Raw genomic sequence first — 124,951 nt, forward strand, 5'->3', positions numbered from 1 at the left:
GCGGCACCGGGTTGCGGGAGCGGCACCGGGGGGGGGGGGGGGGGGTGCGGGCCCGGGAGCTGGGGGGTGCGGGGGTGCCGAGGATGGCGGGCGGGCGGGGGCCGGCGCCGTGCGGGCGGGATGGCTGCGGCGGGGCCGGTACCGGTAGCGGGGCCGGTACCGGTAGCGCTGCCGGGGGGGCGGCGGGTCGCGCTTGGCTCCCGCGGGCGCGGTGGCTGGCGAGGAGGCTGGCCGCGCTGCTCGTCCTCCTGGCGCTGCTGGCAGCCGGCTGCGCCCTCCGCCGCCGCGCCTGCCCCCCGCCCCGCCGCCGCCCCCCGCCCGCCCGCCGCCGCCCCCCGCCCGGCCCCGCCGCCCCGCCGCTGGAGACCCCGGGGGCCGGCGGCCGGCCCGGAGCGGGGCTGGAGCTGCCGCCGCTGCCCCGCTACGAGGAGGTGAAGAACCTGCCCAGCTACGAGGAGGCGCAGCGCTGTCCCCGCCGCCCCCCCGGGGACGGGCAGGGGGACGGGGGGTTCTGCGGCTGAGCCCCCCGAGACGGGGGGTCCCGGGGGGGGACGCGCCGGCGGAGGGGGTGCCGGGGATCCCGGGGAGACGGGCTGCCGGGGGGCCCGGGGGGACAGGCAGCGGTCCCCGGGGGGACACAGGCAGTGGTCTCTGGAGGGACAGGCAGCGGTCGCCAAAGGGACACAGGCAGCGGTCGCCAAAGGGACACAGGCAGCGGTCTCCAGAGGGACAGGCAGCAGTCCCCAGGGGGACACAGGCAGCGATCTCCAGAGGGACACAGGCAGCAGTCTCCGGAGGGACAGGCAGCTGTCCCCGGGGGGACAGGCAGCGGTCTCCGGAGGGACAGGCAGCTGTCCCCGGGGGGACAGGCAGCGGTCTCTGAAGGGACACAGGCAGTGGTCCCCGGAGGGACACAGGCAGCGGTCTCCGGAGGGACAGGCAACAGTCCCCGGAGGGACACAGGCAGCAGTCTCCGGAGGGACACAGGCAGCGGTCCCCAAAGGGACACAGGCAGCGGTCTCCGGAGGGACAGGCAGCGGTCCCCAGGGGGACAGAGGCAGCGGTCTCCGGAGGGACAGGCAGAAGTCACCGGAGCAACAGGCAGCTGTCCCCAGAGGGACACAGGCAGCTGTCCCCAGAGGGACAGGCAGCGGTCTCTGAAGGGACACAGGCAGCTGTCCCCGGAGGGACACAGGCAGCGGTCCCCGGAAGGACAGGCAGCGGTCCCCGGGGGGACAGGCAGCAGTCACCGGAGCGACAGGCAGCGGTCTCTGAAGGGACACAGGCAGCTGTCCCCGGAGGGACACAGGCAGCAGTGCCCCGGAGGGACAGGCAGCGGTCCCCCGGAGGGATGCGATGCCAGGCACGAAGGTCATCGGGAGGGACACAGCGGGGTTTCCTGGAGGGACACTGTGGACCCCCGGGGATTCACGGTCCCCTGGGAAAGCTGTCCACCCGGGGTGGCTTGCTGGACACCAAGCTCCGCAGAAGGGACGTGCAGGGTTTCCACGAGGGATGGTCTGCGGGATGCCGGGGCCCACAGAGGGATGTGCCACTGTGCGTGGGAAGCAGACGCTCGTGTTCCCGGTGGGACAGACTGCAGGACAGCGGGGCTCCCCAGAGGGACACGGCCCGGTCCTGGAGGGACCTGCAGCCTGGGGAGCTCCTGCTCAGCTCCCCGGGAGCGTGGGCTGGGCAGCGTGGCAGCTGGAGACCGCTGCTCAGCCCCCGAGCCCCGGGTGAAGAAGAGGAATAAGTCATCCAGGAGGAAGCTGGCTTGGGGACATCACCTCCGGTATGATGACATCGCCTCTGGTACAGAGACATCACCTCCAGTACGATGACATGCTCTTCGTGGGGTGACAGGAAGAGCTGGTTGCAGTTCGGTGCAGCATCCCCAGCTCCCCTCGCTTGGGCGCGTGCCGTGGGCTCGGGGGCGCTGGGAATGCCGGGTTTGCTCGTCTGTGGAAGCAGCAGGAGACCACGCACAGGGTCTGCGCGGACACGACGGCACGAAGTCGGCCTGACGGAGCGATCCTCGCACCTCCCGCACCCACGGGTGACGGGGGTAGGTGCGAGTGTAGGAGAAAGCGGGATCAGGTCTCTCCCTTCGGCACCGTGCCACGGTTGTGCATAGCCTTACCCTTGTCGGCAAGGCGAACGGAGGGGAGCAACCTCCAAAGCTTGCTAATAAAATATGAGCACCTTCTGGTACCGGGCTTTTTATTTCACTGAGGTGACCTGGGATCACTTCGGCTCTACGGGAAATTAATGGCCCAATCCAGCACGGGCCATGCCAGACCTCGGTGCCGACCGCTGCCAGGTCTCCTGCCCACAAACCCTCCAAAAAACCAGCTGCCTCACTCTGTGGGTCCCAGCTAAAGGGCTCCCAACCACAGCGGGCGCGAGGTACCCCTCCTCCCCTCGCGGGCAAGGTCGGTAAATAATTTCGGGTGCAAGAGAGCCGCTCCTCACGCCACAGAGCCCGGGGTTTGGATATACGTCAGATACAGATACGGATGTGGGTAGGGATATGGGCATCCGAATTTTGTAATATTTCTTGCTGTGGTTGCTAAACATTTCTATGTCGCGGCTAAAAATGCTAAGACAGAAAGGTGTTCCCAGGCGCTGCCTAAAATCCTTGCATCTAGTTTAAGTGGCAAGCCTGTTTTTACTGGAATTGAGATTAGGTCTTTGATATACATGGCTGGGGACAGAGACGGCCAGAGGAGGAGGAGGAGGAGGAGGAGGAGGAGGAGGAGGAGGAAGAGGAGGATGAGGAGGAGGAGCACCTGAGACGGCTGTAACCCAGAGAAACCAGAGCCGATCCTGCCGCGCTTTCTCACCTGGAGCTTCTTGGGTTACGTTAACACGAGTGCTGGTGCAAAGACAGATTACGGCACTGGGAATAACGCCGAGTCTTCCTAACAAACAGGGAAAACCCCAAGGATCCCAGCCTGCCGTTCTCTTTCTCCATCCCAACCAGGAGTGGTTATAAAACCTTTGCTCCTGCAAAGCACCTGCAGTGCCAGCGCTGAAGGAACAGCAGAAGTGGAGGGGAAAGATTGGCTTCTTGAGAATTTGTTCAACTTTTTCAGCCAAAACACCGAAATACTGATTTCCACTGCTGACTCACAATAGACTGCGTACAAAGTCCATTAATAAAGAGTTTTTTCAGGATTTGTGGCCGGGCGCTGCCTGCCTTCTGCATGCACAGTGCCAGGCAGGAGCAGTTTTGTGTGCAACAAGGGGAGCAATCTTAGGACCTTTTTTAAAGAGTGTTTGATGGAAAGACTCTTTCTTGAATAAAATGTGCCGCATAACAGGGTAATTGTGTGTCTTAAATAGCAACATAGAAATGAAGGACCCAGCCTACTGCTGTATAGCTCAGTCGCCAGCCCCACGCCTCCGGGGAAGTTTGGAAGCTCCTGCCCACGGCACACCCTGCATGGCAGCGCTGCCCTGGGTGGTTTATTTTGAGTAAGCCCAATTTATTTAGTGCCTCAAAATCCCCAGGCATCACGTTGGGAAGTGCCAGCAAGGCAGAGAAAATACTCCATTTCAAAATGTGCCATTCTAAATTTCAAAAGCCAGCAGACCGACTGTATTACTTTTAAGAGACAAACATTTTTCTCACCTGTAATTGAATGCTTTAATTAATGTCTGTAGTCCAAGTGCCAACACCAACTCATACAACTCTTTTTATGTCCCTCCCAATAGGAAATAGTAGTGCATTTTTTTGTGTTCTCCTTTAATATTGCATTATTACTGTATTTTGTATTTGCCCTCCTTGGGCAAAGCTGCCCTCCGTCCTTTCACCCAGCGAGGAGCGAGTGTTCGTGCAGGGACCAGGGAGAAGGAAATCCGCATTTACGCACAGAAGGGACGAGGAAGACCCAGGGGCTGTGAGGGACCATCTCTCCATGGCTCACCTCCGATAGTTCAACGCTTAACCGGGCTGAACAAGGAAACTTGGAAGAAATGTGTGTTTTCTGTGGGCCATCCACTGCCAGACTATACTTTGGGCGGATTCACCTAAGAACGCAACTTTCAGGACTGAAGCATAACTTTGAATAGATAAATCAATAGCTTTTTCTCAACCGTCATTTTCTATGCCAAAATACTTGGATCTGGGAGAACACCCTTACAAAGAAAATATTATGTTTAAAATACGGCCCAGTTTGGTGCTACATCCTTACCTGGAGATGGCTAACGTGGTTGCCAAGAAGTCCAGTTGTTAATGAAGAATTTCTTAGAGACAAAAATAAAGCATTATCGTCATTGACCTACGGCACATCAGTCTCTGCGGTCACGGCCAAGTGACTGGATGCCAAAGGCAGAGCGAGACTCGCCCCTCTATTAAATTATTCAAGGTCAAGCTTGATGCAATTTCACGGAGAGGTTTGAATTGCCCGTGCTAGTGTCTGCGTGCAGAAAGTAGTCCTGTCAAGGTGCTGGATGCTTTTCACTAGCACTACGTTACGTGACCAAGGCCAATAACAAGCACCAACCAAGAGCAGAAGTCATCTCCATCCTCCCTGACATCGCAGCTGAATTAGCTGGGAGTGTCTGACTTAGTCCTAAATTACTCATTGGTCACTGCTTCGTGTACGATTACCACAAGCTTCAGCTGAGCTCTCCCCCGAGACTGGAGTCACCCGGGGTAAGGGCGAAGCTGCGTGCCCATGATGGGAACAGGTTTGTGCCCATGATGGGAACAGGTTTGTGCCCATGTTGGGAAGAGGTTTGCGCCCAAAGACCTCATAAAATATCTTTGTTTTCTAGGTTGAAGTTAGCACTTGGGGTGGAACCGAGGATCTTCTACAGTGCGTGGAGACGCAGATACGAGCCCTCTCTTTTACCTTTTTTGAATGCATATCTGTTTAATCTCAAAAAACTCCTGAATGCTTTTTTAGAATAGAGGTTAGAATATTTCCAAACTGCAGGATTCCAACTACCATACTTATTTCTTTACATAAAGAAAAAAAAATCTTGCAGACCCTTCATGAAAGACACAGAAGTAATTAAACATGATATTCGTTGTACATCCATTTCATCTAATAGTTCCAGGCAGATTGCCTAGCTCTGTGCAGAGAAAGAACGTGTCCCTCTATTTCCCTGAAGATATCAGGCCATCATATTTTCATATGAAGCACTTAGTTCTCATTAGAAACTTTTACAGTAGGGTGAAGGTTCCTGAATTAAAACAAACAGTTTGCATTTCAGTATTTGAAATGTTATAGCGTAAGGCGACATTTGACTCTATTGGATCAGTAAAAATACACTTTGAAAATATAGATTCTTACATATGATTGACTCACAAAAACTTTTCTTCTCCCCAACTTTTCCCCATACCCTACAGAATAAAATATTAGTGCAGAGGATGCTTTAGTATGTCAGATTTTATGGGAAGGCAAAGAGGTGATCCCAGGAGAACACGATGGCCAGAAAATTGTGATACCTGCTGAACAGACGATAGCTTTGCTCTATATTAACATAAGGCTCAGTGCACAATCATCTGCTTATTCCACTGCATAAAACCACAAGTAATGTTATAGCCATTGCAATTCAAATCGTATATATATTCAGATCAACAATTATAAGGCAACTGGATTTATGGAGTCATGAAATATCAGCTGATCTTGGAGCCACTGAATCAATGTGACACGGGATATCTCTGAGCTCACAAAAAATAAAGAAATGGAAGTCTCAAAATCTCTATGTTGAGTATCAATCGTGAAATAGAAAACATAATAATTTACATTTTTTTTTCCCAATTTCCCCCCCCATTTCTAGGTGATATCATCAAGAATTCCATTTGTAAATGCAAAAAAAGCTTCTAGCTTTTCCATTATTGGTTATTTATAGCTTTGGCTATTCTGAAGTGAATGAGGCAACTGAAAACAATACAACTTTAATGAGCCAAATTGGCTTCCCAGGACACCATGCTGTAATGTAAATGAAATTTGTCCCTTTTTCAGAGCAGCAGCAGACAGCTAAGCCCTGCTTGGGCTCTCTTGTGCTCACCAAGCAGACCTTCACGTCTGCTTCTGATTTTTGTCATCTCCATACCCTCGGGGGTAAGTTTTCCAAGCAAACCAGCAGAAACCTGGTCCTGCGGACACGCTCGCAGCTCTTGGTGTGCTCTTTGGCAACCGCGTGCAGTCAGCTGCAGGGCTGGTACCAGATAGGAAATCTCAAAATCCAGACTGCTACAAGCTTCCAATGCAAAGGAAAAAGAGCAGGAAAACTGGAGGGAAAGGTTTAGCCTCCTACACACCGTGAGTTGCCTGTGTGAGTCCAGCTGGATGATCCACGGTCCACGAAGGGCAGCACATGCATATGCCTTTGCCAGGTCTTGGCCACTGCCATCAGGGATTTAACAGCCATTGGTGCCTAATTTCTCTTTTTTTTTTTCTTTCCATGGTTGTTACAACTCTTTCCAAAGTATTTTCTACCTTGCCTTTGTTTCTAGATATATGACAATCGACCCTAGATTCTTCTTTTTAATTGATTGTATCGATATTAATTTACAAAATGAAATAGAACTTATGCTCTCTTGTTTTTATTAAATGGCAGTTGGCCTGGGGGTTTTTTATTGTAAATTATTATTTCTATGGACAAGCAAGATACAAGTGCAACTGGCTGACCTAATCCCCATGGTCATCAGTATAAACCAGCCAATAATTGAAACAGAGTAAAATCGTGCCACGTATCTATTTTGCACTTACACAGAACTTTGCATATTCTATTTTGAACAAAAATGAATATGCAGATTGGTTAATTTATATGGCAAACCACTGATTAACATCTGGAATGAAAGTAGGATGAGTCATAAGAGCTTTGGAAAAAACGGTGAGCAACCGAGTTCTTCACTGACCTTTCATTGCAGATGTGCCCACCCAAAAAAACATAATTCCCAAAAGAGTAATCCTTTGCAATGGTTTATTTGTCTGAAGCTCGCATGCCTCAACCACTTAGTGAAAGCTCAAAGAGAAGCCATCTCCTAATTTATTTACATTTTTAAGAAGCTGTGTCAGTGTTCTCCATCATCGTGTGCGTGCTTTTCTTCTTACTAGGCCGAGGGTAGCTCCATCACCAGGCAGATTACTCCGATTTCCAAGCACTTTTTTCCATTTTTCCACACCTCAACATTTTGTTAGAGGTTTAAAGTAGGAAAAGCAGCAGCACATACCAGTCCCTTATGAGCATTAGCTCTTCAGTAGCTTTTTTTTTTAGCCCTGAAGACAGCACAGATTGTGTGGGAGAATCTTTAATGGCATATTTGTGAGTTGCTTGTATCACGGTTAAGCTGACTGATTAATCCTGTAGGCTTCAAAAGCTCGTAGCTGCAGGAAGGGCATCATTCTGGCAAAATATGAGATTAGTATCTTGCCAAAATGATGACTTCTACTTGATAAATCATGAAAATTCCCGGTTAATTTTTTCTTAAAAGTTAAACCGTAAAGGAATTTTATCGTTTCAGTCAAGGGGCCCAAACCAAACACGGTGGGCTTACATTACTTTTCGGGCAGGTTTGCCAGATATGCCTGAAAAATGACGTCAAGGCTGGTGCCAGGCCAGCATGACACAGCTCTCAGCTGGCATTACTGCGTGAAAAGCAGGGTATTTCACAGCTTTGAGGCATTCGCCATTCCTACTCGCTCTGTCAGCGTAACACCAACTCTTTGGTTCCTATTTTGCTTCTTCTGGAATCAGAAGTACCGACACATCATAATTCAATGGATAGCGCTTTCAATGGATACCCCCCCCAGCCTTTTACCGTCCGTATTTCCATTCACTACTCAACAGAACCTACATATTTTCTGAAGAACTAGCAAAGATGAAGTCTCAGAGGATTGCAGGGTATTTTTGTTATCTAAACCAGCGAATTTTACCTTTTAACGGAACGCAGGTTGATAGGTTTGGATGAAATCCCAGTGCAGCTCCAGGGACACCCCGTGAAGCTCCCTCCCCAGCTGTGCTAGCGGCACGCACAGGTCTCCCTCGACTCCTGGCTGTGAAACCTCTGTCAAATTCTATCTGGGCAGTTTTTGTTAAATGCAACGAGCGTTGCACAGCTAAATCTTGCGGTCTGCTTCGCAAACGGATTCCTTGGCATGTCAACAGCCTTCCCCAGCTATCCCAGCTTCTAGCAGGGGTGAGGATGGTCTCCTCAAGCTGTCCGGAGGAGCGGGGGCTCGGCTGAAGAGGTGGCTTGGTCCTGTTGCCAGCTTGCGAGGGCCTGCTGGATGACCACGGGCAAGCGACTTCATCTGTCGAAAAGGGAGTAACAATGCTGGCCACCTTCATCAAGTGCCATGACATTTATTAACGTTTATGGGTTTGGGGTTTGAAAACCTTTAAAGTGATAATTCGCCAGCCTTTCCGCTGTCTGACCGCATTCTGTACGTTAACGTCTTAGAATCCAAAAAGCAGCTCCGCGACATCGCTAAATACATTACTCAGATGGAAAAAGCGAGGCAGAGAGAGGCCACAACGAAGCCAGAGTGGAAGCCTTGAGTTCATAACTCCCAGACACAGTTGACCACCACCTCTTACCTGCCGATACCTCTCATCTCCCTCAAAGACGCTTCTACGACACAGCTTCTGGCCTCTAGTGCAAATCCGATACACCCAGAGTTACCTCATGCACGGAATCTTTTAGAGATGAACATTTGTCTGCCTGCAGTAGGAAATGGCTCGACGTAAACTGCAAAATGAAGCTTTCACGTCAGATGATCCAAAGCTTCATCCTGTTCCAGTTCCAAAGGATAAAATCTGATAGTCAAATGTAGATCTCAAAGTCTCACTGTCTTAGCTGTCAGAACACAAAAAATATTCTTCCTTTTTCCTCTGAACTGTTAACAATACGCAAACCATAAAAAAATTAAGCTAGAGGTAAAAATGAAGGTGGTTTCTTTAACCATTTGCATTACCTGCAATAACTGCATCCAAAATGATAGTTAAAATGTGGTGTAAAGCAAGATTAAAGCAGTACTTCCAAACTTTTTTTTTTTTTTTTTTTTTTTTTGTTAAATCCAAGAGGATGTTCCTAAAACGCTCTTTTTACTGCTCTTCATCGCGATCACCGTTGGTCCCTATCAGTAAGTTCCCTTAGAAACGTATGGGGGCTGCTGTGTGCCATAGATAGAAAAGCGTCCGCAGGGAGCAGAGTGCAGCCGCTGTCCATCGTCAAGCAGACGATGGGCAATGCATGAAGACTGGGATGGCACAAAATGGCTGTCCTCTAATGCAGGGTAGGGTACTGACTTTCCGTTAACAGATTATTTAGGTTTGTCCCCTTTTACGCTGCTAGAACGGGGGAAAAAAAAAATATCTGCATATTTTTACATCATTTCCAAGCCCTCATGCAAGGAGAGCTAAGTGCAATGGTTGTAATGTTTGAAAGCTTAAAAGACAGAAGTGCTACCTAATGCACACAACATCTTTTCAGTATATTGCTTTCCTAATTCAATTACGGCTTTTAAACACTCGTCTTAGCTTTTACTTTCGCCTCACTTAAAGATACATTTTTCACATACCCATTTGCTTCTCCCTTCTTACAACCAGAGACAATCTACTGTGGTCAAGGCCAAGTGAAGTACATGAACTACAACACCCATCCTGCTACGGCAAAATTGGGGTTATATTTGAATAACTGACCCATCACAACAGCAACTAAACCAATTACATTTCAATCCTGTTAATCCGTACTTCTTAGATAGGTTTATGATGTCTTAAATTAAACAGTCAATAATTAAATAGGGCACTATCTATTTTTAAAACAGGTATTCTTAAATCATTGAAGAATCGGTATTCTTGCACTAGACAATAATGCAACCGGTAACTGATGAGCTATTTCATTAACAGCTCTGGAAGGTTTTAAATCTGGGTTTGGACAAGGTTTAAATCAGGGTTTGTGTGTCATATTACACACAACTAGTTGTGTAATATGACACAAACACAAGTAGGGTGAAAGTACTTTTGATCTTACTTTGCACCTGCTAATATGCAAATCTCACCCAAATACATCAGAAATGGCCCATTGAAGCAGATGTGCAAGGTTTGTTGCAGCTTGTCATAAACATACCTGAGACTAGTTTTTACTTTTATTATAAACAATCCAGCCACCAAGCCAGGAAACATGAAATTGTTCCTCTCCCCTTAATTGGTTTGGTGGTGGACTTGGTAGTGTAGGTTAATGGTTGGACTGGATGATCTTAAAGGTCTTTTCCAACCTAAACGATTCTATGATTCTATCTGTATCCTTCTGGTATTTCTTTTTACTTAATAGATATCACTAAATGAACTACTGAAAATGACTGAAACCAGGTACAGACAAATGCAACGCAGAACTTTCAAATCCCCAGTCAAACTAGCACAAAATGATCTTGGACTGGACAGACGGCACTTTTCTTGGAAAAGTTTTACGCTGCCGCGTAAAAACCCTGCAACAATCCCAGGTAAGCCCTATAAGGATGTTTTCTTCTGAGCATATTCTGAAATTTAGATTTCATACTCAAGGTCGGAATTGTACCAGGTTATCTGCATAGTAGAACCTGGTGAAAATAAAGAATAAACAGTGTTTTTCCAAAATATTTGTTTTGCTTTGTTTCCTATTCTTTGTTTTTCTATTTAACACAAACATGCTCAGCGCAGCATGTACTTCAGGACTGGATGTGCGTGGAAAAAACCAGATCTGATCAATGATAAATACCTTAAGGTCTTTATTGGGCTTTGGGCTAGGAACTGAACAGCCTTTCCCATCACCTACAAATACAACACTTGTCATTAATACCAAGACACGGCGATCCAGCTTGAAGTAGTGCGGTACCACTTTCTGTGAATAACTTCGACATCAACCTGAAGGGCAGTCAGCCTAAGACAGCACCTTTGCAAGCATGGCATCCATTCCACTGTTTTATCTCACCTTTGCAATGGTTCGTTGTTGCGCCAGGCATTTTTAAGAAGCTGACTGAATTTGCTGCCTCTGCTGCGCTTCTGACTGGCCCAAGAATAAAAGAGCAAGATCCAGTCGAGACCCTGAACTTTGTATCACCACTAGACTGGTCTTCAAAAATTGCTTACACAGCATTACAAATTTGAGCCGGGCTTCATAAATTTAATATTAAACTCTTGCCATTAGTGATATTTTGGGCTCAATTCTGGAACTAGTAAGTGCTTTCTGCAAGTCAATGGAAGGTGAAGGTGTTCACTCTGCCACATGTTGGTACACCAGAATACTGCGGAGCTTCAAATGAGCTGCATCAAAATTGTTGTTTTATTTAGCAGTCAGGTAAATCAATGGAGATCGCCTAATGCATCATCTATTAGGTACATTAAAAAAAACCAGCCTCAGTTTTTATTAAGAAATTTATGAACTTTGAAAAAAGCGTCATATAATGATTTACAAAACGGAAGAAACTTGCCAGCTATACAGACAGTTAACATTTTGATGGTAACATTTGGAAGATACATATTATACAATGTCAGTTATGAATAACCTGCTCACGTATTTATAATGCAAAGGGCTTCTGCAAACAACAGTTAACATATGCAGCCGCTTTCCTATGTAAAACAAAGAAAAATACACCTTGATGAAATAACACAAATGTAAAAACAGCGTTTTCAAATCAAGTGCTTCGGGCAGAAAAAAATATGTGGAAAGCTCTTCGTTATTTTAAATGAATATGATATTTTAACCTCAAGGAAGTTCTCGATATCATTGTCAATTATACACGTTAGATGCTACAAAGCCAACCAACAATGCTGTTTGTTACTTCAAACAACATTCAAAGCACGTTCCATAGTATTTTAAGCAATTTACATTATCTCAGAAAATACCCTCTATTGCTAAATAGTTTGCTACAGTGACAATCCTGAGTTGCTGAAGTAATCTGAAATCATCTGGTGAAGAACTTGCTAGTACATATGCACTAGCAGAAATAGGTGTTACTGTAACTGCGAGTGAAATATTCTTTTGTACTTTACAGGTACAAACTCCTTTTTTAATTTTCAGCACTTACAGTTTGCTAAGTTTAACCAAGGTTAAATAATTTTAATGGCAATGAAAATTTAAAAGCCATTAACGGAAAGACAGTTAATTTTCTTTTTTTCTCATACATGTATTATGGACTAGAATGCAGCTACTCACTGGAGCTAGGGCATCAGAACATAAACCCAGCTCAAAATGAGACTGTAGTAAATAAATAATTCTGCCTGTCATCCAACAATTAACAAGAACTACACCGATTCTCACTCCTGTTCCCCACAAAATGTTTGCTGTAGCTTTTTTTATTTATGTTTGTCAAAATATGCCAGTACAAAACATTCAAGAAGCACTTATTAAGGTGACCAAAAGGACAGTTATTGCTGTACAGTTACACTAGCTCTCGCTGCAGGACTGGCTGCTGCTCGTTCTCTTTCTTTAGCAATCTCCATCTCTATTTTGGCTTTGATTTTATTCCAGTCAACTTCCAGCTGTAAGAACAGAAAAGCGAGTACGCAGAGGTCAGCTAACATTATAGAGAGAGGTCAAACAGATAGCTATTCGCTAGCAGGACGATTTGGAGTTACAACTACAAAGTGACCATATCAATCATTATATAGTTCTTCATGTGTAAGTGACAACTTATAGTAATGGAATGTATGAAGGCACAGTTGAGTTCTAACAAACTGAGCTTTCCACCTTTAACATAAAACAAGCGTGACGGATTTTAACAGAGAGTAATACATCTCATTGTGTCTGGCAAAAACCCATTAAAACATAAAAATAACTTGGATCAACTTGCATCTAATTTAAACGTAATTGACATCTGTGTCCTATTACGGAGAATATAGCCCTTTATCAATAATACATGCGGTGATGTCTTTTGACTGCACCTAAAGTCCACCAAGTAAACCGATAGCATATTACACTAGTTATCTGATATAACAGAAATCAGATTTCTGCTTGAAATTTGTCTTCTACATCAATAAATGTTTTAGCTTTACCTTGGCATTTCTCCAGCTGCAGAGAATCGTCATCTTCTGGCTGTATTCTATTTCAGTGAAACTTCAGACAATAGATAGAGTACAATATCCATGGTATAGTGGGGTAAAACAGTTGTGTCTCTTTCCAAAAATGCTTCACAAGAAAGAATGGATCATGGTGCATTTGATGACTATAAATCAAAAACCGGGCAAAACCGACTATAAACCAAAAACCGGGCAAAAATGTAATTGCAAAGTTCAGTTTCATTGCTGGAGAATTAAGACTGTCAAAGATGGGATGGGAAAAACATCTCAACTGCTGCACAGGGAATTTTCAGAGTAGCTGTTATTGTGTTAACTAAGTCATGAAATAACAAGGAAGATTCTCTACGAGGGAAGATGGAACTGCAATACCCACATTCTCATGTGAAAAGGTTAATCCCTCAATTCAGGATGCATTTACTGGGTCCAGGTGCCTTGGATCTGATGACTGAAATCTTTACGGAGCTCTAAGAAAGAATGTGTTTGCTTTAACAGATGTCACACAGATGCTAAACATACCACATACAGGGCTAATTCTGCCATCTAGCCCAGAGAGCAACTTGCCAGTGAAGCCAACAACCCTTGCCAGTGACACCTAGTAACTGCCAAGATATGGATTCTCAGTATACATATTAGGTTCATAATACCTTATAAATAAAGATGTGAGCTGTAACAACTAAGCACATTGTTTAGGTTCCGTATCTGATTGCAGACCAGTGCTCTCAGCTGCAGTATAGAAAAGAGGTAAAAACTCCTTACTTAAGCCTAAAGGAGCTTTAGGTGGTGAGAGGGAAACTGAGACCTTCCCCCCTCCCCCGAGAAGGAATAGCAGCAGAAAATCTTGCTTTTCTCTTCAATACCCTTAACATTTTCTTCTAACTTTCCTATGTGAGCCTGACAGGCTGCATTAAGAATTTAGTTACCACTGTAGCAAGAGCTTAAAATCCACTCCATTAAGGAGGTTCCCTCCTAGTTTCAGATCCGGCAGGCAAGACCTCCAGAACATGGATGCGGAAAGGTCTTCTTTACTCCAGGAACCTTCTGCAGTCTGAGACCCAAGTTTCAAGACCGAGTGTAAGGTGAACCAGGCTCCACTCGCGTCACTCTGCTCACACCTTGTCACTGACGAGGTGTTATTGCTTAGGAACCCTTCCAGAAACTATGGCTTTCTTCATGATTTAAAGACGAGACAGTGTTATCTAAAACATCTCTTTCAGAGACATCGGGGGATTAACATGATTTTTGCTCAATAACGTATTTAAAGTATGTAGAAGACTTACTTCCAGCATAGCAGCTGAAATAGCTGCATGATAAAAGTGCTTGGAACCTGTTCTGTTATTTTTCTGTATTTTCTAGATAAAGTACTGCAGAATGGTTCACTGGGGGGCTAGATATTGTGCAGACTTTTACTCTTGTTTAGGAAATGAAACGTCCTTAGAAGTGCTAAAAGCTAATGACTTACATTAGAAATCGAGCTTTATTGAAAGCATAATGGGCACTGTCTAATTAAAGGATCTGAGCCAACAGCTTGGATTTATTTCCTGATCCATCAGCTACAGTGGACGAAAGGCTCTGACACAGTCAAAGTACACGTCTCTTTTCATAGTTTCATCCTCAGAATGCTTAGGAACAGCGAGGGGAAGGGCAGGAAGGACACAAGGGCTGCTCAATGAAATTGCTGTCTGAGGTGCACATGTGGGTGCCCCTCATAAAGGAAATGTGCAGAAGTACTCCAGTGGAATCTAAGATACTTCTAGTTTATGAACTGGAAGATCTGTCCTCAGTCTTTAAGATCTGTGAAATGCTAATAAATTGAAAGGACCTGCTGATGATGGAGAGGGTTTCCAGAGTTTTGATGAAATTGTATATTTAGCTACTTATATCTGGCAGAATGGTTCGTAGTTCACTCTTAATATATATCCGAATACCTGCAAAGTTTGTTATTGTTGCTATCCATAAAATTACGTGAAAATGTCGAAGACATGCAAGACGTACACATTCAACCATACTAAGGTCCAGCTCCCTGTTTATAGAAAACAACTGTGCCTTCATTTGTATAATCCTTGCCAGATACTAAATATATACATTCCGTATCTGTGCCTTCAGATAAAACACATGCACAACTATTACTAGCCAAGTAGCCACACATCATGCTATGAACTTGTACTCAGATGTAAAATCTTAAGATTTGAACCAAAGAAGGAAAATGTAAGGGCAATTCCCCCCCACCCTCCCAAACTGGCTACGAAGAGCAGGCTGACCTAAGGCTGTAGGAATAATTCTGAGGAATACTTACACCTTCTGCATACTGCAAAAATCTTTTGTTCGTTTCTTTTTTACCAAAGTCCTCTAGGAACTTTTGTCGATAAGCCAGGACTGTGTCAACATGTGTCTTGTGCTTTACTGCTAGTTCTAGGGCCCTGGAATAAAACAGAAATAGGCTTGTGAATGCTCTGGCACAACTACAATCACCACGGTTTTGCAAAACAATACATTGAAAACTGTTTGGGCTGCAGGCAAAGATTCCTAATCTATAGTGCCAAGCAGTTTTACATTGGTATCAGTCACAGGAGGTTAAAAGTAGCCAGCGAAGGAGACAGTCTACTTTATGATGCACGCTGTGAAAAATATCCAACAATTATTTCTGTTGACAACCCCATCACATCACTGAAGTTTGACAATAGGAGTCTTTTTATTTCAAGGAAATAAAACAGAATGGTTAGAGTTTCGGATTCTCAACATCAAGGGGCAAAAGTAATAATTTTTAATAATATTATCACAGTCAGAAATCGCTTCTGAACAGTGTCGTAATACGCATTTATGGTGTATGCTACACAGCATTTATGAATATTCTATAGGTGGGAAAGATTAGTCATTGGATTGTACTCACATGTTTTCTTCTCAATGGCATAAGGAATACTTATGTTTGACATACACAGTTTATAGATGATACATATTAGGCAACATAACGAAAAACACAGATATATGGGGGAAAAGCAACTTTTTGCCCACAGTAATATGAATATAATAGCACAGAAATTAGTAGTAAATGGCCTCAGAAGATTCTGCTAGAAAATGTGGGGTTTTGTTTAAAGGAGAAATTCCTACTTTGTTTTCTCAGGCCTAATTCATATTTCATCCACCTACACAGTGCAGGGAGTCTGAATAGTCACAGATCTATTTTTAGCAACAAGACATTTCGAAACAGCCTTAATTCTTTGAGGGTCACACACAGTTTGAGGTATCGCTAGGGACTTTCCTGTGTTAACAATAATGAATAAGCAAAATGTTACTTAAAAATGCTTCCAAACATGTTTTGGATTTTTATCACAGAATACTTGTAGCTTCTAAACATGACAGAAAAAAAAGTTATTTCTTTGGTTATTGTCAGGATGTGATTTACTTCATCTTTTGCAGCTCAGGGCGATTACAGATAGGAAATTAGTCAGCTAAGTATCTGCAATAAAACTGATCTAAATAACTTAAAGGCTACCTCAGTAAGACTGCTTATAAACATACTGTATTTGAAGAAATACTACCTATCCCAGTTGTAGAGATTAATGTTGACTTGAATAGCTTGATAAATAAGTCCTGTTTGAAGAAGCAGGGTTTCAGCTTCTTGGGTGTTTCCACTGAAGAGCAATATATGAGCCATCCTTGACTCTTTTGATGGGAGATCTTTGATGGAATTGATATACTGAACTTTGTCAATCTGTTAACAAGATGTACAATAGTTTAATAATGGAAATTAATACATACAACTGTTTTGCAACAATTTAACTGGAAATAAATAACTCCATTTTCTTACCTCACCAATCGATGCATAGGCGATTTCTGCTGTAGCCATGTCTTTGTTGGCAACCGCCATAGCAGCTAAACATGCCCACATAGTTTGATCCTGAAATTAAAAAAAAAATGCAATTCCTAAAACTTCAAGTATTTCTTATCATCCTAAAAATGACTTCTCGAAGTATACAAGTCCTGAAAATAATGTATAATAATACAACATTTCTCAGTATGCCATTTATGGCACGGTGGTCTAAGTCTCTTATTAGAAAGTCACTACTTAATTATTTCTCAGAACTCCTTAATTATAGAAATGTTGATGTTGTGATCAGCTGAGACTGACAGTGTGGCTGTAATACTAATATTAAACCCTTGTTTTCTATTTTCATGACTTTTTCTTTTTAATACGACCTTAAGGAAACCCCACTAACTCTGAAAAACATTTAGGAAGATCCTGACATTCTGATATCTTCCATTTCAAGTTTGACAACATTATGAAAAAGATATATTACTAAAACATATTAGTTAGTATAGTTTAGGCTACCACATCTGAAAACTCTAGTTCAGACAGGAAAAATATAATTTTGAACGGACTTGTTAGTCCACATGCACTGTAGGAATTAAGTGGGTTTTTTGTTAAATATGTTCAATAACAAATTTGAAAATAAACACTTTGCAATGTGAATAGGTTTTTAGAAGCAGCATAGGATTACTATTGATTTCAATCAGAATAAACAGCTATGCTGCGTATGCTCAAACATATTGCCATGCCCTGTCTCACAATCACTTTTGTATGAGACAAAATTGATAAGACCCACTGAAGCCAATGACACACTAATTTAGCCTGAGGCTGTGGTTTCACTATCACCATCTCTGCATGTGTTCCTACTCTGGCCACGTGTTCCTACTCTTTACCATGATTCAGGACAAGATAAACCTTCCTGCTGGTAGCCTATAATTTGGGAGAATTAAAATTGTTCAGAGAATCAAACGCTCCTAAAATCTCTGTCATGTTCTCTTCCCATTTCCCTATTATTTAGAAAAATTAGGCGATAAAATGCTGAAAGCTCAGCCTGAAATTATCCAAGAGACCAAGTTTCTAGAAGTTTTTCACCAATAGGTCTTGCTGTTCTCACTTTCCTCAGAAAGATGGTCCAGCCAAAGGAGGTTGTAGTGAGGGGGGTGTTGGTCTCTTCTCCCATGTAGTTAGCGGTAGGACGAGAGGAAATGGGCTCAAGCTGCGCCAGGGGAGGTTTAGGTTGGAAATTAGGAAAAATTTCTTTACAGAGAGGGTGGTCAAGAATTGGAACAGGCTGCCCAGAGAGGTGGTGGAGTCCCCATCCCTGGAAATGTTCAAAAAACGGGCAGAGGTGGCACTCTGGGACATGGTTCAGTCTAGTCTACCCTTGATTGGCTTAGAGTAGACTTGGCAGTGTAGGTTAATGGTTGGGCTGGATGATCTTAAAGGTCTTTTCCAACCTAAACGATTCTATGATTCTATGATTTTTTTATTACTGATTGGAAAGACTTTGAACTGTCTACCTGGGTTGCCAAAGTCAACAAAATAGCCCTGTATCTCCATGAAGAGTTTATGAATCATGAAAGATAAACGAAGTACTCGAGGCAAGACCTGCTGTGATGGCTCTCTGTTTACCTTGGTGTAAGGGTATTCCAGGTCATCCCTCAGCCCAAACACAAATTATCAAATAGAAAGGATCTTCACACTGTCTAGTTTAGGCTGGTTTAGGTTACCTTCCATCAAAGGCAAAACCCTTCTTTTGTGAATCAATGGAAAGGAGAAGTCTTCAAAGACTGAGACCTAGGTACCTAACTTGGATGCTTAAAACCAGATGATGTGAGTACTTTTGACACTGAAAATAAAGATTCTGGTACAGTTTTTTTGAAAGGCCTTCCTCACTTGTTGACAGATACGAACTAATGAGGAAAATTAAGTCTATCGCAGCCGAAACCAGGACAGCTCATAGAAAAAGGACAGTGAAAAAACATTATACCTACATTGAGATTTCACAAAAAAACCCACCAAAAATTATAACCATTTTTCCTTTTAAGTATGATTAAACTCATTGGATGACTCTACCCACAAGAATGAAGAGGATGCATGAGAAGTTTGACAAAAAAAAATCCTTGAATTAGAAAACCTGCATAGTAATCAGAAAGAAACAATATGATGAATACTACCACCCAATACAGATGTTTTATTTTTAAAGATGATGCATTTAGATTACTCAGAAAAGTTAACATAATACTGTACTAGAAATTTGAAATCCCAGTTCCCACTGCTAAATACTGGAATAAAAGCCTACTATTAAAGGGGTAACACTCAAAATAAAAATCATTATACAAACCAAGTTATTTGGATGTGTATTGATTTAATAATGCGAATAAAAATATTTGAAATACACATTTAAGGTCATGATAATCATATGAAAGTGCTAAACTCTTTTCTAGGAGTAAATGAGGAAAAGAAAGCAGGGTTTGGGGGGGGGGATTTTTTTGTCTGTTTTAAAGACTGCCAGACTCACCTCATCTGTTGCTGTTGCCTAAATACATACAAAAGAAAGCAAAGGAAAAAAAAAACAAAACCAAGTGAAATAAAATATGAAAAAATACTAGGCAACTGTTTGTGGAGATGCAGATAATATTTAATGGGTTATATTAAGGCCTAGTCCTGAAAACTTCAGCTTATTACTAACTTCTGTGAGTACCTGTGTTCAATCCATCTGGACTTTGGTGTGAACAAAAATAAGAATTTTTATTATGCATAATGAAAATTATGGAATTATGTATCTGTATATTATGTAATTACGAGAAATGTATAATTTTTCATGACCAGCCCCAAAATAATCAGCAACAAAGCAGAAGAATGGAAATGAGACGTAACATCTGATAGGCAATTATCATCATTAAAGTAATACTTGAAAACATAAATATTAGAGTGAAATTGTATCTGAATGTTCCCGATAATTAGCATTTACCTTGACAAAGCGACACAATCTGACAGCATCTTCCCATTTAGAACTACTAACATATTCATGAAGAATCGCAGGATAAGGTGAAATATTAAGGTGAATAAGTGAACCATCTGCTCTTCTAATTGTTATTTGATTTCCCACAAAACGTACAATCTGGGGATTTTTGCTAAATTCACTGGGTAGAGAGAGAAAGGTAAGTTAATATTCACTTCTTTCTTACTGAAAAGAACATTAGGAATTTAAAGAAATCTTTGTTTCAAAATTACAACATGATTATACTTCATTTTCAGAGCATATAAAAATCTAAGCACCTAGTTATTCAACAGTTACATCCAACAGGTAGTTATAATGTTCTCTAAAAATAAAATGACAGTTATGCACATTCACTGGCTGTAAGGCAAATGCAAACTGGGGATTTGTGCAAAAATTTTCAAATACATTTTTCAGGAAAAAATACTTGGGCTCCCATAACTCTTAGAATCAAATAATGAATTCAGGTATTCTTTATGAAGAATTTCATATCACAAAGTATACGGGCTGAAGTAAACATGTAAACATGCTGAACTAATATTATCTATGACCTAATATCTTGATACTTTTAATTTCCAACAGATACTTTAAACAGATCTTCTTTTTTGTTTTTTTTACGAACAACTAAAGACTATTTTGCGAGATATGATTAAAATTTTGCTTTTGCATCAAGATGCTATTTGACTTTTAAACTGCACATCATCATTTCAAGGTGTGTGTGTGTATATATATATATATATATATATATATATAAAAAGGTATGATATACCTTATAAAACACTTTTTCCTCATTTCCTAATCAAGAAGTAGTAACATGAAAAGAATTTTAAAAGTTGCAACCCTGGCTTATACTTCAACTGCCAAAATTAACGTATTTCTTTATGGAAGGAGTAAACTAGTTAAAATACGTAAAAAATACTATTTTGATCAAAAAGGATATATTACCTTGCGTCTTTTTCATACAGAGTTTTTGGCAAAAGATCTTTATCTACATAGACTGTGTTGGGGTAGTACCAGACTGTAAGACGGGTATCTTGAATCCCACAAAGAATGTTAGATGTGTCATTCCAAGCCAAAGTTTGAACCATTGTCCCTTAATTTAAAGACAACAGAATATTACGCGCTTCCACAAGAAACTTCAAAATAAAGGTACACTTCTCAAACTGTAGTAAAAGGGTAATTATTAGTCATTCTTAGTTCCTTTTATACGGACTGGTTTTAACCCCCTAGTTTGTAAGGTAACATCTTACAAACTTTCAGCCAAATTCAGTTCTCTCTTTCTGAAAGAAAGTTCTTTTCAGAATAATGTTATTTTGGACTTAGTTTTGAGACTGGAGATGAAAATTAACACAATGGTCAGACTGCACCTTTGTACTTACTGGATCATGCATCTGTCTACAGCATTTAAACTTTTAATGAATTTATTTAACTTAAAGAGTTTGCATTTGCAAGAAAAATGTCTGAAAGATTCTGTATTAAATAATTCTGAGGAATACATCCTTCTCCAATATCCTCTTAGCTGCTTGCTCCGGAATGCAATAACAAGTGCTTAAGTGTTAATAACTGCTTTACATGTAACTGATATAAAAATTATCAGAATTTAGATAAAATGTACTAAAATTGTTTCTACCACTATCTTCTGAAAGCCACAGGACTATTTCTAATGTTTTTTCAAGTTCAATTTCACTATTAACTGAAAAGCAATGTTTTGTCTCTTGTCCTAGATAAAAGTTTATTTGCCTGCTAGCATGTAGTTAAACGTTTTGAATTTTTCTTACCTATTTTGACAATCTTCTGTTCTTTTCCAAACCGTTTAACTGAAGTAATGTAAAGATCTCTGTTCTTATCAATAAAAGCTATTTTTCTTTCACTTGTAAGTCCTTTCTGGTCCAAAGCAATCTCCACAATTTCCGTCTGAAAAGGAAAAAAAAAATATCTGATTTTTATTTTGGAGATTCATATCAGAGAAAGCATGTGATATTCAAAGAAATTAATGCTTTACTAAAAACAAGGCACAAAACTCTTGAAAAACTGGATTGTGAAGACACTTTATGTGTGTCTTCTCTGTTGAATGATGCATTATATAAATCGAATTTCATGCAGATTAAATCAAAACTGCAACAGAAAAGAGTTAGCAGTTTAGGAATTTACTACAAAACTGCAGAAATACAAGTGGCAGTCTCAAAGCAAAAGCTGCCTAATAGATGAAGGTTCATTTCTCTCTCCAAAGCTGCTGCCTAATTTTGCTTTTTTTTGTACACCAGAAGAGCAAAGAAAAGTGCAATGCAGTTCAGGCAATCATTTTTGAAGTAAAACCAGTAAAAGCTCAGACTGAAGACAGACAACTTTTCACTGATGTTTTCTTCAGAGTTAAAACCAGGTCGGCACTAATAAAAGTTGCTTTGGAGTACATGCAAAGGAAGCTCAGTTGATCAGTTTTACTGCATAACACCACCATTTACCTGTAGTTTCAAACTCTTACGTGCATGGGAAACACACGCCAGTAACTGAATACAACCTACAGTATATTCCTTTGTACATCGACACTGCACAAAGAATCTGGTTTTTGTTATTTTATAAGAGTGAGCTGGAGTTGTCAAGCTCCTTTCTATTAAGACTGTAAACCTTTAATAAGCTATTAGACCCATTACTAAGGAAACCCATTACTGATTCTTAATTTCAAAGTATAATTAAAAAAAGAGACATTATATCCTTCACTTTACCTTATGGGTTAGAGGCTTTCCATCACCCAATGGCTTTCCAGATAAAGCTTCAAATATGTAGATAACTGAAGAAAAAAAGATTATATGGTTTATTAGTTAAAAGCGACAGTTCTTCATAGACTTTTCAAGCAGTTCCATTCATTTTCCGAGTACAATTTACTGCCAGTGGATACTTATTACTGTGTGCTAGATTTACCAGTGACTTTCACACTCTGGCCAAAAAAGAACCTTACAGTTGGGAAAATGTAACCATCATAGTCTGCTGAGCTTAGGAATAGTCTCATTTTGCAATCGGAGTGATCTGTGAAAATTCTCAAATATTATTTTCAGAGCACTGATGATAGCCATTGAAACATGATACTATGGACTGACTCAGAATTGAGAAAACGAAACGTTTTACTTCCTATCGCAGCTCAAATGGTTATTTACAGAAACAACACTGAGTTCTATCTGATGCAAGTTTCTACCCTGCATTCTGAATGAATTAATGTTACCAAGGCTATCTGATAGATTTATTCAATCTTAACCCACAATTTTGATGACTACGAAAGTTTAGGAAGTGATACCATTGACTGATATATTTTCCTAAAGGAATTAGTATTGGATATATAGATATATCTGATAGATATAGAAAGATATAGATACAGAAAGATATAGAAAGCTGTCCTTTGAACTATTGAGTAAAACACTCTTCAGAAGCATTTTCTATTTTGTTAATAATTGGCTCTATTTTGAATTCTTAATACAGTGGTCCCTAGGCATATTTTCTTCCAGGAGTTTAGGGTTTCTGCTTGTCAGGATGATACAGTTAATGACAATACATTAATAACTGGCTTCCTCAAAAAGCATCTGCTTTATCCAGATACACTTGAGTTTTAGATATAATTCTTGCGATCTTTACCAAAAGTCCATCTGTTCCACTCTCTCCCTGTCTCACCCTCAAAAAAAAAAAAAGAAAACAAAAAACCTCTCCAAAACCCCCCACCTACATCATCTGTATTTCTGGGATATCCAGTGAAGACTCAAATTTGCAACTTGCCTAAAAATAAAGTTTCTCTTTCTGTCTCTCTCTCTACATCTGTGTGTGACGCACACACATCCATGTGTGTTCAAAACCTATTCCTACGTACTTTCTATATAACTGTGAATACACACACGAATTCAGGCAGATGTAGGTGGAGTATTCAAACCTAGAGAAAAATGCTGACATTATAAGGAACACCAGCCGTAATTTAAAGCAGATGATTCCGCATTAGGTCATGGAAAACACAGATGCGACAGAAACATTTCAGATGTTCAATAATGCATCCCACCTGCAGTTTCAACACATTACCTGTAAGTATACAATATAAGATGAACATACATGTTCATTCCAAAGGATGGCGATGTTAACATGTTAATCCTGCTGTGCATTTCTTTCACTAGGACACAGGATGTTGGTTTGAGGTCAATGGTTATACAGGCAGAATTAAAAAAAAAAAAAAAGTAAGAGCAGGTGTTCAGAAAGCATTGGTTGAGTTTGCAGAGGAGGAGAAGAAAGGGTTTTGCACAAGTGTTGCTCTTGTCAGCTGGCTAAATATACAAAAGAAAACTAGTTGTTCCTGAGAAGTGGTATTTTTCTCACTTTTATGCATGGCTCCCTGCACGAAATTTATTTTGATCTAGCTATATAAGCAAATTTTACTGCTACTATACTAGCTATAGGAAGTGAGATTAAGAGAGTTTTAAAGAAAACCACTGTACCTAACTGACAAGTAAAATTGGTTAACTTTTCATTAATCTACAATGCTTATTAAGGTATTTCAGAAAATAAGTTTGGGGTTGGTTCCCTCCCCCCCCCATCTGGAAAAACTCCTCATCGCTTTACAATCATTTAGAACCTAAAATATATATTTTTTTTATTATGTATAAATTAAAAATATAAAGAAAGGGCATTCTCTCGCTTTGAACATCCGGAGAAAGAGAACAGCCACTGTGTGTCTTTTAACACACACGTTCTGTTATCATGGAGTAACTGCTCCTAGGGCCAGCAGTTCCCTTTTGAGAATGGGCTCACCTCCCTCTTCCAGCTTCATTAGAGACTGAGGAAGGACCGTAAGCGCAGAGGCACCAGTCTTTTGTCTAGGTTACTGAAAGAGGAAGAATATCCAAGTAATGACACTGAAGCACAGCAAGTTACAGCTCTCTCTGTTTCAGAGTAAATGAGCTTGTAGAGAGCTCCGTGCTACAACGTGTGAACTGCTTCCTGTATCAAACTGAGCTATCTTAGACATTTCTATAATGCAGTGTATCATGAAAAACAGACCTGCCCTCAAAATAGGGCAAAGGAAAAAAAAACGCTTCTGCTGGGGCGAGTTGAGAAGAATAAACAGGCCTAGATAAGCCATGGTTTCCTGTGCCAAGAATCTGTTTTCCCATGTGCTGGCATATTATATGGCTTTTTACCACTACTAGTGGGACTCGTATCTTACAAAAAAACTCAAAACCAAAACAAACAAACAAAAAAACCAAACCAAAACCCACCCCTACTCATTGCCCCGATGGAAGCTCTGATCATTTGGAGAGCTTATCTTGAAAATATAGCCAGAAACCCAGCCTCTGTAAATTACAATTTTGATGAAGATTAAGCCTGCCTGCAGGCTGACAAGCTTGTCAGGACACTCCCAGGAACGGCTGGGACATGGAGATGCTCTTCAGTCTATTCAAGAAGACAGGCAGGGGAACAGGGCAAGAGAGTGAGTTTACCATCAAAATCTTCAATATGCATGCATATAGACAGCTTCCTATAATCTATGGATTAATTTTCTAAATAACCTCAATTTATTTAAAATACTTTTATTGTTTTTATACTAACTGCATCAAGGTGTCAATATGGCAATAAAATAAACTCTCTGAGTTATACACCTTAAGTAATATAAAAATAAACATACATACACTTGTTTAATATAAATAGACACACACAGAGTAAAAGATCAGAAATAAGATGCAACTTTTCACTTATCCTTTTTTTTTTGCAAACTACTCCTTTCTTCTGAATAATTTACACTGAAATATATTTTTGCTAATTAAAATCCATTTTAGTTATTACACAGCTATTCTAGATATCTTTAACGTCTTGATGCTTGAGGATATTTTCTCAAGTAGTTGTCCTTAAAAATGAAATGTGCATTACAGTTATATTACTACTCTTTAAAGTAATTATTAAAATGAATCATATCTGAAATAGATATCTGAAATAGCTGTGTTTTAATTAAAGTATTTGTTTTGACATAAAAGGTAAGGTTGTGCAAGAAAAAAACCCACACATGTAAGTTGTACGGAGTAGCAAAATTGCTTTGTAACAAGTAAGTGAGAAAAATCTCACCTATTTTTTCTTTTGCTTGGGTAGGGATATTTTAAAGGATTATTACAAGGGGGTTTTTTTCAGTCATCAAGTAATTTAAGTTGTGGGTTATATGCTGAGAAAACTACCATGCCATCAGTACTAAAGGGCTAACTCACTGCCTATAATAATAATCAGGATCTTCTTTTGCCTTTTGTACTTCACACTGAAAGGTGTTTTTTCCCTGGCAATGAGAAGATAAATACGATTCTTCTTTGCTGCAAGACAAAGAATTCTAAAATTCTGGAACTGTTTAAAATCTAATCATTAAATCTAAGCTAACAGATAGAGTTTTAGATAATAGATTGATTTAGTGTCAGTTGGAACCATGGGCAGGAAGTTTTCACTGTTTCACTCTGCAAGAACAGCACCTCCTGCGCACGGTTGTTCCCACCGGTAATCTCCTTACTGGCCATATCGCAGGGGAAATACAGCTGTAGATAGCACTGCAGCCCTGTACTGTCATATTTGTATGGCCTATAAATGGCACAGTTGTGAAATCAAAAGTCATAGCGCCATGGGTTTTCCAGCAATGGAAGTGTCTGTCTCCAGCAAACACTGAAAATTTAAATTGGTGCACAGGCAAACTACACATTTGCATCAAAAGACAGAACAAAGGAAAAAAGCTGACTGACAAAAAGATATTCCTGTACCACTCATTAATGCAAAAATTTACCTGGAGCTCATTTGGCCATGTTGTGTTTTACAATTACAGTGCTTTTGATGCCAAAACACAAATTTTAAGAGCCTAAAAATCTTCAGGAACACAACACTGAGACAGACCATCACAGCCTCATAACTATGGTCATACCAGCTGTGTATAAAACTTACATGCTGTAAAGATACAAACCCCAAAAAACTAAAACAAAGAACATCTGAGAACTAAAATTAATCACAGCTAATATATTGGTAGCTTCTAAGAGCAGCAGTCAAGCAGAACAAGTTGCTGAGATACTTCTTCGGAAAATCATGTCAGAGGGTGAAAACCTACCGTTCAAGTCTTTGCTGCAAATATTCCATGGTTCTCTGACACATTACACACAACTGGAAGCTCAGAGACGTATTTAATTTCCTTTAAGTTTTTTAATCAAAGTTAAGCAAGACCCATCATTTTAATTCATTTTTATAATAAATATTGTCTTTAATTTAAAATTGTTTATGCTTTTTTACTATAACTATGCTAAGTAAAGTTAAATGCGAAGACGTTGAAAACTTCATAGTGAATTATTAGCAAACATTGAACTATTAGAACGGAGAACTTACCCTTTTCATCAGCTTTGTCTTTTACTGCTAGAGTATCATTACTCAGAGATACTGTCTGGGCATTTAAAACGTCTGTTCTCATTCCTGGAAATTTTGGAGAGGAAATTAATCTTCCTTCATAGGAATATAAATAAAGTCCTCCACCATCTACAAGAAGAAAATGCCTACAAAAAACCCAACAAAAATGTAAATCACTAAATCATACAGAAAAGCATGATGACAGTTTCAACCATTTGAAGTTAATTGTCTAATATCCTGCAATTGTTTTCAGTTAAACTACATCATTTCTAAGCCTCACATTTCAAAGTTGATATTCTGAAAGCTCTGTATGGAAGATTTCCATTTTAATGTGAATGTTATCTTTTTCCATGAGACATCTTTATTATCTGGAATCGGTATGATTTTACCTGTTGTAGATTCTACAACATTTAAATCTTGTAACTCCTGATGAGAAAGCATACAGCTGGAGACGGTACTCCCCACACATCACCCCGTGAGACAACACTGCATGTGTGTATGTGAGAAACAGCTTTAATGTTTACAGCCAGCTTTGAAATAGTATCACCTGGATCATTTCCTTCAGTACGACTAGATTATAATGTAAAGCAAAGAGAAGACACTTTTAATGAACTGATCACCATCTATTACAATGCAGGGCTTCCGTGAAAAATAACTTATTTGCAGGAAAACTTTGCAAAATTCTACAAAGAATACAAATAGTTCTACGTAACAATAACTGGTAAGTACAGTATCTATAATTCATAGACACAAAACACATCCATAAACAAAAAGCCAGTTGTTGGATCCTCACCTATTGTAAATGTTACCAATTGCTGGCACCAAAAGAACCACTGTCTGTTTGCACGTTATCTGTCAGGGCAGAGTGGTTTCACCACAACCTTACATTCAGTTCTGTGATGTCGTGATCACCCACAACTGCCAAAGAATCTGTGTCATGTTTTCAAAATTTACTTTTAATTGGCAGCACAAAACTTCAAATCTAGAACCTGATCTTCCAAATCCTGTTCCTTTACTTACCCATTCTCTACTGTAGTAACTTTGTAGACGAGGACATAAATGTTTAATCTGGGGCACTCAAAAATGCAGTGAGCATTGTGCTGCACTATGCTGAAATAGTTGTCCGACAATATTTGAGCAAGAGAATTAAGACTACAATCAAAACTCAAGAGTTTTTACTTCTGTTCCTATTTTTAGTCCTTTGAAAGACTCTCCTTCTACAAAAGTACATGTAAAGATCTCTTTGACAAATAATTTCCAGGAAATACAGATTAATTTTTTTTAAAACTGAAAACAAAATAGTACTTTCTTGCAAATATAAATACAAATATGTAAGAAAAATGCAACTATTTATTTTTATTTGGCATACCTGGCAAAGCTTTTAATAAAAATTGGAGACCAAAGATAATTTATATAAAATATATTCCACTTCAAAAAAGCAATATCAAAAATGACAAAAAAAACTCCACTGAAGAGCTATTTTCTTCCATAAATAAGAGTATAAACATACAAATGTAATATATGAAAAGATTCATTACTGCCATCACAGATCTATGACAAATATACCAGCTAAGCCATCACATGCTACTTACCAATACTGTACACTTTTTGCCTCTTTCTATATGTGCTTATGTTATATAACAAAGTTTTAGGAAACGCACGTCCACATCTAATAGTGAGCATTACAAGAAGTAAGCTACCTTTCCGCTTGTAGAATCAAACTAACTGTTCCTTCCTTCAGGTCAAAGATCAGTGGTGTATTCCAGTTCTTTGTACTGCAAAGAAAAAAATTCATCATTAGTTAAAACTGCTGATCTTCACGTATCAATGCAAATACGAAGTTGAATTCACTAAGTAAAGCACACATTTTCATCATCTAACATTCCTAAAAAGGGAGGTAGGAAGATCCGGAGGTAGAGTCCCTCTCTTGTGTGCCCTATTACAGGCTCCGTTTTTTGTTCAGCATTAGTCATCTCGCTGAACAGGTAAGCGTCTTTAGGAGTAAACTTTAAATTTCAGCATATGAAACAGAATATCATGTTCTTAAAACATGATGCAGAGTTGAATCATTCCTATTCCATTCCAAAAATAATGGCACGCCAGAAGCAGCACCCAAAAAAAAAAAAAAAAAAAAAAAGAAGAGTCCCTAGATGGAGGCACAAATACCCTTGCATCCAGCCACCACTCCTGCTGCCTCCACATGAAAAGAAAGCCTGCCAGATTTTTGTAGCAAAATGAACAGGCAGTCATGGCACTGGCAAGAAGTGGAAAGAAAGGATGACAGGAGGAGGGCAATTATACTCCAACACATTTGTTGTAGATGGTGCCAGGTTCCATAGAATATTTCAATTAGTTAAAAAAAAAAAAAATTAACTACCGTACTTCAAATCAAGTTTCTGCTACTGCCTTACAATTGTTAGATAAACTTGAGAAAGCTTAATGAATTTTTATTACTTACGAAAACACATAACACTGAAGAGAAGTTGAAACAACCAAATGCCCGTAGTTCAAAGAGGCCTTAATAACCCTGTCACGGAATTCCAACAAATCTACCGCATCATTAATAACATTGTGCACCTAATCAAAAGAAAATTTTGGTTGAATTAATATTCACAATATTAATATTAAAATTCACAATAAGGGAAATGAAAACTAACTAGTGAAATATCATATTCTTTCTTATTATAAGTACATGCTGACACTATTATGCCATTAGCAGAATATATCTATGTGGGAACAAGCACTTTCACAGCACCGGTGAAAACTTAAAACTCAAAGGTTCTATAAACTCTGAATAAACAATGAATAATTACTGAAGGGCTGTTTGGAGCTCCTTAAAAGAAAGGAGTAATTAATGCATACCTAGAATACATAAGGTATGAGCACAATATTATACATAAGGTTGAGAAAATCATCTGAGATCAAGGATGTCTGAAAGTTCCCATTTTAAGACTCAGTATTCAGTTGCTGATTATTTAAACATTTGAAGTATAATACTTCAGTGATCCTGTCATGATGCCATCAAGACAATTCAGCAATATCCAAGATTTGGATAAAGACATGCTGTCTAGATGTTGAGTAGTTCTAGCATGTATTTGAATGCTACCTCACTCTGAAGGAAGGGAAATTCAGGAGATGGCCTTGGTGAGCAGGCTGTGCCTTTGCCATGCCTGTGAAAGTTTGCTCAAATGACAAAGTTTCAAGAAAATCACAGTTTGCCTGTAATCAACACAGATTTTTGAGCTCAAAGATTTCAGGCAGCTAAAATCTAAGGAGATATGACAGTTTTTTGTTTGGGATTTTTTTTGTTTTCATTTTTTGGTGGGGTGGGTTTTTTTTTTTTTTTTTTTTTTGAGATGTCACCATTCTGAGGGTGGTAACTTCTTTTTTTATTTTCTCCCTTATGCAACCAATTGCAAAACAAGGACTGAACTCAATTACTATGAAAGCCTAGAAACCATTTCCAAAGACATCTTAATTGCTATGTTCACCGCAGCGATATGTCCATAATTAACTTGGCTATTGTAGTACTCAGAAAAAAAGAATGCATCTAGAACTTTTTTGTAGGCAATATTTTCCTACATAAATATATAGGAATAAAATAAAACCACTATAAAATAGTAAAATAAAAAAAATAGTCCCAAATCAGGGTTAGCTATACTTCCTTAGTTGTTTGCATATTCAAACACCCTGGAGACTATTCACAGAGCCCATCTGTTACGAGTCGATGTCTGGGAATGAAAGAAGAAATATGAATTTTTACCTGCTAATTTGTCTTCTGTGTTCCCAGACACTGACTCATGTTATCCCACCCACCGGACCAAATAGCAATACAGCATTTCTGTTGTTACAACTTTTCCCAATTACATGTTCAACAGTAAAGAATCAGGACCAAAAAAAAAATTTAAGGGCCTAATTAGGAATTTAGGAACTTGACTTCGATATAGAGAATATTGGCCTGGTGTCCAATACCAAATGTGTAATTTGGAAAATTTGTAAGAATGGAAATCTTATACTATCCCAGCGTTCAGAGAGTGAATGTTGTGAGTCAGTGTCTGGGAACACAGAGGACAAATTAGAAGGTAAAAATTCATATTTTTGTATTAATTCCCAGATATTTGGTAACCTAAATGTGGATTCAGGCCAAGATTTTTCAAAAGAAGGATCCTAAACTTAAGTTCCAGAAACCACATGTAGGGGCCTGTTTCATTTCCAGCAGCGCTGAGACTTGGCAGCTCCCACTGAGGTCAATGCCTGTTGCTCAGTACTCAGCTGGAAGCACCATGCAGGTACCTGATATATGGTATATGATATATGACAAATTTCTGTAGCTTTGGAAGATCTGAATCTAGGCTGTAATACAATATGTGGTGCAGAAAAGCACATTACAACTCGTTACCGTTCGAGCCAGCAACCAAATTTATCTGGAAATGCCCTAAGACAGCAACATTCATCATAGCTTCATTAACAGGGATACAGCAAACTAAAGCATTAGCTATTACTAAAGCATTAGCTATTACAAAGTGCATCAGTGCCTCCAAAAACTCATGAATGCAGTGAGGTAAAGAAAGCTCCTCTATGTTATCAACACTTAATTATGCAGCTTCATCTTTGCTGACAGTTACTGTAATACTATTTAATATGACACTTTGGTTTTGGCCAAGGTATTCGTATTGTTTTCTGCATAAACATTGTCATTACACTTAAAGTTATCTCCCTCTTGGAAGTTGCCTCCCACAGCTCATTTCACATGCTCTTCAAATGAGCTTTGCCTTTTTCTGGAGGATAAAGTACTTCCGAGTTAAGTAATTCTGGTCCGTCTGGTGGTATGGTTTGGTTTACACGGATCTGGTCTTCTGTACAACTGATAATTATTTATACCATTTGCTAACTCTGGCCATTTTATGATCTTCAACATTTTTCAGTCCCATATACACAAAAAAAAAGGACAGTGTTTTGTTGAGGATTAAAAATTCCCATTTTGTATTAAAAAAAAGCCTTAGAAAGCTAGTAATCAGAACCCACAGCTCTGAACTGTGTAATTTACCTCCATGGTTCTCCTCTTAATTAACGTTATTTCAAAGTTCTTCCACTCCCAGCGTTGCTCCACGACATGGGCAAAAATGACATGTCCGTTTCCACATGCTCCAGCTAGTTGAGTGCCATCAATAGACCAAGCAATATTAAATATGCTGCCAGTGTTTGGCTTCTCTAAAGCATAAGACCACTTGCAGAAAAAGAGAAAAGAATTCTTAATTTTTTGGCACTTTTTGGAAATGATTTATTGTAATAAACAGATTTGCACGGTTATAATTTTTAAGAAACATCAATGAACTGACTTTTTATTACAGCTTGAATAAGCAAACCAAAGAGATTAGATGTCTTAAGTCAGATTCTTGAAAAACAGGGATACAAAAAGGAAAACCATCAGGTATGGCAGAAATGAAAAATGTCACAATGCCTGAAGTACATTAGGTAGAAGCTATCTAGTCACAATACTTTTAAAGTGTGCTTAGTAATTCATAAATCTAGACAATCACTACATAAAAATTAAGAAAAAGTACTTAGAAACAATTATACTGGTTACATGGGTGCAAGGGGCTATGGTCTTAAATGCAATGCATTCAGTTTATGCTGCACTGACAGCAGCTCCTGAATACAGAAATAGCAAGGCCTGGGCAAAATCAGTCAGTATAAACAAGGCACTCCTATCCCGGTATACAGAGAATTGCAAAGCTCTTGTGTTGCTTATAGAATCACAGAATCGTAGAATCGTTTAGGTTGGAGAAGACCTTTAAGATCATCCAGTCCAACCATTAACCTACGCTACCAAGTCCACACTAAGCCAATCAAGGGTAGACTAGACTAAACCATGTCCCAAAGTGCCACCTCTGCCCGTTTTTTGAACACTTCCAGGGATGGGGACTCCACCACCTCTCTGGGCAGCCTGTTCCAATGCTTGACCACCCTTTCCGTGAAGAAATTTTTCCTACTATCCAACCTAAACCTCCCCCGGCGCAGCTTGAGCCCATTTCCTCTCGTCCTATCGCTAACTACTTGGGAGAAGAGACCAACACCCATGCTTCCAACATAAGGGACATCGGTGGATTAAGAAAGCTCCAAAAGCAATGCCTGTATACTGCTCTCCTCCTAACACAAAAAAAGAAGCTAGATACCCTGCCTACCTTTTCTCTAGCCTCTGTCGTTACTGTTCAAGGGAAAGATGTATTAAAAATTTCCAGTTGCTGTGCTTGCAATAACAACAAAAAATTGAAACACCACTGCAACTAAAGCAGCGACATCTGGCCTAGCTTTGGAGAGACCCAGAAACAATAGCTCTGTGTGTTGCATTCGGTTTAGACTAATTAAGAAGCGCTCACGGAGGAGTATCACAGTTTAATGTCGTGGGGCCACAGGTCAAATAAATATATTTCAGAATCTTACGATCAAAATTAGTGTATCTGCTTTCCTATGGAGCTAGAAATTCAAATAGTAGGCAAAATGGCATCATTGTACATTTTCCTACTAATTGGGTTTTGCAAGGTGGAAAGGCTCACTTGGACCTAAAGAATGCATTTCTGTGGTACTGCGGCTAACATTTTCCTTCGTCCTCTACTACTGGTTTACATCATCTACGTCTATGAAAATATAGTTATCAGTTTGGTTTGGTGGTTTTTAAATGGAGGCCCAAAATCATTGGGATAGCGGGAAGCTGTGAAAGCAGCAGTGACTGGAAGCTTGCAGAGCAGCACGGATCCGGGACCAGGAGACGCGCAGCTCAGCCGCAGGCAAACGACATCAGAGGTCATACAGCACTTGGTGAGCTGTGGGCTGGCTGCTAAAAGATGCTTTTAATAAAAAAATAAAGGAGCTTTATACTCTCTCGCAACAGGGCGTAAGCTGCATTTAGCATTTTAATTCCTTGCCTGCCTCTGCACGTGGCAGAGTGCCCCCCATCCTGCCCCGTGGAATCGCCTGTTCCAGTGCAAGGGGGATGCACAGGCAGAGCGTGCGCTTTAATGAAACAGCACGTCTTATCCGTTGACTTCCACCCATATTTTCATTCTGTTTTCATTCTGTTAGCATTGCAAAAAAATACAACTATAAATCCCTCTAGCACAAAGAATAAGCAAGAGGTATTAAAACTAGCATTTGCTTTTTTCCTTCTGATCCATAGCATGAATGTAGTTGCGAGAGAAGCTTACATTTAGTACTAAACTTAATTTTGTTCCTTTTCAATATTTACATTTCCTCCAGTGAAGAACTTTGTTCCTAAATTCCCCCAAGCCTTATGTACGAGACTCCTCTAAAGTTTAGCTGGATCCTTATTAACACGTTCTTGTAAAAAACTAGAAGAATTTTCAGACCAAGACACTTGTGTTCTCTCTCTCTTGCATCTCAGAAATACAGTTCATACACATCATCCCAAATCTCCAAGCAAGTGTTTCCCTGAAAGTGGATGACAAAAAATGAAACAACCGTTTTACGGGCCTTCAGGAAGACATTGAACCAGGTTTTAAAATGAGAAGCAAATCTCAACTATAGCCTCTTCAGAACTGTGTAGTAGAATATTTTAAAAAACATTTAGCAATTGAAAAATTATCTGAATATTCAAATACATTTGAAATCTTAAGAACCAAATCAGTAAGAAAAAACATGTGATTGAAGTTAAATGTAGACATTGGATTCTCATGACTTTTGGATACATGATATTATAGCAAAGGGGAGACAGTTGGAAGAAAATACTCACCTAATGTTTCTAACACATTTCATATTCTGATTTCTTTTGCAGTACACATAAAACCCAAGAAATACCAAGTCCTTCACACAAAGTCTTCATATGATTTATAAGAAATGAAATCACAAAAGTTACAGTAAAATAAAGGTGTCAGACTTAAACATTCAATAGCAAGGAAACACAATGGGATGAAATTCAACCTCCCAGTTGTGCTAATGATTTGCAGAATACTGTGTAAGATGAGCCACCGAGTTAAGGCTCTTTTACTGCCTACGCGCACGAGGGTGAGCAAAAGACAATGTCAGCACTGACTGAATTTCCAATTTCGAGCACTCAATTTTAAGGCTTCGGCTTCCATGCCTCTCGGCTCACACACATGCCATGCACTGCCTATATGATCTGCAGTGGCGGAGGGTAATTGCAATTTTTGGAGAAAAGTCCATAACCTACCCTTCTGTCTCAACGGGATGAATTCTGTATGAAACACTCTATAGTAATTAAGAGCATAATATTTAACTATGTCTGACATCCTTATATGGCAAATGAGTAAGCACTTGAGGTTGTAGGACAAATGATTGTAACAAGCACACCCAGAGAATGCTCTAAATGCCCCACATCTGAGACATATTTTTCACAGCTGGCCAGATGTGACCTATCTGAGAACAGTTTGAAGAAGTGCTATTTCAAAACTGAATATCGGGATCCTCCCAAACAGACTTTTTTCAGAATGAATAATAAAGGAGCATCAAGCCATCAAACTAAGAACCAGTTTAAGGAGCTTGAAGAATGTGGCTTTAGAGCTACATTTTTATGCATAGCAGATACACTGCACCTCTGAGAGGACACATTTCCAAAATGACTACTGGGGTTTTTTTAACCAGAAGTCTTTTTTTTTTTCAGGTAGTTGAAATACTGAGTAAAATATTTCCAGATTACAACTTAAGTTTTTTTTTAAAAAATATATAAAGCAATTACAAAGTTTTATTTTCCAGTTATCTTTGAAAGCTCTCAGTATAATTCAGACCACTCCAATGATTCATACTCCCTGCAGATGTCTGGTACATTTACCATGTACACAAAATGTTATAATAAAAATCATTTAGCTCTCCATTTGTAAGATAGGAACAATTTTTAAAAACCGAAATAGCTGTTACGTATTTCCTAGATACACTGAGTTAAAAAAAAAAAAAAAAGGCATAATGTGACTATATGAATGACTGTATGAACGCTGTTCTAACATTAGCTGCCATATTATACTTTTATATTACTGTTTGGCTTATACTTTTCCTGTGTCATAATTAATTTTTCATTTAATTCATCGAACTCTCTCAAGAACAAAAACAGTAGTTGTAAGAGTTTCATTATATTAAACAAACACATAAAAGCAGTAACTTAAGCTTCCCTTTTCTGATTGCACAATGTAGTAAAAAAAGATGAAGTACTATAGTCATTGAATACTGACTTCCATAAATGGAAACTGAGTAGGCTCTTGAGATGTCGGTGAAATTATTTCAATGAGCAGATTCAGAGAACTCTGTGTCCCAGGAACAAGGACAGTCTTTCACATGTATAATATTGATGCTCCAAGACTCAATATGAAGGATCTAGTTAGTTATTATTTCTGGACCGAACGCAATAAATTAAGAATGGTTATCCACAGCATAAATGTTTTGAAAAAACACAGCGGAGTATTTTCTTAAATTTTAAATTATAAGGGTAATACTGCTGTCAGCTGTGCAAAGGACACTTGGTTGTTCCTGGCTGTTTCGGCTCTGTCTACCGGTACGTGGAGTTTTGAACAGGGAATGCTGACACAAGCTGAACTACAGCTGATACTGCTGAACCTCCCCATGATGTCAGAATCTACACAGCATACCTAATCCACCGACTGCAGTAATAGTCTTTGCCCATTGTTTTGCCTTTGTTTATGAAAAGAAAGGGTGCAGTCTCCTCCACAATCCACTCCAGGAATCAGAACGCGGAATGGAATAACAGCAAACACATGCTCTTGTCCCTTTATGCCCCAACTGATATAGAACAAGACGAGTTCTTCTTGGAACAGGCTGCCCAGAGAGGTGGGGGAGTCCCCATCCCTGGAAATGTTCAAAAAATGGGTAGATGTGGCACTTGGGGACATGGTTTAGTCTAGTCTACCCTTGATTGGCTTAGAGTAGACTTGGTAGTGTAGGTTAATGGTTGGACTGGATGATCTTAAAGGTCTTTTCCAACCTAAACGATTCTGTGATTCTATGAGTGTGCTAGAACCAGCCTCCAGTCCAAGTCTGACACTCGAAGAAAGTTTCAGGTCCTAATAACAGAGGACTTCTATTTATGATTTCTTTTTAAGGGAAGGCTCAGTTTTCCTTGTGCCCCATAGGGCATTTCACAGAGGTAGCTGACATCTGAAAATACATTATAGTCTGAATGTCCATTAAAAGCTGGCAACCAGCTCGCACTACTTCCGAGCGATGAACCGACACTTCAATACAAACTGCCCAGAAGCTTCTAATCAGAAAATGAGTATTAACTTTCTGATGTAATGGAAGGCAAATTGGATCTTACAAGATCATAAAAATCAATTATCCAAAGCAAATCCATGCTTAGGTGCACCAGAAACACCTGAATATGCACACATATATGAAATTAGCTCGTAGGAAATACATATGTATATATGTCTATATAAGCTCCCCCCTAGCTATTTTACTCGGTATAAAATATAATTATATTTTACAATATAAGAAGACTTATTAAGCTTTCAGTTCCTACCACACAGGAATGCACAAAAGGTTCTACAAACCAGAGACAACGTGCATAACTGGAGGTAAGGAAATCCAGCACTACATGTGACTGACTATAGGGCAATGTGCCTGAAGAGGAGAAACTATCCTTGCCATGACTACTGAAGTACAGAACTACGAAGGATTCCTGTTGCCTTCTTAAACGTTTGTTGAACTTCACCCCAGTAATTAATGTGAATTATCAAGAACTAAGCCATGACCTCCAGGTGAGGTATTAAGCTGCATTTTAGAAGAACAAAGCCAAGCAGAGGGTATCTAAAATTCTCCTGAAATCAAGCACATGCTCAATTGTTAGACCCAAGAACTAAAAATGGGATGACAAACTGTCCCATATAAATTCTTAACCTTATAAAATGAAACATTGATGTAGTTCTTTAAATAGATTATTACTTCCATAGATGATCCATATGTTTTCATTTTCTTCCAGAAGTTACATTAGCCAATTCTAATAAATTGAAATATGCCAACTTGGAAAGAATTGGTCAACAACATAACTCCATGGGAAACCTATCTGTAATATTTTTTTCTTTTATTGAGCTACAAAGAATTCAGGACTATGACTGTTAATAAAGGTAGATGAAATAGAGACAGCACAGAAAAAAAACCTTATTTTTGTTACACTGCCAAATGCATGTCTCTGTGAAACGAGACTAAAACTAAATGTAATGGGATCAAAGCTCATTGTAACTCTATACAAAACAGATTTGCCTGGGTTTTCCTAGTGCTCTAGTTTAGAATAATTCAGCGCTATCAGAAGAGTATGAAAACATATGCACTGTATGCCTTCACTTCCAAAATCTTGCTCTCTCTTTTATATTTGTCTAATATCTAATGTTAATTTAAAGGATAAATGACGTTAATTTTACAATAGTCACACAATTTACTGTCCTGAATGAAAAATCATGGCTTTAATGCTAAACACTTAAACTATTTTCAAAGCTTCTCTGTAGATAGTTACATTATTTTCAAAGCTTCTCTTTGTCGACAGTTTAAAAAATAAGGAAGTAAGGACAAACAGTGCTAACTATTTAACGTATGACCAACCCTGGACGTCAAATTAATGTAATCGACTTCCATTAAGTTCAAGTCCGTATCTTTTTGAGAAAAAGCTGGATAGAAATATGTTATCACAGAGCTCAGTATTTTTTAGCCATAGTGCCATACTCACACTTGTTTTAACTGGGGTGGCGGGTGAGGAGTAGTTGTTACACTTGCAGAATGTTTTCCTTTATTTTCTACAGATATTAGGCAATATTCCCTAAATTTTTTTATTAAGTTTTCCAAATGTTTTTTATAGAATTTCTAGCAAAATTAGACATTCCATGGAGCAAGCTATGGAAATATAAAGCCACATATAACAGAATCAGTCAAATATGCAAACTATCAGTCTAGTAAAATGGCCACAATTTGTTCTGTGATAAAAGAGAGTTTGTAGACTGTACGTAATCATTTAAAAACACTAACTCGCAGATTTATGCAGAGAATTGCTTTCATTACAAAGCACTTGCCAAGCATAGTGATGAAATCAAGATAAAAGTAAATCAAAGGGCAAGATTTAGCAGCCAAAGAAACATCAATTTATTTATGAAAACAGATTGTAGATAAACATCACCAGAAAAAATGTTTAACACGAAGAGCACAATTAATTTGGAAAATAAAAACAACGAAAAATCAAATCAAACTGATCAATCCCCGCTAAGGGTAAATAAATCCTTAATGGAAGAAAATCTAAAAGGCCTCCCCGAAACAAATGCATAAATACGTTCAGTGTTAATTAAAACATAAATGTGATTCCCTCTTTGCTAGCTTTTGTTGGCAATTCTAAAAGGATTAATTTGACCACTGTGTTTCTCTTTAAAGTTTTTTGTCAATTATCCTTCTACACTCTCCAAAGCACTGGGAAAGCAACCTGTCTTTGGAGCAGATGGGTACGGTCCATTTTCTAAGCTGCTTATGTGGGAGTGGAGTGGGAAAGGAGGAAATCGGGGAATTTCAGTCATTCTTACCATCTCTTACTGTGTAAATATTTTGACCTGATCAGCAATGTCAAGGGAAGCATGCCGAGCCACAGGAAATAGCTTACATAAATGAACTTTTTAAGCACTGCCCTCCATCCAAGTGATTAGATTCTGAAAAGCTGTGAGCAACAGGAAGGCTAAAGTCTATCCATCAATACATCCAGCTTTACATTTCAATATATATACTTAAAAATTAATCTCAGCACTCTGCAGGATTAATGATCACGGACACTAAAGCAGACAACATATTTCAACATTAAATATATTTTGCTTGGTATTCTGCAGGATAGCCTTAATAATTTCTTTTAGATACATGATGCTATCAGAGCAAAAGCGATTTTTAAATGAAGAAATAAAACTTCTAAAAGTTACTATTATACCTGTAGCTTTCTTTTTTAACATGAAGCTGCTAGAACAAAGCATCCAGGTAGAAAGAAAAGGAGAAAAGAACATACACTAACAGGATTTAATTTAATTATGTCCCCAAACTAAACACATATGCTAGAGAAGAGTTAATGATATATATATCGCCTGATGGCTCCCTGAGGAGCAATCTGCCAATACAGCTCCATTACATCAGACATAATAAAAATGTCTGTGTTGACCAGTAAAAGCCAGGTCTGGTTCTCTTCAAACTCCATCACTCTGGTGGTATGTGAATCATTCATCCTTTTCCCTCAATACCAGCAAAACTAGTTCTTTAGTAACTATTTACATTTAATGTCAGGAAAGAAACTTTCACGGAAAATCGTGACTTTTGAAGAGAATAAATTATCATTGCTAGCTGCTAAACAGACAAAAGCATCTGGCACTAGCTACTGTACATGTCTTCGTTTCTTTAAGAAAGGAGTAATAAACCAGGTTAAAGAACCCTTAATTTTATGAAAATATAAACCTATCTGCATTAAAATTTCAAACAAAGTCCACAAGCCTGTTCAATATTAAATGCTGATTAAAAAATTACTGGTTTTCAGCTAGCAGGAGTTTGAACCATACTTACAGTAAATTATACTACATAATAAGTGGCAAGAAAAAACAGTAAGGCCCTGGGGATCAGAAACAAAAGCTATACGCTATGAAACAGCATACACGACAGCAGAAAAAGAACTCTAGTATTTTTCTTTCTTTTCTATTGCACCAGACTTTGCCACATTTAAGCATAAATCTAAACTGAGTGCAAAATGCAATTTAAATTGTCGGCCTCACCCACACAAGGGTATATTTATTTCAGTTTACCACTTGTTGGTATAGCTCAGTGATCCCAGTACTCAGAAAGGAGATGGAAGGTGGTTGGGGAAGAAGAGGGCATGGTTTAAAGTGCTGGTTTGAGAAGAAAATACTAATGACTACTCTGATTGTTTAAATCAATATATGTTACATAATGTAGTCCAACACAGATGTAATTACACTAATATAAATTGCTTTATGCAAACATACCTTATTTGGCTTCATCAAATGAAATATGGTGTATGTATATAAACAATTCTACAACAGCATATTTATATAGGGAGATGGAAAGGTGACAGTCAGGGTCTTATAATTATGTTTTAAGTGGAGTTAAGTGGCACATTAAATGGAGAAAAATCTTCCTATCCACCTTGCCTAGGAACAAAAGCTTTGAGGCAATTCTACAGGACCCTTCTAAGGGAATCAGCAAGTGTTAACCCAACCAGAGGAATGCCAGGGAGAGGAAGAGATGTCCCCACTGGTGATGTAGCCACTTAACAACTATCCGAGTGTCCCATCCTCTAACAGCTGAGGCAGACTGCACAACCTTTACGACTGTACGTATAGAGACAATTTATCCATTTTCTTCTGCAAAGAGAAATAGTATCCAATTCTGAACAAAACAGAGGCAGATAAATCTAACAGTAAGATACATCTTCTTTAAAAAGAATAATTTCAAGGATGAAAAATATGAAATGATGGAAATTGCACTCTGCTCTCCAGCCTTATAGCATTATCTTCTTTACTTCATTATCTTTTATACCCACTTCAATATCTTTTTTACTTATGTAAGTTGTACCCCAACCTTTTGCACACGCTCATACCTCAGGCTCCAACTCTACTCACTACTCTACTCCTCTAAACTTTCTAGTGTGTTTGTAACACACAGGTAATAAAAATCTCTTTAACATAAAAATCTTAAAAATGTCAATATCAAAATAAAACAACTTTTTTCAAAATTGGAAAATTAATACTTTCCAAAAGAAAACAGCATATGAGTACTTTTGTTTTGCTTCAAGATAATCATCATAAAATTTTACTTATACAGATTAAATAGCACTAGGAATTTTTCAAAGTAAGTAAGAGGAAAAGGCACAGAAAATAGAAGCAATCCCTACTTCAAATTTAATGCCCAGCTTACACTTACTTGTGTCAGCAAAGATCACTGAAACCAGAATCTGCATAGAAAGTGAAATATGAAGAGTCAGAGATCTTATCCTGCATGCCCCTTCTCATATACTTTTTAAAGGCTCTTATTCATGAATGTAAAAATACTTGAAACACATAGTCCAAATTCATGGTAAGGAGAACCATACTCTACTGAAGATGCCCAAAAACACCACAGCAAATGCTGTTTTCCCAGTCTGAGCAAAAGAATAACAAACATAACAAGAAAAGAGGTACAGAATGGGACAATAAAAGTCCCAAAGCAGCACGGTTCAATGCAACACAAGTCTGAACAAAAAGTTATAGAATCACAGAATCGTTTAGGTTGGAAAAGGCCTTTAAGATCATCCAGTCCAACCATTAACCTACACTACCAAGTCCACACTAAATCAATCAAGGGTAGACTAGACTAAACCATGTCCCAAAGTGCCACCTCTGCCCATTTTTGAACACTTCCAGGGATGGGGACTCCACCACCTCTCTGGGCAGCCTGGTCCAATGCTTGACCACCCTTTCTGTAAAGACATTTTTCCTAATTTCCAACCTAAACCTCCCCCGGTGCAGCTTGAGCCCATTTCCTCTCATCCTATCGCTAGCTCCATGGGAGAGGAGACCAACACCCACCTCCCTGCCCCCTCCTTTCAGGGAGTTGTAGAGAGCGATCAGGTCTCCCCTCAGCCTCCTCTTCTCCAGGCTGAACACCCCCAGCTCCCTCAGCCGCTCCCCACCAGCCCTGTGCTCCAGACCCTGCCCCAGCTCCGTTGCCCTTCTCTGGACACGCCCCAGCACCCCAATGTCCTTCCTGTGCTGAGGGGAACAAAACTGGACACAGCATTCCAGGTGCGGCCTCACCAGCGCCGAGCACAGGGGCACAATCACCTCCCTGCTCCTGCTGGCCACACTATCCCTGACACAAGCCAGGATGCTGTTGGCCTTCTTGGCCACCTGGGCACACTGCTGGCTCATGTTCAGCCGCTGTCCACCAACACCACCAGGTCCTTTTCGGCCAGGCAGCTTTCCAGCCACCCTTCCCCAAGCCTGCAGCGCTGCATGGGGTTGTTGTGACCCAAGTGCAGGACCCAGCACTTGGCCTTGTTGAACCTCATCCAGTTGGCCTCGGCCCACCGGTCCAGCCTGTCCAGGTCCCTCTGCAGGGCCATCCCACCCTCCAGCAGATCGACACTCCCACCCAGCTTGGTGTCACCTGCAAACTTACTGAGGGTGCACTCAATCCCCTCACCCAGATCATCAATAAAGATATTAAACAAGGCTGGCCCCAAACCAGAGCCCTGGGGAACACCGCTCGTGTTGCAGAACCACAGGAAAATCCACAGAGACAATCAGGTCATTCTGTGCTCTGGGCTAACTTACTTAGAATACCAATGAAGGTAGATGAAACTGCATTATATTAATTTTAATTGGAGACCAAGTTGAAAAAAAAAACCTAGGTCAACAACAACAAATTCGGAGTAAAGCTTCAAGGGGAGTGGGGGGGAGGAAAAAAAAAAAAAAAAAGAGAAACAAAGGTATCTCCTTTGGGAGCCTTTCTTCTCTCACAACAGTTAAGTAGTAATAGAGATGCTCAGATAAGAGGATTAAAGTATGTCTTTAGCTTGAAAAAAATGTGCCGTCTAGCCATCAGAAGTAGAAGCATGAATGTTCTCTTAGCTCCTCTTTTACTACTGCTTCAGCCTTACCATTTTTATACGCCTGACAATTGCATTTGGTGATCTCCTCATCAGATGTGCTTCTCAACTCTTATTATTTAACTTTTTTTCTTAAAAAATACTAAGAGCACAGGACAGAGTTCCTCTACCTCCTTTTTTAAGACAGGTTATGGTTATACACGCCTTGCTTTTTATGGTTAATAACTGCATTTTATGATTGTCTTACAAGAGATGCTTGTAAACTCTTTGTATTTTTAAGGGAAAAAGCTACAAAATGCACAGAATCATTTAATGTCCTGAAAGGTAAAATATTATAAAAAAATTTTATCCAGCCCAAAACATATTTGGAAGTGCAGCTAAGCAGATCAAGAAGGCAATACCTTCATCAGACACACCCAGTAGAAAGGTGCTGGAAGTCACGAGTAGTTTTTGCTAATAAAAACACGCACCTATACATGTATATCCTCAGGAATATTTACTGTATTATCAATAAATTTGTACAATTCCACATCTGCTATTTCTCAGAATTGTTACTTACCCCAGTTTTATCGCATAGACGCAAAGTATGAAAAGACCCCACAGCAAATAATTCTCCATCCACAGCCCAGGCAACAGATGTTATAGGATATTCATGGGGCTGTGAGCTATACAGTAGACGTCCATAACTGTCCCAAACCTGTAAAAAAAATTAAATATATACCTATATATAGTTTGGGCATACCTTTACTTATTCTAGAGCTACCATTTTCCCTCACAATCACAGAAGTTGCAGAAATATACTCAAGATCTTAAGTTATTTCAGTGCCTTTTTGTGTAACTAGAAAAATTGCATATATTATAGTTCACTTTTCATTAAAGGTTGCTCCTAATCAATATTGGTTTGTTTAATGCAATAGACTTTGCTTTGCTGCTATGGCAAATGTTACATTATTCTGTATAAAATATTTTCAACTAATGAGTTTTGTTTCCTGCAAATTACTGTAAGTCTGTAAAACAACCACAAGGTTTATTCTATTTGCACTCGTTTCCCAACAATGGGAGGCACCTCTGCAAATTTCTAGACCAAAAGACATTTTCTCACTGATTGAAGCCAACAGCATACCAGGAAGCCAATTCACAGAATGAAGTAATTTGATGTTAACACTTCGATAATTTTTTTTTTTATTTCTTAATTGTGTACATTTTTATCACAGCCATTATACACTCAGACAATGATAGAACCAACATATGATAAAATCAAAGATAAGTTCCTACTTAAGGGGAGAAACACAGTATGCGCTTTCCATTTTGGATACAGAATATTCTAACCAAAAAGTTTCCTAAGGGATTCACTAATGCTTCTGTAATAGAAAACAGTAGTTTTATCTCCTCTAATTTTATATGTCATTACCTTTTTCAGTATATGTCATAGCTTATACCATTTCAAGCAATCATTTCTATATTTCTACATATTTTCCTTCCAGAGTTTGGTTCACTTGCATTTTACCTATTCTTATTCTGCTGTGTTTTAAAAAAAAAAAAAACAAAAACCCCAAACCAGTTCTAATTTTATGCTCCTACTCAGAGTGAGATGTATCTACAAATAATACAACTTAGGGTAACAAGTTTTTCTTGAAAACTGAAAGACTTCTCACTTAAATTTGAGCTTCCAAGTTTTATTAAAATTAGAAAATGTCAGAACGCCTAATATATTTTTCGGTCATTTAGTTTCCCCTAAAAAGTTAACCAGCACTCACCTTGTATTTGCAATCTTCACCTGCAGAAAGAATAAGATCATTAACCGAGTTCCAGTCAGTTTTTAAAATAAGTCCATCATGGGCTTTCCACTGAAACAGAAAAAAATAAATTAAGCATAGATGCAACGAGTCTGCCAACTTCTATTTTTAATATTTATCATTCATCATTTACTAGTATTCATACACTCCAATGCAGATGAGGTTTTCCAACATTACAAATGCACAGACATCATCTCTTCTACAGAAAAATAAATACAGCTTGAACAATGCAGAATGAAAGCATAATAATCTGCACTAAAAGCATGTTCTAAACAGTTGCTTCTTATCTTTCTGCCTTTTTGTAACAAATGAAAAGGGAAAGACTTCTGTATCTTTTTGCTTTTTCTTTATTTATAAAAAGGGAAATGCTTAATCACATGCCCAAAGAATATCCACAGCAGAAATTGTCTAATTTTTTTTTTTTTTTTAGTTTAGAGAACTGAACAATGTCCTTATTCTCAAAAAAACCTAAAAGGAGGGGGTGGGGGGAAATGAGTGGTACACGTGTTGCATGGAAAATTTTAGCACAATCATTTTATGGCTGGCAAAACTCTAGATAACTGAAAACAGTTTTCATGTGGAAGTGTGAGACAACCTTAATGTATTAATGATACCTGCAAAACTTTAGCATTTGGCTGAAGAGGTTTAATAATCAGATGCTTCCCTGAAGTATAGAGAACTTTTTCAGAATCAGGTCCCCAGGCTACTGAGTACACTGGTGTTCCTGTAGACAGAAAGAAAGAAAAAAAAACAAAACAAAAACAAACAAACCATTTATTACTTATCTGATCAAATTATGCAGAAACTGCTATAGCCACTTCAAACTGGTTACTTAAAATCATACATCAAAAGTTCAGGAGTGGGAGAAAGCCAAACTAGGGGCAACCATTTGTCCTCCACACTTGTCTGACTGCACTTACAGCCATGTTTACTGGTTCACTTCATGGTTTAGACAGCCATAGGACCAGCAGTAAGAGACAGACACAACCCAGAAAGACACCGCCGAAGACTTCAGCTCATGCTGCATACCCTTCCAACACTCTTCAAGGAAATAAAAATACATAGGGTGAAGTCCGGGCAAATTCACTTGAGTAAACCGTCAAACACCTACCACTTTCAATGGAACCACTCTAAATTTAACTCTGAACAAATCAACTCTATGCAAAACAAATAATGAATTGATGGCTTGTCCAATACTACATCTGCGTTACTGAAAAAGTGTATGACACTACTGCTGCTATAGGTGTGCTGGGTTTGGCTGGGACAGAGTTCATTTTCCTCGCAGTAGCTAGCATGGGGCTACGGTTTGGATTTGTGCCGCCAACAGCGCTGATCACCCAGGGACGTTTTGGTTCCTGCTGAGCAGCGCTGACCCAGAGCCAAGGCCTTTTCTGCTCCCCACCCCACCCCACAGCGAGCAGGCTGGGGGGCACGAGGAGCTGGGAGGGGACCCGGCCGGGACAGCTGAGCCCAGCTGCCCCAAGGGATGTCCCACACCCCATGGCCTCATGCTCAGCACACAGAGCTGGGGGGAGCAGGAAGGGGGGGACGTTGGGAGCGACGGCGTTTGTCTGCCCAAGTCAGCGTCAGGCGTGATGGAGCCCGGCTTTCCTGGGGATGGCTGAGCACCTGCCTGCCCACGGGAAGCAGGGAAGGAATTCCTTGGTTTGCTCTGCTTGCGTGCACAGCTTTTGCTTTCCCTATTCAACTGTCTTTATCTCAACCCACGAGTTTGCTCACTTTTACCCTTCTGGTTCTCTCCCCGACCCCACCGGCGGGGAGTGGGTGAGCAGCTGTGTGGGGCTGAGTTGCTGGCTGGGGTTAAACCACGACAATAGGTATCTCCTTTTCTCATACTGTACTTCTCTATTTTTTCAATGCATCACTTAACTTTTAAGACCCACCCATTTTATTGCAAGGTTTGTCCCCGCAGACTCTGACTACATTTACCACTTGCTTCTTCATTTCATGCTCTCTCTAAAACCACCTCTGGAAGCACTAAAATCACCAAATTTCTTCTATTATAAGAGTACTTCTTCAGTCAAATCATCTTCATAAGTAGACAATTTTGTTTCTTGAGCTTCACTGAACCTCATGTATATACTCCCAATGTTTTTGTTTCTCTGCTCTTAAAATAAGAATAAAAGCCTGACCAATGTATTCCAAGATATAGTTGAGCAAAGTAAGATGAGATTGTCCTTCTCACCTTTGGGTCGCCCTTCATCTTTAAGGTCCTTCTCTCTCACCTTGATGTACCAATCCGCTGGGTCATGGTTAACTGGGACACAGCAAAGATTTATGTTGCCCTTTCCATTTGTACAATTTTCTCTGTTATATCAAACAAAGCCCTTCATGGCCAATTTACTTTTAAGGTCTCTCTGCATTGTGGCATCTTTCATTCAGTATTAAAACGCTCACTCTTCCCAACTGCTCAATCCTCAAAGTTGGCCTTCAATGCCCAGCTGTCAAATCTTCAGATCTTCTCTCTTGCTATCTGTTTAGCTCGAGACAATTCCTACAAATACCTACAAAAGCATTTCATGTTTACCTTGAAATCCCTGCAAACTTGTTTACCAGAATACCTACGATACGATTAAATCCAATGCCGAGACCACTGACTATGATGCTGACCTATACCTAATTCAAAACCAACAAATATTTGTATCAAAAGCAAGCCCAGCAAGTCAGGTAGATGGTCCACCATGCCACCACCTATCATTTTAATACTGTATTTTTAATATTGCATCTTTATCAAACCTCATTATCTATTGCTATTTACCATGCTATTAATTTGTAAAGCTTTCATAAGTGAACAGTTTTACACAACTCCAGAAAACAAATAGTAATAGCTGCATTTTATGTTTACTTAATCTTTTATACTCTGATGTAATTTTATTCGTAATTGTCACTTAAGAGATACAGAAAATCAACATGACAACAATAATCCTAATCCTTATCAAGAGACATCAGAAAATAGCTCTTTTCACCTACAGTGGTGAGACGGAACACAAACGTGGGTAGAAAAAGCTTTGTATCACCTAAATTATTCTTTGTAAGATGTTTAGGCTCCATAATTAAGCCTCTAACAAAACACATATTTTTGTTTTGCTGCACACATAAAAAAACCCAAACATCCCATACACAAGCAACTTACAAATGACAACAAATAAAACTAGAGTGGCCTGCAGACTTCACAGATTTTTCCCAATTAACTGAAAACATTTTTTTTTTTGCAGAATGAAAACTCCAGAATGATGTATCTAGAATAAAGCTCACTGTTCTGTTTTAAAAACATATTATGTTGCAGTTTTCAAATGACCTTTTTTGAAAATAGAAGAAAGTAAAAAATTACATGGAAAAAGCATCCGGGGGGGGGGGGGGGGTGGGGTGGGGGGGCAGGTGGTGGAATCAGACTTGCCAACTATGCAAATATTTTCCATAGTACTTGACAGGATTAGTCTCCCCTGAAGATGAAGAATCTAAGTATTACGCTACTTGATTCCTTGCAAATAAAACTAAGAAAATTAAGTAAAGAGCATGTCCAAGCATTTATTTCTATCACAGCAAAAGCCCTGTAGCAATGGACAGCAAGTTTCAGGATAGTCTCAACGTTACAAGACATGGAAACAGTGCATATAAAACTGCAAGGAGGGAGCCTGTGTAACAAGTCTCTGCCAGACCATTCTTTCTACATTTTGTAAAACTTGCTTCCGTATCTTCTGAAATAGAATCATAGAATCGTTTAGGCTGGAAAAGCCCTTTAAGATCATCCAGTCCAACCATTAACCTACACTACCAAGTCTACTCTAAGCCAATCAAGGGTAGACTAGACTAAACCATGTCCCCAAGTGCCACATCTGCCCGTTTTTTGAACAATAGGAAATAGGAAAGAGCAGGCTTATTTCAGGCATCTGTTTTTCCCTAACAGACTTAATATTCTCACTGGCAGAAACGAGGCCTTTGGAGACACGATTCAATTGTCTGAACACAAGCACCCAAGCGACGCGATGCACCTACGGTACTCTAAGACGCCCGTGTGGAGCTTATGGGTACAACACAGGACCTGAACGAGATCCATCTCCTTCTGGAATAGATTTGGAGGTTACACTTACATTAACACAACTGAATTGTACCCCAAAAGTTCTGTTTGAGAAATAAGAAACCTCAGAAAGAGCAATTGTTACAACCTAAATGTTGGTATTTGACAATTTCGTAATTTTAGAAGAGGAAAATGGAAAGAAATTCTCCAAAATTCTCAGATATGCACTTCTTAGGGAGTCACGCATATTTGGAACTAAGTATCAAATGAATTAAAATTTAGCAAATAAACCATTTTTGTACATCTAAAATTTATGGTAATAAACAACCCCAAAAGACTTAAGAAATGCTCTTACATGGAAAATTTTCAAAGACACTTTTGGCATATTAAGTTCCATTTCAGAAAAATTACTCAGGAATATCTTTTTATGGGAATGTTTTGATAAGGTTCAGATACTTAAGCGATTGAACTGCTATACCAACTGTCCTAACATCATCTAATATCTTATCACTTAAGCCCTCGAATTTTCTCCCTGAACAAAAAAAATTATTTTATTACAGCCACATCAATTCAGCTCACTAAATTTGATTTAAGCTTCCAAATAATAAAACTCTAAAGTGAGACGTGGTGTCATAGCTCCTGAATATTCCTGTACTTTGTATATTTTCTTTTAGGAAGGCATTTCTTTTATGCTACTTAGAAGTACAGAATGATGTAATTTTTTTTTTTTAACTCGTCAACCATTATAGGAGACAACTCATAGAAACATACAACATACATTAAGTAAATCTGGCACTAGCTATTTTCCTACTGGCAGCAATTTATGTTGAAAATGACATAAATTCTGTCACCAGCTGTACAGAAATTCTAAATAAACTAATTTTTGTCCTGCTCTAATGCTGATTTAACAATCAGAAGACTTTTATATTTAAACCAAATGTTTAACTTTTTTATGATGGCTGACTACTTAACCACAATTTCCAGGGCTTAACAGCAGGAGCTAAGTTAACTCATTTCCTTCTGCACTTAACAAGAGCTTGGTTGGGAAAAGACTGCCAACACATTGCATTGCTGTGGAAAGAAAAATTCAGCAGAACGGACAAACTGCAGTGAATTGCATTGGTGATAAACAGTTTCAAGAAAAAATACTCTCTGAGAAAAGAAGTGAGAAAAGCAGAAAAGGTGAGATCCGCAGAGAGGATGTGAAGAAGGAACATCAGCATTAAGCATACAGGCTGGGCTTCTTCACAGCTCAGTGCTCCGCTAGCAGATGTTAATCCCCAAGGAATCATTTCCGTGGCCAATGCATACAGCAGAGAAAGAGCTAGGGCTGAGCGCAGGAGCGATAGAGCAGTCACTCTGACACTTTCAGCCCCAGCAGATACTTTGGTAATTACAACAGTAAGTCTGTGTGAGACTTTTTACTTTCACGGGAGTAGAAACATTAATTCAGACAATTTTATGTCTCTCTGTGGCGGCACAAAAAAACCCAGGAGCTGCGCTTGGAATCCAGTTGGCCTTTAAAAAGTAAGTTCTGCTTCACAATAAACATGTTGCAATTAAACTGTTTACATTGCAACTGTTGTGATTTTGCTTCCATTAACCAAAAAGGCAACTTATACACCAATTATTAATATTACTCCTTGGTGCTTATTTGGCACACTAGTCACTGGAAGCCCGTCACAAAGTCAGCAGGGCCACAAGATAAATACTCAAGAAAGATATGGTCTTAAGAGTACCAGATGGCAAATTCAATTTGAAAGAAAGGTGACAGAAATCACCTGAAGAACTAGAAATCCATCGGAGGTAAACTGGCAGAATGTGTGGCACAGAAACAATGGGTCGGTGGATAATGATGTTTAAATGATAAGTAAGTGTCATATTCTTTTTTAATGGGAAGTCATCACTTCACCGAGAATCAAAAAGCATGTGGAGAGCATTGACTTGGTTTGTACAATGTCTGTGTATTTTCATAAAGGTCACGGTGACGTCCTTCACCAAATGCTCTTAAAGAAGTGAGTTTTCATGGCACAAGAAATAAAGTCATCCTGTGGATTTAAAATTACTTTCCTGCAAGGAATTACTCCTGTCTTGACTGGAATTAGGGACACTAGAATAGTTACCAGGATCGAAACAGGTGCTCTAGTAATGGAATACTTAGGGTGGATCCATGAGGCTTACTTGCTTGCTTTCCCTGAAAATTCTCAGATCTCAGAGTAAGAGTAAAGTTATCAGCAAAGCTGTCAGTAGTGGGACAGGCTGAAGAAATGGCGCTGCAGAATAACCTTGACTGTACTGAGGAAGGCACAACTGCACTCTATTTAACTTCCAGCTTCACCGATAGCTTTGACTCCGTAGAGGATTTTGAGGGTTAGCGCGCCAGTGTTTTATGAACCTCAGCAGTTGCAATTTTACACAGACATTCCAAGAGAGGCTATGCAACTGTGGGCTCAGCACAGGTCCTACTAACCAGATGTTTGGCCTGCGAAGGACTCAGTTAGTGCAGGTGGCACCACTAACACTACAGACTTCACCTCAAACAATCTTAGTGTCAGAGTCTACAAAGCACCATAAAAATTTAAAAATTTGTGTGGGTAGTGCCATCTTTTCTTCCAAATGTGGACCTTCAACACATTCTACTCTTCACAGTTCTGTGGCTCTCTCCAAAGGAACGCAGACACTTCGAGCGCAGCGTCGCGCTGCAATGTATACTTCACAGAATACACTGATAAATCCTCCTTTGAGCATAACCGTGTGGGTTACCAACATATACCAAAGAGATCCATGCAAAAAAATTACCTCATCAAGATGTATCAGTACACCGTGTCAGCTAGAAGCCCAAAGGATTGCAAATACAGCTTTTTTTCCAAAAGCTTTCAGTTTAAGGAAAAGGAGGATCAAAAGGAAGAATATTAAGATAATGTAAGGATGAAGAAGTGAGATGGGGCTCAAAGAACAACGTGGCCATAACAGCAACATTACAGCTCGGGGCTGAATGCAGTAGAAACTATAGGGTCACACTAATTTTACTCCATGCATTGGCATGATGGAAGGACATGCGACCAGAGCCCTCCATATAAGTCCTGAAAAAGCTAAAAAAAAGGAAAAATGTACCTTCATGTTTTTGTAGTGAATAATAATCCAAAGACAGAATAGGCATGTGGACCATCATCCAAAGAGAAGAGCCTGAAAATTTATTTCTAATACAAAGAGTGAAAGGAGTAAAAAGAATGTTAGCAATGGTAGTCCTTTCACTTCTTAAGGAGATGATAAAGAAGTGAAAAATTAGCTCAAACGTGATAGACCTGTCTTAAACAACAGAACAATTTCTGCAGAATCCTATCCTGATCCCAGGTATGCCAGTAGCTTACAGAGGGGTCTGTGGGAATCTGATCCTATAAATGTAAAGGGTTTCTGAGCCTCACAGGATCTTATCTTAAAGCACAAATACAAAAAGACAATTATTCCATGGGGAGTCAACCGTCCTTTTACACTGCACCAGAAACTCAAAGAAATCAATGAAAATTCAGCTTGCATATTTCAAACTAGAACATGTCTCTTACTTTATAAGCTTCATCAAACCTCAGATAAGGACAGTTAAACATAAAAAAGCTTGAAACATATCAACGGAGAACTGGTGAAGTGTGCACTTCAACTTTTTTTTTTTTTTTTCCAAAAATTGCAGTTCAGTTGGCTTATCTTTTTACATTGTAAGCATGAAAAAACATTACATCTGAATATGAACTTCCTTGACAGAATTGAAATACATTTTACATTCACTCCTGTGGTTAAAATGCCTTCAACAGGTTGAAAGAATTTAGATAATATGTTTTAGAAAGAGATAAGGGTCTGACATTTAACCCAACCCCAGGTGCATGTGGTTTCTTAAAAAATGTCAAAAGGTCACATGATCTCAATGTATGAAGTCTGAAAAACAAAATCTAGCTCAGTTATCTTTACTGAAATAGTACAAAAATGCTAGAAATTATTATTTTTAAAAAATAGCATTTAAAAAATAGCAAACATCGTTTGTATAAATATGTATTTTTGCAGCTTATACTGTTGCACTTTACAATAACGCGATTTTAAATTGACTTAAATAACTCTATGGAATGCTCTAGTATGCCTAAAACTGTAGTTACAAACCCAGATCAAGGTTAGGTCTCCATGGCCCCAGTTCAACAAAGAACTTAAGCACAGGGATCATTTCACCTCAGTAGGACTGTTTGCATATACTAAATTACTCACTGGGTTAAGTAGATGAACCAAGGGCTGTTAGAGTTTTAAAGTTCAGAGGAACTAATCTACATGCACTTTGCATCTTTCAAGCATTCTTGCAATGCTTTTAGAGATTTTTTTTTTTTTCCAGTTTCACCATAAGAGTCTGTGGCTTGGTATTAAAAGCTGGATTTTTTTTATTTTTAATTCTTTAGCCTCTCCAGAATCCTTAGGGTGGAACTGAAACTACTGTCTAAACACATTGCAATAATACTTTTAAATTGAAGAATTGGGGTTTTTTTAAAGATAATCATCTTATTAAAAAACCAGTTCCCCCTGTATGTAACTATGATTTACATTTAATTTTAGTTCAGTTTATCTAGGCCTTAAGATCCTTAAACAAACCGTTACTGCCAGATTGAGGGTCTGTTATATATTTCATAATACCCCAAATTAAAAAGGTCTAATGGAACTTTAAGAAAATTAACTTACCTTGCTGAGCTAAGGTGGATCTCAGCATTCCACTTTTAGACCAGATTTTCACTTGGCCATCTTCACCAACTGTAAAGTTATCACAGAAATCATCAATTGAAATGCAATAATAAGTCTACCAAGCAAAGCACTTGTATTTATCTAGGAAACACTAGAGTTAAAATAAGTCCAGGTCTTCTTACAGGTAACTATTGTTTATGTAGTCTTCCTAACATGCAAATAGACACTATATTAAGGAAAAAATATTTAAGACTGTTCTTCTGCTATTATCAACAAGTCTCTTCCTCTCCTGAAAATCCCTGTAGTCGTCTTATCTGAAGCTGCTCCTGGGAAGAGAAAGTCCATCACTATGTAAGTACCCCAAGTTCTGTATTTTCTATTCAGCATTGCTAGTACTTTTCATCTATTTACAGTTCAATGGCCCAGAGGCTGATTAAATGAGTCTCTGAGGAGCCCGAAGAGAGTAGGAGCAGATTTTATGCATTAAACTGGAGGCTTCACAGTTGATAAATGGTGAAACTGAAGATAACTGAAGGCTCCGTTTGGAAAGCTTAAATTTTATAACATAACTGCATGCTACCAAGAAACTTAGTTAACTTACTAAAGATTAAGTTCTCATACACTATACAGCACAGTTACGTATGCATTAACAACACAGATTTCCCACTGCGCTATCGTATTTAAAACGTACAGCTCTGGGCCTTCATTTAGGCCTCCCAGATTCAATTAATGATGAAAAAGGTGCACCTAGATGCTTAATGCCATCCTTCCATTCAAAGGTAATTTACTTACCAGATTTCAGGTTTTTATATCTGGCTGATGTAGCTTTTAAGTGTTTAAAAAAATGTAAAAAAAAAAAAAAAAATTAAAAATCTTATTTATCCACATTTGAGACTGTTAAAATAGAGCCATAAAGAATATTTTAACTGACAATGATTCACTCTTCCTCAAAGTCTAGTTGTGGTATAAGAGTAGTTGATCTTGCCGGAGTACACTGTTTGGATATGGTGATAAATTCCCATACTCCCCATAAGTGTCATGCAGTCTTTCAATTTAAAAAAAAAAAAAAACCCAAACAAAAAAAACCCCAAAAAGATTGAACAGGCAATTTTGAATTTTTCTTTGGAGAAGTTCCTGAGGCAAATCTGTCTTTAAAAAGAACAATATTTCTATCCCTCTGGGATTTCAGAGGAACATGCCAGACAGAGTTCCTTGAAGCAGCATTTTAGAGTCAGACTGAGTCTGGAAACAAGCAGATCCAAAATTATCTTCAGTGCTTCTGGACTAAGTTGGAATTTGTCCAAAGAAATCAGCTGTGCTAGATCAACAGGAGGCTGCAGAAAATTCTGACACCAACAGAAATCCCATAAAGGAGAAGTCTATCACAGGAAATGTAATTAGCTTCCCCTTAACATTGAGATAGACGTTTCTGACAAAAATGCCAAAAGCAACTAATTACCAAAAGATTTAGGACAAAAACGATATGTAGAGATGCAGACACTAGGAGATCGCTCTCCCAGCCTCGATAGAGAAGAGAGCTAGATTGCAGCTGGATCTACACCACTCCTCATAATTAAGAAACAGAAGCACAGGAACATTCGGGGTGCTCATGAGGCCTCAGTAAACTTTGCTGGCCAAAAAGCCCCAAATGTTATGTGCAGGGATATAAATGCACCAACTTAGCAACCTGTTTTGTAAAAGACAAAAAAAAAAAAATCAAATATTCTCCTTTATGAAGTACAGAACATCCACAGAAACTTCTAAGCGCTCTGATATTAAAAACATTTACTTTCAAGTAAATAGGATAACTTTTTAATTAGTAGGATCACTAAAAAAGATAAATGTTTTTACTAGATCTTCTGTTGATTAAAATAGACAACATTCTTCTAGAACAGCATTAATCAAATCAAAAAATTAAGTTCTATTAAACTAGGTGATAATAAGCCCAGCAACAATGAAGACATTAAAAAAAAAAAGTTACTTATAGCTAACTTCATTTATATTGTTGATTTTGTGTTTCCATTTCTCCCCTTCTCACGAGAATTTCAAGCTAGACCAGTGTGTGAACACTTAATAGACTCAAGTTTTATTCATTCAAATTCAATGTAACTACAATAAAAACTATGAAATTTGGGACTACCTCTTTTAAACATATGTCAAGGATTAAATTTCCCCAAAACATTTTACTGTATTTATCCCATAAAGTACTTACATTCTACACATTTTATTGAAAGCACTTACTTTTCACAAATTTTGTTTAATACTTTATTTTTCTACCCTTGCATTTCTTCGTGGCATATCAAATTTATATATGAAAAAACCAAAAGGCTTTATTTCGAAAGAGTTCTTCTGTTACTTTAGTTTTCAAAACACTTCATTAAGAATGCTTACCTGTAACCAGTGCTGTTCCTTCGTAATTCCACCTTCCTGCAAGTACAGCTCCACAGTGTGCTTCTACGCTTTTCTCTACTCTTCCTGACCTTGAAATCAAGTGGAACTTCCCTAAACAAAAGTTCAAGATACAAATAGTATATCTGATTTTGTGAATTGTATATTTATAACTGTAACGGTGTTATCTTCTGTTAAAAATACACATACAACAAAACGAGACAGGAAAATCAACAACAACAAAGAACAAAACAGGCAATTGTGTTGTTCACAACTATGATTAGCCCCAAAAAATGAGCTCTTGCAGAAGAGCTACTTGTAAACTAGCTACAATGTTGCTTTTTTTTTTTTCCTTTTGGTATGTATAATCTTTGTTTTGGCTATTCATTTTCCTTACATCCCTCTAAAGTTTGCATGTTTCTCTGGGGACACAACTGCCTGCTGTAATTTCATTGTCTGAAAGCTACCAAACAGAGGTATAGACACTGCAGCCCAGGAGAGCCCTTGTGTTTTCTTTTTTCGGATCTGAAAAATCACTCAACACCAAAAGGATAATGGAAAAGCTAGAACAATCTGACCATCAGCGAGTGCGTTGCTCTGAGGAAGTATTACTGCTTGCATTATGGAGCTGTTATGGAAATTCACAGAAGCCAAAAACAAAGCTATTAATGATTTCAACAGAAGCATGAGGAAGTCTTTCTTTCCAAATGAGGGATGTTGCTTAAATCCAGGAAGATCAAATTTAAACTGGACCAAAGAGCAGACAAAGGAGGGCTTGGAAACATGTGGCTGAACAAACACATGGCTTAGAATAGTTCAGGGATTCAAATTAACTACTTTAAAACCAAAACTCTTTTAAAATTATTTTATCTGACCTGCCAGACAATGAGCCACTCTAAGCAATTGCCAGAGCGCCCAGAACTCTTAGAGATAAACTAGACAGATACCTCACACCAAGCCTGTGGAAATGCTCCACCACATAAGATGGGATAATTTTTCCATTAATAACATCCTGCTTGGAAATATGAATTATAAACCAGACCATACCTGATGAGCCCGAACTGGAAACTAAATACCTGACTATTTCAGTAAATACCTGACTATTTCAGTAAATACCTGACTATTTCAGTAAAGGACCACACCATCGAGACCAATTTGATTGTGCAGGTGATAACAGAATTAACCATGAACTGCGTAGAAGGTAAAAATGTACGACACCGCTGCACTACACGCACGTTCAAATCACAGCAGCCAAGAGAGCAAAATTTAAGTGGCCTGCACTGCCAGAAGTTTAAAACAACTTTTATTGTGTTCTGGTTTCCCATGTTTTATTTTGCACTTCAATTAAAAAAAAAAACAAAACCTAAGAAAAACTCAAACAAACACTACCACCCCCCCCCCCAAAAAAAAAAAAAAAAAAAAAAAAAATCAACAAACCCCTTGAAAACAAAGCCAGACTAGAAACAAAGAAGATTCTGGTAGATCTGTCAGTAAATAACCATGACACGTACATCAGGGCTCTCCATAGTATTATTCAATTAACCCGATCACACTTTTTCTTCATTTTACTTTTAAGTACATAAATAAAAAGGCACAATCATCCAGCCAAATCTCTGCCAATGCAAGATTTCCAAGCAAAAGATTTTTAACACTGAAGAAGAATGGTTTGTACAAAGCAGTTTATCTGAACAGACTCTTTAAAACATCATACACCAAACATTCTGAACTATACATTTTTGCTTTTCTTTATCACTTATATTCATATCTACCAGAGTACTCTGAGCAGCTAGGTAATCCCATTTTTTTCTGAATTCACAGAACTAATATTGTTACTAAGACCACTTCTTCCTCATTCAGTTAATTTTTAGTTTCATAAAATTTTCAGTACCGGTATTCTACATTTAATGTATTGTGTAATTTTTATAATTAAAAATATATTTTATACAATTACTGCATCAGTTATTTTATAGAACATCTCTCAGGTGTGAGATTCTCATTTTCTGTGTAAAAGCAATAACTGGATTCACAGGAATACCGTGGCTAAATGCAATTTTCTCTGATTAAATTGGCAAAATGGACTTTTCTGGTTTTAAAATAATACGTTAAAAAACATGTTTTATTTTCTGGTCGCCTGCCTTTTTTGATGCATAGCGTACTTGTTCAACCTGTAGCCAAGACCTTTTTCATTGCAGAATACTTAAACCTATTCTGATCATAGGACTATGAATATTCTCATGCCACCAGCTACAGTATTCATCATTAAGTGGCTGAGCTCTTCATAGCCATTATGAACATATTTCACTAATTTCCCTTGGGGAGGGGCGGGGAAAGAGCTTTGCAAATCGGGAGCTAACATACACAGAGATCTAACTCAAAGGCATCCATCAGCTTTCGGTATCTGAAACATTCAGAACTACTTTTTTAAGGATGCAAAGAATTCTATGGCATTTTATATATTGAAACAATAGCTTCCACTGACCCAGGTAGAATCTGTGAGACCTCAATACTCGTGTAAGCAAACCCCTCAGCCCATAAGAGAAAAAATAAATTAAAATGAAAGAACAGGCAGTTGGCAGGCAACCGAATACTTCGGTTAGGTCACATTATCAGGAAAACAATGGGCCGTGTCACAGAGTACAGGATAAAATCCTGTTATACAGGGAAACAGTCAACTCATTTACCAATCTTTTGCATCCTTTCCCACTCCACAAGCTCTTACTTCTTTCAGCAGGCATCTTTCAAATAGTGAAACATAGCAAATTGTAGCCTAGCAGGAAAGAATAGAGTTTCATATGAAAGCGGTCTACCTTAGGCACTAAGATAGAATTCATCTGGAAAAAATGTGACATGCATTTAAAAACTGTATCATAATACTTATGCAGAACAGGGCCAAATCAAGTTTTCATGGATATCATCTTTACTTCTGCAACTTCTTTACTTTTCCAACACGTGAATTTCCAACTGATGACAGTCAAATGATGTGACTCATTAGACGCTGCTTTTTTCACTGCATTCACGCACAGAGGTTGCTCTAAAAGCAATGTTTCAATGGATTTCTCTGCCTTCTGTTCTTCAGCTTAACACTGAGGTTGTAGAGGCTTTCAAATTAGAACTTACTGCCTTATGCACAATTAAGAAAGGGAAAATTTTAGCTCTATGCTTGGAGTACATAGAAGTGATTCAACTTAATCTTACTTTACATCTCAGATTTGTAAAATACTGTTCCTTTAGTTTTATTAAGCACTAAAGCCAGAAGCTGTCCTCAATCTTAAAGTGACTCTCCAGTTTTGGAATAATTTCAAGTGGGAGATTAGCAGCCTGTTCAAATACAGAATATAAAACATGTATGTTTTGTTCATTACTTTTCATAGACTTTTAAATGCTGACCTAATGTAAAATTATCAATAACATAAAAAGTTGAAAAAATAGGTCTATTCACTTATGATTTGTGCTTAGTAAGCAGTTTAAAGCTGAACATGTTATTTATTTTTGTAAAAAAGCAGCAACGAGATCAATGTAAATAGGAAGTAAAAGAACAATATCCCACAAGAGATGCAACTCAGAAGAAGACCCAAGAGGATTAAATTTACATTTGCTCTAATTTCACAAACATCTGGAGTTCAACCAGGAATCAATGCAACCCTGTAAAGACATTATACTGAATTTACATTGGATTCCAGGAATCCTTATCACAAAGGTGAATTAGCTGTTGCAAGAAAATTGCAGGCTTGACACGTATGGCATGCTATATAAGTAATAGTTAAACAGAATTTTAAATGTAAGGTTTTTAGAAAATAGCAATTAAGCAACAGAAGTTGTTCATGTACTTTTACAATGCACTTCACTTGCATGTGCAAAAGAAAAAAATCTTTACCAGATAAGTTCTCTTCACTGAAAACATCAAGTTACACTAAAAGATAAAAACCTGGAAACTTTCCACATTAAGTTTTTATCTCAATTTATTCTTTCACAAATTAGGTTAGCACTGTTTTGTATTTTGATTTCACTGAAAAAAAAAAAAAACCCAAAAAACCCCAAACAAAAAAAGCCCTGTGATTTTTGGCAAATACATAGCATGAACAGTTTTCCAGAAATTGAGTATTCAGAATTAGTTTACTGATCAATGCTAAGAGCTTATCCCATAGTCCTAACAACAGTTAACCGGGTAAAAAATCCTTATGAGAAAGAAGATAAAGTACTAACTTGTGCAAGACAAAACCTGAAGATCTCAGGTTTTGTGTTGTGAACTAATTATGGCAAAAATAACTCATTCCATAAGTAAAGGCAAGCCAAATCAACTTGTGTTGCTGGACTCCCTACTGCCCCAGAAGGGACCCCAGCTGAACGTTTCCCGTCAGTGAGGTCAAGCGTAATCTCCTCCCTGCGTGGACCCTCCGTAGCCCACGTTGCAGCTGCCCCTCGGGAGGGCGTTCACTAATTCGGCATTTTTCCATCGCATAGCTGCCTCTTTCCATAAAAGCCACCAAGGAGGGTGGGTACTGATTACCTACCAGCCAGTCCCCCTACACCACCAGTCATGGAAGTCTCACTTTCGTAGGGAACAGAACTTCAAGGAAGAAAAAAAAAAAAAAGTTTATAGGTCGGTTTCTTCATCCGGTTTTGTTTACATTTAGCACTCTATAAACATATAACCAAATTGGGATTTACTCTGTTCACTTAACCATAAATTACCTCCTATCTTCCTTCTACAATATCACGTTATCTTCCCACCGCAGAGTGTCTACTGCTCTGTAACAACCGTAAAGCGTTTAGCTTTAACAGCACTGAATTCATCCAGCAAAGCTCAGTTCTACTTTGCACTGCGCTATGCTAGCAAAACAGTAGCGTTCAAATTAACGACAGGAATAGCAATAAAGGCCCCAGATGTCCAGAAGGAATGCAAGGGCTGAATACAAACCCAACTCACTGAACAATACAAAATTATCTAACGACCGATCACCGGACTAAGGATGTGTCATCTTGGGAAAGGGGGGAAGTTAGTGGACTGCAGACTTCGATCAGACAATATCTATCCCAGATACAACACCATTAAGATGATAAGCCTTAGGGATGCGCTGAGAACTGGACAATTTGAAGGGCCTACACATTTTTAAAAAGAAAAGAAAAAAAAAAAAACCAACACCCACTGCAATAAAGTTGGCAAAGATAGCCCAAACAGTTTACGCTGCATGCAAGCAAGAAACAGCTGCAATAAAAGAAAGTGAAAGTTAATCAGGCTGATCTCCAGAAGCTGGACAATGATAGAATTGATAGACTCTCAAGTGCATGTGAATTCTAAGAGAGATATAACTACAAGATCATTTACACGTTTCACAGAATTTTTTTCTCAGTCATTTTTTTGGTTTTGTTTTTTTTTTTTTTTTTTCACTGTTATGGAGGAGACAGCATTTTTCCTGACTTTCCTCTCACTATGTCTTGTAGCTGAAACCTTTATAAAGTGCTTCAACATTAGCTGGAATCCTAGGATGAGAACTTCAGGTTAGATGAAAAAGTTTGGTAAAACTTATAAGCAAATGAAACAAAAGTCTTATTGAGGAACATGAAGATCAACATTAAGGGACTGGTTTCAAATTTGTTGGTCACACACAACTAAAATCTTGAGCAGCAAGAAAAATCATCTGCTAAGCTGCAAGAACCCCTCGCTTTAAACCTCGGCCATTGACTTATGTCACTTAAAGTAATCCAACTTCTAGTAGTTAATTGATAGCCTTGCAAAGTTCCTAATGGATCCTGGAAAAGATTCTGGGGCCTACCTATACATGGTGTTATTCATGAATCTTTATTCCTAAACTGCAGCAGAACATGAAATATTAGCACACTATTTTAGTAACACTGGAAAACTGACTGAATAAATTAACAGGAGATCTGACTTACTACAGTTGTTCTTTTGCTCACTATTTACACATACAATTTAGAACTTTACAGAGACAGGACATTAGAAATACAAATGTGGAAACTGAGAAAGAAAGGAGAAAAAGGCAAGGAATTAAGAGCACCGGCTGACCTACCGAAATCCTTCCATCCCATGTTTATCACTGAATGGAAAAGAACACAAATCCCATCGAAATCGGCTCAGTTAATATTGATCAGTGACTGCCATTCTGAAGAACGTCTTTGTTTACCTAAACCCCGCCCCACCAAAGCATAATACTATAATGCATGCAAATTTTAATTGCTACAAATGATTCTTCTTTTCAGCTTTCACAAAAGCTTCCATTTCCACCTTAAGAGCTCTACAAGCAATACTTCATTAAACTCAATGCCTACAATTCATAGTAAAGCTCAGCACCAAGTATTGCAAAAATTACAACTCTACTTGGCTGAACTTGTCTCCTTCTCTTCCCTCCCTGTGTATATCTAGGAAGCGATAGGCAGCCAGATGTCCTGCTTTTGTTCCGTAAGTTCAGTGCATCTACTCCTTGGGAAGTACTGAACACCTTGAAGAAATCTTGGCCTCCACTCTGTGAATTGAACTCTCAGCCCTCCTAATTTTTAAGTGCAACTATTGCCAAAAGTCAGAGAAATCTCAAAAAATTTCACGCAAAGAATGAATTTCCTCTACCTTCTTCAAATCCGTATTACCTCTCTCCATCCATACAGGAAGCCATGCTGGATGCAGCAGCTCCAGACTGCTAATGCCCAGTAACAAACCTTCTGTTCCCAATCAAGCTCACTGTGAAGCTAGCCAAAAGCCTACAATAAGTTCCCCTCACCAAAGAAAACACACTAGACCCACAAATTCAAGGTTCTGGCCAAAACATGGGCAGAAGTTAGCTGGAAATTCTCCATCAGGCCCATTAAAACTATCAATAAGTCCCCGTGAAAGCTATCAACAGGGTCATGGGCAGATGGCCATTATTATCCTGATGGAAACTCTCTGCAACAATTGACCATGATCTGTTCTGCCTGGAAAAGCTGGCAGAGATTTAGAGCAGCATATTGCTTTCAGTTCAGTGTTGAGAAACTCCCATCACTACCATTTGTGTAGAAATACAGCTTTACCACCAAGATCTTTGACCGCTGACAAAAGAATACAAAGTTTAGTATGTTGATGCAATCTGCTTCTTTGTGGCACATAATTACTACTACCAGCAGGATAATTTAATTTACTTACTCTGGAACCTTCAACAGCATTATCAACTGAGTAAAACACAAAGGTATAAAAAGTTAGGATCTGCAGGAGGACTGTAAAAAGTTAGGATCCGCAGAAGGACTGCGCAACTTCTGCAAGGAAGTCATAGAATAGAATATTTCAGTTGGAAGGGACCTACAACCATCATCTAGTCCAACTGCCTGACCAATTTAGGGCTTACCAAAAGTTAAAGCATGTTGTTAAGGGCAGTGTCCAAATGCCGCTTAAACACTGACAGGCTTGGGGCATCGGCCACCTCTCTAGGAAGCCTGTTCCAGTGTTCGACCGCCCTCTCGGGAAAGAAATGCTTCCCAATGTCCAGTCTAAACCTCCCCAGCACAGCTTTGAACCATTCCCATTGGGTCCTATCACTGGATACCAGGGAGACCAGCACCTCTCCTCTCCACGTCCCCTCCTCAGGAAGCTGTAGACAGCTCTTCCAAGTCACCTGTATGCCAAGTTCTCGGATGTAACGCATGAAAGCATCGGAAATCACTCCTAGACTAACACACCAACCCCATCAGCAGGCTCTTGCCGGGGGGTTGTCAGTGAGGCAGTCCCAGCTGACATCAAGGACTTGTTTCTTAGCAGAGCTTTTATCCCAACACAATTTTTGCAACAAGGTCAATGTAAACCAGCAGATTTCATAAAGGATCAACCCCTTTTTAAAACTGGTAGGTTCAGGAAGAAACACTCTCATCTGAACTGCAGGGTTTCCACACAGTAAGTTCTCCGTAACAGAAATAAAGTGGGGCTGGTGTTAAGAAAATTTGTTTTTACCATTATTTTTTCTATTTTGTTCAGACAAAGAATTAGATCAAGAAGAAGAGAGCCCAAATGTTTTTCCTTAAAGAAAAGGGGTGAGGGAAGAAAAGGAAGGGGAAATATGCACAGCAAATTCCTGATGGCATGGAACATAATCTGCATTACAGTACTGAGAAGAAAGGAGACAAAGTCTGACCCGAGTTGTATGGACTGCTTCATAATAAATGTAAAATAATAACGAAACTAGTTACCTAAGATTTCTTCACTGAATTGGGGATATGAGTATATCAGCCTTCACGCAGGAAGAAAAATTTGTCTATGTGCAAGTCAGGTAAAATCAATTCTTAGTCTCTTGGGAGAGGAAGGAAAAAAAAAACCAAGCAATCATCAAAACCTTCTTGCTCCCACCTCCCTTCCACAAAAAAGAATCCATACACTGCAACACAGTAGCTACTATACTGGATCATATAGTCTAGTGTTAGCACACTAGGATACTGGACGAATAGCAGCATACTGGATATACGTACGTATATCTACATCTGCCAGTATAGTGAGCATATACAGTAGTCTTACACCTCTGACAACTGCCAGAACTAGCTGGTTTGGAGGGATATTCAAGACTCCACAGAAGCCAGATACAAGACACACTCTTGTAACATGTCCAAGAAATGAACTCCATATTAAAGACCACGGTTAGTGAATTTCAGTAACTTGGTCATCTTCAGTTTTCATAACTATAAGCGATATAGTATCTATGTAGGCATGCAGTGCATACATATTTAAAGCTACTGGTTTAGGAAACTGAAAAAAGATGGTAGAAATTGACCTTACATAAAAAAAAATTATACCTCTGCTGTCAGAGGTATGTTTGACAACATTGTATCAGAGGAAATTATACTAATAAAATGTATTAAATTTGAAACAACTATTAATTTTACACCAGTGCAACTGGTGTACAGGCATTTGTAACTGCAAATAATTTCTCACGTGTCCGAGTGTCAGAAGCACAAAGCAGTACGAAAATTATAAGTATTTTAAATTGACTTACCATCAGAACTTGTTAGAACAAAGCTCTCGGCATGGGACTGCTTCTTCCCACCTATACTTCTGGGAAACCAGTGAAGATCTATGGGATAAATATCATCTGGAAGTTTCACTACGCGAGTAGTCTCACTAGTTAAAAGGTTCCATTTCATAATTTGGTGATCATCGCTGCAGGAATATAGCTCGTCAGCTGTAGTCCATCCCACACAGCTAACCAATTCTTTATGTTTAATTAAATTAAGGAAGTCTGAAAATTTTAATTATTAAGAATAAGCTTACAAAACATCTCATCTAGGTTATACAAAACTGAAGGAACAGTACAGGAAGATTATTTTGATAAGATTCCATGGAATGTTTTATATAAAGTAAGCACGATTCTTCATTTTTTCTTAGCGGCTTTGCTTCAAGAAACGAGCTGGCAGAAATTCAGCAAAAAAGAAAGCAAACTGTATTGTCTAAAAATACAATTCTTATTATGATGCATACTTACTGAAACAGCCGAAACGTTGGGTTACACCTCTAAAAGGGTCTCAGTGCACAATGCAAGTGCAAAACACCCAACTATCATTCAAATGTGTCAGTTTATTAACACCACATCATATATAAATCGGTGACATATCTAATTCATTAGTAGGAGAATTACTATTTCCTTTATAGCTGCTACATGCATGTCTTATTACAAGCAAGTAGATATATCACTACTCTTATTTACTGTCTGGGAAAGCTTTTAACTTTTCACTACAAATAAGAAAGGAAAGAAAACCTCAAGATTTTCTAGCAAAACATTGATAGCTTCCAAAGGGAAGGTACTACTCTAAGAGTGTTCAGCATCTCTTAAAATGTTGCCCTTAAAGGCTGCACTGAAGAGCAAGGTGAAAAAAAGGGGGGGAGGAAAGTGCCACCTGCAATTTACAGATATTTTACTATGACATTTATGATAAACAAATCCTTTCTGGAAAAGAGGCTATTCAGAATTAACATGCTTTTCTACGGTTTATTCTGAGACAAAGGATATGTTTTGGTTCCTTTAAAAGTGAAGTCTTCAGTCTCATTTCAGTGGTTCAGATGAAGCATTAAAAAAAAAGATATGTAGGTATGTTACAACTGTAATAAAACAAACCAAACACAGGTATAAGTAGCCAAAATTAAAAAGGAAGATAATAACATCGAGATAAAAAGTTTTGAAATAAGTAATATTGCATTAGTACCGTGGCAGAATAAGCACCAAAACAGACCAGAGTTTTAAGGGAATTCTGTTTGTACTGTACCCAAGTCCGTATTTATCTGATTGCTTAGTATAAACATGCTGGATAATTTAAAGAAAAGCGATGCCAGGAACATTTTGCTAAAACACTATAGAGGTTGAAACACTGAAGTTCTCTTGTGCTGACAAACAGCCACAAAGGTAGCAAGGGAAAACCTGGAATCGCAAACTTTTCGAGGAACTTTGTGCTTAGAGAGAGCACTGTGAGAAAATTTAGAGGAAAAAGCCATGCTATGAAAATAAGCCTGCCGTGACAAAACGATACAACGTCCTCATCTTTCACCCACCCCTTTTTGTAATGTCCACGATACTTTACTGCAACACAGTAATTCCGTAAACACTTCAACGGGCTCCCCCCCTCTCATCCCCTTCCTCCCCGGGACAGCAAAAGCTGTGTGTCTGTTCCTGCACAGGTTAAAACTTTCTTATCCTGCAGGATGGAAGGAAGTGAGAGCAAGAGGGTGGGAGCAGATGGCATGCTCTGAGGAGAGCATGATGATGCACAACGTGGCCTTCTAATCTTCTGGATTTTTTTTTTTTTTTTTCAGTATAAAAATGACTGTATGTCAAACAGTTACTACGCAGCATTTAAGAAGCATTAAAAGGATAATAGTCCTAAACCATAATTTTCTGTGCCCAAATAAAATGTTATTTTCAACTCTATTTTACATGAATTGCTAAACGCACGCAATAGCAATTTTTCACACAATAGGAATTTTGCTTTTTAAATAATTACCTCTCTCATACTTGAATATCTAATTTCCTTCTACCTCACATTTATTTGGATGCACGGATCGCATCTGCTTCTATTTTCTACGCACGCCACAACTTGCTAAACCCGCCTTTTCAGTTGCTGCTTGGTAGTTTTTAATTGTTTCTTTCTCTCTTAGGGTTTCAGCGGGCACGTCGCTACTGCCAGCTTGCAAACCCTCCCTGCTCCCACTACACAGGCACCCAAAACCCTTAAAAAAAAAATATTATTGCAGAACTCTTATTTTCCTCTAAAAGGCAAGCCCAGAACTTTATTCTGGGTCTTGAAGATGGTTTAAAACAGAGTTTAGGCGCAGCTACATGGCGGAACGCTCACCCTTATGTCGCACAGCTGCACCTGCTGTCGCCGACAGCTACACCCTTACCCATCCCTGCGCACGCACGCCGCAAGTCCAACAGGCTAGCGGAGAGCATTTACTAGGCATTTAAAAAAAAGAAAGATGGGGCAATAAGGAGGAGTTGTCCCGGCAGCGGTGGGTTTGGCTCAGCTTCTCCCAGCCTCCCGCCTGCTCCCGCAGGATTTCACCGCAGCCCCCGCGCCCCGGCCCTTTCCCCTCCGGAGCTGCTGAGGGAGATGGGGAGCGGGGAGGGCGGCGGAGGGGAGCCGGGGGGAGCGGAGGGAACGGCGGGCGGCAGGAGCCGGCTCCTCACGGCACGGCCGCCCGCGGGGCCGCCTTCGCCCTCAGGGAACCGCAGCTCCTCCCGCCCCGTCTGGCGACCCCAAACCCGAGGGCCGGCCCCAGGCACCGCGCCGGCACCAATGCCGGCTCTCCGGCCGTGCCAGCACACCTTTTTCCCCTCAAAAGCTTCCAGCTTCCCAAGCGGCAGATCACCCGCGGCCCCCGCTCCCCTCAAGGGCCGTCCGCAGCCGGGGGTCGGGACACTCCCCCCCCCCCGCCCTCACCTCGCCGCCCGGCCGCTCCCGCAGCAATCCCTCCCCTCCGCCCAGCCCGCCTCCCACGCCGAGCCGGGGCTCGCAGCCCCCGACCCTCTCGCCCACCGCGGCGGTGAGTCAGAGCTACCCGGCGGCGAGGGGAGGGAGATGGCCGGCCGGCCGCCTTTACCTGCGCCGGCAGCGGGAGGCAGAGCGCAGAGCGGCGGCAGCTGCCGCGCTAATCCCGCCTCCCTCGCCGGCCCGCGGCGTCCCCCGGCGCCTCAGGGGAGCGGCAGGGCCAAGGCGGCGGCGGCTGCCCGGCCCCCCCGCGGCCAAGCGGCCCCGTCTCTATGGCTACTTCCCGCGAGACTTCCCCTTCCTCCTCCTCCTCCTCCTCCTCCTCCTCCTCATCCCACCGCCACCTCACGGGCCCTCCCCGCCCAGGTGACACGGCCCGCTGGCGGCAGCGCGCCGCCCGTTCATTAATACCGCTTGAAACCCTTCGCGTCGCCGCAATTCTTCTTTAATTATTATATTTTTACTTTTTTTTTTTTTTTTTTTTTAAAGCCACAGCGCCCCTTCACGCCGCCGCCCGGGCCCTGCCGCCTCACCGCCCCGTTGCCCAGCAACCAAGCACCGCCCACTGACCTACTTCTAAAATTAAAGCCAATCCTCCCCACGCGGGACGGCCGGGGGGCCGCTGTCACCCTCCACCGCCGCTCCTTCCCCCCCTCCCAAAAAAAAAAAAAAAAAAAAAGCCGCTCCCTGAAGCGAGGGGAGTTATTATTATTTTACTTTTTCCATCCCGCCCAGCCCGTCCGCGCAGTAACGGAAAACAAGATGGCGCGGGAGCGGGGCTTTTTTTTTTTTTTCCCTCCTTTCAAACCCGCGGGAGGCCGGCCCCCTCCCTTCCCAGCATGCCCCGCGCTTTTCTAACGAATTTCGGTTCGAGTTCGCCGTTTGGGCGCCATTTTCGAGTGTGGAAGCCGCCGAGCCGCGGCGGGAGCCGGAGCCGCCCCGCGCTGCCGCCGCTCGCAGCCTCGCTGGGGCCGGGCACCGGCAGCCCTGGAAGGTAGCAGCTCGGCGGGCGGCGCGGGGGAAGCTCGGCGGGCAGGGCTGCGGGGTAGGGGCGCCGGCAGTTCGCCCGAGGGCAGGTGGAGTTGGGGGGTTTCGCCCGCTGCGAGCGGGGCGGCGGGGACGGCCCTCAGGGCGCTTCGCTGGGCGGAGGGTGCTGGGGGAGAGGGCAGGCGGGCGGCGGGCTCTGCCCCCGCGCCTTATTCTTCCCTTTTTCTTCCTCGCCCTGAGGGAGCGAGAGGCGGCGGCAGCCCCGCTCTCCGGGGCCGGGCAGCCGGGCGGCGGCCGCCCCGCCGAGGGCCGTTCCCGAGGGGTCCGCGCTGCCCCGGCGGCCGCTCGGTCCCCTCGCCGGCGGGGCAGGGCGCCCGGCGTGTCCGTCCTGGCTGGTGTCGGCAGATGGCTTTGAGGGAGGGGGGGATGAGAGAGGGTCCTGTGCAGCCCGGGGGAGAGAGCAGGTTTCCCGCTGTGCCCTCACGGACCTCTGGGGACCGGGAATCGGAGACCCACCTAGGACGGGGAAGTACAGGGATACGTTTCGGTAGCGCAGAGGCCCGATTTTAATCTGCTTACAAAGCAGGGACCCTTCCGTACCCAGCTCTGCCTGCTCCTTTTATGCTTGAAGCAGGAGACGCAAGCCGTAAGAAAGTCCGTAACGAGCTGGAAAGACCGTGACAAGGGTGCAGTTGGACTCCTTAGATTAACGGATGGATTAAAAAAACCCCAAAATTTTTCACTGACACGGGTTAGCGCTATCAAATTTAATCGGCTGTTAATAAGGAAGCCTTTCTGTCCGGCTCTCTTTTTTCGCCGTCCCCGTAACAAAAACGGCACTTGGCAGGAGATCGTCGAGAGATGCTTTTAACAAACACCTTTGAGCTGACTCGGGGGAGGGGCCGGGCACGAATTTGTTAAATTTGTTAGAGCGTATGTGGCAGTTGATTTATCGCGATTTAAAAGCCGAGGTCAAGTAGTTATGCTTGTTCATTCTGTTGAAGTATCTGGGGGGGAAGGGTTGGTAAGGTAAATAGGTCTATATTGCACAATTCTGTTGGAGCGAAGCAGTTTTGGGAGGAAAAAAAAAAATCTGGTACTTTGAGAGGCTGTAATTGTCTGAGACAGCCATTGCGGAACACTTCTTAACAGGGGCATAGACTCAAATTGCCTTAAAATGAGTTCTTTCTCTCATTTCCCCCCCCTCCCCCATTGTCCCAAATGAAGGACTCTCATGAGAGTGTGGGTTGGGGGTAGGTCTGAAAACGTCAAATGATTGGCACCAATTGTAAGATGACTTTCTAACCACGTCAGTTTTTTATCTTGTGAGAAGTAAACTTTCTCATGTCTGTTTTTCTGCGAACTAACTTCGCCACTTGCTGCAATTTAAACTCTTTGGAGAGAGTTTCGCTCTTTCGGTCGTCTTTTCTTCTCATCGGTCGCTTTCTATTTGTACTTTTCGGGAGCTGTGCTTAAGTGCCAGCTGATGGACTTTTGTAATGTTTCGTTCTTGACCAGTTAACTTTAACATCACAACTAGATGAAGGTACTTTGCTTTGCTTTCTCTGTTAAACGTTGAATGCTGGCCGTGGTGGTTGTGTTATATTTTTGCGAAATGAATGTGTTGATTTGAACTGTTTTAAGAGTCAAGTCTTTGCTGTAATTATGCAGGTCTTGTTGTTTATCTGTCTATCCATGTAAAATAGACATTCAGCGTGGGCTGTTGCAAGTAAAATGCGTGTCAGGTCTGAAACGTGTATGTAGAGAGTGCTTCCAGAAGACATATGGCTACTCAGTTTGTTACTGCGAATGTGTCTTTAACTCTTTTGCCCCCAGCATCACGGTTGCTTTCTCTGAGCATAGTAACAGCATTGAACAAGGCTGTATGAGTTTTCAGTAGGTAGATTCATGCAGTTTCTACGGATTAGGGTCTGCCCGTTGTTTTGGGGGGGTGATGTATCTTAAAATATATCGTTATGAGGCTAAGCTTCGGGGTTTGTTTCAAATTCGGATTTTTGTCTTCAAAATACCTCTAGTCTTTCGTTTCTAAATTCGTCAAACATCTGGGCAACCATGTAGGTATATTCCTTAGGGGGTTGTAGTTCAATGCTTAGATCACGGGGTTTTCTTGTTTACGTTAGCAAAGGAGATAGATCCCTTCAGTAGTTTGATTGCTTGGAATGGAAGGGGAACAGCCAACAGAGATCATGCCAAGCAAGAGCACCAAAACCTCTACAGCAGCCCATCGGAAAGGCAGAGAGCCCTTAGAGGAGTCCACCAGTGACATGGAAGTGGAAAACGAAGGTGACAGACGGCTTGGCGAAGTACCTCCACAAGGTAGGTCTGAATATTGTGGTTCTGATGGTGCGCGAGCTTGACACTGCCTGTTTAGCAACAACGTTCCGTTGAATTTACCAACTGTTCCAGATAGGATTTGCTCTTTCCTCTTCTAGAAAGGAATATTGAAAGCCTTGACTCCTGGTAAGCTTAAACTGCTTTTAAAAGGGTAAAGAGGGCTCGCAAAGAGTTAAAGTGTTTGGACCAGCAATTTAGTGCAAGTGCAAAAGCAATTTGTAGACTTTCTCCTCATAAAGCCTATTTCATATTCCTGATCTGCAACATTGTGCTTAAGATTGTGGTACAACAGCAGGATTTTTCAAATTTATATGCAGCCAATGGTATGGGATTTCTTGGAATGGAATACATGTCAAGTTTATTTACTTAACTCTTAAAATGATTTGACTTTCTTTTTCATGAAGCAGTGTATTTTCTTTCTTGAGTTTCTCGAGTTTGAGTTTTTGCTGAAAATGTCTGGAAAACCAGCAGTGTGTGTCTTTTTAGGTAGCCAGATATGCAATTACTAAAGCAAGGTATTTGACAAATGGCTTAATATGTTGAAACCGGTGGCAAAAACTACTGTCTATTTGAAGAAAAAGATGTTGGTAACTGTTGAAAAGCTGCTTTGCTTACAACGAGCTGATATCCAGGGGGCCGGTTTGTTTTCGTAACAAACTTCCTGTCTTTGCAGAGTAGTTGTGCTGTCATTACAGCTTTCAGAGCATTGTGCAGCGATCCCCAAATCTTGCAGAGTGACTTGTGAGCACGCTTGAAATGTGGCTTTGCACTTATTAATGAGAAAGACTTTGCCTGTTTCAGATTTGTAGGCTTATTGTGACGGTTGTAGCTATTGTAATTGCAGAGTGCCTATTAAAGTGTGTTGGAATAAGAATTACATAATGAAAGAACAAACCCACTAGTGAATCGATGGGACATCTTAAGTATCTCTTTTTAAAGATTCAGTTCATGGAAAAAAGAATTTTAATTCCGCTTAGCTCATTTTAGTAATTACAGGCGAAAGGATAGGCTTGGTTCATATAGAAATGATGTTTGCTTTTCCAGTTGCACATTTTAAAAGGTGTCTGGTCATTGAGAGCTTATAGTCTTTTTTTTTTTTTTTTCTGTTTGTTTTGGATGGTTTTTAGCAGTCTCAAATGAGGTGCTTGATAATCGAAGTTTAGAAGAGATTTTGGGTAGCATCTCTCCTCCCCCACCTCCAGCAATGACCAATGAAGCTGGTGCTCCTCGTCTCATGATAACTCATATTGTAAACCAGAACTTCAAATCCTATGCAGGGGAGCAAACTTTGGGACCTTTTCATAAGGTATCTTTCTTTTACCTTAAGCATTTTGTAAATGAAGGTAAGACTTCGCTGTGTGTTAGTTATTCCTTCCTGTATTTTCATGTAAGCTTACCTCAAAATAACTGAAAAATATTTACGTTTTAGAATTACTCATATAGTGATATTCTAAATTTTCATTATTGGACAGAAGAGAAAACAGTTAAGTGCAACTTTCCGATACTGCACACTTTTACTTTGTCAGTAAACCTTAAAAAGGCACATTTTTCTCTTTATTTCGTTTACTGGAGAACTGTTAGGGGTGTGTTTGAAGAATGAGAATATTTTTTAGTGCCCACAAGAGACTTACGTGGCTAATCATGAAACTTTCCTTGCGAACATGCTTGCTAAATGCAGTATCGCTTTGAGTTAACAAGTTAAAATTTAGAAAGCTGAGCTGAGGTGTGGGTTTTTTATTAAGTAAGTTGTACTGCTTTACCTTTAGCAGTAAAAACTAAGCTATCGAACAGTCTGCAGTTTCAAGCCCTAGGAATAATTGTGTTTTAAACTGTTCACAAATGAAATGGGTGATGTACACTGGCCAGGATCTATTTCCCTTTGAATATCACTTTTTTCCTTCTATTATGCAGCGTTTTTCATGTATTATTGGGCCAAATGGCAGTGGAAAATCCAATATCATTGATTCAATGCTTTTTGTGTTTGGGTATCGAGCACAAAAAATCAGATCCAAAAAACTCTCTGTGCTGATCCATAATTCTGACGAACATACGGACATCCAGAGTTGTTCTGTGGAAGTCCACTTCCAAAAGATCATTGACAAGGTATGTATGCTTCTATTCAGAACAGTGAAGACTTCTCCCCATCCTCCCCCCCCCACCTCCCACCCCCCCTCAAGGATTTGAAAACTTAATATTTGGTTATTTTAGTTTGAGCTGGGGAAAACTTCATAGCATGATTAGTTCACCTTTGGGATGTAAAACATCAATTCAAAGTTAATTAGCTTAAAAAATTCCTCTTGAGCGGTGCAGTTCTTAAAATATTAGTAGTGATTCTTTTTTTGTTTTCTCAAATACAAATATCTGGTACATGTCTGTTTTAAAACTATTTAGAACTATGTAATAATTATTTTAAGAAGTCATCGTTTTAGAGTTGTCATCTGTTTTACCTCAAGTAAATAAAACTTATTTCTGAAATTAATAGGACCCCGAAAAGTTCATAAGCCTATGTTTAGACATGTTATGTATTCTTAAATTTATAATATGAGCGTGTATATTAAGGAAAAAAAAACCTATTTAAGTAAAACTTTTCAAACCAATTAGAAACTATTTTAGGTTAGCTAAATTTAGAAAAATACATAATGAATCTGAAACTTTCTTATTTACACTTTATATACGGTAAACATGCCTGCAATTTTAAAACAGATTTTCCATCAAAAATTCTGGACCTCACATCCTACCACTAAATATTTTTGAATCTGATATTTTGTCTGAATAAAATATAAAGTGTTGGCAAATTAAAAAATATTTCTTTTGCTTGCCACTTCCCGTATTGATAAAAACTTCTGGACATTTTTGTTGATTTATTGCAATTACAGTGCAAGGAATTTATTCCTCTTGCTTCATTTAAATTTAATTTTTGTGCACATATTCTAGCTGAAGGATCAACTGTTGAGTCTGGGATCAGTCAAAATAGTGGGAAATGTACATTGAAATTTCAAAAACTGTGTTAATGTAAGTGGCAATATATACAGCCTTTGAAGGAACTGTTTTAAAAGACAGACTTTTTTTTTCTTTGACTTGATATACATACAGACATAGCTTTTGCTTGTATTTATAATAACCAGACTAAAAAATTATTAAATTTATTCTTTTTTTTTCCACTTGCCTTTGTATTAACATCTAGGAGCTAACTTTATGATCTAAAAAACTTCTGCATATACTAGATACCAATTTGATTGTGCTCTTGGGGGCTAATCTGGGAAAGTGGTAGGCCAGTTTAAGTCTTTACAAGAAGCATGCATCAATTTTAACTTTTTAAAGTATAGTACCAGCTTTATTTTAGCTGCTGCTTTGTAGGTAAGTCTAAGATACCTTTTGAAGCTGATGAGGTCATATTTGTCACATCTTTAATGTTTTGCTTTTTTATCTTCTACAGTTTCTCTTTAGAACTACTCAGCTACAAGTAACTTCTTTTCCTAGCACTATAAAAGAGGAGTTTAAAATGCAAACAGTAGTTAAGTCATTCAAGACTTCCTAATCTAAAATTTAAAGGGTGGAATAGCACAGGCACTTTAAATTTGAAGTGGGCCTTTTCCTTTGTGAGTTGAAGCAGTGGTAAAGAGAATAAATTAAGTATTTTTAAAATAATAGCTTGTATTAGAGGTGGGAAAGACATAATGTGAAGGCCACTTAGTTTAAACGATTTGGGCTAATTTTTGTCCAGTTTTCAAGTGGGTTTTGTTTTGTTTTCTTCCCCCCCCCCCTTTTTTTTTTTTTGAGATATGCAGCTTTAAGACAGTTCCCACTTCTACTAGACCTCAGAATGCAGTTGACTTAAAACCCAAACGTGATAAAACTTTTGTGCTTAATTGTGAAATATGAGGTAAATCTGTGATATAGTAATTGTTTTGCTGGCTTTGTTTTTCCTCAAAACAGGAAGGAGATGATTACGAAGTCATTCCTAACAGCAATTTTTGTGTATCTAGAACTGCTTATAGAGATAATTCTTCTGTCTACCACATCAATGGAAAGAAAAAGACATTCAAAGATGTTGGTATTCTTCTTCGAAGCCATGGAATTGATCTGGACCATAACAGGTTCTTAATTTTACAGGTTGGTGTATGAATAAAAACAATTTTAAGTAAAGCTATATTTCCAGTTATAGTTATTAAAAAAATACTGTCTAGGTTATAAGTCTTTATTTGAGGCCTTAAAGTACTCTAGCAGCACATCATGGTTTGCATGCTCTAATAAAGATGCGAATCATTATTTGCTGCTTTAGAAATTTAAGGAAGAGAAACAGTTGAAGATACTAATATAAATTTTTCTATTAACAAATTTGTGTTCCTGACATATGGATGAATAGAAGAGTTGTCATACTTGTTCCGCCCTAGCAGCACGTAAATATTGGTGTAGTAAAATAAACCTTAAACCCCAATATTATTGTGCTGCTTAAGCGTGGCAGAGATTCCGCAACTCGTTTACATTTTAGATAGAAGTGCGTCAATATTAACTTAAATCTTAATGATTCTGCTGTTAAGTTATCTACGGCTCTCCTATATAGACATGGTTTTACTGGAGAAGTATGTATATAAAAAATAACTGTGCCTAAAAATTGAGTGCAAGAAAAAACACATGAAGTGTACTTTTTGTTTACACTTGTTTAACAACTGTAGAGGACTCAATGGCAGGTTTATAGCCAGTTGAAGCTATGTTTTTCAAAGCTACAGTTTACAACCCATACTGTAAAAATAACTATAGAATTTATCAATATAATACCATTTATATTCACGTTTGACCTTAGAATTTTAAGGCTTGCTGGCATCTGTTTGCTGTTTAAAAGACAGGCTGAAGAGAACCACACTAATGTTTTCTAATTTTTAAATAATAATGGAGAATTTTGTTATGTGCCTAACAGTTACTTAAAATGTAAATTGATTTAAAGTACTTGATGGAAGTATTTAAATATTACTTCAATTGAGTAACTATATCTGCAATTACCTGTAATTATTTCACTACTGTTACTAACAGGTCCCAAATCTACTCTGAAGAATCATGGCCTAGAAAATTAGTGAACAGTGGGAGCCTCCCAAGGTCTGAAATTTTTCAATAGAGTTTATTTTAGGCCTGTTTTTGTCAAAGGAGCTTCCAGTTCCCCTCTTTTAAAAAAAAAAAAAAAAAATCTAGATAGGTCGCTGTGCTTGCTTCACTTCCTCAAGCCTTTTTGTGCAGTCCTTTTTTACAGTTACACCCACAAAAAGAGGATATATCTGTTTTTAAGTCTCCATGCCAATTCATTATTCCCTCCAACACTTTATTCCTGTATTTTCTGTCTCAAGATGAAGTGAGAAGTACCTCCAACAAAACAACTGTAGTAAATACACTTCTTTTTTTTCTGTACAGTTGTTCTTAAGTATCATTTTAGCAAAATTTCTAAAAGGGAGAGAATGAAGAGTCTAAGATTAAGCTAGGTAGAAATTACAGTGCAGAGGTATCTAAAGCTTAAAGAACATGCCCTTTTACCACTGAGAGGAGGGGAAGGGAACATTTGGGAGGGACTATTGCTAAGTTTTTAAAATTTATTTTATTTTTCCCCCCCGAATGTGATTTGTTTTCTTCTCCCATTAATTGTTTCCCAGGAAGTTATCAATGAGGAGAACCTACGTTTTCCTAAAAGCTTGAGTTTCATGCTTTCTACCTGTACAATTGGAAATAAGGGGGAGGTATAACCAATATTAAGGCATAAAGCAATGGTTCCCACCATGACTTTTTTAGTTCATTCCACTAGACTCTTTGTGGGTAATGTATTATCATGAACGACAGAGGAAACGGTGCTGAGATCTTCTGTGTTTCTTTAGTCTTTCTTACTGAGGCAAGGTCCTTTCTCTTTGCACGTAAGGATTTGCACCATTTTAAAGCAAAATCTACTGATTTGGTGATTCAAAGTTGATTATTTTCCACTCGGGAAATGTAGCAATATTTTCCACGTAATGACAGCAGAACTTCAAAACCCAAATACTAAAAATTATACTTAGATGTAAATGAGACCATGTCAGTAGTTCACGGCCTTAGCCTTCTATCACAAGGCTTGCCCCTCTTTTCCCCCTTAATGTTTTGCAAATTAAGTTATTTAAAATTGGAGGGATAAGTAACAGGTTTGCTTAGTTTTTGCTCTTCTCTTCTTATAGCTAAACTAATACAGGCTACCCTAAGTTTAACTTGATACCAAGTCAGAGTAATTTCTTACTTAAAATAAGTTATAAATCTCTGATTTTTGACTATGTCACTAGGGTGTAATTGCAATATTTCACTTCTAATATAGATTTTTGGGGAAAAATGTTAATTAAGGATTATCAAATGCTGGTTTTGGTGTGTAACAAAATATTCACTAGTTAGTACTAAACAAAAAGTTGTAAAAGAGCATATCCTGCATGTAGTATCAAAACCTTTAGATACTTGATTATATCTTGCTAGCATATTTAGCATTACTCAGTGGAAAATACTTGCTTTTTAGAAGGCTGCTTTTTTTTGTTTGTTTCTTCTCCCCACTTCACCCCCTTATTTTGCAGTCTTTTTCTGACATAGCAGATTTTGGTGCCTTTGGGGTAAAATTTGAAAGCTTAGGCCAGACTGAATTTTGTAAAAGTTGGGTAGGGCATGGTATAGGTACTTCTGCTGATACCATACTGAAAATATCAAAATCAAACCGCTGATTACTTCTGTGAGTAACATTACAAAAAAACACCTGTGGAAAAACAGAATATGTAAGACTAAATGAGCAGTTCTGAAAGTATTACAAATTCTGTGCCTGAGCTAGCTAGTTGAAAGAAATCTTCTTTAAAAATTATTTTGGTTACAATGGGATATTGCCAACACTTAACAGGAGTTTGTAATTCTTGTGATCCTTAAGTTCTAACACTACATATTTCATGTTTTTAATAAATTGCTATATGCTTTTAGTGCTTTAGGAATAGACAACTGCTCAGTGCATTTTTAATGAGCTTGCCACAGCCTGAAACTGCAACAGGAAAAAATGCATCTTGTCACTTACCAAAAAAAAAAAAAAAAAGCTGAGTACTGTGGTAAAATCTAGCATCTTGCTGCTATTTTTCTGTCTTCCACACCTAATGCCCCAGCTTCAGTAACTTGTATATCAGTAAAGAACAACAAATAAAATTCCTTAGCTTTTCTCGAAAGACTTACTCGGAACATCAGTGTGTATATGCAGAAAACTTGTGTGGGTTCTATGCTCTGACTGGGCTGGGCAAAACTCAGAAGGTAAGTATGTTTGCTGTGGCTCAGTAGTGACTCCTCTGAACAGGTTAACCTTGAGGCCAGAAAAAAATTTCAGCCTCTTTATCCTGGATGGCTTTATTTAGGAATTATTAAATTATTAAATTTATTTAGGAATTATTAAATAAATGGGGAGCATTTGAAGGAGTGTCAGTTCTGGATGTCACAGGGTAGGCATGTCTGAGGAGCAAAGCAAACTGACTGTGGACAGCAACCATTAACGCCTGCTGAAATTGGCTTTTGCAGTCTTTCAAGGTAAGAGAAGTATAGTTGATACAAACTTTTTAAAAGGAAACCGGAGTTTCATAGGTAACTCCCATTCGGCGACTTTGCAAATGAATATTGTAGAAATGGTAATAAATGGCATAAGACTTGGAATTAATTTTGTACTAAGACAGTACCATGGGAGCAGACTTCTGTGGCTTGATTTCAGTTTACTTTAGAAGCTACTTTCTTTCCAACAAATTGAAATTGTTTTAAGTAAATTTTGTACTAATTACAGTAGTATGTCACTTAAATGTATTTGATAGACTTAATTAAAATATTCTCATGTCATCTTAAACAAGTATAAACAACTACAGTGATTTTTATATGTACGTATTTTTGAAATTGATTGGAACGGCGTTTTGTAATGTACGAAGTCTTATCCCACGGTAAGATTATGTTGCCAGAAAGGAAGTTTAGTCAAGTTTTTCACCTGCTGCTTTGTGGAAATAATGTAGGAGTCGCTCTTTCAATGTATTGGAGAGGAAATGAGGGAGAGCAGATTTTCTTCTTGCTTCGAGATAAGCCAGAAGTTCCCAATTGTTGAGGTCTGCTTTCCTAATGAGGCACACCAGCATTTGAGCTAAAGCTCCGAGTGGAACGCAAGCTGAAAAGCTCTACTGGGATTACAAATGGAGATCTGTGCTGCTGACATTCGTGGTGGAGAGGTGCGTTCTAGAAAGGTCAAGGACAGCTGAGCTGAAGTGGTAGGAAGAATTAAGGCAAGTGTGATAATATAATTAAGTAAAACCAGATTCTTTGACTAAAATATTATGTAAAAATAGAAGCCTCACACTGATTCAGAGAGCACAGAATCAACTGTACTGACTGTTTAAATATTACGCTTCATGCTGAAGTGAATACAGAGCAGCATAAGGTATGCTGATATGTCTGTGTGCGGTTTCAAAATGAAATCCCTTATGTTATCAGAAAACTCATATTGGCAATTCATATGATTTTTATTTTGCAAATTGCAACATAACATTGTAACCAATGTTTAAGCTTTCTTCAGAGAAATAGGGAAATATGGAAAGCGGAGAAAAGCCCTTTTCTAGGGGCAGTATGTAATTGAAAGATCAATTAAACTATTTAATTAGAACATACCAATAATCTTAAGTCAAACATTGTAGGTTGAGTTTGACAATAACTGACTTAGATTCCAAAGTGATTCTAGATTTGCACTCAATTTGTATTCTTGTATTAAATACAAGAATGTCCTGAAGAAAGCTTCTGAAATTAGACAGATGTGCAAACAGCTTGACAAAGGCTACTTTTAAATTATTTCCAGAATGCAGAATAGTAGTTTTGTGCAAACAACTGAATGTTCTCTAACAGGCTAATTCTAAGTTTTTCCTCATTTGTAGACAGTAGTGGCCTTGTAGAGTTGTTTATGTGCATTTATTACTTATTTGCATTTCTTGATTTCCCACCTAGCTTGTAACACTTTTCTTGGAAGGCAGAGAATGAAGTTGAGTATTTTATACTCTCTCCCCTCCTGTATATTTGTCATCTGGTAAAATTGAAGGGTAGAAATGAGATATGACTGCAAGCATTAAGTAATAGCAGGATTAACATGAAATTGGGAGGGGGAGGGGGGGGAGGACAACAAACCCAAAAACCTGCTGTGGCTTACAACAAGAGCTGTATTACAGCCACGTTTCCAGGAGAAGAAGAAGAAGGTTACAGGAATATTGGTTATCTATGTACATAGCTTCCAAGGCCCCTGTATGTAGAATTAGAATTTGTAGTTAAAACGTTACATGAAGAGGGGAGTATGGGCGCACTGTCAAAATAAAGTCAAATTGAAATTACTGTTATGGAAAATTGAAGATACACAAATTTAGCACTTATTTTTGCTATTCCTTACTGTACTCCTGCTTAAAAAGTGAAAGCTATCATTTTGGTATAAAGTTTAAAAAAAAAAAAAAAAAGCAAAGTAAGCACTGTCATGCTAGTCCAATATAAGAAAAATAGAAAATGGGAGAGGGGTTGAAAACAGTGCAAGTAGCATACAGGGAAATGGAAAGACTCATCTCGCATTGCTACCTAGTAGCTTATATAAGATAAAAACGCAGTTTGGGTGCCTTTTGTATTATCAAGAAACTGATTACACAAAATATCCAGGAAGAATAATTTTGTGAGGCAACTAGTGTCAGATGCAGAAACTAAGACTTATGCAACTTCTAAGCTAGCACTTATCAAGTGATATGACAGGTTGGTATTCATTACTACTTCTCCTCTGATTTTACTCCCAATTGACTTTTGCAGCAGTTACAAGTTCTGTCAAACAAATGTGTAGAATTGGAGCTGCATCAGAAAAGAGCCTGAAGCTTATTAGTAGAAATTTAGTATTACTGCTAGTTCTAATGTGAACGTTCAAAAATGGGTTAGAATAGAAGACCAAGGAAGGAAAAACAGTAATTGGAATTTCCCCAAATTAGTCTTGGATTTTCTATTTTTTAAATCTCTGTAGAAAAATAGATTTATAGTAAATGTTCTAAATGTTCTAATATGGTTTCTTCTTCAAGCAAATCCATGGTGCCACTGGTTTCGTGCTACTGGCTGCATAAGCCATTGCTCTTCCTTTTGCTGATGATGCTAAGAAGTTGTGTGCAATGTATTTTCAGCTCCTGTAGCTAGCTGGTGAAATACTTGCAAAATCTCTTGTCCGCAGTCCCCTTGCTCTGAGAGAAATGCTTCACTGTTTGAAAGAAATTGCAGTATAGCTGTGTTCCATAAAACAAGATTAAAAAAAAAATCTAAACTTTACTATTATTTTATTAAGTTTGCCTTATGACAGGTTGGTTTTGTCTAGCCTTCCATATTAAAAAGTTAAGAAAAGAGTTGAAATTGGGTTATAATTTGGGTTGATCAAGATTGATTTTTGCCAGTCGGACAAACGATAACAGAGTTTGCCTACAGCTACTATAATCCTCCACAAAACTTTGAGTTAGAGGTGGCTGTTGTAACTGCAGGTACTGTTTTCTCAGCATTCTGGATATGCTGGCTGTAACTGTTGGCTGCAGTTCACTGCTTAAAGGACAAGTTCCGTCAATCACCTGTTGCATATAAAGATGCAAATTGTAATTCATTTATGCAAGTAATTTAGTAAGCAAATTGAATATACGTATTGACAGTATTAAGAAGTTACAAGATTATTGTAATTGTGCTGTAACAGGTGTTATGCTCAGGATTACAGTATAGCCTGCCAATACCCAACCATCACTCAAAGATTTTGGACTCAATAACAAAACTTCCTTTTATGGGTGTTTACAAAAGCCTTAAAAGCTAGTATGTTCTCAAAAGTATGCTACCATTACAGTGAAACTAATAAAATATTGTTGTGAATTTTAAAAAAAGCTGTGATTGCCTAAAAATACCAAATATTATAGCCACAGTTGTCATATGTAAAATTTTGTGATAGTTTAATCTTGAAACAAAATTATCTGTTTTGACCATAACCCCAGCCTACAGCTTTCTCTCCAAGTACCGTATCACTTCTGTTACGAGGCAGGAATTAGAAATTGGATAGGTTGTAGTAGCTAGGCTTATTTTACTTTTCATTATTCCAAATGCTGGTAGCAAACGAATTCTGAAACAAAGCTACCATCCTGTGTCGATGCAGAACTAGGTAGATTTGACATCTAGGTAAGAGGGGGTCAATCCAAATTGTGGAAACTTCTTACAAGAGGAAAATATCCAGGCTATTTGCAGGAGATGCTCCCTATTTGCAGTAGGCTTCCTTTGTACAACTTGAAGAAGTAAGGAGGCTTTCCTCCTGCCCAGCACCTCAAAGGTGGAGAAAGTGTAAACAAAAAGAAAAGCTTGTGTAAAGGATTTGTCTCATTTACCAGCATTGCCAAAATGTGTGATCTTTTTAAGCCTGGATTCAATTCATAAAGTATGTTTGGAAGTTCCACAAAGGGTTCAGAAGATTTCTTGTGTTCTACTTGAAACAGTTAAGTGGGAAACTAAGACAAATAGGATGTCTTGCTCTCTAAGGTAATGCCTCACTAAGTTTCTCAGCCATGTGTAAAAACACGGAAGGCTTTTCCAATCTAGAGTATTCCATCTTCTAGGCAGTATTTTCTCTAACGCTATTCCTCATGAGCAAAACAATGTAAATTTTGATTGTTAGATGTTACATTACTTCTGAATTTGACTAGTGCTGAAGAGCTCCACTACCAAAAACCCCTCCAAAAACTGAAACACAACTGCAAGAGAAAATTCCCCTCAAAAACCACCCAAACTACCCAGTACTCCCCCCAGCCCCCCAGCGCAGTACACTTCCATCTACTGAATTCCAAGCCACAAAATTCCCTTGTTACAATATATGTTTTAATGTGCCCATGCTTTACTGTGCTTCAAGTGTTCTTGACGTGTGGGTTTTAACACTCAAAAGTTAGTCCAATCTGTTAGGTTGTATAGGATCATGCTAATCTATCCCAAGGTTTTCAGCACTTTATTTTAAAGCTTCAGATTAAGACGCCAGAAATTAAGTGGCAACCCAAAATCCTGGAAAATTGTTTTTACCTACTTGCTGCAGTAATTATTCTGTGGAATGCTAACGAAGTAGATCTGCAAATGTTGTATTAACAGTTTAGTTGCCAAAACTTGTTGTGTTGCAAGACACTGTCTTCAAAAGTTATTTTTTCCCAAATTTTCAGGGATGAGAAGAGGAGGCAGTAATTGCTAAAAAAAACCCTTTCTCTATAGGCTCTCCAGAAACAACTAGTCATAATGCAGGCAAGTTTTTGCAACCGAAGAAAAAAAGTATTGTTTCTTTCTTCGTGATGAGTTTTAAGATTGCTGTCGGTAATCTTTCAATGTCACAGGCTTTTTGCTAGCCCTGTCTCGTTTCATACCAGAATTTTAAAATGGAATCTGATGGCTGTCTTCTGAAACTCCGTACTTCCAGTTCCAGCACTATCACAGCATAGCCAAATTGCCACCGACTAGAGTTTATCACCGTTTGAGGCTGGGTAATGTCAGTGTTGGGATTCGTGCATTATGCCATTCAGACTTCTTAGCTTTGGAAATAGTGCTTCAGTGCACAGACCCTACTCTCAATGTAAAGGAAGGCTGCCGGAATGTAATGCTACTGTCTGCCAAGAGCAACAAACAGGAGTTATCTGCAGAAGTGAAAAGCAGTATCGTGTTTCAAGACTAGTGGTAAGAGTTGCAGAAAGGCAGCTTAATGAGTAGGTCAAAACTTGCCTTTATCAAGCAGTTTGATAACCTTGTTAAAAATTCAAGTCTTTATATGCCAGAAAACATTGGAAAAATGCAGATTAAAAGCTTTCTGTTCTGAGAAGATGGGCTGGTTTTAGAAATGAATGTGTAATTTTGGAGAAAATAGTTCTAAGAAATGAGGTAATAATAGAGAGCTTAGGCATTTTATTGTCCCACCTTTTGAGGGCTACCTGGGAGGTGAAATTCTTGCCCTTCGCAAATTTGCTTTGGGAAGTTATAGACAGCAGTGGAGTGTGGCTGTTTAAGTAAGCTGCCTGCATTGCTAAAGATGTGCTAGTCCTAATGAGAGTTTTAGCATAGCACGAATACAGAAGAGTGTGCGTGCAACATAGAGACTGAAATTTGATTAATTCTGTCTATATGAAACTAAGTGTACAGCATTCTTAAAATACTCCTAGGATGCAAGTGTAACTTCTACTGAAACGCATAGAACTCAAAATAGACCCTTGACCTGGCAGCCTCCTAACATTAAAATAGTGATAGCGTGTGCTGATGATGTCTGATGAACTGACAGAAGCGGTGACATCTTTATGGGCATCCAAAAAAATGCCCATCCATGGCATCCTCGTGGGCTTGCACACAGCAGGCACAAGAAGTCCAGGCACTCCTGGCTAGCGTATTTTGCGCTGTTGCTTCACCCTGTGCTCACGCTGACCCTCTTGTAGTCTCCTCAACTGAGTCGTTGATTTCAAATGGTTAATTTTATTATAAGCAATTCTTACACTGGTTTTTGAAGGCTTTCACAATTTCCTTGCTTTAAAGTTTTTGCTCTTAAGCACAACAGAAATTTAAATTTAGAAAGTATCTTAAACATCAAGGCACTGAAAGAATTCACCTCCTCAAGAGTTTGGCTATGCAAAGGAAGGTGGAATTGCCAGCTTCCAAGTTCCTTGAAGTTATTCCTCTACTTTTCACTAGAGGAAATGCTTTCAAAGGAGAATGGCTCTTGCTCTTTTTTTATAACTTTGTAGCCTGCTGTCAAGCAAGATTTCTCATTACTTGCCACAGCGGTCAGTTAACTTTATTGCTCAGAAATTTCTCCACAGATAAACTTGTGTTCTCTGTTAGAATGTACCAGTAATTGTTTTCTGGTAACTAAGCTGAGGCTTTTTGTAGAAACTTACTTAGATGTATGTTCATTGTGCAGTGTTTGGGTTGACTGCTTCTGTTAGCGGTGATGTGCCAGCATCCCAATGATAACTTCAGTCTGACGTAGAAGACTGCATGCACAATGCAGAAACTGAAATTGGGTTCGTAATTCCATTTAGAGTTCTTGCACTGAATGTAGAGCCTTCCCAAAATACTCAATGGATATTTGATGCTTTTTCATACAGTGGGTTACTTAACTTTGTGGATGTTTTGTCCTTTGCTAGCCATCTGCCAGTGTCACCAAGGTCTTAGTGTTGACATCCATTTTGATTGTCTTCTCAATTAAATAGAGGATTTACTTTTTTTGGCACACTGCTCCCTCTCTTCTCATGAATTCCTGCCTGTGAACTGGAGGAAGATAACTAAGGCAAAGAATTGAAGAGATTTCCTGATGGTCCGTGAGACTCCTTAAATTTAGGTGTGACAGCTATGCTAGGCGTGCCCGAGCATGTTTTCTTTTCAACAAATGTCTGCCTGCTGCCGCCTTAGTTTCACTTTCAAAAATGCTGTTCGTATTTCAAAAGAGCTTTTACTAGGTAAATGAGCAAGGTTGTATTTTTTTTTTTTTACATAATTCAAATGATGTGTCAAGTAATAAGCACAGTGCTAAAAAGTTAGTAAACAGTTAAATTGACTATCAAGTGTTAACAGAATGCAGAGTTGTAAAATGTGTTTTCCCCTGTTAATCATTGTCATGACTACTTGCAAGAAGAGCAGGTACAACTTTTTCAGTCTCCTTTATCAATTAAAATAGCTGGAAATCTTTTTGTTTCTTAATACCTTAACTGTAGGGGTGGGTGAAGCAGATTTCTCAATATATTAACTTGGTAAAAACTACTAAATAATACTTAATACTCTAATTATTCAGTTATTTATAGTTTCTGAATATTTTCATTTTTACCCTTGATAAGAAAAGAACCCAAGAATTTAAGTAGGTAGTCCATCTACATCTCTTCACATAAGACAGAGAATATGTAATTCTAAAATTGCTTGCCTATGATGAAATAGAGGAATTGCATATAAAATTGTCGATAGCCAGCCTGACAAGTTCAATTCATGGGCGTTAATCTTCTCGAGTACTCAATTTACGTCAACTTTTCAAAATGTTGTTGTATGTATGGCCTAAACTGAAGTCACCACCAGTTCCTGGTTGTATGGTGATGTGCGTGTTTACCACATAGACAAACAAACCCCTGATTTCTTAATTTATGAGGCTATAGAATTAGATATAATTGGATTAAATTTCATTAGTTACTCACTATATCATTAAATATATTGTAGTTATATTCCATTACATTAGTGAGCTGTGGAGAACTGTCACAACATTATCATCTTTCCTAGATGGTTGTGACTTAGAGGTGGTTAATTTTACTTAGCCAGATCATAAAGAAAGCTTACTTACATTCCTTGCTTGTCCATAGTTCCTGTGCTCGTGTTAAATCCAGGGTAGTTTTGTGGTTTACAGCAGCGCCTAACTTGAGGGATATACATGCAGTGGATAAAATTCTTAGATTTGATGCTCAGCACCTGAATTAAGTATCTTTTCTGTGAAGAAACAAAGTAGAGACTTATGACAATTCTACAGAAATTCAGGTTACACAGTTTTCTGCCCATGAGCAGTGTCTTGCTGACAGGTGTGTTTTGGTAGAGAAATCAGACTTTCGTGGCAAGAGAGTAAATGTGTCATTGGAATTGTATATAATCCAACTGCAGTTATTAGGAAACTGTTTGGCTTTTTGATATGCATAAGAAATAAAAATAAGAGTTGGGGATTTTTTCGTCTCATCAAACCTGCTGACACTTTTTAGCAACGGTAATTACCAGAAAATAAAAGCTTAGATGAATTTAACTTCTAGAATTTTAAATTTAAAAAAAAAAAACCACCAAACCCTCTATGCCTCTGTGTTTTACTCTAACAAAGTAATTATGTGCAAGAAAGACTTACCTTAATAAATACTAGTTCTTATTTTGCAAAATTTACAAAGTTTTGCTCTTTCCCTTCTGCTCAGCCAAATAGTATTTACTAATTGGAAGAAAAGCATAGAGCCACTAGGTGTCATTGTATACTGAGTACATGGAATGAAATCACTTTGGCAAAAACTTCTAATAACTTCCTTAGCTAATGTTCACGAGTACCTTATCCTCAGCTTTCCTAGCTGCTTACAGGTCCGATTTACAATGCTTGCCTAGAAATCCTGCCCTTTGTTGACTTCTGTGACGGTCCTTTCTGGTTCTGCTGCAGTTGCATTAATCGATGTTCTTGAGAAGCTCTTCATCCATACTTTTGTAGAGACTTAGCTGTCGGCTCAAGCTCAACAAGCAGCCAACAATGACAACTAAATTCTTCAATATATTTTCACTCTGGGCATAGATGTAGGCTTTTTTTTTATGTACCTACCTTGGATACTGGCATGTAAATTTTGTTTTGGTTTTAAATCTTGTCAGTTTGAAAACAAAATTAAAAACTTTAATCCAGCTTGTTATTTCATGTGTTTAAAAATTGGTCACAAAGGCTGATACTGGTACTCTGCAGTATTGGTTATCTGTTTTACAAGTAAGTTGTCTCTTGTCATATGCTTAACTCTCTGGGTTTTCGAAGGATGAGTAGTTTTTGCTCAGTGTTGTCTTTAATTTTTGCAGCATCTATCACATCTATTCTTGCTCCAGATACCATTTCAATATGTGTATATTCAATTTCATGTCTTCACCTTCTGATATATGACTGTTGAATTTAGAAAACATAGATTATGTTTTGAAAGATTTTGTGCTACTCTCTCCTAAGCATAAAACGTTGATAGTAGATTTTTTTTTTTGTTGGCTAATGATAGCATCAGTAAAATAAACAGTCCTTGTCATTGTCTCAGTTTAATCTTTCCTAATTCTTATTTTTTAAAAAATAAAATTATTGTTACTATTCAGCTTAATTTAAAATTAATGCTGTACATAAAGGGAAATTAAATGAAGGAAGCCTGATACTTAAAGAATGTTTTTCTTTTTCCAACAAGGAGGTCTCAGTTGTATGAATTACAAGTCCAGTTCGTCCATCAGACATGATTTTATGGACCTTCTGTTTTCTAAAGAGAACCCTTCAGAGACTTCTATCGTGATTAAGCTACCTTGAGACTATTGAGTGCTACATGACCTAGAGGGCATGCTTTATTCTCTTCGTTTTTTAGGTTGGGGAAATACATTTTGAATCTTTAGAGAAATGAATAAATGTTTAGATGTGAATGTTGGCTTCAGAAGAGACACTGTTTTTCATGCACATCACCACCATGCGCTTCTTGGAGGAAATTTCTGTTCATTTTGATCTTTGTTTTCCCACATATATTGCTATTCTGAATAGTCAACTTTGATCACTGCATTATTTTATTCTTTTTTTTATAATGCTAGAATATGGTCACATACCTACATTCCAAAGATGTTTGTATTTTTTCAGAATACTAACTCTTTCCCCCAGGAAAAAAAAACCAAACCAAAACATTAAGAAAAGAAAACATCAAACTTTTCTTTTCCAAGGGGGAAGTTGAGCAAATCGCAATGATGAAACCGAAAGGCCAGACTGAGCATGATGAAGGCATGCTTGAATACTTGGAAGACTTAATAGGATCTGCACGACTAAAAGATCCTATCCAAACTCTGTGTCGCAGAGTCGAGATTTTAAATGAACAGAGAGGAGAAAAGGTGAGTCTCAAACTTTTGTGTGAATTAGAAATAAAAAATATAAACTTGCAATGTTCCATTCTTGGATTTTTTTAGAAAAACATTTAACATAAAGACTTAGTTAAAATTTGGCACTCCTCTAGAGGAGTAGAAGTACAGAGAAATTTTGAGTTATCTTTATTGCATCTGCTGTTTCCCTCAGTTATGAAAGAAATGGCAGTCACCATCAGTTGCCCTTCTTTAAACACTTATAATGCTGTTGGCTTTTGATTCCCAAATGTTTGAATGCTTGAGTTGGAACACAGGATTTTACCTGCTGAACACTCTTTGCTCATATCTGTATGTGTTAAATGCTTTGCAGTCTGAATAGAAAAACAGATTATTATTATCTGAATACATCCAGATAGGGCTTTTTATCTGCCTTACTCTTACTGCTAACTAGCAAATAAGGAGAAGTAGCAGGGAAACTTTTCATCTGCTAAGAAAAGGAAGAGAGGAAGAGGGAGGCAGAGCATTGGTGCTAAAAGTACTAAATAATACCAAAGTTCTTTTTACTTGATGTGTCCTTGGTAAATCCTAATATGTTGCAGACTCTTCTTAAAGGCTGGGAAGGAAAACAAAAGACATGCAGTTGCAGAAATTAACTTCAAAGGGGCTCGTCTAAAGGTGGAAATATAGAAAATGACATACATGGACTGTCTATATGTAACTCCTCTTTATTTCTCACCTGCATTTTCCTTGATTTGCCTGAGCTGTTAATAGCATCTGTAGGACCCCTTTTTAGTTTTAAATTACTGTTTGAATTGCCCTAAAAGTACAGTCTTTGCTGCAGAAATGGTGATCTGTTATTTCAGAAAACTTGTAGTGCTAAATGGCCTTGCAGTGTTAATTGTTGAAGATCATCTCTCCAGAGGACATGTGTGCTACAGGGGGTCTGGGGTTTTTCTCAGGGTTTGTTCTTCTGTAGTAGTAGTAGTAAAGTCAGCTCTGACTCTGTCTTGTCTAGTTAAATAGAGTTAAAATGGTGGAAAAAGAAAAGGATGCCTTGGAAGCGGACAAGAATAAAGCCATTGAATTTCTTTGTTTGGAAAACAAAATGTTTAAAGAAAAGAATCGTATCTGTCAATACTATATGTAAGTACTTCTCTAAAGTTTTGATTTGTCTTTAATGTGTTAGTGGTGGAGTTAAGCTCTCCTTCCATATCTCTAATTAGAAATATTTTGCACGTCTTACAGCCATATCAGTCCTTCAAAATTAGAGACCATTTTCATAAAAACCTTTAAAAAACCCTCCAAACCAACAACAAACACCCACCCAAACACCATGAACAAAAAAACGAAACCAAAAATCTGCTTGTCAGCTTTTTACAAAGTAGAGTAGTCTGGCAAATTAATCTCTTACGGCTTTATACTTAAATGGACAAAATAGATCACTTAAAGACTGTTTTTCATCTGAAGTATTCAAGTTGTCAGATTTCCTTGCTGTTTTGTATTAAATTGGCAAAGTTACTCAATAATGGATATTAGGATTTAATACTTTACATATAATCACTTTGTTACACTTAAGATTGAAAATATATATTCATTATGAATGTTAGCTTTATGGAAAAAAGTGGAGGTTTTGGTTTGTGGTTTTGTTTTTGGTTTTTTTTTTCTTTTCCCCCTAGCTATGACCTAAAGAAACGAGTAAGTGATATGGAAATGCAGAAAGAAAAAATTAACGAAGAAACAAAAGATGTTAATGAGAAGAGTAGTAAACTTGCAGATGAAATGAAAGCCAAGAATACAGCTTTAAAAGAACTTGAAAAGTAAGTACTTTAGGTATAGACTCATAAGATAAGGGTACTATGTGTTACGTGTTCTGCATGTGTGGTGTTAAGAGTTAGCAGGATTTTCAGAAAAAGCTGTGGTAGTTGTGCGGAGGGGGGAAGCACCTGAGAGAGTATATGATAGTTGCATGGGAAGATGATCAAACACCGGGAGCACAGCTGGGGTTTTTCAGTAGTTCTTCCACCAAAAACTTAAATTATCTGATGAGCAGAGTCACTTACAGTATATCTAAACATTCCCTGGCATGGATTAAGTGATCTTTTGCACAAAAAATAAATTTAAAAAAAATTCTCGTCGGTTTGATTTGCTTCTCTTGGAGAAATCTGGGTAATATTCACAATTACAATAAGAAAAGGTTTGATTTTTTTGATGGATTTTAAAGTACATACTTTATTGACTACAAAAAATAATTGGGAGATTGTTTCAGGTTTTTAGGTATACAACCATAATGCTTAGGTACACGGATGTTGGTTTTTTTTCTCTGGTTTCCTTATGTATCTCTGATGCATAAATCGTGTTTTCCTAAAATTGATTTGTCTGGGTGCTAGTCTTCAGTCCAACTGCAATAGTAACCTTCTCATCCCCTGAGATAGCAGCAAGTTATTTGTGAGAGATGTGAATTATAAATTCTATCAAAGAAAAAAACATTTCTGAAAATGCATTTAATATTGCTTTGTTAGTTGATCCTTTTATGATGAAACATCACTTCCCTAAGGAAAATACTGTGAATATAGTAAGTATTGGATGTTGTTTTTCACAAAAACTGAGTAGTACTGGTTTAAATTCTATATGCTTACTTATTAGGCTAAGCTCTACTGACATTATTTTCATAGGGTATGGAATAGATTATTCTTTCTTTTTTTTTTTTTTTCCCCCTTTAGGAAACTCAGTAAAATTACAAAGTTCGTAGAGGAAAATAAAGAAAAATTTACTCAGTTGGATTTGCAGGATGTTAAAGTAAGGGAAAATCTAAAACATGCCAAAAGCAAGGCTAAAAAACTGGAGAAGCAACTTCAGAAGGACAAAGAAAAGGTAGTGTGAACTGCAAGTTGATTTCTTAAAGAAATGTGATTGGTTGCTCTAGATGAGAACGTCTTTGTGAAGCTGGGATAAAATAGCAAAGGACACCAGTTGTACTTAATGCAATGAAGAAGATAGAAAAATATGTTCTAAACTTTTTTTCATCAGCTATTTTATGTCAGTTAAATAGCGAGGGATTTTGTTTACAAATAACTTACTGAAGTAATGCATTATTTTCCTTTAAGCTGTTGCTCATTGCACATTTTACTATGGGAGACCGTGGCCAGCAGTACCAGACTGTTTTCTGTCTAAAGGCAAAGTCAAAAACTTTGCTGCTGCTCCTCAGCTCTGTAGGGAGGTCTTGTGGCTTGCAAAGCATCTTTTTATCATGTTTGTTGAGATTACAGGAATGTTGCGTGTTCTTGCAGTTACTACCTTTTCAAAACTTTTTTTTTTTCACTTTCCCTAGTTAATTTAGTTAATTTAATGGATATATTTTACCACGTTTATTGTTGCCGGCTGTTACAGATTTTAAATCACTCTTTGGATCAAGAGTGGCCTTCTGAAAGTAGGCATTTAAGAATTAAGCCTTACTGTGATTCAAAGACTTGCATTCTTACACATAAATCTATGTTCTTTTACTGCTATGGCTTCTCTCTGGGTCGTCTGGAACTGAACAAGCCTTGCAAATAAAATCCAGGCCTCCTGCTAGAGCCACAGTGTATCTTCTACAAAAACGCGTGAGCTTCATTAGGGCTTACGCTTCCTTTGACTTCCACATAGCACTTGAAAGGCAGGGTTTTAGAGATAAGGCAAAACTGTTCTGTTTCAGTGGGAGAGGAAGCTAAAAGTCTTTTCCTTGCATAGGTAGAAGAATTGAAAAATGTATCTTCCAGTAGTGAAAAAACTATTGGTGAAGCAACATCTAAGAAAGAGCTTCTTGAAAAGACAAAAGAGAAAGAAGAAGAAAAATTCAAGCAGGTTATGCGTAGCCTTAAGGAAGAAACACGGGGACTTCAAGAAGAAAAAGAGGTTTGACCTGTTTTGACTTGTTATACTTGCTGTATTAACTGATGTATAGCTTTTACACTTATGAATGAAACGATCACAAAATAGTTGTAAAATGCTGGTTTATGACAAATACACTGTTTCATCTTGTTAGTTCAATGGAGCCTAACTGGGAAATTAATTTTGAATTTATAAAGAAGCTAAATCGTTCCTTGTTTGCTTTTTATAGCGATCATGTGTCATCAAGTATATCATTCATATGTGTATATTAAATAATTCTACACTTGCATTATTTGAGCACGCTTTAATTTTCTCCTATCAAAATGTTTAAGCCAGCATGTTGCTTAAATAAACAGATTTTGAAATGGTATGTTCCAGGTCTTTCACACAGCTGTAATCTGTCTTTAAATTAATAGACAACTATGATAACACTTGGTTATTGTTGTTGATATTAGCTGTCCAGTCGCTAAACACCTGGCAGCTGGAAATTTGTCCTGTAAATTTGGGGGATTATTTTCTGTACTTGAAAATATGGTTTCTCCATTTGATCTGTAATTTAGCACAATGTGTAGGGCTCCTCCCAACTTTAAATTGAGAAAATTATACAAAGCTTGTATAGAAATGTCCTAAGATAATTCCCTGATGTTCTTTATAATTATGAAAAACACCTTATTTCATTTCCATACAGAATATGTTAATAAATTAAGATATACTTGTTCTTCTAGGACGAGAGGAAATGGGCTCAAGCTGCGCCAGGGGAGGTTTAGGTTGGAAAGGAGGAAAAATTTCTTTACGGAAAGGGTGGTCAAGCATTGGAACAGGCTGCCCAGAGAGGTGGGGGAGTCCCCATCCCTGGAGGTGTTCAAAAAACGGGCAGAGGTGGCACTTGGGGACATGGTTTAGTCTAGTCTACCCTTGATTGGTTTAGTGTGGATTTGGTAGTGTAGGTTAATGGTTGGACTGGATGATCTTAAAGGTCTTTTCCAACCTAAATGATTCTATGATTCTAGATAGCATAACTGTTTTCTGCTGACAAGAGAGCTAGTAAAAGAACATGCCCATTTCCTCTTTTTCTTTCATATGGTGCGACTGATGTGATAAATCCCACAGTTGTCAGTGTTTACTTGTAACATTGTCCATTTTTGCAGAGCAAAGAGAAAGAGCTTATGGAGTTTAGTAAAGCAGTGAATGAAGCACGGTCAAAGATGGATGTAGCCCAGTCAGAGCTTGATATCTATCTCAGCCGTCATAATACTGCTGTGTCGCAGTTAAATCAGGCAAAGGAGGCTCTGGTGACTACTTCAGAAACCCTTAAGGAAAGGAAAGCTGCTATCAAAGATATAGATATAAAATTACCCCAGGCTGAACAAGAATTAAAGAAGGTGAGACTTAACTTTCATATGTAATTTCTTTGAGTTACAACACAATGTTGCAACACACAAACCAAAGTTCCACTCTTTGTTTTAGCAGTAATCGCGGTGAAAATAAATGGAAAAACTGCCTCCAATAAAATAATATTTAAAAACTATATTGTAATACTCAGTTAACTGGTAAAGTAAGTATTTGATTTCAGACTTACTTTGTGTTAAGCAAATGTTAACATTGAGCACTGAAAATTAAATCCTATATATCCCTGCAAGGGAATCGGTTTAAATATTGTAATGAGACATGTTAAAATAAATAAATGGCTATGTTTCTGAGCCTTCTCTGAATTTCACTTCTTGCTCCTCTCTCATTCCCCAAAGAAAAAAAATCCCGCTACGTTGTCCTAAGCCTGATTCATGAATTCATAAGCTGTTGTGTCTGTATCAAAGCATGTATTCAATACTAGCCAAAGTGTATCCAAATACCAGCCTTTCTTCTGGTAAACGTTTGCTATTCTGCTTTTCAGTGGCTGGTTTCATTGCCTACACACTCATGAATCTAAGACTCCCTGAATACAGTCATTTTCATGTGGCTAAGATAATGTCTGTCTTTTAACTGTTAGAAAGAGAACGAGCTTGAGAAGCTGGGAAGAGAAGAATTGGATGCGAAGAATCTTGTTCGAAATCTGCGTCAAAAAGTAGAAGAAGCCAAAAGTTCTTTAGCGCTAAGTCGCAGTCGGGGAAAAGTGCTTGAGGCTCTGCTTCAGCAGAAGAAATCTGGAAATATTCGTGGACTATATGGAAGACTGGTAAACTTTAAAAGGCTATTATACTTTTAGTCTTAAACTTTATAGGAACCGAGTGGTGTTTCCGTAATTGAGTGGAAGGTAGAATTCCTCACTCCTGGTGCTATTAATTCGGACAGCAGAGTTGCAAATCCTGTGGACTTGCTATAAATTAAAAAAAGATTGTTGAGGTTCCTCTGCTCAGCACTAAGGAAAGGCGATGTCTATGAGAAAGCTTTATATTTTTGGTAGGCTGATCTGTGAGCTAAATCAGTTAGCTGCAGTCTCTGTGGGAATATGCTCAAACCAAGGATGCTAAAAATGGCTCGTAACCTGTCCATGCTCCGGTCCTGCCTGTGCTTCTGTGTTGGGCTGCGACCGACAGCTGCAGTGATTCTGATTCCTTTGAACATTAGGAACATATATGCTGGAGAAGTGTAGCAGAGTAGTGTTTTTTACCTTCTGGTGCCGTGGAAGGTAGAATCAATTGGTAACCTCACACTTGGTAGAAATGCCATGAAACTTAAAAAAACATCTTACAACTTGTATGTAACTTAATGTGGAACTGTACACATTTCCACCCTCCCCCCCTCTTTCAAAATTTATAGAATTTGGTGATCTCTTTGCTGTTTGTTTCCTCTTTTTACTTGTGTACATGTCAAGTCAAAAAGAGCGATATCATTGTTTCAGAAGGCCAAGGAAAGCTGTTGTAGCAAAATGTTGAGTGTTATCAGTTCTTTCCAAGCAGTGTTGATTTAAGGTTCTGAAAATTTGCAGCTGAGGTAGAGTTCTTCATTCCTTTTTTTCTAACTAGCACCGAACAATACATGCATATCAGTGTAAATGTAAAAGTGCTATTTTTGTATTCTGCAGTTTTATCTTTTTTCCCCACCTGCACATCCAAGGAGAATTATCTGCTTCAGAAAACTCAGTTTATTTAGCATATATACAGTTAAAAAAGCACGTGTATAGATTTGTTCAAACAGCAGCAGACCACTGTCTAGGACAGCTGGCACGTATTTTGGCTCATGCTCTGTTATCACTTGCCACAGAGAGGAGTGTGAGGTTAATCTGGTCTTGGATAACTCACAGTTGGCTGTGCATGCTGGTTTTATCTGCAGATACACAAGAATTTTTCAATGATGATGAATGTCCCTGTACCCATTTTTCAGATCAATACAGGACAGCACACAGAAGTATATGACTTGCTAGGTCCTACCCAGCTGACCAATGGCAGAACCATACACAGAACACATTAAATTACTTTGTTAGGCCAGACTGTCTTGCTAAAATGCTGGCATGGAAAATTTGACATTTGTCTACAGAAAATAAATCATCGCTACCACATTGCTCTGCCAGAAGCACCACTTGTGAAGCTCTAAGTATATGAATTTCTACCTTGGAAACAAGTACATTAGACATACATAAATAGCAGCGTGCAGGAGAAGACAGGCGTGGTATTAGAATTTGTAAAATAATTAAGGTTTTAGTTCTTTCGCAGGAAATTGTTTTAATCTCATTTCACTTCACGCAAAGTTTTGCCATTTATTTCTTAATACCGAGACAAAACGTTGATGCCAAGCTAATCGCTGTGCTTCTGCTTCCCCCCCTCAATTATTAGGGAGACTTGGGAGCCATCGATGAAAAGTATGATGTTGCTATTTCATCGTCTTGCGGTGCCTTAGACAACATTGTTGTTGATACAATTGATACTGCACAGGCATGTGTGAATTTCTTAAAGGCAAAAGGAATTGGAGTTGCCACATTTATAGCCCTGGACAAAGTAAGTACTAGCGCTTACAAAACAAATTGTTGATTTACGCTAATGTGCACAGTATTGGTACTGTATATGTATGATGTACTACTATGCACGTGTATAAATACCAATAGGTATTATATATTAATATATTATGCTGTATATGTATTAATACAGGTAAAGCTAAAATATAAGACATTGTAACAGGCTGTTGGTACCTTAGAATATTCTACTAGCAAACGATAATGTTTACTTACAGAGAATTACAAGGCTTTTTAGATACCTGTACGTCTGCAACAAATGTTTGGTGTGTCTTTTATATTTTTTGCTAATTTGTTAAAAAAAAATCTAACTTAATAATCCAAGTAATCTACTAACTGTAAACTATGAAAGAAAACTCAGTGATAACTCATTGTTCTTAATTATACTGGAAGTAAGTAGAGATCCCCAAGGAAGGAAGCTTTACTGTTAATTGGAGTACAATTGCATTTGCTTTAAAGCCTTAACATACCTTAGAATAATGAAATGGCCTCATAATTTATCCTAAGGAATCTCTCATTTATTTATTTACTTTTTTGATGTAGATGGCTGTATGGGAAAAAAAAATTCAAAAAATCCCAACTCCTGAAAATACTCCTCGGTTGTTTGATCTGGTGAAAGTAGAAGACGAGAAGGTTCGCCTGGCTTTTTACTTCGCGTTACGTGATACCCTAGTGGCTAATAACTTGGAAGCAGCTACCAGAGTAGCGTTCCAAAAAGATAAAAGATGGAGGGTGGTAACGCTGCAAGGACAAATCATTGAACAGTCAGGTATTTAAGTGCAAACTTACAATGATGTTTTAAGCACTTTATAGATGACATCTAAGCACAATTAGCTCGCTAACTTCTTTTTGTCTCTTCTACTTAGGAACAATGACTGGTGGTGGTGGTAAAATAATGAAGGGCAGAATGGGTTCCTCAGTCGTAACGGGTGTTTCAGAAGAGGAGGTTAGTACAAAATCTTAATTAAAAGTGGACTTTTGTCAAAGTTCCTTCTGTTTTGGTAGTTCATACACACATGTGCTGTGTCCTTTTAAATCAGCATGAGTAGTTGACAGTCTGTGATGCAAGGTACATTAACAATTATTTAAAGTTCACAAGGTTAGCATAGGTTATATCACTCTGAAGTGCATTTGTTCACAGCCCAGCTATCATATGCCTATTATTTAATTTTTAGTCTCATAGTGCTGCCTTTGGTAGCTTGGAAACTGCTTGAAGGTAGGGATGAGAACATGGAAGATACTGATCATGAGGAGCTGCAGAGCAGTACACAAACCTCTCAGCAGCACAAAAAGACAGGTTTGGGCCTTCATTTTATGTCCTTGTAAGATTTGTCAGGGAGTGGCAGAACTTTCCTTCAAATTTGTATTTCAGGAGTGTTTTGGAATATCAAGACACAGCTTGGTTTTTCTTCTGAATTCTTTTAGGTTTTAGTTCGTACTTTTATTTAGCGTGTCTGAAACTGTAGCCCGTGTCCTTTTTGCCTAGTATCTGCTGATCAACTTAACTGAGATCAAACACCAAAGTGTTAATACCTCTTCAAGAAGACAAGCTCCCCTGTGTAACTGTCGAGTAAGCCGTGGCTCCTGACACCAGTCCTCTCCCCACAGAATGAACTTTGGCTCTTTAGGAATGAGAGCTATAAGCCAACAGAAGGGTTGAATATTTGCTTACCACTAAGGACACAGAAACAGTAGTTAGTATTTTTTAGGTGAAAATACTTTCAAATTGGAGAATCAAACTCAACTTTCAGGTTCTCTCTATCTGGTTTCTCTGGGGGAGGAGATGACCATGTCACCACCTTTACTGTAGCTGCTGATGTTTCTGCACTTTTTGGCTTTATCACTGAGAGGTTAAAATATATATCTATTCTTCTGTCATCTATCTTCTGTATTTTCACCTTCACTCGCCTTGGAAAATAGGATTGCATTGGCCAAGAAAAGATAAGATTCTGCAAACCCTGGAGAGTGAGACATACAACTCTTTGGTCAAGCCTATTCAGATAATGCTGTACTTGCAGAGAACTAAGGAACTGACCTTGTGGACAAAGTGTTATTGCCCTAACCTTGTAGAGGGCCGATAAATATATAAGGCAGCTCATATTGAGATCTTACTAGTAAGGGACTTTGCTGTTTCTTGTCTTCACACTTTAGATTTAATCATTGTTCTCTCCAAGAGACAGGCTTATGTACTGTTTTCTCTTTGGCCCATGAGAGATACTCTGGCACTTGATAAAGATCAGTAGCTATAGCTTAATTTCTGTTTCCAAGAGTTTTGGCTCTGTACCTGTCTAGCATAGTGGACAGCTGCAGGTAGAACAAGTATATTCATATCCACGCCTGTTAGACAGTTCTCTATGCGCAAAAACAGAAAATGGGCTGGGATCTGAAATTTGTCCTTATTTCTTCAGCTCTTGAAGGTGAATTGCAAGACTTGGTCACTTGGCCAGTTACTACACGCAAAAGCTTGTCTTCCCAACACCAGATTACCACAGAAACCAACGAGCGTCAAATCTTAACTGTAGTAAAAATTGCTTCTGGCTTCTGCTGTGTGTTTTCTGGTTTCTGCCTTCACTACTCTGACTTAAGCCTTTCAAGCTTAATCTAGTTTTATTTCCTTAAAACAATTCTCCATTATGAGCTATTTTCACAGGGATTCTTCAGCTCACTTTTTCTTAAGCTTTCTCCTCTTGTTTTTCACTACTATAATTGATCTTCTCCCATGTTCTCTCCTGCTACAGCAAATTTTCAAGTTTTTAGTCCACTTACTACTTGTGTTTTAAAGAGATCATAGACTGTCGAGCACATGAATGAGATCTTTGTTTTGTAGTGGTGACACCAGGCAAACAATCGTATCTTGGTTTTGTGTAGGTCAGTAAAATGGAATCTCAACTGCAGAAGGATTCTAAAAGAGCAGTACAATATGAAGAAGAGAAATTACAACTTGAAGAAGCCATAAGAAAACTGCGCCAAGGCATTCAGGAAATGAGAAATACTTTAGAAAAGTATACAGCAAGTATCCAGGTGAACAAATTTATTATTGAGGCAATGTCTGGCTTCTCCATGAATGTGCAGGGGGATAACTTCTCAGCCTCAGCTTAACATAGTCCTTGCTAGTATCAAGGATCTTTTTTTAAAGTACAGAACTCTAACACAGTTGTGTTTTCTGTAGAGTTTATCTGAACAAGAAATTCATCTAAAAAGCCAAGTTAAGGAACTTGAAGCAAATGTAATTGCTGCTGCTCCGGACAAAAACAAACAGAAGGAATTGGAAAAAATCCTTAATAGCTATAAAAAAGGTACATTTTGTGGAGAGGGGATTATACATAAAAATTGTAGTCATGTTCTTTTACTAATACAGGAATGAATGGTTATGACTTTGTTCTTTCAGATTACCAGTGCGGTACCCTATCTTGGTTTGGAACCTCTTTTCTTCTAAGGCAGGGATAAAAGGTGCTTTCAGAGATTAGAGAGTGAAAACTTTTTTTTTTTTTCAATTGCTGAAGGTCATGTTTCAGCCAAGCAAAAGTAAACAGTAATTTTAGTGGTTTTTTTTTGTTTATTTGGTTAGATTTTTATGGCTGTATTACATACAGATTCATAGGGAAACTTAGTTTTAGGGGTAAGAAGTGTTAATGTGGAGGGTAATGATATTAAAGTCAAGTAAAGGCTTTTGCCATGCTCTAAGTGAACTATTACATGACTCTCTAAAACCAATACCCTGTATTCTGATGTGGGCACGCTGTGACCTCGTTCTTTTTGTGAAAGATGTTTACTCTGAGAACTTGAATAACAGTTTCTCTGAAGTAATTGGTAGCTTAGTAAAGTAAACCTTGACTGCTTCTTTGTATTTCTTGCTCAGGGAATAACAGGAGCACGGTAAAACATAATTCCCTTCCCCCTCAATTCTGCTTTCGTAGCATTTTAGAAAAGAGAATACGTGCTACTATGGATTCCCTCTATGCCTCTTTTGAACAGCAGAGCATTAACCGAGTATGAATGCTTTACTTCCTCAATCACAATAAGGTTTGATGTTATAAATCTCTTTTCTAACATTTCTACCAAATAATGGAGAGACACAAACCTGTCCTCTCCTCTGGAGAGGTGACTGCCTTCCACCTTTCAAGTCTCTGTGTTACCCCTTCTGTCCCCAAAAGGAAATTATAAATCTGTAGCAAACTTAGTGTGGGATTTTGTTTGGTTCGCCCTTAGAATACTAAGGTGCTACATTGTTTAATTTTTGAAAGCTGTTCAACTTAAGATGGTTTTGTTGAGTTTTAAGTATAAGCTAAATAAGGAAACTTATCTACCTTGAAGGTAGACTAGGCTATCTTATTATCCAACGTGTGCAGTAACTACACAGAAATACCAGCTACTGAGCAACAGTGAGTGGTCGGTTCTTACAATTTAACGCCTTCGAGCCTCTTCCCATGAAACAAATGCAAAGAATGAGCTTGGAATAGCTTCTTATGTACTATCTCATGTATTTAAGTACTCTATATACAGTAAGTAATCTAATTAAAATTTATGGTGCTTTACACCAAAAAAGCTTTGGTAGTATAATAGTGTCAGAAAGATGTGGGTGGTGTTTTTCTTTTTGCCACAGTAAAAAATTCAAACAACATTTTTCACGGTGTAAAGAGCACTTCTCAATCTAGTAATACAGCGGAGCTTTTTATCACTTAAATCTTGATGCATCGCAGCAGTCAGTGTTCCTAGGGACAGCGTAATGACCTTAACTCGGTTTTGTTTATTGACAGATTATGATTGCGTTGCTGAGAAAGCTGCTAAAATAGAGAATGAAGTTAAACGATTACATAACCTCATAATTGAGATCAATAATCATAAACTTAAAGCACAGCAAGACAAACTTGATAAGATCAACAAAGAAATAGATGAATGTACTTCTACTATTACTAAAGCCCAAGTGGCAATCAAGACTGCGGACAGGTATAGTAGACATCAATATGCTCAATCGTGAAGCTTTAGGCTGTAATCGTATATTGCTGCGGTTCGTGTTTGATGACACTTGGACCTTTCCATGGGGATTTGTCAGGCTAGAGGAAATGGTTTTCACCTCTTTATGGTTAGAGGAAAACTGGAGGGAGAAGGCCATAACCTTTTTCTCTACACTGATTTACCTCAAACTGAGCCTGGTTCTTAATTAAGAACCATAATCTTTGTTAGCGTGCTTTACAGGCAAAGGATCAGGGACCTGGAAAGCTTAGTGAAACCTGACCGAGGAGAGTCACGTCAGCCTTCCAAGAGCTGTATCTGGTGGCATCAGTGCCTGCAGGATGTTTGCTTGTTTTAAGTAGTCTCCATAGCCAAAAATCCCTTCATCTTCAAATCTTAATTTTCAGCTGTATGTCTAATACTAAATGTTGCTTGTGTCGAGGAGGTAAAGGGAAATAAAAATTTTTGGTTGCTAATAGGCAGTTTAAAAGTCACGTTTAATTTTTCTGCTCATATTTGCCTATGACTAAAATGCAGTATTTCAGGATAAAGATTCAAAATAACACTTAGTTGCCATGCAGTGGAGCCGTTCAAATCTGAAGGGTCTAATTTGACTATGAGGCATATCAGGACATAAAATGTGATGTATTCTTTATGTTAGCTTAACAATACATAACGAAGACTCCGAACAAATGTAGAGACTGTCTCTGAAAGAACAAATTAAGTCACTTAATGAGGCCTGTCTGCTCTATGTTTAAGGAAGACAACTTTGTTGTACTTGGATATCTCAGGAGTGTGAGAGTTCACACTTAAAAAGCACTTCCTATTTGGTTGTCCATAGCTATTGAACAACCTTTATAAATAAAAGTGCGTTTTAGATTATCTTACGTCATATTTGCACTCATGTGAGGTACACAAACATCCCTGTACCCATGCAGAAACCTGAAAAAATCTGAAGAGTCTATTCTTCGCACAGAGAAGGAAATTAAAGATAATGAGAAAGAAATTAAAAACTTGACAGAACAGATGACTACGCTAGAAGACAAAGCTGCTGAGGTTATAAACGACTGCAGGCAAGCTGAAGTAAGTGTCATGTTAATTTAGTGTGTTTCTTCACAGAGGATCCAGTCTGTGAAATAAATGTAGGTAATAGTTGTCATGCCAGAGTTGTCCTAATGGCTGATGTCTGTTAGCCTTCATCCTTTGACATTCCAGGCGGGCCTAGCAAGGGGTTGCAATTAGCTGATAGTGCCTTCACTTATTTTTTTTTTTTTTTTTAAAATAAAAAAAGCCAACCAAAACCCTCCCCCCCTGACCTCGTCATTTAAGCCTCAGACTTGACAATGCTGGTCTAAAGTATCTTTTTTTTCTAACTTGCTTTACTACTCATCCTCCAAAAACTTACATGGGGATAAACCAGCAAAGAATGATCTTTTCTGTATCCCACAATATATGGTGTGCATTCATACAAAATTAATCATTTTGTTTAATTGTTAATCAAAGTTGACCTTTATATACAGATGCTGGGGGAAAAAAATTAGGCTAAACCAGTCCTAGTAAGCCGTCTGGTCTTCAGGTAAAATCAGGATGATGAGATATATCCTTATTATATCCTAGTTATAGCCTTCTATTCTGTTCTTACACAAATTTTGTACAGCTGCAGAGTGGCATTCCACGATGGTCAGAGTATGGGAATTGTGTAAATTTTTTTTTTAATACTTACCCAGAAATATATCTTGACCCAATTTTCTGAAGCTAAGAAAACACTTGAACCAAGTTTCCTCAAAGAATCATTGGCTTTAAAACTTGCTTAAAAATTCCTCCCCTGCCCCATTATGTGGGACTTCAGTTTCCCATCTAGATTTATGTACGAGAGAGTGAAAACAACCAGGATGCCTGGAATTCTCCCAAATAAAGCTGTTTCTTTGACACTGTCTTTCTCTAAAACTGCCTTTTAGCTAAAAACGTCCTAGTGTAGGACTTGTTTGATCCAGATCTGGAATGAAAATATAAACTGCAGCATTGTCCTGGTTTCAGCTGGGATAGAGTTAATTTTCTCCCTAGTAGCTGGCACAGTGCTGTGTTTTGGATTTAGGATGAGAAGAATGCTGATAACACGGGGATGTTTTAGTTGTTGCTAAGCAGTGCTTACACTAAATCAAGGGCTTTTCAGCTTCTCACGCTGTACCAACTGAGCAGGCTGGAGATGTTGGGAGGGGACACAGCTGGGACAGCTGACCCAAACTGGCCCAAGGGCTATTCCATACCATATGGTGTCATGCCCAGTATAGAAACTGGGGGAAGCTGGCTGGGGCAGCGATCGCTGCTTGGGGACTGGCTGGGCATCGGTCGGTGGCTGGTGAGCAATTGCATCATGCATCACTTGCTTTGTATATTCTATTATTATTACTACTACTACTGTTTTACTTTATTTCGATTATTAAACTGTCGTCTTTTCAACCCACGAGTTTTCTCACTTTTACCTTTCCGATTCTCTCCCCCACCACACCGGGGGGGAATGAGCAAGCGGCTGTGTGGTGCTCAGTCACCAGCTGGGGTTAAACCACGACAAGCATATTTTCAGTCATTCCAGAATTCAGGGACCTGGTTGATCTAACTACAAGAATACGTATTTGTTTACATCAGTAGTTAGGACTGTGGAGAGTAAGGTCTGTGAATAATATAGTGAAAACAAATCTCTAACCCGAGAAAGCGGTAACATTTTTGTATGCAACTGATTAATGCACTTTTTTGGTCATTTCTGTTTAGGAAGCGTTGCCAGCAGTTCAGGAGGAGCATCGCGGTTTACTCCAGGAGATTAAAACTATTCAAGATGATGAACATGCACTTCAAAAGGAAGCTCTTAATATTAAGCTGAAAATTGAACAAATTGACAGTCATATTTCTGCACATCAGTCAAAGATTAAATACTGGCAAAAAGAGGTAGGGAAATTGTTTAGTTCCTAAAACTTGAACTGTAGGATCTCAGAAGATTAACATGTAGCTAGAAAGCAGATAATTTGGGAGAAAATTTGTATTCAGCTCACGGTTTATCGGTGTTTATGCTGTAAAAAACACCTCTAAAAAATACGACCTTTCAGTCTTTCACTTTCTGGCTTACATACAGGGTTATAGATGAGTTATGTATTACATGGTTTAACTTCTAGCTTTTTAAGGTTTTTTCTTTTATTTATGGAAGAATGGTAGGATAACTATAACTGACACAATGCTATCCATGAATAATTAAGAGCAACGAGGGGAAAAATACGTGCCATAAATGGCAAGCAAGAGACTTTTTGTGCCCGAGTATCCTTCCTGTACATACTAAAAAATATTTTAAAAGGGTAGGCACCCTCATAGTTGAGACAAGCAAAGAAAAGTAAGATGCTGATAACTAAAACACAAGTTACGTGCAACTGTATTCAGTGCTGTATCTGCCAAGCTGTTCATAAGATGGCAAGACCTTTCCTCGAAAGTATTTCCCCTAAAACTTGTAGTCTGTTTGGTACATCAAATTGCCTTTCCCTAGCTATAGAAAATGGGGCCAACAGGAACTCCGTGGGGCCAGGAAGAAACTCTGCTCCTCAGAGATTGCTGCTTGAACCTGCTCATCAGATAAATTAGAGCCAGTGGGAACAAGGAATTGCTGACTAGGTGCTGCAATGCCTAGCTTCTCAGAGCGGGAGTTGTATCTGAGCAGGACTGCTGGCAGCCCTCAGGTGGGCGAGCACACAATAGCTTTACCCAGACCTTATTTTATCTCTTGCTGTCATGTCCATTTTCATAGAATCATCGAATCGTTCAGGTTGGAAAAGACCTTTAAGATCATCCAGTCCAACCATTAACCTAACACTGCCAAGTCCACCACTAAACCAATTAAGGGGAGAGGAATAATTTCATGGTTCCTGGCTTGGTGGCTGGATTATTTTTTAATGAAAGTAAAACTAGGAATCACTAAGGTTGGAAAGGCCCTCTAAGATCATCAGTCCAACCGTCAGCCCAACACCCCCATGCCCACTAAACCATGTCTCCAAGTGCCACTAGTTCTGCTAACAGAACTGCTCTAGTTCTGTTGAACGAGCTGGTTCTAAGCGTTGTCTGACATTTGGAGTGTTAATTTCAAAAGTGTCTCTGATCAGCTTCTGGGAAGGGCTTTTAGTTCTTTTTGGAACCAATTCTGCACAGAATCCTGCCTTTTTCTGGCCCATAGGTTAGTTGAGTGCAGTGTCAACAAGAGGCAGTCCTGGGGCTTGGGCTTGCTTTGCTTTTCCTGGTTTATGGAAATAGCAAAAATCAGGTGTGTGCCCAGGGAGGCATGTTCAGAAAAGAGGCCAGTTAGGTGCCTGGAGCTCGAAAAGTTACATTATCTTTTATGACACGTCCTTTCTACTTCATATTTAAGTCTTTGATAATAGAGGTAGGGATCTAGACCAGCAGGTGATCTTGCATGCAGGGTGCCCTTTATACCCTCGTTAATTTGAGGATAATGGGGGAAGCTGCCCAGCAAGCAAGGCTGCTGTCAGGAACTCTTCAATCTTGAACACGCAAAGTATTAAGTATATAGTTATTACAGTTCTGTGGTATCAGTAGAGGCGATTTTCTCGTTATCTGCTACTGCTCCTGTTACAGAGAAACCTCCTTTGTAAGAATGACGTATATAATTTTCAGGAACAGAACAATAGGATAAAAGGATATTTGTTGTCTTTTTCACATCTTATTTTTAAAGGGAGTTACGTGAAGAATCTTTGAACGTGTTGAGATTGGAAGCTTCAGTATGTACTAATACAGCAAATGGTGATTTGAGAAGCATGCTTGTGTGATAACTAATGTGATCTTTAAAGATTGCTAGTAACTGGGTTTGAATTTTAGATATCAAAATTAGCACTGCACCCCATAGAAGATAAGCCACCTGAAGAACTTCCAGTACTAAGTCAAGAAGAGCTTGAGGCTATCAAGGATCCAGATGTTATCACGAATCAGATCGCTCTCCTGGAAGCCCAGTGTCACGAAATGAAACCCAACCTCGGTGCTATTGCAGAGTATAGGAAGAAGGTAAGCTTAATTACTATCCTGGAGTAGCAGGATTCATCTTTCATCTAAATGCACTCTTTAGCTAGGCACCGAAAGGAAATCTCCTCTATAGGCATACCAGGAAAGGTGGTCCTGTTCCTCTTCAGTTGCCTTCTGGTGGAAATTGAAATGGAGCCCTTGAATTTTCCCTTTCTCCTCCGCAGGCTGTGCTGTTGCTAGCAGCCTGAATATTTGTTAGCTTGTATTTAGCCCAGTGTGAAAGTTGTATCTAGGAGCTTACGTGCGCCTTTTGGGTTTGATACCATAGGCGGCAGGTGAAGACAACTTTCTCCTCTGAAAGTTTACTTACAGTCAACTGGTCTTGACGTTCTAGACAGATACACAGCACCTCTAGGATTTTTTTTCTCCTCACAATACTCACTTCAGTAATATGATTCCTAGTTTTTAATTTCATTAAAAATAATCCAGCCACCAAGGCAGGAAACATGAAATGAATTATTCCTCTCCCCTTAATTGGTTTAGTGGTGGACTTGGTAGTGTAGGTTAATGGTTGGACTGGATGATCTTAAAGGTCTTTTCCAACCTAAACGATTCTATGATTGGACTATTCAACAGATTAATTTTTTTTTTTTTATTTTAACATGGGTTTTCCAGTAGAGAGAGATCAGCAGCATAGAGTATAGAGATGAGAAGAAAGAAATTGTTTGGGTTTGTTCTTTTGTTTCAAGGCTGTTAGCTGTTCTGAGAAAAATGATTTTTCCAATGGTAGGAAAAATGGTTTAAAATCTAAATTAAGGAGACAGCTTTTTTAACTGTACTTTTGGGTTTTTTCTACAGGAAGAGCTATACTTGAAACGTGTGGCTGAATTGGATGACATTACCAATGAGAGAGACAACTTCAGACAAGCTTTTGAAGATCTTAGAAAACAAAGGCTAAATGAATTTATGGCAGGATTTAACGTAATAACAAGCAAACTGAAGGAAAACTACCAGATGCTTACTTTGGGAGGGGATGCTGAATTAGAACTGGTGGACAGTCTGGATCCCTTCTCTGAGGGAATCACATTTAGGTTTGTCAAAATACTTTGGTTTACTGCTCTAATTCTTAATTGTTGTATTCCTTTTTTCAACCTGCTTTTTAAGTTAATTGTGATTGATCATCAGCTAACCAAGACAGTCCTCCCTCTCAGCAAGTACTGGCAAGATACCGACAGAACCCACAACTTTCTAGCATTGGGTAGCAGAGAGATTCATTTCTCCTGCAGAAAAAAAGTACCTGACAGCCTTTAGAAAGCTCTGAGTTTGCTCCAGTAACTTCTCAGGGTTTCTTCATTCCCAAATAGTTTCATTCTGCCTAGGGAATCATGTCGGTGACACTGGTAACTGGCGATTGTTCTGTCATAAATGGTCTAAGGGTACGTTCATTACTTAAGAGTAGAATAGCACTTTTGAAAGATAATTAAATAGCAGTTCTTCAGTGTTATGGTTCCTACCGAGAACAGCTGGGTGGTGCAGTAGTTTGAGTTCAGGCAAACATTGCTGACCGTGTAGCTGCGCGTGCACCCAGGGGATTGCTCCTCGGTGAGCAGGAATAATCCAGTTCTCGACCTCTCAGCTCCGGAGGACTAAGCGTATCGAGCAGCTCATCCATGGTTTTAGTCAAGCTTCTCTGAGTCTGTGTCTTCCAAGAATTCCCTCCTGCCTTGTGACTTGCTTTCCACCATGCCACGTTTATTTTCATCATGAACAGAAGGAAGTTATGGACTCTTAATTTTTTTTCAGTGTTCGGCCTCCGAAGAAAAGTTGGAAGAAGATATTTAACTTATCGGGAGGAGAGAAGACTCTTAGCTCGCTGGCTCTCGTTTTTGCTCTTCATCATTACAAGCCAACGCCACTTTATTTTATGGATGAGATTGATGCAGCGCTTGACTTCAAAAATGTGTCTATTGTAGCGTTTTACATATATGTAAGTATTTAATGGTCACTACTATAGTATCATTTTTCTAATAGTGTAATTTTTCTAAGATATTTTCTCCTCTGCCAGAAAAGGCAAAGAGGTAACACAATTATGACTGGATTCAAAAATCTGGAATGACAGAGTATTTTCAAATAAGTAAGTGGAAACTATGTGCTTAGCAGATTTCCAGAAATGTGCTTAGAATATTGCTTTCTGCATATTTTTTCTAAGCTGCTAAGTTTGATGCTTTCCTGAAATGAGGCAGCTAATAGACGACTTACAAGTTTTTTCTCTCCAAATCCTGATTGTGTAGTTTCAAAGGCTGTCTATAGAGTGCTAGAGTTTGCCAAAGGTGCCACATTGCCGCGTATCCTTGCTGCTACTGCTTTCTCTTTAAAGTACACTTTCTTTCCCCAAAATAATCAGCTATAGCCAGCTGAAGTGCAGTAACTTAGCTCTCAGTAATGTGTTTGGATATCCAGGCGCATGATTTCATTCTCGGGTGCAGCCAAGGTTCCTTGGTTTTATACTTCCATTTCACTAACACGGGCCGTTTCCCGTAGGCTTCTTTGATATGTGGCTTTATGAGCAGGTTTTTTTTCTTTCATGCCTTTAAAAATTCTCTCATCACCATATTTAAGTCAAGCAAATGTTCACATTGCTACAGTTGTTGGTTTACACTTAGAATTTTCAGAATTATCCAAAGTATAACCACCAGTTTTGGGAACACCCTAGAAGCACCAAAGATTATGATTAGCTACTTAATTTTAAGGAACCGCGTTGAAGATACCTGTCTGCAACTGTAGCTTTGAACTTTGCTTCCACAATGCCTGTATGTGCACAAAGGAGGGTCCATCACCCGGATGTGATTCGGTAGAGCGAAGAGTTTAATTTCAACTGCGGTGTAGACTTAACACTTACATGTGAAACTTAGAGTAGTTTAGCTCTTAAATTATAGCTTAGTACATAGCTGTGGCTTGTATTGTGAATACAGCTTCTGAATTAGTACTATCCTAGGAGAAAAGATTGTCGTTGATACTCGAGCCATTTTTATTACATCTAGCCTGAAGCCTTTGAACCTTGTAAAACTATATATAAAGCTAAAACGTAGTTAGTGATAGGATGAGAGGAAATGGGCTCAAGCTGCACCAGGGGAGGTTTAGGTTGGAAATTAGGAAAAATTCCTTCACGGAAAGAGTGGCCAAGCATTGGAACAGGCTGCCCAGAGAGGTGGGGGAGTCCCCATCCCTGGAGGGGTTCAAAAAATGGGCAGAGGTGGCACTTGGGGACATGGTTTAGTGGGCATGGGCGTGTTGGGGTGCTGGTTGGACTGATGATCTTAGAGGGCCTTTCCAGCCTTAGTGATTCCCAGTTTTTACTTTCATTAAAAAAAAATCCAGCTACCAAGGCAGGAAACATGAAATTGCTGCTCTCCCCTTAACTGGTTTAGTGGTGGACTTGGCAGTGTTGGGTTAATGGTTGGACTGGGTGATCTTAAAGGTCTTCTCCAACCTATACGATTCGATGACTGAACGAGCGTACACGTTGTGTGTGCTGTACGTTCCCACAGAGTGGTTACAGCTGCTTTGTGGCCAGCCCTCCCTGCGCAGCCTCGCAGCCCCTGTATCCTTGCTGGGCTAGGGCCAGGCTGCGCAGCCCCTGTGCAACGAGAGGGCCGACCCACACGGCGCTGTGGGGCAGCCCGGGATCTCTGACCGGGATAAAGCCCCCCCGGGCCGTGCTGCGGGCTGGATTTTACCCACCCTCGCAACCCTACTCCGTTAGCGCTCGGTCCGTGCTGGCTTTCTCTGACATGGCAGCAGCAGCACCTCGGTGTGGACGTGCCCTCTCCCCCGGAGAAGTTCTACTTTTTCTTTTTGCCTCGTTTTTGCTGCATTTTCCTCCCTTCCTGTGGCCTGACCCCGCTCGCCGCAGCAAGCACGGAGCCAGCCTTGTACATTTGCTTTGCTCCTCCTCTCGGGAGCCCCATGGGGCTCGGAGCGCTGGTGAGCTTGCACTGACGTTGCTGGGCTCTTAAGGATAAAGTTTGTGTTTTAAAGCACTGCCAAATATAGATATTCTGTTGTCTATTGTCGTTCTGCCTCAGGGTCCCAGAACTAGTGTTCGTCAAGGCTTGCCCTCGTTAGCAAAGGGCTTGCTTTCCCCGTTCTTGGGGCATGGAAGTAGATTTGTTTTCTTTTCATTCTTAAAGCAACCCTTGCTGTAACAACTCAGGTAACTTGGTAATACCCACCTTTGGTAAGCCTTGCGGAATTCATGTCAAAACTGGGGCGAATTGCAACTCTAGAAAGAAATGATGTGTGTTTAATTGAATTCACCTGAGTTAGTCAAGTAAAAGATAAAAAAGAGGAAATTTGTGCTTAAGTAAATTGCAGTGCTTTGTGCCGGGCTGGGAGCGTGTTGTGCGCATAGCGCTGAGGCCTCACCACCTGCGGATGTGTTGAATGACAGAACTACTTATAGCCATGTACTCCCGATTCCTAAAACCTGCGATTAGAGATCATGCAAGCGCAGAGGTCTTTGAGATGCTGTGGGCTAATGCTAATACCTTCTCTTTCAGGAGCAAACAAAAAACGCACAGTTTATCATCATCTCCCTGCGAAACAACATGTTTGAGATCGCGGACAGATTAATTGGAATTTATAAGACTCACAATACCACGAAAAGCGTGGCAACAAACCCCAAAATTATTGCATCTAAAGGACTGGCTGAACTTGGCACTCTCGGGTGTAGTATAGCTCAAAAATAGAACGGAACGAACTTCCAGTCTCATTGCTGCTGTTTACTTTTATCTAATATACTTTTGTATTTGAGATTTTTCCTTTTCCTTTTGTGCTTATTTGAGCTGGTTCATAAAACCAGCCTCAATAATTTTTTTTTAATTATACAGTCTATATAGACCTTAATTTTATGAACTGAGTGGAAAGAAAAAAACTATTTCTCAAATTATGTATCTAGCTGCATTTTAATATTCCATGGGTAGCCTCGATGTCAACGCTTGGGTTCTGCATTTGGTTTTAAATGCCTGGTTTTTACTGTATGTATTAAAGTAAATTGTTCTTAAATGTCAAAGTGTCCTGTAACATTCTATTATTTTTTTAGTAAAAAATTTTATTAGTAAAGTCAGCATACGAAATAATTTACGTGTGTATTCTAATGATGTTGTATGCAATGCTGCATGGCCTCTGGGAATGGGATGTTTGTAGCCATTTTGTAATTTTGTAAGGAATTGGTGCAGCTGAGGAAGCTGCTCTGCAGTTCTTTTCCTCTCCCCTCCTGTAGGGACAACTCCTCCCTCTCTCTCAGGCTGCAGCTGTGCTCAGGGTTTACGGACATGGTAACTCCCATCTGCGCGCTTCTCCTGTTGATCCCCAAAGGGCTGAGTTGTTCCTGTGGAAGAGGTGAGGTTATGTACACCCCTACCCTGCGCCTGTTGCTCGCTGGCTGTTACACAGTTCTCTGTTTCCACCTGCATCTTGTCAACACTTCAGTGCATGGCTTTTGCTTTGAATCCCATCTCTCTTTTGTGCTTTCAGAACCAAAATTGTGTTTTTTTACTCCCAGTGTCAGGCCAGTAATCTGGCACGCTTGCACCGGTACTGATCCCTGAGCTAGAAGTGCCTCTGTCTGGCGGTGGTAAGCTTCCTGGAGGGGAAAAAATAAAAAAGCTCCATCGTTGTTGTGCTGTTGTTCAGTAAGGCCAGTGGTAGGAGAGCTGACAAAGAACAGCCCCAGCCTGCCAGCTGACTCTGCTCTGTGCTGGTAGTCCTTGTTTATATTTCTCTCTCTTGCTATTTTCACACCAAATGCCACTTCACAAAACCTGAGTTGGTTTATCTTGCTGTTGTTGCTGTAGGCCCCAGCCTAGTGAAACACTGCCTGATTGATGGATGCAAATGCAGCAAAAACCTCACCCCAGCCTAAAAGGCACAATCGTTGACACAGAGCTGATGGAAAACTGAAGGGGGGGGGGGTGTGCTGTAATAATTTGCTATAAAGTGTAGAGATAAGCTTTCAATGTAAATGTTAGGATCATATCAAATTACTGACAGGTAAAAATTAATGTATATGGAGTAACATGCTGTGTATGTGCACTACCTACACTTGTACTCATCAGGAAGAGAGCCGAGTGGTACGTTTGGGCAGTTTTCAGAAACCACTGCTCGGCAACAGTCACAAGCACAATACTAGATGAGAAAAAGCAACCTGCAAAACACTTTGCCGCCGCAGCCCCGCTCCAGCCATTGTTTTGCACAGTTTTGGTTTTCCCATCTCAAGATGAAGCTAGAGAATCTCGTGGTACAGCTTCAGGATCCATGCAGGGGCAGCCCCTCTGCAGAGCAGCAGAGCAAAACAACAACCCACCTCGAGAAGCAGAAAGGCAAGCCGCAGCAGCGCAGGCGATGGGCAAGCACAGCAACGGCCGAGCTTGCGCTAAGATGGCATCTTTGAATTTTTGCCCAAGTGCAAGAGGAGCTGCAGGGCAGGATAATCCCTTGGATAACGAGCTGGGGAAGGAAGCGTTATTTTCATCTGCAAGAGATGTTCCTGAAAGAGGGCTGCTCTCATTCTGCTGTCAGAGGCCACCTCGGTATCTCAGCACCCTGCGCTGTTGTTATTGTGTTACCTTCAACACCTGGAAACTTAAGTCTCTTCCCCCACTGGGTCTCCACACAATCTTTGTCAACCAGACTTCCCCCTCTCAAAAAAAAAAAAAAACCAACAAATTTTTCCGAGAATCTTCCTAAAGTTCACACTGCAAAAAATGGGGCGCTTGGAAGAAAGTGAAGCAGCAGCCAGAGCGCTGTGGAACACCCACGTTCCCGCTTTAGGGAATTGCCGTGCTGTCTCCTCTCACCACTTCAGCCCTGTGTGTCAGCACGGTTTAGGGTCACGGGGAAGGTTCTGCCCAGTATGGAAATCAAGGTGTTAGCCAATCCTACTGTAAGAATATATTTTATTTGTATGCAAATTTATTAAAATACACAGTGTGTCAGAAGTACGAGTACTAAATGTTTCCATGGGTGGTGAAAGCTTACAAATTCCTGTAGTCTTGAAAAATAAAATTGCGTTATAAACTCTCTGTAAGTTTTTAAAAGTCAGGAAAATCAAAGGAAGGTAAGTCAAAAAGATGCCTCAGGTAGTAGCAGACGGACACTTTGCACCGGGTTTTGGGAGGCTTATATGCCAAGTGCCAGCCTTCTAGCAGAGCTTAAGACAAAAACAAATTCCCAATTTTACTGAGAAATTAATATGATGGCATTTATCTAACCCCAGGATACACCTGAACACCCTTTCAAAACCTGACCAGCAGTGTTCAAGGGCTTTGCCTTTGTAACTCTAAAAGATGACAGAAAATGTATCTACACATTCTAGAAACCGCTTGGAACGCGCGGGGAGCGCTGGTGGCTCCTGCCTCAGCCACGGAGCTGCGCAGCAGCTCTTCGGCTCGGCAGGGCGTTGTAGCGATGGAGCAACAGCAGGGTACCAATGCTGGTACGAGGATCTTCACGGAGGCTCAAGGAATGCCTGAGGATTCACCTTGCTCTCGGCTCCCACTGAGGTCCAGCAGCCGCTAGTATTCTGCAGGACCCTGCTAGCAGCAATGGGCAAGTTTGGGTTTGCACGAGGGTTCAAAACACCAAGTAGTTAAAGGGTAGCCTCAGAATTCAATCGCTATTTAAACAACTTTTATGAGTTAAAAATACACAACAGCCAAGGAATGCTGTTATGCTAGAATACACTATTATTTTTATCAAGTCAAATATAACTAGACCTGGCAAATAGTTATTTTTGTATTTTTAGTGCATTGTAAGCTCACCTGCGTCCTGCTGGTGTAACTGCAACACTTTAAGGCTGTCCCAGTACTTACAGTACTCAGCCTGTTGATAACTGAAGGCCAAAACCAGCTTTCACCTAGGATGTTACTCCCCAGCATGGTTTAGACTGGAGCATCTCATCAGAAGTAGTGAACAGTGTCAGCGATCATTTGATTGCAGAATAAAATGCTGTCGTGTTTCCTCGGTGTCCAGGTAAAGCGCTCGGTTATTTGTGCTGAAAAGGTGAATATATATTGCCATTCATTGCCAGAGCTCCTGCCAACATTTGGAATCCCTACACAGCTGACTTCACTGGGAGTTTTGCTACTTACTACAGTGTGTATATCTTCAGTAGGTATTAAATGATTTAGCAGAAAGCCAGGGCTCATTTTAGTAGGCAGTGTGAGCTCCCTGCCAGACTAAACAAACACCTGATTTACACACGGCTGGCACTGAAAACCTGTGTGCAGCATTTCCCCAGAAGTCCTACAGATAGGGCGCTCTCAAGCAGAGAGTGCCATTTGAAAGACACCAAGTTTATAAAAAAGAAAAAAAAAAAAAAAAAGATGAAATCAGGTCATCCACTAGTAACTGGGAACACACAAAATGAAACCCAGGACCACAAAATGTATGCTTTAAAGCCCCCAGGTGTGTCAGTTAAAATACATTCAGAGAGAGGTCAGTAAAACCCAAAGTTGGAGTTTTATATACAGCTGGTGGCTGGCCCGGCCAGGACTAGCCACTCTGCAGCCTGAGTGGGTTTTTTTAATCTTTGACATTGTAGTGCTTTCCTTAAAAAAAATTAAATTAAAATTATGTCACCAAAAAAAAAAAAATAGTAGCTGTTTGAGGAGTTTTTACAAACAGGACTCCCGATACAGCTCACTGCGGCTGACATTGTTTCTGCCTAGCTTCCAGTTTAAACAAACGCCTACCCCCAAACACACACCCCCGACCGCGACCGCGCAGGAGAGGAAGCTTTTTTTGTTACCAGTCTCAGTTAACTAAGAGTTAGCAAAGACGACATCTAGACAATACAGAAAGAGGAAGGATATGGAAATAGAAAGGAAAAGTGTCGAGCTTTAACAATCCAGCTTGTAAGTAGTAATTAAAAAAAAAAAAAAAAATCCTGTGGATTCCTGTACTAACTTTTAATCTAATCCTTGAAATAGTCAAAGAGAAACATTTCTCCCCAGTAAATTCTCTCCATCAGTAAATTAAATGTATGGGAGAGCACATCCACTATATTCTGCAAATGGGTGCAGAAATCTTGATAAATCAGCAGCAAGAGTTCTGAGATATAAGTGGGAGTAGCTTCGATGACAACTGATGATACTGCTTTGTGAAATGCATACACAGTTATCGCTGTTACTAGAAAGAGAAGCAGGACTGCTAAAGGATTTACAGCCTGGAGGAGTTCTTTGGATCCCCTTCCTTCCTTCCCACTGCCTTTGCCGTTTAAGTTCCTTTTCGGAATCAGTTTTATTTTCGGAGTGAGGATCTTGTTGATCTGACCGATTTCCGTTTTAGACCACACGTCTTTCAACAGGTGCCCAATCCTCGGATAAATCTCCACAGGTTTAACCTCCGGCAGTTGCTTCCACTTCAAAGCTTTTATACGTTGCTGCATCTTGTCCATCTTCTCAAGAAAAATAAGCGGGGACTCTTCTTTTTGAATAGACGTATTCAGCGACATTAATTCCAGCTGTTCTTCCCGTTTTTTTTTCAACTTCTCAATGAGAGGCTGATACTCTTCCAAAATGTGTGTATTAACGTCATCCAGCGCAGTCAGCAGAGCTTGTTTTTTGTGCTCCAAGGTATCGCTAAGCTTCTTAAAATACTGCACTACGGCCTTTTTATCATCCCGAACGACGCTTTCACACTGGGACTTCTGTTCTTTCAGTTTTTCGATAAGCAGACACACATCCGTCCAGTGTTGATCAGTCAGCTGCTCGAGAAGTTTTCCAGAAGTCTCCTTTTCTTTTATGTAGGCGCTTTGAAGGTCATCTATGGGATGACCGTGGTGTTTTCCTATTGTGAGGCAATGGCCACACACCAATTTTCTATCCAAAAGGCAGTAAATATTCAGCGGTTGCCTGTAGTGTTCACTGCAGGTAGCAACGTCGGAGTGATCTTCCTGGTGGTATTTTTCAATAATAGCTTTCAACGCAAAGTTGACAGGCAACGATTCGACACCAGCAGCAGGAATTTCAACCACGCTCCTGCAGTTAGGACATTTCAGAGGAACTCTCAGGGGTGTCCAAACGGGAAAGTTGCTCGACAGCTGAATAACACCTTCCAGACAGTTCCTACAAAACGTATGGGAACAGGGCAGAACGCGTGGATCTTCAAATATGCTATAGCAAACGGAACATGTTAATTCCTCCTGAAGCTGATGCATGTCCTAGAAAAGAAAAACAAAAAGAAAAAAAGGGTTTAATCTCTTTTTACAATCAACTCATTTAAAATCGTTTTATTTACCTAAGTGCCTCAGCATGACATTTAACGACCAGTAACGTTGGCAATTTATTGCCAAGGGGGAAAAAAAAGACAAAACCAGAATGAAAACGAGCAGTGGCTTAAAGATTTCAGCAAATTATGACCTGCTCTTACGATCTGAGTGACTAGACAGTGTTCACCCATCTCCAGCTTCTGCCTTAAAAAGCTAGGAAAAGCAGCACTCTGCTAGTAGGGATTTCTTACAGTGGGAAACAGTAGAGGGGAGTGATGAAAGTTTCTAAATAACCTAAGAATCATGAAAGTTTTCTCCCACTCCGAGTAACATTTTCAACATAAGCACAGAGCAGTAAGTACAGAAACTTTTTTCCTCCCCTAACTTTTTTCAAATGTTACTTTTGTAAATACTCATTGGAGTATTAAGCAGTCAAATTAACTAAAAGCTATCTCTAGGCTCTGGCACAAACAAGATTCTAGCTCGATGGCCCTTAAATACACCACCACTACCAGTAATTAGACTTGTGGTGTTACTCCTGGGTTCCTTTAATTACAAAACTAAAAACCTAACTTTCATTTTCCATCCTTTGTAACGTTGCCTTGGGTTTTTCTGCCAGCTTAGTGAAATCACACCGTAAAGTCACAAATAACAATAAGTCTAATGCCAGTTTCCATGACAAATCACAATTCTGTTTTTCATTCTGTTACCAAAATGGGGACATTAGTACGAACTTTCCTTATCTTTGTGTCACTTTCCTGTCTGCTTCATCAGCTCCAGTCAACTCTGTAGACTTTGCTACACTGCAAAAAGAAATTGGCCAAGCATTTAATATCAAAGACTCTCAATTTAGGGTCTAACTCTAAATCTGAAAACAGTAACACGCAGCTGGGCTAAGGCAGCTGCACACAGTGCTACCGAACCGTTCTTTGAGTTGGGAGGGAAGATAACGAGCTAGGAGATGTTTTTAAGGAGGCTATTTTATTCAGGTGTGCCCTCCCAATCCTTTTAATGCATTAACATATTTTTGCATCGCTCTATCAGCATTTCTCATCGACACCGAGATTAACAGAGTCCGATTTATGTGAAGTGTATCTACTTAAAAGGAACTGAATTGTTAAATATTATCTCCTTTGAAAATAAAACCTTAAATTGCATTTGGAATCATGAAAGCCACTGAGGATTAAATTCAGCGCTAACTAATAAACAATTTACAATAAATAAATGAAGCGGCATTGTTCCTGCAAAAGGCACAGAGCTAACCTGATTGAAGTCAGCAGCTAAATACTCGGCCCTGGCTCTTTGAGAGTTAAATCAGCTCTGAACAGCTCTCACTTGATGGAGGTAGGCTGGTGCACCCGAAAGTGAAAGTGTTCAGCAAAGCCTGATCAGATTTCTTTTGCCCTGCAAAACCAGAGTGAATTTAAAATAAAATAAAATAAAAATTCTAATGGCCATCGTCGCCCCAAAAATCAAGTTCAATTCAAGGGGATACTTGTATGTTGGTTTTTGAGCAAGTCAACTTTATACTGAAAACAATTTTGATTAATGCAGCTTTTTTTTTAAAAAAAAAAAATCTATCCAACACATTTCGGGACATTTCTTCAGCTAATTAATAAAAAATGTTGGTTCGCATATTTGAACTCCACTTTTTAAAGAGACCTTGACAACAGCTGGAAGAAAATCAACTAGAGAAAGACACAATTCTTAAGAACTACCCTTTAAAAGAAGATCGATAAAGCGTGTTAGCGTGTATAACTAACTAGTGTATTCTCCTAGTTACAGAGGATATCAAGTACTACAGACATTTAGCAAAAGACATTGACAACACCTGGACACTAAGCCTACTCCTTCCCTGCTCGCACCAAAGACCACGGGGTATTTCTCTTTTTCCTGGGGAGCCCCAGACCTTTCTTTTCCAGCTGTTCAGCCCCTGTGGCACCGCCAGTTCGTTAGGTCTATACATTAATCGTTTCACATTTGTAAGTGATGTTCCAGACACTGAAACTAAAGAAATGTGTCAATAATGAAAGGAAGCTGAACAACAACTCTACCCCACTGTCCAGATAAATAATTTTTTGAGAATTCCCATAGAAAATATATTTAAAGGTTTTATCTTTATGTGTATATACACACACACACATATATGTACACACACACATATAAAGTTATGAATCTTGGGAATGTCACTTCCACTTAAAAGAAAAAAAACAGTTAAGTTTTTGCTCATGGTTAGAAAAGAAAGAATCCTTAGTAGGTACTCTCATTCATTATTTTCTCTTATATATATATATGGAATGAATAGAGCTTAAAAAAAAATCTCTATGTTCAAAATCACTATTTTTTCCTAAATCTAGGGCTACAGTTCTCTTCAAAGGAACTGTTACAGGAGCCAAATTTTCTTTATAAGAGCACGTCTAGCTTATTTGACCTACGTGGAGGGCAAGATAAAATTAATCTTCACAAAATTGTTTTAACTGCAAAGTAGTTGCTTGCAACCACAAAAACGAAGGAGCAACTTTACAAAATTGTTGTTAGCTCTATGATGAATCACCTGAAAGAAATGAAACTATTACGAAACTCTGCCCGAGTAACCCCCCCCAAGCAGGCAGTGCCTCCCCAGCAAACCGCCTGCGCAGCGCAAAGCCACGACAAGCCAGCCAGCCTGCGCTCGCGGCGGGGCCGCTCCCCAGCCCTCGCAGCCGCGAGCCAGAGGGACCGAAATTCCCATTTCCACAGAAACTTACCGCTCCGTTTCCCAGGCAACCGAGAAATTTAAAGAGCGACAGCAGTTGCCTGCTAGCGAGCAGCTCTGGAAAGCGCTAGGGCAGGAGCTTTTGCCGTCAGCTTCATGTCTCAGTTATTATTCATCAATCTCAAAACAGTATTCCGAATGCTAAGGTTGATCTTTGCTATCGGCACCCTGTGGGGTTTGGTTTTTTTTTTTTTAATTTGTTCCAGACACCTACTCCAGAGTTGTTCCAGGGAAGCAAAAGGTAGAAATCCCCAAATTCAGTTTCATCCTGCACTGGCAGCAGCACAGAGGAAACAGTCTACACCTGAACAACAGTGGAAATAAATCAGCAGATGGCTAGCAGAAACAGAGAGACTGGGAACACCAACGCAAAAAGACAGAGAAGACCCAACATCACAGAGTTAAGCAAAGAGAAAGAAAAAAAGTTTTTCAGGAAAAAAAAAAACCCAACATAGCAGGAAGCTGCTGAACGCTTTCCTGCACAGAGCAAATACTTTTCCTTAAAGGTTCCAAACAACTGTGGTAGCAAATACGTGTGCATGTGCATGTATACACATATTTATTGTAAGAGTCACTCAGTATAAGCAAACTACAAACTAGAAGGTAATTTGAAAAAGTCAAAAAGGTCATTGTGCCAGTAACAGTGAGTTTCAGAAATCTTTCAGCAACAGGACTGATAAGCAGCTGTGATGTTATCCTTTTCTAATTAGTGACACTGCAGACAAGGTGAAAACATGTAACACAGCACACCTGCGTTACGGTTCACCTGCCAAAGCTTTCAGCCGAGCAGGTCAAAGGAAGGCAGCGTATTCCTCGGTAATACTGCATTCCTCCCCTAGCCATCAGGCCGCTGCTCACGCAGCTCATGCAAAGACAGTGTCTGGAAACAATTGTGTCTGGAGTACAGCGTGCATCGGCGTTTAGGCAGATACGTAACTAATTGCTTTAGAGCGAAAGCCAGCTGTAACAAGCCGATACGCCCCATTCTACTCTGGAGGATTTTAAAAGGTGAGTTTGGCACCGGGTAACAGCTGTGACAGCCTAAACGAAGGGTTACAAGGGGCACTTCAGGCAGACCCTCCCGAGGAGCCAGGTGCTGCCAGGCTCCCCACTCCCCAGCAACACTGTCGGGACAGATGACGACATCTGCTCTCTCCTGAAGGACACCGTGACACTCGACTTTCAATATTGCACTGCACTCAACTAAATCCACGTCAGAAATGCTGTCACCCCATCCCACACCAGTCCATGAAGTTCTCCTGTAGCGCCAGCATAAGAGCTCAAGTTTACGTTGTGCAAAAATAAAAGATTAAATGATGTTACGGGCACTGTTTTCCATTTATAAGCCATCTTTGTAGTAAAGGGTGACAGAACTTTTTAAAAAAAAAACAAACAGAAGGCTGAGGTGCAGCTCCGGTATTGTCGATGCATCAAAAGGAATGGAGTCTACCACACAGCTGCTGGGTTTGGTGGTTGTAACAACCGGCCGGGCACCAGAAATCAGAGACAACAGCTAGCCCTTACACCTTCCTGTTCCAGCCCGTTTCAGCTGCACTGCTTTACCCCATGGCACAAATACCCCACGCCCAAGTCACAGCAATTCTCAACCAGGGACGTTCTGCCCCTAGTCCCTATTCCTACCACAGCTACGACACCACCATCCCAGAGCTTTACACAGTTTTTATGACCTGAAAGGAGATGACCACCACCCAGGAATCTGTCTAGTTTCCCTGTCAAGCTGACCTGACAAGTTCTCTCCTGTATATCCCTCCACCAGCTCCTGGTCTGCTACCACAAGAAGCTTACACAAGTTACCACGTTCAAAACCAACAACGATACTGCTCTGTCCTTTCCATACTCGTATTCCATTGCAGACACTCGCTCTCCATCCCTTCTCTCTTGAACTCCGTCAGAGATTCTGGTCTTAGAATCACAGCATCGTTTAGGTTGGAAAAGACCTTTAGGATCATCCAGTCCAACCATTAACCTAACATTGCCGAGTCCACACTAAACCAGTTCAGGGTCTAGAGCGCTCGCTTGCCATCTGCCTTAGCGCTGAGCTGGGAGAAGGCGGGGAGCACCCTTACCTGTCACCTGCGGAGCTCCCGCCCGCTGCGGACCCTCTGCCAGCTCCCACACACCTCTGGGCAGCCGGTCACGATGGGACCGCGCCTGCACCGGTAACCAGCGGGACGACGGCTAACGCCAGAGCGCGGCTGAGGTTACGGGGGGAGCAGCGCGCTCAAAGGCTGCGGGAGAAGCGCTCAGGTACGCGGCACCGCCCGGGCACGGAGCCGGCTGCCGCGGCGGCGGGGCAGGCTGACCGGAGCCGGGAGGGGACCGCGGTCGTTCCGGACACCGCTCCGCTCCCGGGGCGGCTTCACCTCACAAGGCCGTGCGAGCTCCGGCGCCAGCTCAAGCCCTCACAAACCCTCCGCTGGGCTCCCCGCGCTCCCTGCGAGGCACCCAGCCCGCAACCTACCCGGGCGCTCGGTCCACCGCCGCTCCCCGCGGGCGGACAGCCGCCACCCCTGCCCGCCTAACGGGGGGCCGGCGGGCTGGGCTGGGCTGGGCTGGGCTCCGCTGGGCTGGGCTCCGCTCGCACCCCCCGGCCGCCGCCGCCGCCGCCTTCAAACCGCCGCCGCCTCGCGCCTGCGCGCCGGGCCAACGGCCGCGCCGTTCGAAAGTAAACGGGCAGCGGGGCGGGGCCCGCGCGGCGGGCGGGCGGGCGGGCGTTAACGGCCGCCCCGCGCGCGAGCAACGGCGGCGTGGAGGCCGGCGGCGCTGAGGGGGCGCGCGGGGGCGGCCGCCATCCCGCTCTGTGAGGGGGAACCGCGCTTCGCCCTCAGCCGCCGAGGAGCCAGCCCGGGCTGAAGGCAGGGAGGGGCGAGCTGGCTGTCACCGGCAAGGCAGAGGGACAGACGGACAGACAGCAGGGCCACCGCTGGTCAGGAACGACGGGACAGACGGACACAGGGTGTGCAGCAGGACCATCGCTGGTCAGGAACGATGGGACAGACAGACACAGGGTGTGCAGCAGGACCATCGCTGGTCAGGAACGATGGGACAGACAGACAGAGGGCACGCAGCAGGGCAATCGCTGGTCAGGAACGATGGGACAGACAGACACAGGGCACGCAGCAGGACCATCGCTGGTCAGGAACAATGGGACAGACAGACAGAGGGCACGCAGCAGGGCAATCGCTGGTCAGGAACGATGGGACAGACAGACAGACAGACAGAGGGCACGCAGCAGGGCAATCGCTGGTCAGGAACGATGGGACAGACAGACAGACAGCAGGGCAATCGCTGGTCAGGAACGATGGGACAGACAGACACAGGGCGTGCAGCATGACCGTCGCTGGTCAGGAACAATGGGACAGAGACAGACACGGCGCACAGCAGGACCATCGCTGGTCAGGAACAACGGGACAGGCAGGCACAAGGGTGTGCAGCACGACCATCGCTGGTCAGGAACAACAGGACAGGCAGGCACAAGGGTGTGCAGCACGACCATCACTGGTCAGGAACAACAGGACAGGCAGGCACAAGGGTGTGCAGCAGGACCATTGCTGGTCAGGAACAGCGGGACAGACAGGCAGGCACAGGGTGTGCAGCAGGAACATCGCTGGTCAGAAACAGTGGGACAGACAGACAGACACAGGGTGTGTAGCAGGACCATCGCTGGTCAGGAACAACGGGACAGACAGACAGAGGGTGTGCAACAGGGCAATCACTGGTCAGGAACGATGGGACAGACAGACAGACACAGGGTGTGCAGCAGGACCATCCCTGGTCAGGAACGACGGGACAGACAGGCAGGCACAGGGTGTGCAGCAGGACCATCCCTGGTCAGGAACGATGCGCTTGATGCCATCATCACCGGGAATGAAACGCAAGGCGTTCGTGAAACGAAAGCAAAAACACCTTGGGATGCAGCTGCGTCCTCTTTTCCGCTCTGTTGCGCAATTACTGTAGTCAGCGTCTTGCCAAACTGATCCTTCTTCACGACTCACCCTGAAATTCACCCTGAAGCTGGAAACCGAGACACAGAAAAACTTCCAACATCTGCTTCACGGGGAGAAGGAACAGACCCTTCTGCCAACCACTAATCACAGAAATAAAAATAAACCTAAGTGGTAATGTTCGCTTTCAATTGAAGCTTGTTTACCTACTTTGGCTACTGAAGATGGTTGAAGTAGTTTAAGTGAAGCAAAATCGCTCCTGCCATTCTCCAAACTTGGGCTATTACAATGAAGAATATCGAGTTTATCATCTTGCTGCGCAAAAACTGAGCTTGCAGTAAAAAGTGAGCGGTTACCGACATCTGCAACACCCGGAACATGTCGAGATTTTACCGGTCAAGTATCTGATGTTGTGTAGACTTTCCTCATACTCCAGCTTCTTCTGTATTTCTGTACAGCTCATCGAACTACGCTAAACTGTAAAGTTGTTCTCAGATGTTACTTTTACAGTGAATGTGAAAGAGAAATGAAATTCACTTAAT

General features: G+C 39.8%; 3 protein-coding genes across 3 annotated transcripts; 1 reads left to right on the top strand and 2 right to left on the bottom strand.

Moving 5' to 3' along the window:
* Positions 1-12,369: 12,369 nt before the first annotated feature.
* IFT80 (intraflagellar transport 80) lies at positions 12,370-66,753 on the bottom strand. The gene is made up of 19 exons (XM_075716530.1): positions 66,717-66,753; positions 65,706-65,927; positions 56,743-56,853; positions 54,352-54,420; positions 46,217-46,326; positions 45,564-45,653; positions 44,366-44,503; positions 32,260-32,439; positions 29,671-29,789; positions 28,913-28,987; positions 27,195-27,358; positions 22,550-22,614; positions 21,605-21,740; positions 20,772-20,919; positions 19,800-19,971; positions 16,826-16,915; positions 16,557-16,729; positions 15,314-15,437; positions 12,370-12,483 (listed from the first exon to the last, which is right to left on the bottom strand). The coding sequence occupies exons 1-19, from the start codon at positions 66,751-66,753 to the stop codon at positions 12,370-12,372; spliced, it is 2,337 nt and encodes a 778-aa protein (XP_075572645.1).
* Positions 66,754-71,846: 5,093 nt separating this feature from the next.
* Positions 71,847-112,436, top strand: SMC4 (structural maintenance of chromosomes 4). Its single transcript, XM_075716284.1, has 23 exons — positions 71,847-72,012; positions 73,158-73,336; positions 73,942-74,133; positions 75,967-76,143; positions 89,509-89,673; positions 90,659-90,786; positions 91,320-91,460; positions 92,364-92,514; positions 93,370-93,534; positions 94,659-94,892; positions 95,498-95,683; positions 97,281-97,442; positions 98,000-98,225; positions 98,323-98,402; positions 100,325-100,477; positions 100,626-100,752; positions 102,214-102,403; positions 103,348-103,492; positions 105,179-105,352; positions 107,279-107,461; positions 108,278-108,510; positions 109,223-109,406; positions 111,979-112,436. Exons 1-23 carry the CDS (start codon positions 71,856-71,858, stop codon positions 112,165-112,167), a joined length of 3,921 nt encoding a protein of 1,306 aa, XP_075572399.1. The 5' UTR covers positions 71,847-71,855; the 3' UTR covers positions 112,168-112,436.
* Positions 112,437-114,830: 2,394 nt separating this feature from the next.
* Positions 114,831-117,638, bottom strand: TRIM59 (tripartite motif containing 59). The gene is made up of 2 exons (XM_075716543.1): positions 116,387-117,638; positions 114,831-115,472 (listed from the first exon to the last, which is right to left on the bottom strand). Exon 1 carries the CDS (start codon positions 117,636-117,638, stop codon positions 116,394-116,396), a length of 1,245 nt encoding a protein of 414 aa, XP_075572658.1. The 3' UTR covers positions 114,831-115,472; positions 116,387-116,393.
* Positions 117,639-124,951: the final 7,313 nt, after the last annotated feature.

This window comes from Pelecanus crispus, chromosome 9 (genome assembly GCF_030463565.1).
Source record: "Pelecanus crispus isolate bPelCri1 chromosome 9, bPelCri1.pri, whole genome shotgun sequence".
Taxonomy (NCBI): Eukaryota; Metazoa; Chordata; class Aves; order Pelecaniformes; family Pelecanidae; genus Pelecanus; species Pelecanus crispus.

What these genes read in the sequence shown, in the direction of transcription:
- IFT80 (XM_075716530.1), bottom strand. Translation starts at nt 66,753, where the DNA reads ATGAGACTGAAGACTTCACTTTTAAAGGAACCAAAAC. An exon ending in AGACAAAGCTGATGAAAAGG is followed by an intron (nt 22,615 to 27,194) that starts GTAAGTTCTCCG and finishes TTTTTTCTTCAG; the next exon opens with TTATCTACATATTTGAAGCT. An exon ending in AATCTCTACAACTGGGATAG is followed by an intron (nt 15,438 to 16,556) that starts GTAGTATTTCTT and finishes GTTTTATTCCAG; the next exon opens with GGCCCTAGAACTAGCAGTAA.
- SMC4 (XM_075716284.1), top strand. Translation starts at nt 71,856, where the DNA reads ATGGAAGGGGAACAGCCAACAGAGATCATGCCAAGCAAGAGCACCAAA. An exon ending in TCCAAAAGATCATTGACAAG is followed by an intron (nt 74,134 to 75,966) that starts GTATGTATGCTT and finishes TCCTCAAAACAG; the next exon opens with GAAGGAGATGATTACGAAGT. An exon ending in TCTGAGGGAATCACATTTAG is followed by an intron (nt 108,511 to 109,222) that starts GTTTGTCAAAAT and finishes ATTTTTTTTCAG; the next exon opens with TGTTCGGCCTCCGAAGAAAA.
- TRIM59 (XM_075716543.1), bottom strand. Translation starts at nt 117,638, where the DNA reads ATGCATCAGCTTCAGGAGGAATTAACATGTTCCGTTTGCTATAGCATA.